At 36.1% G+C, this 124,449-nt stretch overlaps 6 protein-coding genes across 6 annotated transcripts; 4 read left to right on the top strand and 2 right to left on the bottom strand.

Annotated features, from left to right (window-relative positions):
• Positions 1 to 27,352: 27,352 nt before the first annotated feature.
• On the top strand, positions 27,353 to 29,676 carry LOC143633958 (ethylene-responsive transcription factor RAP2-7-like). The gene is given in 7 exon segments (XM_077102164.1): positions 27,353 to 28,049; positions 28,132 to 28,157; positions 28,236 to 28,266; positions 28,354 to 28,441; positions 28,524 to 28,669; positions 28,792 to 28,859; positions 28,959 to 29,676. Coding segments are annotated over 7 exon segments (1,326 nt in total). The 5' UTR covers positions 27,353 to 27,477; the 3' UTR covers positions 29,354 to 29,676.
• Positions 29,677 to 56,066: 26,390 nt separating this feature from the next.
• On the top strand, positions 56,067 to 58,586 carry LOC143633981 (L-ascorbate peroxidase, cytosolic). Its single transcript, XM_077102182.1, has 10 exons — positions 56,067 to 56,112; positions 56,820 to 56,949; positions 57,180 to 57,354; positions 57,443 to 57,508; positions 57,613 to 57,661; positions 57,765 to 57,850; positions 57,926 to 58,005; positions 58,075 to 58,177; positions 58,268 to 58,326; positions 58,412 to 58,586. Exons 2-10 carry the CDS (start codon positions 56,831 to 56,833, stop codon positions 58,425 to 58,427), a joined length of 753 nt encoding a protein of 250 aa, XP_076958297.1. The 5' UTR covers positions 56,067 to 56,112; positions 56,820 to 56,830; the 3' UTR covers positions 58,428 to 58,586.
• Positions 58,587 to 61,219: 2,633 nt separating this feature from the next.
• Positions 61,220 to 65,026, top strand: LOC143633957 (uncharacterized). The gene is made up of 4 exons (XM_077102163.1): positions 61,220 to 61,733; positions 61,921 to 62,291; positions 62,397 to 62,694; positions 64,867 to 65,026. The coding sequence occupies exons 1-4, from the start codon at positions 61,569 to 61,571 to the stop codon at positions 65,005 to 65,007; spliced, it is 975 nt and encodes a 324-aa protein (XP_076958278.1). The 5' UTR covers positions 61,220 to 61,568; the 3' UTR covers positions 65,008 to 65,026.
• A 24,318-nt stretch (positions 65,027 to 89,344) lies between these two features.
• LOC143633997 (uncharacterized) lies at positions 89,345 to 91,329 on the bottom strand. The gene is made up of 3 exons (XM_077102193.1): positions 91,268 to 91,329; positions 90,526 to 91,184; positions 89,345 to 90,372 (listed from the first exon to the last, which is right to left on the bottom strand). Exons 1-3 carry the CDS (start codon positions 91,327 to 91,329, stop codon positions 89,345 to 89,347), a joined length of 1,749 nt encoding a protein of 582 aa, XP_076958308.1.
• Positions 91,330 to 92,848: 1,519 nt separating this feature from the next.
• Positions 92,849 to 95,715, top strand: LOC143633980 (mitogen-activated protein kinase 3-like). Its single transcript, XM_077102181.1, has 6 exons — positions 92,849 to 93,118; positions 93,238 to 93,367; positions 94,444 to 94,581; positions 94,652 to 94,984; positions 95,077 to 95,260; positions 95,339 to 95,715. Exons 1-6 carry the CDS (start codon positions 92,955 to 92,957, stop codon positions 95,506 to 95,508), a joined length of 1,119 nt encoding a protein of 372 aa, XP_076958296.1. The 5' UTR covers positions 92,849 to 92,954; the 3' UTR covers positions 95,509 to 95,715.
• Positions 95,716 to 103,287: 7,572 nt separating this feature from the next.
• On the bottom strand, positions 103,288 to 103,785 carry LOC143633995 (uncharacterized). Its single transcript, XM_077102191.1, has one exon. It carries the CDS (start codon positions 103,774 to 103,776, stop codon positions 103,288 to 103,290), a length of 489 nt encoding a protein of 162 aa, XP_076958306.1. The 5' UTR covers positions 103,777 to 103,785.
• Positions 103,786 to 124,449: the final 20,664 nt, after the last annotated feature.

Below are 124,449 nucleotides of genomic sequence, written 5' to 3'. Positions count from 1 at the left end.
CTCACCTTTTAGTACGTTTGCTTCCAACGATCCATGAGTAACGGAAGCGTAACTCTGTTAGTCTTCAGTCGCCGGAAAACTTAACTTTTTCATCTGGAACCTTAAATCGGACATTTAGGAACCTTTTTTTTTAGTAAAAACCCCAATGAGTGAGGTTGTCGGAACCTTAGGTTGTGTCTGCTGCAAAACTGTTTTTGGCAAGAAAACTCCTTTTACAGGTGGAAACTGTCGATGGTGATGTTCGAATAGTGGCGGTCAGTGGCGGTGGCGGTGTTTGGGTCGTGGTGATCAACCGTGGTGTTCATGTGGTGGTTGTCGATAGGCGGCCGACGATGGTGTTAAGGTGATGGTAGTGGTGTTCAGGTTGATTTTTCGGCAAAAAACGTTTTCCGGTGACCGTTGGAAGCAAACATGTTAAAATGTGAGATTGTCACTAGCCATGTCATTGGTTAAGATCGATATCGACCAAAAGTTGAATTGAGATTATTTAAAACCAATATACTCCTCTTTAATAAAAGGTCGGGTTGTGAATTTAGATGGTCTAACCATATAAGATTGGATCTTTGAGTTCACGAATTCTTTCAAGATTGGATTCACAAGTCTATACAAGTTTCATTTCCTATTGGTGAATGGTGTATTTATAATTTGATCTAGTATCACACTAATAAGGGGAATGCAATAACTCAAATCTAGACATACGAGAGCCATGATAGATAGCGTGAGGGGAGGAAACAAGTTTGACATTGCTTTTAGAACCATAAGTATGATCATCTAAATTGCAAAGAGCTTTTTATTTTTTAACAGCTAGCGCCGTGTGTTTTTATTTTAATTTAGTTGTAAAAGTTTGTACATATGTATATAAAATATAACTGAATGATTGATTATGACGTTATTTGAATTTTTTAATTAGTTTGACGTGTAAACTAATATTAAGAAAAAGAAATTCACTTAATATAATGTTTGACTTAGTAATTATTTTGAGTTAAACATACATCAAGAACACCTGAGTCAACAAATTAAAATACACTTTCGTAGTCATAGTCATAGTCATATAAGTATTATATCCTTCAAAAAAACAAAAAGAACTTGAAGATATCATTCTTCATACTTTTTATAATTATACATTAATGATTACAATCACCTATTTATCATAAGACAGCAATATATAACATATGAGAACGAACTCGTGATCGATAATAGTGGATCCAAGTTTTCATTCCATTACAAAAAAAACATATTAAAAAATGTCTTTACAATACTTTAAACTTACTCACGATTAAATATTTTACAGCATCGAACAACCATCTCTAACACATCCTGTGAAATGACGAGGTTGGTCATCGTCATTCTTGCTCAATCGCTCGTGTTGTTGGGGTGCTAGGTGGGGTTGGAGGGGCCGAACCGTCACTTTCTTCATATTCTTTCTTGATCAAACCCAAAAACCCGCCAGTTTTGGTGGTTGCAGAGACTACCGACACTGCGATCCCTTTAAAAATCCTAGCTTTAATTTTTCCCCGTTTGGGTGTGTGGATTTTCATATGTGTTGTTAATAATTCGGTCTCCATGTGAGCTTTTGTTTGAATTTAAAAAGTGAAAGGTGAAAAAGAGAGTTGAATGGATCTCTTTTTTGGAGTGATAACAAATTTGGAGGGTGTTGATGGGTCTTAAATAGGAAATCTAAGGGGGGTTGCCGTTTACTTGAGGGTATGAGTCAAGAGTTCAATTACTTGTTCTCATGTACAACGTTTTAACATGTTTTTTTTTCTCATGTACAACGTTTTAACATCAGCTGATCGGTCGATTAGAACGCTATTTCGATTAAATGGGTAATATATAAACCACTGGATTTTGAGTTAATCACCTTCAAGGAACTTTGAAGAGTCGGAGCCTCGAGATTAAACTTTGTGAATCTGTGATCGAGTCACATATGGAGAATAAAATAGCATATATAACTATTACTCTTATTTTAAACATTGTTTTTAAGTTAAACTAAGATAATTTTGTTAATGTCATTGTCACATCTCACTAATAAAAATCATAATCTCTTTGAATTATTAATTAATCGTATAAAATGTCATTGCTGACTTCATCACGCCAAAATGACCTTGACCGGCCCATTAATACACTTTCTTTTGACAAAGCTTTTAACACCTACCACAAGTCCACAACATATGGTATTTTTAACCAACACATATTCGACAACTTTACTGTAAAATCTACACCTTATGTTTGTCATGGGACTGACGCAGTGATGGATTCATAATTTTTTTTTCTAAGAGTCATAAACTTTCAGGAGTGGTTATGACTATCGTTAAATATAAAACAAATTTCATTTCAATTAAGGTCAGGGTCTACTCATATAATAGAAAGATGAAACCAAATCTAATTTCAAATAATCTAACAACAAATTTCAATATTCAGACTAATATTAATACATCAAAATATTCAAATAATCAAAGCGTTCTAGCAAATAAATACCTAATAAATCAAATAACCCAATTCATTAATAATAATTATGTTGGATTTTATGGACGTCTCGGGTCAAGTCAACGTGACTGACCCGAACGTGATCCGGATAGAGTTACATCGGGGTAACAATAATGGCCTACTTAAAGGTTAATTAGGCCCGACACATAAAATAATGAACATGGTTATGGAATAGGCTTTGTTTGTTAATTGGGCTCAAGCCCAAATTGGTTAACTTGGTTAAACCCTACTAATAATACTATATATATATAATATTATTAGTATTTTGAAGATAACTTTGAACATAAACTAAAAACCTAGCTGCCATAAGAATCCGGCGCCGAATTCCGGCGAACCGTTTTTCCGGCGATAACATTCCGGCTACCACACATCATACCCAGCCACCAATATTGTTCTCCGGTCACCGTAAGATCCACCGCAGCTCCATATTAGCTCCGGTGTAACCGAGATCTGAAATCTCGGTTTTTCGGCGACCTGCTTCTTCTTCTCCGGCGAGCCTCGTTTTTCCGGCGAACAAGATATAGGGAGCTTTTGCTGCTATTCACTGTTGTGTTGCTGTCCTATTATTATCCTAACTCCGTTTAGCTGCTGTCCTCCACAAGAATCGCCGCCGCCGTGCTTCTGCCGTCGCCGGACTAAACCCGCCGCCGCTGTGAACCACCGTAGCGCCGATTTTGTTGTCAGTTATTGGATTGTGTCATCGTCTAGCATTCTCGTTCACTCCTCGGTGTGTCTTCCCGGTTCTAGTTAACCGAGGTATATCGAAAACCCACTATGGTTGTTTATTATTATTTGCTAATCGTATTCGTATCGTATGTAATCGGATCCGGGTTCGGTTTTGATTTATGGTTCGTTTTATCAAAATATATCCGCTGCGTTTTTATTGTTCGTTTTTGAGTTTGATTATTAATATGGATTAATAATTATCGAAACGAAACTAATAATTAAAACGGGTTAATAAAAAAAATTATCCGTTTTCGTTCTCGAACCACGTTAAAACCCAACAAATTAAATAACTGATTTAGTACATTATCAAAAGTAAAAAACTATGAGAAAAAGTTTAAGTTAAATTTCTTTAAAAAAATACCGAATCACTGAATTAGGATTTGAAAGAATGAAAGTTGTTTAGAAATTAGAATCGATTCGTGAGAATGGCTAAGTTGTTACGTTAATGATTATTTGGGTTAAGTTGTATTGACTTAATAAGTTAATAGTTAAATAAGCTTAACAGGCTCATAGTTAATTGTTAAGTAGTTAAGTTTAGACCGGAATTATCAAACTATTTGTATAAAATGAACATAAATTTATTTAGGGGGGGGGGGATGGGCCTCCGTCTAAGGCCCATTTACGATCAAGTCATCACTAATCAATTCGTGGTCAACGGATCAATTAATGTGATATAATGGCCAATTATTAATACTCGTCCAAACATAATTACATAGATGCCCTGCCCATTACAATCACTGTTCGATCGGCTGGAATCGAGCTGCGACGTGATTACTACCAAGCAAATCAAACACCATTTTTGTTGCTGTTTATAGATTTCCATGAAGTTGCAAAGTGCCTTTGAAATTGAAAGACACATAACATGGACACACATTATCAAAAGGATTGGACTCCATGATTCAGAAATACAATATGGGCTTGGGCTAAAAGAGGTCCCGTTTGATAATTTAAGCCCAAAAAACCGTGCGTACATAGTTGAAATTTGGAATGTAGGCTCAGCTTTACTTCAAAGTTCAATAGTTCATACATATTAAGCCCATGAACTATATATCCAAGGGCCCTAATCTAAAGCCCATTAAACATATTTCAAAATTCAAACCAAACATAACCAAAATTCATGACTCGTATCTGTTCATTTGTAGCCCTAAATATTAACCACTTAAGATGCTCCTTGAAGAAAGCATAAATCTGTGGCCTAACTTATATTAAAAGTTTATGCAAGTTGGTCATGTTTAACTGCTGTTTTTTGTACTCTTCAATGTAAATGGTCCCAAATCTTTTCATGTGACCCTTACTCATGTGCAACTCTTCCATTCCTCATTTCTCTTGGGATAATACTTGCAACATGTCAACTTGAACTCTTTTCATGTAAACCCACTGCTTGTTGTTTACTCATGCACAACATAACTCTTACATTCTTTGTTAATTTCTCTTGGGATGATCTGATTTGTGAAAATATGAACCATTTATGATTGATTTGGGAGTTACATGATCAATGTAAGACATAACTTGTAGATGGTTAGTGATAATAATCGGTCCGACTAACGAGAATAATGATTGATCAAAATATATGTAGTCCGTTGGTAGAGCCCATATAGTAACATAATCTATTTTTATTGCGTGTAACACATAGGAACATATTATACTTCTAACTTCATAACTTGATATCTTTTTTATTTTCCTCGTGTGTAATTGAAAGTCTATCCTATGGGACCCATTGAGTGTACCTAAATCTCTTAGAGCATTCACATTAGGCTGAGGGGTGTGGGGGGCGTGAGAGGGGGCGCGAGTGGGGGCTCCAGCCAATAATATTGTGACGTGTGGCAGAGAGAGAAACTAGATAAGATGGGTGTTGGTTGTGGTGCCCGCGCCCCGGGCCCTGGTGTGGAGGGGCGCGAGAGGGGGCGCGAGCGGTTTTTTTTTATTTTTTTATAAATGTATTAAAAAAACGTATTATTAAAAAAACAAGAAATTATTTAAAAAAACACACATTTTTTTGAAAATTCATAATAAAAAAAAACATACTAAAAATTAAACAAACAATAATATTTAATAATAAAACTAATCTAATACAAGATCATCTGGTCGCCTCGCCCACAAATGTTCAACCAACTCATGTCGAAGATCCCCGTGTATCTCACGGCTCTTGATATTTGCTATGTTATGAAGTTTTTGTTGATCACTGATTGTGGACGGTTGTGGCGGAATGTCACCTTGGTAGTTTTGGCATATAGCTTTGCCCTCGTCTTTTAACGTCATGTTGTGTAGGATAAGACACGTGTAGACGACGTCCATTATCCTCTCCCGAGTCCAATAACGTATCGGGTTCGCCAGAACATAATATTGTTTTTTTATAGCTCCAAAAGCTCTTTCAATATCTTTTCTAGCAGACTCTTGCTTCTTCGTAAAATACTTCCGTTTGTCGGCGATTGGATCTGTAAAAGCTTGAACTAACACAGCCCATTCGTTGTAAATACCATCGACCAGATAGTACCCGTACTTGAAGAGTTCTCCATTTGCAAGAAAAGATTGAGGTGGTTCAACCCCGTCGATAAGGTCGTTGATCAAATGTGACTGATCGATAACATTAAGGTCGTTATTTGACCCAACAACACCAAAAAAAGCATGCCAAAACCAAAGATCCTGTGACACCGCCGCCTCAAGTATGAGGGTCGGCCCTTCATGATCACCACGGTGGAACTGACCTCGCCAGGCCGTTGGACACATAGCCCATCCAACATGCGTACAATCGATGCTACCTAGCATCCCAGGAAAACCATGTTTTTCTGCGTGCACCTCATATATGCGTTGGATGTCATACGTTGTAGGTTTACGCAGATATCTCCGAGCGTAAGTCGATATGACTCCTACGTACAATATATATTACAAAATGTAATAAATATTTAATAAAAAGTAAAATTAATGTTTTTTACCTTGGCAGAAAAAATGAAGGGATTCACGTGCAACCCTTTTCAACATGTGTAAATACTCATCCAAAGCGTCCGACGAGATGCCGTACGCTAATTGACGGATAGCAGCCGTGCATTTTTGAAGAGGGGTAAAACCGGGAAGACCCCTAGCATCCTCCCTTTGTTGAAAAAAGGGATACCGTGCCTTTAAATCACTCGCTATACGCGTGAACAATTGCCTGCTCATTCGAAAACGAGTTCGAAAATCCGACTCCGCGTATACCGGTTGAGGGCTAAAATAATGCCTCATCAAAGTATCGTTAGCACCCGATCGATCACGATCACGAGGTGGTGCTCTAACCCTCGGGAGTCGGGGTTGATGGGCTTGATTTTGCAAGAGATTGACCACGGTTGCGGTCAAAACTCCTCCTACATGAAGAAGCAAATCATCCTCTTCGGAGGAGTCGGAATCATACGGGTACGACGACATTATTTTTAAAAAAAAAATTGGGACGATGGGTTGTTTTTGGATTTTTTTTTGAAGTTGTGGTAATTGATTTATATGAAATGGGTTATATATAGGAAAAAAATTTTGGGTTTTATAAAGGAGTTTGGGATATTATATATGAGTTTGGAGATTGAAGTTGTGTTTGATATGGTTAAAATGGGTTGATTTAGGGGTATTATATAGGATTTTGTAAAGGTTTTTTTAAAAAAATACCCGAGCTCAACGGCTCTTTTGGGTGGGCCCACCAGCTTTTCCTCTCTCTTCTCCCGCGATCATCCTTGCGCCCGCCTGGAAATCCGCGCTCGCGCCCCTCTCGCGCCTCGGTGGTGTGGTGCTCACGCCCCGGGGCGCGAGCGGATGGCCTCACGCGCCCTTTCTCGCGCTCCACACCCCTCAGCCTTAGAGCATTGATCGGGATCTCTCCTATTAAACCAAAAGACATATTTATATTAAATTTTGTTTACTTTTTAAAAACATTTTACATCTAAAATATCTCAGAAACACTTCTTTCATCTTATTTTTTATATTTTTTTATATACTCACAACAGATTATAGAAGTTGAATATTACTCTCCAAATATAAATGTCCACTTTTATTTTTCTATAAATTGTTCTATTTTATAAAGAATCCAATGTTTTTTTTTGAATGGTAGCCTTATATTCACAACGCGAACTACCAATTAACTAGTCCACAAAACATACAAGAAGGAGATTTACATCCTCAACAATCTAAGCCAGACTCGTATTAATGCCATGGAAACTTTTTTCATTTGTCACTTTACAGATACACCATATCGTAACCTAGAAGATTGCTTGTATTACCTATTAAAATTTATTGAGACAAGCCCGAACCAATTCCACAATTTCGCATCTCCAGTTCTTCTAATACAATTGGCTACCCTACTGTCTCGATCTTAAATAATTGCAAACAAAGCTGAGAATTTGTTCTTTAAGGGAATCGGACCTAACCAAATGTCCAACCATAATCTAACTTTTTGTTCCATTCCCCACTACACCTTGTATGCAAATTTGAAAATCAATTTTGTAATCAGAGAAGTTCGTTTTTGCTTTCCATGTATGGGGGATCCTACTCTTACGGCATAGGCCCGCAAGCCCATGGGGTCCAATGAATCACCTTGATTACCTTAACCCGAAACCCGTTATTTTCAACCAGTAACCACCACCACCATTTTGAGATCAAGCTATTATTCATATCTTTAAGCCAACTGATTCCCATGCCACTTACATCTATCGGTACCACTCTCAATTCAATAAATCATGCAAATGCAAAAGAAGTACAAAGGTAGACTATTTGGCATCGATTTGATTAAAGTTAGACTACTGACGACCGATAAAGTCTTGGCCTTCCATAGGGACCTCTATATCTTTAAAGAGTAATATAGAGAATCCAATGTTGTTGTGTTTTAGTTAGGTTGTATGTTTCTTTTTTCTCTGTACATATAGAGAAAGAAAGTATGGATTAGAGAAAGAAAGTATGGATGTAAAAATTTCGATAGGTATCTTTTAAGTTTTTCAAAAACAATAGTTGTTTACTCAATATTCAACAACTTGTGTGTTAACTTATTCTTTGTTGTAACCAATAGACAACGTTGTCATTATTAACTGTTTTGAACAGTCTTCCTCTCTCTTCCCTAGGAATCTTTAAGATCTCTAGTGAATCCTTAAAACAATCCATAAACAAAAAGCCATTGTTAGTTTATTACTTATGTTGTTTCTTTCCCAATAATCAAGCTATTGTGTCTCTTTTCTTTTCTTTATTTTAAACGACAAACTTCTTTAAAAACCTAGCAAGGTATTAGACGCTAGAAACAACACACGACATTACAAGTTAAAAGTACACTAATCTTTTCACACGTTGCGCTTAAAGGAGGATCGTTTTTTTATTTAAAGAAAGCTTATCAATTTGAAAAAATGACGTCATTTTTTGTCTTCAGATATACCAACAAGCCAGAAGGATGATCCCATGCACCACCGTGTTTTTGCGATGACCCAAGTTACTAACTTCATGGATTTTAAGCAAATCACAAACCAAGAACGCGTATATGGGAGGCGAGTGACACCAGATGCTTACCGATTACCAAACTAGAGTAGCAAAATGACAACCGGTAAAAAGATGGTAACTAGTTTTTTCATAATGACCATAAAGCTCATCCTAAATTACGGGCTTGTTGGAACACGAACCACCTTGTTTTTGTGATGCCCCAAGTTACTAATTTCATGGATTTTAAGCAAATCACGAACCAAGAACGTGTATATGGGAGGTGAGTGACACCAGATGCTTACCGATTGCCAAACTAGAGTAGCAAAGTGACAACCGGTAAAAAGATGGTAATTCTACTCAAGCTTAAACATAAACTTAACTTACTCAAACTTAAACCCCCAATTCTAGACTTCCAAACAAACTTGATAAACTTGCAAAACATTCAAAAACAAAACAGATCAATTTAAATTTTCAAACTATTAATTAAATCATATGTAATTAAATTCTTACATAACACCCTTCAACTTTCACTTTCTTTTAAATCCATTTCGTTTTAGCCTTTTAGAATAAACTTCCAATAGGGATCAAAGACCTCCTCCCTCTCTCCTTAACAATAGCCAGTGAGTTTTTAAAGAATCTTTTAAATAATGGATTTTCAAAGGAGTATTAATGAATAATGTTGAAATGAATCTCACTATCCCTTTAGGTTGGGGGTGTGTGGTGAAGAAACGTGGATCGACTCACTGGTAGACGATCTACTTTCCTCGGGTGTGATTATGCTTCTTCACCGATGGATCTCTGTGTGATTATGCTTCTTCACCGATGGATCTCTGGGATCTGGGCTCTTCCACCTACAAAATGAACAGCACCGTCAACTTACCCCTCAGAAATGGACAGAGGGGTCCTCTTTGGGGTAACCCTCCGGTGTGAGAATAAGTGTTTGTGGGAGAAGATAATAATATCAGAGTAAGGAAATCTGGAGAATATTGCTTAATAGCTGAATACTCTGTGATTGGATGTGATTGTATGTGATGATTGAGTGTTACTGGCTGTAACTGTGTGTAATTGTGTAACTCCTTGTGGAGTTGATGCTGTATTTATAGTGCTAGGGTTTCCACTGATTGGGCTAAGACCCAATTAGGGTTTTGTTGGCCTCCTCCAATTGATTTGCGCCACGTGTCCTTGGGGACACCTGGTGCTTTTTCATTGGTTATAATCACGTGGTAGCACATGAGTTATGCTGAGTTGTCCACCTTTCATCTGGCAGCTGTCAACATCAGCATATTCTTATTCCTTAAAAAGATACCTTCTGGAAGGTTGTCTGACGTGCACAATCAAGGTTGCCCTAATTCTGATTTGGATAAGGACGAGGTTGATTATGTGCATGTGTGATATGCGCCTATCCTGAGGATGCACGAAATCTTCTCTTTATTCTCACGTGCAGATGTTTCATGCGCAGATGTGACGCACAAGCATGTGATATGCGCCACGCACGGATGCGCCACGCGCAGATGTGATATGCGTGAGCATGTGATGTGCGTGAGCATATGTGATGCGTGAGCATGTGTGATGCCTGAGCATGTGTGATGCCTGAGCATCTGTGGTGCCTAAGCATATGTGATGCCTGAGCATGTAATGCATGAGCATATGTGATATGCGCCATGCGCATAGGTTTTGGTTTTGTGCCTTCATAATATCTTGATTTCAAGTCTCTTGTCTGTATCTTGTGGGTTGACCCGCCTCGCTCGGTGTTGAGGCGGGTACATACCTCTTCAAGCCCCCCCAGTCTAATGTGTGTCTTGTCTCGCGCGAGCGAGGTAAGATAGATATTAGACTTAATAGTTTGCTCTTTTAATAGGGTTTTGTCTTTTTATTATTATTACTCGTCGTTGCGCGAAGATCTATCATTTTGGTTGAAAACGAGTCGTCCCTGTACGTGATGGAGACGTGTCAGACTTTTCGTGTGCTCGAGGTGCTACAGTTGCCTTTCATGTCCCCTCACATAGTGTCAGGAACACGTGTCGCGCTCGCGTTGGTCCGTAGATGCGAGTGGTGGCGCGTGAACTCTGATGGCAGCTGTATCGTTTCTGTTCGTGTCCCCTCACACAGTTTCAGGGACACGTGTCGCGCTCGCGTTGGCTTACACCTGCGAGTGGTGGCGCGTGGAGTCCGATCAGTATCAAATTTTCTCTCTCCTGGGCCTATAAAAGCCAGCCCTTGGAGTTTTTTTATCCTTCATCTTCTTGTTTATTATTCAGAGCTCTTTTCTTTCTTTCCTTGTCTTCCGATTACCTTTGTTCTGCTTCCAAATATCTGTTCTTCAGAAGCAACCTTTGTTCGTTGTCACAGTTGTATGTCTGATAGCTCAGACAACACAATCTCCCCCATCCATTGCCGTGTGAAATCGTTAGTGATGTCGACGTTGAAGAAGACCGGCAAGGGGAAGAGGGCTGCTGAGGCCTCATCGGAGGAGGTAGGGAGGACCAAGGCCGTGAAGAAGTGGAATGAAATCCCCTGCAAACTGAGGCAGGCTGATCTTGACAGCCTTATCGCCTCTCAGGGTTTTCTCCCTGTGTTTGGCTGCATGTTGCCTGGGGCCGGGCAAACGGCGGCGGACCCGCCCACCGGCTATATATCCCTTTATAGCCACTTTTTCACCCATTGCAACCTTCGTCTCCCGATGACAAGGTTTGTGGGTGCGCTGCTTAAGTTTTATGGGATTCATATATCCCAAGTCCATCCGTTTGGACTCGTGCGCATGACTCACTTTGAGTTCATGTGCAAATCTCAGCGCGAGGAGCCCACCCCTCGGCGCTTTCAGTTTTTTTACAAGCCCAAGATCCAAGATTCTTGGTTCTCATTTATTCCTCGCAGTCAGAAGGTGAAGTGCTCCACTGTTTCATTCAAGAGCCTTCATGACTGGTCTGAGAGGTTTTTTTACATCAGGGCTGGTGTGATCCCCATCCGCATGACGATGCGCGCGATCTCTTCTACGCCTGCGGATGTGGGTGTCTTCAAGAACCCAACTGGCGCCTGGGTTAAAAAGTTGACCGCCGAACCATCCCCCGCCAAGAAAATTTGTGAGGAGGCGCTGGTGGGGGTTGGTATGAGCAGGCGGTGGGCGGACAGCGTGACTGAGCCCGTTATCCAAGTTGACGGCTTGTGTAAGTTAATCTCATTGCTTTACTTCTGCGCGAATATAATTCGTTTTGCTGATATAATTTTGACTTGTCTTGTGCAGTCACCAAGGAGTATATCCACGCCGCCTATGATGAGCATATGGAGGGTGGCTCCGTCGCGCTCGGCGCTGGGGAGGTTGGTTTCCCCGATCGCTTTGATGACATGTTCATCCCTGTTGATCTGGGATTTGTCTTTGATAGCGATGCGCCTGGTAAGCCTTTGTACTTATGCTTATGCCTTTATACCAAATTTGGCTAACATTTCCTTCGCACTTATTGTAGATGCGCTCGAAAACTACGAGCTGGAGCTCGCGGAAGAGGAGGAGGAAGAGGAGGCGCCCCAACTAAAGCGTAAAGCTAAGGGGAAAACTGGCGCAGGGGCCAGTAAAAAACAAAAGAAAGATGATGCCCCTGTTGTTCAGGATCCTCCTACTCAGGCGAAGGGACCTGAGAAAACCCAGGTGTATACCACCAAGTTTTCCTTGTCTTCCCTGCCTCAAAAAGTGGGCAGACCTCCGGTCTACTTGAGGTATGGTGGCGCTACCTCCTCCCTTCGCGCGGCGGAAAAGGAAAGCGGTGTTGCGCCTTCGACAGGTATACTTTGCTTATCCTTTGCTTATCTTTTATGGTTCTATGAGCGCGATTCTGATAGAATTACTAATGAATCTTTGCTCACTCAAATGAGTGTAGAGCCGGCGACCTTGGTGGATCAACCTCAAGCGCCACAAGATGCCCAGGCTGCGCCGGAGGTCCCTTCGAAGTCCCCCGTTTTACCCTCAAAAAAGGGTAGGATGGACTTCATGGCGATGTTTGCCTCGCGAACGGAGTTGCGCCAAGGTATGTATTGCGCTTTTATTTTCTGACTTTTCGTTTTAGATCAAGTCATGAACATTTCTTTTTGTTGTTTTTTTCATAGGAGTCATTGCTGGCGTTCAAGCTGCTGGCGGCACTCCTGGCGCTGGTGCCAGCGCCGCTGGTTCTGCTCCTGCTCCTGCTAGTGCTGAATCTCCCCTCATTGGGATTACTAAGGAGCAGGAGGCCGTTTTGCGCGCCGACCTGGCGGCGTCGAGACCTCCCTCACCTCCTCCTGCGCACAGCCCTCCTCGCGAGACCGATTTTGTCTCTAGGTCGCAGGAGAAAAGGCCTGTTTCCGAGGAGGATGAAGAGTTTGAAGTTGAAGACTCCGACCGCGGTCGCGCCAGTCCTGCAGCGCCACGAGGCTTCGCGGCGGAACCTTCTCGTGGGGCTGGCGCTGACTTTTCTGCTTCATCCCCGCAGGTATAGGTTCTTCTTTGATCCGCTGCGCGGACTTCCATCTTAATGTTTTGATGACTTAGATAATTACTTTGTTTTTGCAGGAAGCCGATCACATTTACCGCCCGAGATGGAATATTACTGAAGACAGCACATTTCAGTCCATGGGTGTGTGTGCGGAATTCTGGGCTCATGCTGTGCCTCCATCTGAAAGGAGGTTCCAGGAGGACCGCGATCGCGACGACTTGCTCAACGATCATATGTTTGCTGGGTCGGCCTTCTTTGCTGCCTCCCAAGAGCTTCGCTATGATTACGTAAAAGTAAGTGATGCTCTTGCGGAAGCCAAGCAAGAGGCTAAGGTGTCTGCTTGGCATCTTTCTGATGCTCGAGAAAGAGCTGAGAAGCTCCAAGCAGAGCTTAGTGAGAACAGAGCAAGTGCCAACAGCGCCTTCGTGAAGCGCGGGCATGAGCTTCAGGCTGCGCGGGAGAAATTACAAGCGGCGGAGGCGGACGCGGCCAAGTACGCGCGCAGAGCGCGCGACTTGGAGCTGGAGGCGGAGGCGCGTGACCAAGCTCTTGTCCAGTCTATAACTGAAAAATCATCACTGGAGAGTGAGGTTGCGCGCCTGAAGGAGCTGGCGGCCGCGCAGGCCGAGAAGGATGAAGCCTTGGCGATGGCAGCGTCTAGCCAGGAAGCACTTGATTCTGCGCGGGCGGAAAAGGAAGAAGCCTTGGCGGCTGCAGCGTCCGACAAAGAGGAGCTAAAACAGACTAAGGAAACTGTTGAGTTGTTAAACTCTCAGATTCCTGCCCTCGAGACGACTGTTTCTTCTCTCGCGCAGGATCGCCAATGGCTAGTCTCACAGGGCATGACTCGTTGCGCTTATGCGATGAAATACTCAGACGAGTTCCAGGCCCTTGTGATGGATTGCAACGCTGCCGCGCGCTTGGTGGGTCGAGCTGAAGGGTTTAAGGATGGCTATGAATATGGGATGCTGAAGAAGAACCCATCCGAATACCCTTATCAGAGCGATGTTGCCTGCGCGGACATGGCCGCGATGGGGGAGAAGTATTTGAATACTCCCATTCCCATCCTTGGGCAGGTACTTTAACTTTAATGAGATTACTTTGATTTATTTTCCAAGTATTTTTGTACTCATATTTTTGCTTATGATTTGCAGATATCCGCGCTTGCTGACCAGCCTGACCTCGGCGCGCTAAAGAAATTACTTGACGAGTGCGAAGGGGCTGGTGGCGGCGATGATGGCGCGGGGAATGCTGCTCCTGCAAGCGGCTCTGGCGTGGCCAAAGGATCCGCTCCTGACACTGTTGTGATAGAAGACTCCATTCAAGATGAACAACTTGACTATGGTCAGTTTGGAGATGACGAGGAGCAGGCTGCGCCAGATGCCGAGGGCGATGATGAGGATGATGAAGAGGCTGATGTCAACGTGGAGACTTGAGAAGCCCTTCATGTTTTTTTTTTTTTTTTTTATTTTTATTTGTAGTTTGTATCTCATCTTGTAAACTTGTAAATTTCAACGCTTTGGAATGAAATTTTGTTTTTCCCTTCTTCGCATCTTGCGCATTCCCCATTCATCTCTTTATATTGCATGTTTGCTTGTTGAATATAAGATATGCTTGCACGTTGAAATAAGAACAAGGTTGTAAGGAAATTATTATACTTAATCCTTGTCATATTGTAAGTGATTTTGCCATATCTTGATTATGTTGACACGTGCCTTGGCGTTTTCATTATTCCTCTTTTGCGCGACGTTATCGCGCATTTATTATATGGAATTATGAGTTTTTAGCCTTTACGTGTCAATGTGTGTTACTCAGATATCCATTACAATTTCATGCGCGACCTCGACCTGAGACCTTAACAACTATGTTTTGGCATTTGGTTTGCCTTTGTTGTGCTTAGGTATTTTTATGGTCAGTCTGCGCAGCATGTAGGATGGATGTTGTGAGTGATTTGAGCTAAGGCTCACATTATTGGGCTAAGGCCCTGACGTTTTAGAGTTAAGACTCGTTAACGCGTTTGCGCATGTATGTTTTACTTCGTTTTATTTTGTTTTGATGTCAATACAATGTTGTCATATTGCTCAAAATTAATAAAAGGAAGTGTGAAACATGTATGCAAAATGTAATAGAATCCACATTAAGAGAAGATAGCGCGTATCATTATTCATAATGGCTTAAAAAGCCTTGATTACAAACTTGACATTTTTTTTACATGAAACATTTTCTAAGCTGTGCTGCGTTCCATGCGCGCGGGATCTTCTTTCCATTCAAATCTTTTAAGGCGTATGCGCCTTTTCCCAATTCTTCCAAGACTTGATAAGGTCCCTCCCAATTGGGGGACATTTTTCCCGGGGGTATCGCGCGGCTAGCTTCATTGTTTCGAAGGACAAAATCATTTTTCTTGAAGTGGCATTCTTTCACGCGCTGGTTGTAATATTTTTCCAGTTTTTTCTTGTATTTGGCTTCACTGATGATAGCCGCCTCTCTGCGCCCTTCAAGTAAGTTGAGGTCCAACCTTCTTTCGCGCTCGTTATCAATCTTGCTCATCATGAGCACTCTATGGGATGGGCATCCAATTTCTGCTGGAATCATTGCCTCTGTTCCATAGGTTAGGCTGAACGGGGATTCGCCGTTGCTGGTTTTGCTTAATGTCCTGTGTGCCCACAGGACATTAGGTAGCTCTTCGACCCAAGAATGGGATTCTCCCTCTAACCTTTTCTTCAGCCCATTCAGCAAGCTTTGGTTAGCGCGTTCCACTTGGCCATTCCCCTGAGGGTGATAAACTGAAGTGAAAATTTGGTTGATGCGCAATTCCTTGAGCCAGCTGGATATCTTCTTGTCAGTGAATTGCTTGCCATTATCGCTCACAATTTCCATGGGCAAGCCAAAACGGCATATGATGTGGCTCCATATAAACTGCTTCATCGCTTCGGCTGTGATTTTTGCTAGTGGCTTGGCTTCAACCCATTTTGTGAAATAGTCTACTGCCACTACCAAAAATTTTACTCGCCCTTGCGCTTGCGGAAGGGGACCCACAATGTCGATTGCCCATTTGTGGAAAGGCCATGCAGAGGTCACTGGAATCAAGTTGTTCTTTGGCCGCATGGTGTTTGGCGCATAGCTTTGACATGCTTTGCATTTTTGGATCTCTTTTAGAGCATCCAAGTACATGCCTGGCCAATAGTAACCTGCGCTCATTGCCTTGGCAACCACCATGCGCGGTCCAGCATGTATTCCACAGATTCCTTCGTGTATCTCTCTGATCACATAACTTGCTTCCTCAGCATCTAGGCATTTCATGAGCGGCCCAAGATAAGAGCGTCGATATAATGTGCCATCAAGGAGTTCATAGTTCTGCGACTTGTGTCTTATCTTCCTCGCCTGTGCGCGATCATCTGGTCCCTTTCCCTCCTTCAAGAATTCCATTATTGGAGTTATCCATGATGAAGGGGTTGTATGAGTTACAAGGACAGACTTCGCTACCACCGACGGGTTGCTCATTACTTCTACCCTGACATCTTTGCCAAAGTGATCAAAACTGGTTGATGCCATCTTACTCAGCGCGTCTGCAGATTTGTTTTCACTGCGCGGAATATGAATGATTCTGAAGCAGTCAAATTGCTCGATGAGCTTTTTCGCCTGCTCTAGATATAGAGGCATGGTGTTCTCCTTGGCATCATAAAGGCCATTGACCTGTGCTGCTACCAAGTATGAATCAACATGGGCCTCTAGCTTTTTAACTCCGAATTTTTGCGCGATGCGCAGCCCAGCCAGCAGGGCTTCATACTCAGCCTCATTGTTGGTGCTCTTGAAGTCCAACCTGATGGCATAAGTATATTCATGATTTTCTGGATCCACCAGTTTGAGGCCTGCGCCGGACCCTTCGTTGTTTGAAGCTCCGTCAGTGAACAATCTCCAAACATTTTCTTCATCATTGGCTCGCGGAGGGTCTACCTCGCGCTGAGCCTCTTCAACTCTTCCTTCGAGGATTTCCGCGATGAAATCAGCTAAAACTTGTCCCTTTATTGCTGGACGGGGCTTATAGGCGATCGTGTGTTCACCTAATTCCAGGGCCCATTTTGTCAGCCTTCCCGAGAGCGCGGGGCGCCGCAAGACTTGCTGGATGTTGTAACCAGTCAGAACTTCAATGGGATGACCATTGAAATATCTGTGAAGCTTGCGCGACGCGTGTGTTAGTGACAAAACTAACTTTTCCATGATGGAGTAGCGCGTCTCAGGATCTGTCAGCACCCGACTCACATAGTATATTGGCGTTTGGATTCCCTTGCGATCCACCAATAATACTGCGCCGATGGCGCGCTCTCCTGCTGATAGATACAATGTCAAAGTTTCACCAGGAAGTCGAGCTGTGAGCGCGGGCAGATTTATCAAACATTCTTTAATCTCACTGAAAGCTTGCTCGGCCTCAGGAGTCCATTTGAACTGGCTTTTCTTTAAGCAGTTTCTCAATGTATTGACAAATGGGGTAGATTTGCTTGCATGGTTCGCTAGGAACCTGTTGATTGATACCAATCTACCATTCAGCTTCTGAACTTCTTTCATGGTGGATGGCGAGGGCATGTCAAGGATGGCCTCCACCTTTTCTGGGTTCACCTTGAAACCATCCTTGGTGACCATTACACCTAGAAATTTTCCCTCTTGTACGCCGAAAGTACATTTGCTCGGATTGAGCTTCATGTTAACTTCCTTTAGGCGCCCAAGGGTTTCTTCGATGTCTTTGAGCATTTGTTTTTCCTCCCTGCTTTTGATCACCAAATCATCCACATAGACTTCTAGGTTTCTTCCAATTTGCTCGCTGAAAACGGCATCCATAAGTCTTTGGTAGGTGGCGCCCGCATTCTTCAAACCAAAGGGCATTTTTGTGTAACAAAAAACACCCTTGTCGGTTCTGAAGGCAGTCTTGTCCTCGTCTTGTGGTGCCATTTGAATCTGGTGATAGCCCTTGTAGGCATCCAGGAAACATTTGAGCTTGAATGGCGCCACGGAGTCCACCTTTGCGTCGATGTTTGGGAGGGGGTAACAATCTTTTGGGCACGCTTTGTTGAGGTCCTTGAAGTCAATGCACATCCTCCAAGACCCGTTACTTTTCTTTACCTTCAAAGGATTGGCTACCCACGTCTGGTATCGTATCGGGCGGATGATGTTTGCGCGCAGTAGATCCTCAACCTGCTCATTCATGGCCCTCGCTTTCTCATCCCCCATGACTCTCTTCTTTTGAGCAATTGGCTCTACAGACTTGAACGTGTTGAGAGAATGTTGTGCCAGGTCTCGCGGAACCCCAGTCATATCAGAGTGTTGCCACGCGAAGACCGACATATACGCTGTGAGCAATCTTTTCATTCTCAACCTCGTGTCGTCTGATATCGTTGCGCCAATTGTGATTTTCTGCTCCGGGAATTTTGGGTTGAGAATCCATTCCTCTGGCGCATTGTCTGCCATTGGAAGTTTCATTCTCCCCTCCCGCGGAGTACTTGTCACTGCACACAAATGATCTCTGTATACAAAAGTCACACATGTTGGTGTTGGGAACCCCAACGCGCCGTGCGCTGGCGACGGTATGGCGTTGAATTGGGCAATCGTTCCCCTACCCAAGATCATATTGTGGCAAGAAGTGGTGGGCAAGACCAAGAAGTTAACAACTTCGGCTCGCTTGTGTTTCTCATACCCCATAGTTAGCTCAAATTGTATTTGACCTAGGGGATGAATGATTTCATTTGAAACACCAGAGATTGGTGCATTCACAATTTCAAGTCTTGCTTGGTCTGCCGGATCCAGTTTTCTGAAACATTGCTCATACATGATATCTGATTCGCTGCCAGTGTCCACCAGGACTTTTGACACTTCGTAATGAGCAATGTGTGTAGTGATGACAAGAGGACTGCTGATAGAAGGGCCTCCCCTGATTCTTGGGAAGATTACTTGTTGTTCGCGCCAATCTCCTTGGATTTGCGCGCTTCTCTTTCTTGATGTTTGCCCTTGCCTTCCTCCCTCGGCTACACAGATTCTTTTGTATTTTTTGCTGGCAGAGGCTCCTTCTGGTTGTTCACTTTCTGATCTTTGGTTTTTCACCAGGTGAGCCAGCTTGCCTGATTTCACATCTTTTTCAATTGCATCATTCAAGTGATGGCATGCATCAGTGTTGTGTCCTGTGGATTTGTGAAACTCACAGTACTTGCCACTGTTTGATGGTCCCTTGTAGTGTAGTGGCTTGGGGGTTTTGAACTGGTCATTCTCAGTGCTCAACACTTGTGAAGGTGTTTTAGTGAGGGGAGTCCATATTCTTGGCAGAGGTCTGTTAGGATCTCTGCCGCCTTCCCTTTTGTCACCCTCCCCGCGATTACGGACGTCTTTTTGGGGCTGGGGTGAGCTTGGTTGCGCCTGCTTTTCTGCGGGAGAAAAACTGGTTGGTTGCAACCTGGACCATACAGTGTTCTGTTTGCCCTTTCTTTCGTTGCCGCGCGGGGCCTCTGCTTGATGCCCTCTTTCTCTCGCTCTATCTTGGGCAATCTGTTTTTCATTTCTCGCAAAGACTCGCGATGCTTCCATTAGTTTGGCCCAAGTGGTGGGCATGCCATCTTTGCTTACGAGAGCTCGACGGAGTTGATCACTGCGCGCGTCTTGTATAAAGGCCACGCGCAGGAGTTTCTCAGTTATACCTCCGATTGCCAGAGACTCCTGATTGAAACGTGTTATGTAGTCTTCAATCGTTTCATCATTCCTGCGCACGCAGTGCATGATGTCATCAGGGTCGCGCGTGTGTCTGCGCTGCTGTACGAAGTGGGCTTGGAACTTTTCCAATAGTTCCTCGAACCCATCGATTTGCCCAGTCGGCAAGCTTTCAAACCAAACACGCGCCGCGCCCGTGAGGCAGCGAGCAAACATGTGACACCATGTTGGCATCGTCCAGCTTTCTAGGTTTCCAGTGTTGTAAAAACCTTGTAAGAAATCGTCTGGATCTGTTGTGCCGTCATATTTGCCCAAACCACTTGGCATCTTGGTCTTGTGCTGGATAGGGGCCTTCGCGATGCGCTCAGTGAATTTTGAATGTTTGACTAAGATGGCTGGTCTGTATGGTGTGGTTACATCCACTTGCCCTCTCACTGGTGGGCTGTATGGTGCATGCAGATCCAGATCGGCTCTGGCTCCAGGCGCCATGTTCATTTGCGCGCGTAGCTGTGAGCCCCCTGCATGAGTATCTCGCGTCCTCCTGACGCTGTGCACTTCTTCATCACTAAACTCAGCGTGTTCAGTGTGAACAGAGTGACCCTCTTCCGGCGCGCTCGCCCTTTTCGTTCCTTGAATGGCTTGCTTGTCAAACGCTAGCCTTTGTGTTAAGTCGGCTAACTTTTTCTGTTTGACCATCTCATTGTACTTGTCCATTAGACGCCGTTGCTCGTTTATGAGCCATTCTTTAGGGTCATTTGTTTCATCTTCTGGACCCATTGGTCCTTTTTGTTTCGCGCCGGCAAGATTTTGTAACGTGAGATCGTCTGGAGGAGTTTCAGTCTGGCCGTGAGGAGTTGTGATGAAGGGACGGTTACTGGTGGTGCGCGTAGAATCACGCGGCCCCCATCAGAAACTGCTGTCCCTCATTAACATCCTCACGTTCAATATCCTCCAGAACTTGATCGACGTTACGAGCACCAGAAACCATGGTGAAAAATTATTTTTTTTTTTTATAGATCTGATGAGATCTTTTTGCCGTTGTAACAGTGGATGGCGCCAATGAAGAAACGTGGATCGACTCACTGGTAGACGATCTACTTTCCTCGGGTGTGATTATGCTTCTTCACCGATGGATCTCTGTGTGATTATGCTTCTTCACCGATGGATCTCTGGGATCTGGGCTCTTCCACCTACAAAATGAACAGCACCGTCAACTTACCCCTCAGAAAGGGACAGAGGGGTCCTCTTTGGGGTAACCCTCCGGTGTGAGAATAAGTGTTTGTGGGAGAAGATAATAATATCAGAGTAAGGAAATCTGGAGAATATTGCTTAATAGCTGAATACTCTGTGATTGGATGTGATTGTATGTGATGATTGAGTGTTACTGGCTGTAACTGTGTGTAATTGTGTAACTCCTTGTGGAGTTGATGTTGTATTTATAGTGCTAGGGTTTCCACTGATTGGGCTAAGACCCAATTAGGGTTTTGTTGGCCTCCTCCAATTGATTTGCGCCACGTGTCCTTGGGGACACCTGGTGCTTTTTCATTGGTTATAATCACGTGGTAGCACATGAGTTATGCTGAGTTGTCCACCTTTCATCTGGCAGCTGTCAACATCAGCATATTCTTATTCCTTAAAAAGATACCTTCTGGAAGGTTGTCTGACGTGCACAATCAAGGTTGCCCTAATCCTGATTTGGATAAGGACGAGGTTGATTATGTGCATGTGTGATATGCGCCTATCCTGAGGATGCGCGAGGTCTTCTCTTTATTCTCACACGCAGATGTTTCATGCGCAGATGTGACGCACAAGCATGTGATATGCGCCACGCACGGATGCGCCACGCGCAGATGTGATATGCGTGAGCATGTGATGTGCGTGAGCATATGTGATGCGTGAGCATGTGTGATGCCTGAGCATCTGTGGTGCCTGAGCATATGTGATGCCTGAGCATGTAATGCATGAGCATATGTGATATGCGCCATGCGCATAGGTTTTGGCTTTGTGCCTTCATAATATCTTGATTTCAAGTCTCTTGTCTGTATCTTGTGGGTTGACCCGCCTCGCTCGGTGTTGAGGCGGGTACATACCTCTTCATGTGGGATTGCTTATTTTATCTTATTATGACTAATAGTATATAAGGAGTTTGGAAAAATTAAAAGTTGTGAATGAAAAGTCATAAGTTGTAGTTTTGTAACTTATGACTTATATAAATGATAATAAGGTTAAATAAGGAAAATCCCAAACACCCTTGGCCTTTAGAGTAATTTGAATCATAATTTTGCCTTCTTTTGAAGATGAATAAAATAATATTATATTTTTTCTTTTGCTCCACACTGTAAATTTTTCTTCATTTTAAACGAGAAGAATTGACAAACGAGGTTGGGGTGTCTTTTGTTTTATACGACGATGTCCCTTGACAAACCTTAACAAAATGGATCATTGCAGTCTTCTAGACTTGTAGGGGAGATCCACATCACAACACACCGCCCATGTCTCACACGGTCAACAAACGTGCTAATGTGCTATTATGTTAAAAAGGAAAAACGCATGTCTTAGTTAAAAGAAGATATAAATAAAATAAATCCACAATCTAAAAACTTACATTTTAACGAAATATAAATATATTACAATAGAAAAAAATTGCGCCGCCTTTGGTTTACCACCCTCATAAGAAACCAACTACAATAAATGAATAAAACCTTTAACCTTATTCAACTCTCTGAAAAACCAACTTAGTAAGTTTTTTGTTGTAGTTTACTTCACCTAATAAATGAACAATAATATTTCATATATACAATTAAAATAATTATATGAACATATATATAATTATATGTTAAGTTTTTTTTAGCATGTTCATATTTTGTTGTCGTCGATGTTTATATTTTAGTGTTATTAAAAGATTACATGTATTTTACAACGTATTTCATATGTTCACTAACAATAATAACTATTTTAAGGCAATATACTTTGGATGCCAAATTAAGCGCCATGTGTCAAAATATCACCTCTCAAAATAGGCGTCAATCTACTTCACCATTAACAGATGCAGTCGCCATCCATTTTTTATCCTTCAACACCACTTTCATGGCGCTTGTCATCCCTCTTGGTGAACGGGGTCTGGTTCAAACTCACCAATGATATGTAATCACACACATGTTTATTTTCGTAAAAATAGATGTGGAATTTGGAATTCATCAAAATAGTCGGGTAATATTTACTCAAAATCATTATTTATTCATGTGAAAATAAAATGATTAGGGCATCAAATCTGAGTTACATGAAACATCAAGTCTATCAAGTCTATTTATTACTACTTCACCGACTCATTGGCCCATAGGCCATAGCACTAGACCATGAGTCCATGACGGATGAAAATCAATGTACGTTTTTGAAAACTTTGGTCAACTTCAATTTCTTATTGGTAAATTTCCATTATTACAAACATATATCAACTTTTGTTGTTTCTTAGTGTTTTGACGTTTTGTTTTGCTTTTCCTCTCTTTTCTTCCCCAATTTCTTCCTTTCCCGCTCTTTCCTTCATAAATACAACCTATATTTGTTATATCTTGTTTCTCTTGTTTTCTTGACTTCTAAATAATGTGCATCTTCAATGTCAATGATTTATGTAATTACGGTTTATTCAATGTGTGTGGCCCCCATTCATTCACTTGAATCGACATATGTTATCATATAATAGGGTTGCCCTATTCTTCACATCTTGATATATTTTTGGTGCAATTCTGTCGTTTAACTTGTTCTCAACTTAAACATCCATAATATAACAAAACAATATTAAATGAAATATCACAATGAGCAAATGGTACATGTATCATCGGTACCAACTATTTGATGTATCGGGACCGGTACCAATACGGTTTGGTACCGCATTTCCGAATTTTTGTCTACGTTATATATTCTACCAAACTGCCTCATTTCTGGTACTGATCAAATCATAATCGAGAAATTCGGGATCAGTATATCTTTTTATATAAGCTTGGAATAGAGTTCTTTCCCACCACGATGCTACGCTGATCTCAAACAATAGTGTTGATGTTACATATACTATCATCAACCTTTTACATTTAGGGGGTGTTTGGGATTCCTTATTTAAGCTCATTATAGCTTATAACTTATGGGTTATAAGGTGTTTGAGAAAGTTAGGTTTTGTGAATGTATAAGGTATAAGTTACAACTTTGTAACTTATACCTTATTAATGGGTTATAAGTTATAAGGTGTTTGGAAAATTTAAGTTTTGTGAGTGTATAAGGTATCAGTTACAACTTTGTAACTTATATCTTATGCCTTAAATAAGTTATAAGGAGGTAAAATAAGGAATCCCAAACACTCCCTTAGTTCGCTTCCTTGAACTATGGATTGGTGAGACACTTTCAGTTTCTAATATTGTTGAACACATATAACCAATCTTATTATGAAAGGACAACATTTATGAAACACCATCCATTTTGTCTAGCTATTCTTAGTATTATGCCTATAGATATCATCGGTTTTATTAATACATCCCTTGTAGATTGTCTTAAAAATATTTATAACTTATTACTGAGTACTTGATCGATAACCTCAATACTAAATAATTAATCAAATCAAACATAAAGCCATGTTGTTTAAGTATATGTGAATTCTCCTTAGCTCAAGGGATCCCTCTTTTGTTAGCTTTCTCATTGAGGTCCTCATGTTTGATACAAATGTTCTTTGATTTGCAAAAACAGTTTGATTAACAACGGTGTTAGTTATGTTAATTAATCAATTGTATATTTGATAAAGAAAAAAAAACATAAGATATACATAATTGCCAACTCAGCCAATAACTTTGAATCTTGTGTACCTATCGCAAAGGCAAAGACCCTTTGGTCTTTATAGCTTAGTGTTACATTTAATTCATAAATTGGTTCCTAATCTAATACTATCCAAAATTTCTCTAAATAATCTCAACAAATAATTACAAAGACTACATACATAAAAAAAAGTAATTCTCATCGAATCTTCAACTTGATCTTACTTTGATTGCACGCGTTCTCAAAGTAACTTCCTTTTAAGTAGGAAGAGTCTTCATCGATCGGTACAAACTTTCTCTAACACTAGAAAGTTCTTCACCAATTCGAAGTTACTATCATTAGTAACTCTTCATTGGTAGTAAGGGTTCCATAAGTGAGAATCACTTATCTACATTAAACACTTTGATCTACAATACAACTTACCAATCACCATGTTTGTCTTTATCAGCATTAACATAGCTTTTACTTTTAACTTCAATCTCCCTAAAAAAGTCTCCTTCATCAGCAAAAGTTTTAATCGTTTGTGAATCTTTTAGTTTTGTTAATTTACTTCTAACACAATAGCAAAAAAGTTAATCATTGTAAAACTTCATCGTTGTTTCACCAGTAAGTTTATCGAATGTGCTAATAAGGCACATCTGGATCTACAACAATTTAGATCAATTTAGATGCTCTTTGATGTTGAAATTCCGAATGTAGATCTTAAAAATATTTTAGTTTGGTTCATAGGCTCAAAAGGTTGTAGTTACAATTAAAAGTTGCAAGAAAATCCTAATTTATTTGCAAAATAAACCATCTAAACAATCGAAGTTTTAAGAAACCCTTCAATATGTGAAATCAACTTTACCATTCTTTTTGTCATTCACGGAAAAGATAGAAGTAAGGATCCTAAGTTTTACGTGATAAAGATGATGGTGCTTGACTTAACTCTCGCGTTTGCTAAGAGTTCAGAGAGAGGTACAATGTAGAAAGGTGTATGCTAAACATGAATAGAAGTATAAGTGTAACATATTTTAAAATAATTATTCTATTTGTTTTATATTTACGACAAAAACGTTTGTTATTATAATTTTTAACAAATAATTGTTGATACAATCATACACAATAAATTAGTTATATGTTTAGTTGTATATAATTAGGTCTCTAAAATGATTCAAGTGAGTTAGCTTCAACCCAAAATCAAATTCAAAGTTAAACGAGTTAGCTTAGCTTGCCTTTTTTTTTTTTTTTTTGTTATTATCAACTAGAATACCAAGTGAAATTTGAGCTTGTTCTCGATTACTTAAACTCTCGACCAACTCATTTAAATTTAGTTTAATATTTATTGTAACATTACAAAATTATTAATAAAAAATCAGTATTATATTAGTCTATAGTAGGCTTATGAATATAACTAGGTTTATAAACATTAAAATTTGGGTTTAACTTAAACCACTCAGATAAGCATGCCAACAGATGAGATTAATTTCACCCGAGCCTCCCTTGTTTACAAATTAAGCTAGCTCGACTAACAAGCTAATTTCAAAAAATCATGTTTTAAATTAGCTTCAAACCAGCTCTGAATCACGAGCTAACGGACAATCATGTTAAATATAACCTTATAATATATACTATATTTACTACTTATACTTGACATGTATTAACTTTTTTTGAACGACACTTGACATGTACTAACTACTCCATTAATTAGGGATGACAATAGGCTAGGTTCATACCGGGTATTGCTAATCCTAGTCCATGCCATGTGCTAAAATCGTGTCCCATATTCAGTTCAATACTCACCCATCAGGTCTTGCATAAACCCATTAGTTTGTTAAAAAAATCCACCTAAGATCTCAATACACTTTTTTTTACCATGATAATTGGTGTATACCTTTTAATGATATATCAACTATTGCAAATTAAAATATAACATTACATACAAATAAAAGTTATCATAAATATATAATACCACTATAAATTTATATATATAATTCGTAATATATAATATATAAATAATATCATTAAATATATAATTAAAAATTAAAAAAATTGGATATATAGTTCGGGGTAAAAGGTTATTTGGTTTTGTGTAATCGAGTCAGGTATCACATAATCCCGTTCTTGTAAAAAATATTAAAACCAATCCCATAGCTAGTTGAATACCCGTTGGGCTTCGAATATCCCCATCCCGGTCTCCCAGATGTTTCGGGTTTTGAATCTTTCTATTTATCCTTATCTTACTCTATTAATAAACCAAAATAATGATGTTGTTGTGTCATAATGACGTTATTTCTAAATTCTAATCATTTTGACAATTGAGTTATAAAATAGTCAATTTTCCATTCTAATATTCTAATACTTCATCTCATTTAAACTAGCTATAATGGATCATGAGCCAAAATTATTTTGACAATTGGGTTATAAAATAGTAACGGAATTAAAAGTACAATATTGATTAAAGATAAAGCAAGTAGAAAATATTAAAGAACAATCTTTCTCTTAGACCGTTTTGTTTCTTCGATGTCAAGTTTTTTCTCATGAACATTATATGTTGTATTATTCATGGTAACTAACGGACATTGTCTAAATTTGTTTACATTGGATTACAATTTAAATACTTGTGATTAAACAAGTATTGTATATAAAGAGATTTGTTTATCAATTTTATAAATTTGAGAATTCAGACTTCTTAATTTTTGTACAAAGTAATTCTTAGTTTTGTTCATTTATTTAAAATAACAAACCTTATTCTTTATCAATTAATAAATCTCAGGTTCAAAACCAATACGTCAATATATACAAAACATGATCGTCTAAAAATAGCATCGATGATTATTTTCATAATTGTTAATATTAAAAAAAGGTAACGTTTAAAAAGACTGGCAAATTGTTGAGTCGGTCAGCCTTAAATAGGGACTGCATGTTTCCCTCTCTATACGTCACATCTCTTTCTTTCTTTCTCTCTCTAAACCACCCATCCATCAATGGCGTCTACCCCTCACCAATGATTCACTTTATTCTCCGGCAACACCTAATTCATAATAATAATAATAAAATGTTGAATCTCAATCTCACCTTCGTTCACGAAGCACTAGACGACTCAGCCACTTCAAACTCATCCGTCGCTAACGTTGAATCTCAGTCTCAATCAAGCAATGTCGCCGAAGAGGCTTCCGTTTCCGGCGACGGTGACGGAGACACCGTCCACTGCTTCAACTTCGACATCTTAAACACTGACGATCGGACGACTCAGTCCGAGTTCGTGACTCGGACGCTGTTTCCGATGAGTCATCAGGTGAACAACAACTCGTTGAGTCTATTTCCGAACAGTATCGAGGTGAAATTGAAATCGGTTCATGTACAACCTCATAAGCCTGCAGTACAACAAAATCAAGTGGTTAGAAAGAGTAGAAGGGGACCAAGGTCCAGAAGCTCACAGTACAGAGGAGTTACCTTCTATAGAAGAACTGGTAGATGGGAGTCACATATCTGGTACCTTATTTTGTTTAATTATATTAATATTTAACAACAATAATAATAATAATAATACCTAATTTTGTTCTTATTATTGTAGGGATTGTGGGAAACAAGTCTATTTAGGTAATTAAGTTACATTTTATAATATCTTTGATGTGGTTACAAGTTTCTGATTATTTTAGATGTTTGATTGGAATTTAGGTGGATTTGATACTGCTCATGCTGCAGCTAGGTATGTAATAATATAAATCTCGTTATTTTCGATAGTTTCCGGTTATTCTATTCGAGCGTATAATTAGAGTTTGATTGTGATATGCAGAGCGTATGATCGAGCTGCTATCAAGTTTCGCGGTGTTGATGCGGATATTAATTTCAACATCAGTGATTATGAGGAGGATATGAATCAGGTTTGAATTATTAAACTATTGTTTCAGTGTTGATAATCTAGTGAATTTGGATTGGTCTAATTGTATTGTTTTGTTATTGTAGATTAAGAATTTGTCTAAAGAAGATTTTGTGCACTTACTTCGCCGCCATAGCAGTGGGTTTTCGAGGGGCAGATCGAAGTATCGAGGTGTGACATTGAACAATTGTGGCATGTGGGAAGCTCCAATGGGACAGTTTCTTGGGAAGAAGTAAGAAATTAATAGGTCATATAGTTAGGGATTAATTAGATTATGCTTGAATTCATAATTCATAAATCAACTTGGTTATTGATCATCAATCGGGCACTAACTAACATCTTTGTTGAAAATAGGGCTCCTTATGACAAGGCGGCTACGAAATTGAATACATATGAAGGGGAGAATGTTGCATCTCATTGTGGTAATTCAGTAATTCATAATAGACATATCAATATATATAGATTTTAATGATTAAGAACTTATGAGTTTATGACTTTATATATGTACAAACGCGATGCAGGAAACAGTCACAATTTGGATTTAAACTTGCGCATTTCAACCCCTTCGTGTTATGGAAACGGTCCAACCAGGAATGATAAAATGGAGCAGCAAGTAAACCATTTTTTGTTATCAAACCATTTTAATACCATTTGAAGCTAAATTGTTATCGTTATATCACAGGCTGGAAATGCATCTGCAACAACACTTAATGGGCTACCAGTATTATCCGAGCATGGTCAATCATGGACAAACATGTATCCTCAAATCATTGGAGGCTCATCACAAGGACCTTCCAACTGGGCATGGCAACCGTATCAAGGTCAAAGTCAAAGTCAAACCCCGACCGCGTTGTTCACCGCAGCATCATCAGGATTCCCGGCTCCGGCAACTCAAAACTATCTGAATTATAATTAGCAGAAAACGGTCAAAACACTAGCTACCACAGTAAGTCTGGCTTGTGAGGTTTGACTTAGTAGCTGTACATTATGCATAAAAGGCTGTAAGTACGGTTTGTATGGATGCAACCATGTTGACCCCTTTTTGAGTAGTTGGCCAATGGATGGTTGGATAGGTCAAGTTAAAGGTTCAATGGATACGTCAGCTTTCTTGATATATTACCTGGAATTTCTAATTTTGTTATTACAAAGCCTTGCCAACTGTAAAGTTTTTGATATAATATAAGCTTTCAAGGTATGTGGTAAATTGGTAACTATAACATTTGGTCTTTATTATTATTATTATTATTATTATTATTATTATTAAATTAAATATTTGTCATGATACAAGGTTTAACAAATATTTGTTTTAATAAATTAACAAAGAAAATCATGGCAAGTACTCTATGTACGTAGAACACGTGAAACTTTTGACCTATCAATTATGTCACGTGTCATTAGAAGTGTGTTGCAATGTACAATGTTTTATCAATTATGAGTTTATGACCGTCTTTCTGCTTTTTTCATTTACAATGTTTATCAATTATTTAATATTTTTTTTCTTATTTATTTCTGATATCTATTCTATTTCTATGAAAGAGTGAGTTACATGTGTACGACATTAATGATAATGCATGAATATAAAGTGGTTCAGATGTTTTATATCACCAGTTGGTGGACTTTTTCAAACCAATTTACCTTTGCCTATAATAATCACAAATACGTATGTATAATTATATTCTTATATTTTTTTGTCTATGTTGAATAAAGTTAGGGTATATACTTTTAGCTATTCAATTGTATTGAGGTTGATATGGCTAGCTAGTAAAATGGTAGTGGTCGATTTAATTAGTCTGGTATTCAATACATGGCATGTATGCTACTAAAAATTTAGTTATTACTATATGTTAAAATCGAATAACAAAATCTTTCAGATTTTTTATGTTATTTTCCACTTAGATTTGTTACTATATTTGCCAACTAAGAATCTTACCTTAAACATGCCTTTTTATGTTCACTCATATTCTCTCTCTAATGATTCATGTTTGGACAACAAGAGGGGCTTTTAGATGCCACATGGTGGGCCATACATATGAATTTTCAGATATGGGCCCAGTTCTAGATAACACAATAAATAATATTTTTCTTCGAATAAAAATATTAAAATTTTCCTTTGGTTAAATAGTGAAACACTAAACAGTCCGATGTCCTTCACCTTCTCCTCTTCCCTCCGGTTGTGTCGTATTTTGAAAGCTCAAGGATAGTTTAAAAAAGGTTCCATCTTGCACGAAGCTCGCTTGAAATCAGCTTCTTGGTAAATGAGTCGAGTTGAGTCTAGATGGTTAGGTCTATAAAAGAGTCGATCCTGAGCAAAAGCTGGCTCGCTCGTGAGCTGACTCATTTAAGTGAAGAGGTCAAATACAAACTGCTAAGAGGCTAGGTCGTCTAAAATATACATAAAACCATTTTTAAACAATACTTTTTTTAACTTTTATGTTTTTCATTCTTTTTACATGTTATTAATATTTGCTAAATTAAAAAATAAAAGTACATATATAGCTTGTGAAATTACATATACATATATGTAGCTCATAATACACACACATACACACATAGCTTGTAAGAAATAAATATACGTGTAAAATATATAAAAACTCTTTCTAAAAGTATTTTGTTTATTTCTGCATACATTAATATGTGAAAACTCATAAAAGTAAGCAAGTTAGTTAGATGAACCACGAGTTCACCTTGAGCTTCTGATGAGTCAAGTTTGATTTCAATTTTTCAGCCCATTAAGCTAGCTAGTTGAGTCGGCTCAACACAATTTGTAAATGAATCCAGCTCGAGCCACACTTGCTCGGGTTGACTCAGCTCGTTTACAGCCCTAGTTGTTGTAACAACTCGGGTTTTTCAAATTAATAATTTATATCATTTACTCGACCCGTTTTAGCTTACGGGAAATCTAATCTATAAAATACCACATTTATCGAATTATTATTATTATTTATCTTATTTATTCAATTATCCATAATATCTTTAGTTTATATTCAAAATACACCCTAAACTTATGTTTTAACCCGTAATGTATCCACACTTAAAGATTTAAGACTAGTTTGCATATTTTGATTATTACAACCCTTAACCCAAACCCATCTTCTTACCCAACCCGTATCCAGGCCCGATTAACAAACCCGTTTACACAAATCTTTAGCTTGGACCACAATTTTCGTCGTAAACATGGAAATTGAATCATGCTTATTGTTCCTCATACCATATCCGACCTCACCGTCATTTGAATTAAGGAAATTAGATCGCGAATTGATTTAATTGATATAATATCAAAACTGGCTATAATAGATCATTGAGATACCGTTTACAGTGGATCACAACACAATTAAATATACCCACATCATCTCCTACCCAACGCCAACATAAACCCTACCTTTAATTAGATTATATTAGTCGCCGGATATCAGTTCGTGAGCTGCCCTTGCCGTCTGCTTATCGAGTCAATTAACAGCCGATTTATCATCACCATAAGAATCCTTGACGGTATATCCCGAAGGGTTCATCTCTCTCACATCATCACTTATATTTTTTCATCCGATCAGGTCATCGTTTGATGTGAAGTAACCGAAGTACAAGGACACTTAAGGATTTATGCTTGAAGAAAACTTAATGAAATATATTATTTTGATTTTTGTTTGATACATACACTTTGTTTTATTTGGATTTTGTACGGATGAATGTTATTTGAAATTATTAAATAGATATTTAAACTTATAATGTTGCATGATAGTAACCTTGTGAGCTGTGACAATCAATTCACGCCCTGGCATTTCCGTCGTAGGTTGGGGTGTGACAGTTGTGTCACCAACCATCATAGAAAATCACTTGTCCTCATCATAACCCACCAATTAACGACAACTCATATTTTTTCAAGAAACCAACTGTCACACCCCGACCCAAGGCGGCGGAATATGCCGAGGTGTAACGATTGCCCATAAGCACATGACACTATTAAAGCGACAATATTTAATAAACTCATTTCATTTCACAACATCGAAAATGTCACATAACAATATTCATAAGAAGTCATAACAAAATATAACAAAATATAGCAAATCAAATATTGTTCATTTTTGCTAATATCATAATGGTATTTGTGACGTTTTCTTCAAGCATCCAAAATCAACGAAGATGTAAACCTGTAACATTTTATAAAATAAAGTTTGTCAACACAAAGGTTAGTGAGTAATTCATAAGTTTAAACATGTAGATATATAGTAAGAAAGATCCACAAAACTAGTATACGAAACAATATCCATAATTTGGATAAAATCGCTAATAGAATTACATTAGCGACACCTAACTATAAGGGGATACCAAATAGTCTAGGATTTAATAGATTATCGTTAATTGCATTACGTTAACGACACCTTGCTACAAGGGGATGCCAAGTAGTCTAGGATTTATAGATTCAACCAACCGAAAACGGTAAACACATAGGCATATAAGCATAGAACACCAAATCGAGCAAGTATTTAAGTAAAGTATACAACAACGTTTGTGGTTTAAGACTCAAGTATAAAGCATTTGATTTGAATAAGTATGAAATGTCACCCCAAAACAAAAGATAGAAAACGGGATATGAAGTTACTCACGTTCAAGTAATAAACTTGAAAAGTTTGTAATTTGAAGATTTGCCGGAACGACGGGTTTAACGTATGAAGCCTAAACAAAAGAAAGTCTTGAATTTAGAAAGGTTGTCTTGAAGAACTTTACATAAAATAATTGTTGCAAAAAAGTAAACAATTAAAGTTCAAGGTTTAAAATGTAACTATTTAGAAATTTATAATAATAACCCTTTAAAAATGTAAGTTTGCTCGAAACCGGGTTAAAGTATATAACCTTAATATTTACTTAACCAATGTTAAGTAATAAGGTGGAAAAAATGCTAAAATGCAAGTTCTTTTGGGACAAAGATACTAAAACGGGTCTTTAACGAGTATTCGGGTTGTTGGTTCGGGTCTTGACAAATGGTCAAACCCAAAGTCAACTTTCCAAAATATTAATTGTTGTGAGTTAACTCAAAAATATAATAATACTTAACCAAGTATGTAGATCTATTGTTTTAGATCTAACGACGTGCGTTAAGCGAGTATTCGGTTTTGTCGGTCCAAACTATGTTATGAGATCAATTTGGATCCAACAATTCCAAGTACTTAAGAAAATAATTAAAATCAGTTTGTAAACTATTTTTAAAGAAATATACAAGTCTTGATAGTTAAAAACACACTTGTGTGTCTTAAGCGAGTAAAATAGGATCGGTTCGGTTTCCATCTCACAATAAGTTCATAGATGAATTCCACATACCCTTACATCATAGATCTTATATAATAATGTACAAATGATAATATTTAAGTTTTACAACCAAAAAGTTAATAAAAAAGTCTTTAAACAAAAGTTCGGTTTACAGTTCGGATCTAGTTTCGGGTTAAGACCGAGTTTAGAATCTACTAACTCATAACCATAGAACTCATAAAATGATTTTATAAACTCAGATCTAACATTAAAACATGTTTAAACAAGCATTTAACAAAAGCTAGTAAGCAAAGTTCGGTTTACAGTTTAGAGCTATATGCGGTTAAACCAAAGCATAGACCCTCAAACTCATAACCATGGAACTTGTAAATAAACTAAAATGAGCAGAAGTTGAGCATAAATAATATGTATAAACAAGTTATATAAGTTTTTATATATCAAGAACACAAAGTTCTCCATGAAGCCTTGCCTTACAAGGTCCGAAACCTCACCGATCGGAACCGGAGAAGTAACTACCAACGGTAACAAGGGGCGTGATATTATATATATGTTGTGCCACCATAAACAAGTATTAATAAGACTACATAAGCTAATTAGAAAGAAATAACTCAGTTTGACTTTTAGAAGTTAAACCTTCGAGAACACACTAAAATTAACCTTAAGATCTTTGTATTTGGGAGAGAAAATGGAGATGTAGCAGGTGTAAACGAGGGGAAAAGAGTGTGTATATATAGGGAAATGTTGGTGGTCAAATATGGGTATTAAACACAAGAAATTGCATGCAAAAAGGATAAAAAAACGAGCACAAAACAACAAAAAAAGGGGCCTACTGATCTGAAGCAGGTCGCGCTACGCGACCACCCAGGTAGTCCCCCGTCGTGCGGCGCGACGGGGTTATTTTCTGATTTTTCCATCTTTTCAAAAATGATAGTTTTGGCCCCCGGAGTTCGTTTTAACTGATTTTTTATGCGTTTTAAAGACCGAAATAAATGTTTTCAAGACCCAACAAGTGTGAAACAATATTGTAAAATAAAATCAATCATTTTGATTATTTCCAAAGTGTCAGTTTACAAAACAGGTCGGTTTACATAATAAAAGTCTACAAAATGAATGCTATTCGAGACCCGAAAATAACGAATGTCACGCCAACACTACTTGACATTTTCGGGTCACGACCACTTATTGTGTGAGATACACCGGCTCTTGAGAGTTTCTAAATCTTAACCCCACTTAAGAGTTTTCTACCTTTAACTTTCTTTAAGGTCACATGCTTCTCTTAAGTTGCATGTTACTTGATCTAATTTGTTAGCAAGATAATGGTGGAATGAGAATTTTCATGAATTTTTAAGTAACAAGTTCTCATGATTAAAAGAAAATTTACTGGTTTAATGGTTAAACATGAGTTTTTGTGCGATCTGAGTTAGGGATGGGCATGGTACCGGACCGGTACCGACCGGTCCCGATCCTGAAAATCCCTAATTCTTGGTACCGGTCCCGGTACCGAAATATTCGGTTCGGTACCGGTACGGTACCTGTACCGGGTTTATACCGGTACCGGAGGTAAAAAATCGGGAAATACCGGTACCGTACCGATCCCGAAACTTAAAACTTTGTTACTGATTCGGTATCGACGGTACCAAATCGGTACCGATTTCGGTACCGGTACCAAACGGTACCGATCCCGATTTTGCTCGTCCCTAATCTGAGTTGTGCATGCATGTGATGTTGGGTTATGTTTGCAAGTACAATCCAGACATACCGTGGGACGGTGGGAGTCCGTTTTCTTAAAAAGTTGGGATGATAGCCAGTGGTGCTAGCTTGCTAGGCATGGCCAATGCCGCGTAAATAGTCGATTTTGAATGTAATAAATGATATTAAATTAACATCATGTGTTACAATTAAAAACCATGTCACCATTTACTAATAAAATAATGAATATCTTGTTAAAACAATTTTAATTTGCTAAACTAGTTCATAGTTTTTGACTTCGTTAGCTTTAAAAAAATAAGAGAAAAACGAAACTTATAATAAATAAGAAAACTATTAGAAATTAGAACGCATTATGCGTTACTATTTTATAATATCATGTTAGAATTAAAGAACACCCGTGGACCCAAAATGTTGTGGGGCATTTGGTAGGTGAAATGGGGATCTCAAATCTTTAGAGAAAAATAAAAAAATGATTAAATTATGTGGCAAAGATTCAGACAACCCCTCAAACCACAAAAGATTCAAACAACTCATGTAACACCCCGGATTGGTGGGGATAACTCCTTTTAATGTTACAAGATACATTTGTCTTCTTCATTACATCCGTCTGTCCTCTTTCATTTGGTTTCAAAGAATATTGTAACAGTTTCGGGTGCTCAATCGTGGGTCAAAATCCAGACCGGACCGAGACTGAAAATACAAAAAATTTTATACCGAATACTGGATGGTCTCTGCGGCCTACAGGTACAGATTATTATCAGGCAACTCACCGTTAAAAAAATAAGTATTTATATATCTTAGATTCACGAGTTTGTAAAGTATCAAAATTTCACAAGTCATAAAATATTTGACTTTAACTGTCGTGTAAGATAATTATAGTTAAAAATAACAAAAACCAAACCGGTTACTATTGATTCGGACCGATTCAAGTCAGTCATGATTCCAGTCGGTCTAGATGTGTTTTTCTTTGCCCTAGACGAAGGTATGTTAAGCGTACTCTCTATAAACCATTTTATAAATACCAGGCTAATTTTATTATAGTTAGTCCACCAAAATATTGGAATAAAAGTAAAAGAGCCCTCTTGGGCGCTATGGAGGCAATGAAAGTGGGCCATGGATTTTTTCAATCAATCAAATTAATCACTAACAATTTAATAAAAAAAAAGTTAAATAATACTTGTGTTTTTTATTAAACAATTGCGTGTTCTTAAGTGGTAATGGTTTAAGAATAACTTTACATTTTTTTCATGACTTCACTACAAATACAAACGAACATTTAACCGACACTATCATGCTGAGGTGGCTAGGGTGCTAGCCTAGTACTCGCAGCCTAATAGCAAACAAATGTAATCGTCTAGGAGGAGATACAAGGCTCAATTGCGTGTTTAGGCCCGAGCTCGGCAGGGGCCGAAGAAACAACGCATAACACGCACGCTTAATAACTTAAACTCGGTTTTTGTAACTATAAATATAAGCAAGTTCATAATAGCTTTTTATTTGCTATAAGTAATATGATTTTGGATAATGATGGACTTTCGCATTGGTACAATAGTTGTGTTTTGTTTCTTGTTATAACAATTATCTTCGATCTTCGAAGAAAAAAATATATATATGGTCCAATTTTTTTGTATTCGTATAAGGCATTCTCTCAGACGACCTCATAATAGTCCTAACAAAAACCAAACAAAACAACTAAAATATTTTTATGCCAACATCTCAATTTATTAAACCATAAAACAACACTTTACTTATTTATAGTGTCTTTTTGTCGCCGTCTCATCTCTGTCACTAGATCGGTCAATCTATCTTGGCAAACACATCCATGGGAGAACACTTTATATGAACACGTATTTACATATGCGCATGCAAATCAAAACTATGTGTGAAACATTCCTAACTTCATCACTTAAAAGTTGAAATCTAGAGTCTTGCATCAAAACCTTGAGGGCATCGAGACCCAATGGAAGCAAACTGGGGATTAACACAAAAAAGTTAACAGTCGTTATGCATTTATGCCTAAGATATAGTAATTGCCCATTTAATATAATAAATTTCGTTGTTTTTAAACCTACCATGTAATATATAGACAGAACTGCAGATTATGTCCTTTATGTTTGAGGTGAATTCCACATCATGTCCTTTAAGTTTAATAAGTGCAGTGGCTGTCCCTCAACTTTAAAAACCGTTGCGGTTTATGTCCTTTAGGTGACGGCCGTTAACTTAAAGCTGTTAACTCTAAAACACTTGCCACTCACATGAGGGTAAGATCGTCTTTTTAACCCAATCAATATTTAACAAAGTAGACATTACACACATTAAAACCCAAATATATTAAAAGGATACTTTCATAATACCAAACATTATCCAAAATACAAACCATTAATCCAAAATACAAGCCATTAATCCAAAACATACTACCAAAATACTATATATTTTTCTCAAAATAAAAGGTTGTGATCCAAAAGACTACCCGCCGCTGATCCAAAACACTAACTTTGTTGGCTTGTGCAACTCCTGATGTTATGGCCTTTTTGCTTACATTTGCTACAAGTCATGGTTGTATTCTTTTTTGATAACTTATTACCTTTTGTGATGTCTTTCAGTTCAAGTATTGATTTCTTTCTCACTTTCTTTGGTCTTCCAATTGGTTTGTGATGATTTGGTGGGACAAGAATGGTAGGAACTTGAGACCTTGGCCACATAGACCAACCATTGATTGGAAATACTTTGAAGCTATAAACTTTTTTCCAAGTCTCCAGCATATAAATAGGGTTTACCAATTTTTCAGGGATCATACATTGTTTTTCATTAGCCTGCATATTCCACATTGCAGCCACCGCATGCCTGCAAGGTATACCTATTATCTCCGATCTCTTGCATGCACACAACCTTTGACTTAAATCTACTACACGCTGATCACCAAATGGGCCACTCACCTGAAAATGTTCCCCTCCATTCCAGATCACAGAATATTTAGCAGCTTCTTTCTTTATTGTTTCTAATACTTTTGTGGCATAAGGTGTCAGTAGACCATCGGATCTATCTATTACCTTTAAAACATTGACTATTCTTCTCATCAAATGCTCCCTAATAAACTCTAATGCTGTGATGATTGGCTTATCTCTTCCATCTAGTAGCTTGGAATTCAATTGTTCACACATATTATTGAGCAACACATCAGAAACGGCCCTACCTGTGACCATCCAACACATAAATTGAAATGCATAATAATAAATATTTTCAATACATATTGTTTAGCAATACATCATTACTTACCTAAACAATTATTAGAGCAAGAAAATTTCTTTTAAGTAGGGAAATAAAATTAACACCCGGTTTGAGAGGAGGAGGTCTTGGATAGGGGTAAGCATAAATCAAGTGAGGCCCGCGATAACCGCAAGACCTGACCCGGTTATTCACTATATGGTTGGTTCCCGGGTCCTAAGAATTAGGGATGAGCTCGGTACCGTACCGGTACCAAAAATACCGTTCTGAAATATTTGGTTTGGTACCGGCATTGAAGGTAAAAATTCTGAATCATTACGTAAAGCTCTAAGACCAAAATCTAAATAATCTCCGAGTATTAGAAAGTGGTAGTAAATACCCTGACTATCAACATACCCTAGCTTTACCATCACACGCTCTAGATCATGCACCGAGAACCTTTGAATGTCTAGCAAATCAATGAACGATTCTTTACCATCAACGTATCTTCGCCCCAGCGATCGAGTAAAATAACCCCCATGATGCAAGTGTATGGAAAAAAGATGAACATTACCTCCTGTATTCGATATATAGTTCGATTAAACATAAAACAAGTTATGAAATCATAAATTCTTCAATAATAAAAGAAGTTGTTGGCTTACCATATATTTCATTCACTTCGTCTTGATCGAGTACATCACGAATGTTGATTTGAGCCATGCCTTTCAGATGAAGAAACACCATTGAACCCTAATTAGGAGAAATATGAAAGGACGTGAATGAAATAGGGATTTATAATAATATATTGAAATTCAGGGGCTAAAAATACGATCTTACCCTCATGTGAATGGCATGTGTTTTAGATTTAACGGCTTAAGTTAACGTCCGTCACCTAAAGGACATAAACCGCAATGGTTTTTGAAGTTGAGGGACAGCCACTACACTTATCAAACTTAAAGGACATAATGTGGAATTCACCTCAAACATAAAGGACATAATCTGCAGTTCTGTCTAATATATATATAGGGTAAGGATCCTAAGAGAACCCTTTGCAAATTGAGAACTTTGAGAACCATTTTGAACCACTAAAAACATCTTTAAAAAAATCATAAAACAAAAAATAATAAAAATTTTAAAAAAGTAAAAAAACCAAAATTCTTATATTTCATTCCGGTTTCATTAAAAAAATGACAAAAATTAAAAAAAAAACGTCGTATTATACACATATGTATAATTTTATATAATCTTTAGTTACGTAATATACGCATATGTACAGTATCATTTATCTTAAATTATACACATGTGTACAAAAAAATCATGTAAATGTACATATATGTATATAGTATACATATGTGTATATAATTTAGCTAGACCGAGGTTTTTTTTTATGAAACCGGGATGATAAAATAAGAATTTTGGTTTTTTTACTTTTTTGATTTTTGTGTTTTTTTTTATTTTATGATTTTTTTTATTTTTAGGTTTTTGTGGTCCAAAATGGTGCTCATAGATCTCAATTTCAAAAAGGTTCTCTCATATATATATATATATATATATATATATATAAAAGGGTTAAAATAAAAATACATAGTTTTGTAGGAAGAGTAAGAAGGACATAAATTTTAAAATTAGGAAACTATGTGGCCTAAATCCTTGATCCTAGGAAACTATTTGCTATTTTGAAAACTACAAATCTCAACCACTAGATCCTTAATCTAAGGGTTTAGATTTATTCTTACTCTTTCTAGAAAACAATTTCTTTTTATTATAACCCACCCATATATATATATATATATATATATATGACGATTATCATTACAGAACTGTTAAATTATTTAAGAACTTGAAGGAACCCTTGAAAATTAACGTTTTCATTACTTTTTTTTGTATGCTAGTGTTATTTGAGTGTAGTTATATCACTTTTTATATCTATAATTACGATTACAATTATGAAAATTAGTTTTTAAACATATCTAAACTTTTTTCTGCATATATGTAAATTTGCTATTACATAAATTTTACACATATGTAAACTTGTGATTTATATATGTAATAACAAATTTATATATAAAATATGGTAAAACTAGTCTCAAACAATGTTAATATATGAAAAAAATTAAAAAAATGTTTGTTTCTTATGAGTTCCTAGAAGTTTTTAACTTTTTGGGGGTTCTCAAATGATACTAACCCTATATATATCTATAATATATATAAACGAAAACATAAAAATCCTATGTGTCGCGATGTGGTCGCTCCCCCTTTTTTTAGAGTCACCAGATTTGCTTGATTTTTAAATGGAGGCTTCTCATGCATTTGACCCGAATTTATGGGTATGAGTCTTACCAAACCCAGATATTCCTTAAACAGGTTATAACATCTCATTAAATAAAAAATTATTCTCACTAAATTATTGATGTAAAAATCCTACAAAATAGAATATACTAAAAATTAATATCTTATTTATTTTAAATATATATATATATATATATATATATATTATTTAAATTAAAAACCAATTTTATAGTAAAAAAAATAAACGGGTGTTGGGTCTCATCAAACCATAAGTATATTATTAACTTTCATAAATATTATTTATAATTAAAAAAACCACTTTTATAGTAAAAAAATAAACGGGTCTTAGGTCTCATCAAAACTATATAGCTTTTAAACCGGGTTATGACATCTCATTTATTTGTGAAACAAGTGTGGTCTTGGATCTTACCAAACCCATATAACTTTTAAACCGGGTTATAACATATTAGTTATTTGTGAAACCTTTTTATCACCAAACTCTAAAAGTATATTATAAATTTCATTACAATAAATAAAATTAAACCCAAAAATGTATATAAATATTAAAAACGAATAATATAAACAGCCCCCGTAATACGGGGGATAAAAACTAGTATATATATATATATAGATAATTTGAGAACCTCTTGAGTTGTTAAAACTTTGAGAACTAAATATGGACCTTACACGTTTGATTAAATGAGTATGAAATATGTGGATGAGAATAAATTTGATTAAAAAATTAATCAGGAGAGAGAATAAGTATTTTTGATGATTACACAAGTTTAAATGTTGGTTACACATGTGTAATAAGTCGATTCGGTGTGTAAAAAAATACTGTAATTTTTGTACATTACTTACACTTACGTATTACACATGTGTAAAAAAAATTCAATTTTTTTAAGTTGAGTTCTTTCGAGTTCTTGAAATTCAAAGCGGTTCTCAAAAGAAATCAATCATATATATATATATATATAAAAGACAAAACTTATGTTGAAATATCAATTTAAATTGTAAATCTTATGTAATGAGCTAAACGTACTCTATCTTTTCCTTGCCAATTCATACTCTCTTTTTACTTGTTTTCCTGTCTTTTTTTCACAATTTTTGTATTATGAATATTATTTGCATTATTATTATCACATTATTATATTTTCAATGTATTATTCTATACCAATGTAAGTTAGCAATAATAATAATAATAATAATAGAACAATAATAGATAAAAGTTAAAAATTTAAAACTTAACAGTTTTTTATTTTAGATATTAAATAAAAAATTATTAAGTGAAAAAACGATTTGGGAGACTAATATGTTATATGTAAGTAATCTAACAATACTATTAAAGCAATACATATTGTCCACATGTCATTCAACTAGCCTCTCCACATCAAATTGTCCACGTGTCATTCAACTAGCCTCTTCACATCAATGTCACATCATTGTCAAGTCATCTATTTGCTTTCCTATCTTGTATATTATTAAATCAAAAATGATGTTAATGATGGGAATCGAACCCTGGCACAAAACCGAGATGGAAACTTAACAAATGCAACAATGACCAACCAACCAATGACTACTGATGTTCAATTAGTTGAAAACAAATCCTATACATTGAAAGAACCATTGTAAATGGAAGGTTTTTGTAATTATGGCAATGACTGAATTTCTCAACTTTATACTAATAACAATTGTTGTTTTATATTTATTTGAAGTTTTATATTTTCTTTTCTCTCATATATTCCGGCTAATCTACATCTAGATTTGTATTTTCATTTTCCGGTAAGTTTATATTTTATAATAAACTTCCGATTGTTGATACATGTATTTCCGACAACATTATATTTCTTCCGGTTATTTTTTCCTCTAACCTTTTTATCTTTATTTTCATTGTTAACTGATTTAATTAAAATCAGTTTAGGTTGTAAATCAAAAACGGCGATGAAGCTAATATGTGGACGTATTTACGTTTTTCCGGTAAGTTTTTTCGGTTATTTGTTATACCTATAACAATGGTTGTTTTATATTTATTTGAAGTTTTATATTTTTCTTTCCTGTTTTTTTTTTTGTTTTACATGTTGTTCTTCTAGGTTCTAAATAAAAATCACCTTCATCCATGGACAATATCATTACTTCGTGTTTCCGTAAGACACATTTAAATTATTCGGTTATAAATTATAATTATAATCTTCCATCATATCAATGTTATAACGAAACTTTATTATTTCAGATTATTTACCCGGATTATTTATGGAATATTTCAGTTTACCTTCTAAATCAAAATCTGAGATACCATGGTTATTATCATTATATTGTTTTTTCCGGTAAGACATTCAATTTTTCCGGTTATAAATTAAATATCAAATTTTTCATAATATCAACATTAATATTCTACATTATAATTTCAGGTTAATGTCCCGACTGATACAAGCTAATTTTCATGGATTGAGCATTATCTTGTAAAATTTATTTTTTTATATTGATATATATTTCTTTTTTGAATATTCAATTATATTCATTATTTGTAGATAAAATAATATATTGATGTATATCGGAGACACGTACCTTGATGTATATTTTTTTTCCGACGTGCCTTAATATACATAAATTACACATTTAAGTATCTAATTAATACAATTTATTGAGTTTGACTATCCTTATTTGTTTAAATAACTAATAAGGATAGTCAAACTCAATTAATTGTATTAATGGTTTTAATACAATTTAATTAACATATTTAAACTCCTTTTAAATTCAAAATTTAACCAATCTTTCAACAAAGTTTTAAAGGTTTTAATACTCTCCATATGTAACATTCCGAAATTTCAAGATAATATTAATTATATTACTTAATAATAGAGGGAAAGTTTACTCGGGTTATTAGGAAATAAATAATAGAGTATGAGTTGGTATGGGTCGGGCTAGTGTTGGGTAATGGATGTGGGTTGTGGACTTGGATTAATTAAGATGGGTTAAATGAGAATGGGCCTCGGGTCCGTGGGCTTAGAGGGATATAAATATCCCATCCCAAACCCAATCTTTCATTTCCACCTTCTTTCTTCACACACTCAAAACACACACATTCTAACCGATCAAGATTCGAAGCCGAGACCCGAGATTTTGTTGATAGATCTGAGTTGGTAAGGTAAGAACAATCCAACAAAGCTAATATTACTGAAAATGGTTAGGATTGGATGGGTTAACCGGACCCGAAACCCAAACTGCCCAAATCGGACCCCTAAAACGTCGATTTTAGGCCGATTTGATGGTTGGGATTTGTAGGCGCCGATCATACGATTCCGTGGGTACCAAAATCGAGTTATTTGGCTAAGAAACGAAGGAGTTATGGGCAAACAGATCTGCAGCGCGATAACTTCGCCTGCAAGATTAAGTTCGCCTGATGAACTTCGCCTTCAAGCGTAACTTCGCCTTCAAGTGTAACTTCGCCTTCAAGCGTAACTTCGCCTAAGGATAACTTCGCCTACGGCCAAGTTCGCCTAAGGATAACTTCGCCTGAAGCCAAGTTCGCCTAAGGATAACTTCGCCTGAAGCCAAGTTCGCCTAAGGATAAGTTCGCCTGAAGCTAAGTTCGCCCGAAGGTTAACTTCGCCTGAAGCCAAGTTCGCCTAAGGTTTAACTTCGCCTGAAGCTAAGTTCGCCCGAAGGTTAACTTCGCCTGAAGCCAAGTTCGCCTAAGGTTTAACTTCGCCTGAAGCTAAGTTCGCCCGAAGGTTAACTTCGCCTAAAGCCAAGTTTGATTAGAAAATAAATTATAAAGCGATAAGTTAAAGTAAGCTAATACTAGGCCACCAGATTAGGTCAGGCGAGTATTGATACGTGTAACTTGTACAGTTAGCCGAGCTTAGTTAAAGAGGGGATTTACAGCTACCAGAGAAAGAAGCAGAATCCAGGTGAGTTTCTAGCCCCATTCCTTGTTATGTTTTCGGGGCTGTGTGCATATTCGATGTGTTGTTAATACATTTATCCTAAGTGATAAGTGTATGTCATATGTGATATGTGTGATAGATATGAATGATTGCTTGTCGGTGCGCGAACGATCTTCGGATATTGCGCGTACTGTCAGGTTAAAAATAAAGGTACGAATATTATATATCGTAGAGGTATGAATATTTCAAATGAATACTTGTCGGGGCGTGAACGATCTTCGGATATTGCACGTAACGACAAGGGGTATGGTTGTTAAATGAATGAGGTAAAGAATGCCTAGGGTGTTCTTATGTTATAATGTAAGTATGTGTGTATAGGTACACGAATGGCATGTGAATTCTACGTGTGATATGTATGAATGATTGCCTGATGGTACGTGAACGATCTTCGGATATTGCACGTACTGTCAGGTTGTAACGTTATAAATATGGTAAGTATGATATGTATGTTTATGTGTATGAACGTAATAAAGTTAATAAAAGAAGGAAATGACGGTTGTATGGTTGTATGGTTACGAAAAGGGTACCGAGCCCTAATAATACTCGAGGTATGATGTATGGTTGTATGGTAACGAAGAGGGAATCGAACCCAACTAATATTCGAAAACAAGGGACCAGACCCTTATAATATCTGTGATGTTAGGGACCAGACCCTTATAATATCTGTGATGCTAGGGACCAGACCCTTATAATATCTGTGATGCTAGGGACCAGACCCTTATAATATCTGTGATGTTAGGGACCAGACCCTTATAATATCTGTGATGTTAGGGACCAGACCCTTATAATATCTGTGATGTTAGGGACCAGACCCTTATAATATCTGTGATGTTATGGACCAGACCCTTATAATATCTGTGAGGTTATAGGGCGAAAGGCTCTTTAAAACGTATGATTATGAATGTAAAGAAAGTATGTAAGTAAGAAAGAAAGTATGTAAGTAAGAATGAAGGTATGAGTACTTATGTGTGTATGAAAGAAAGTTATGAGGTTAAGTACTTATGTATGTAATAAGGTATTGTATGGTATTGTATGATTAACTAGAACTCACTCAGCGTAGCTGACTTTTAGTATGCACGCAGGTGAGTAGGATGAGACAGCTGGCTTGAGTGGAGGACACATGGCAGAAGACTAAAGTCTGGCATCTGAAGATCTGATATGTTTTATAAGTTATGTTTGATTTTGAAAGACAAGAGGAATGTTTTAAGTCATGATTATGAATTGATATGTAATGTTTTATGAAAGTTTTATATTCCGCGAAAAGTTTTAATAAACTCTGATTTGAAGAACTGTGTTTATGAGTAAATCCGACGCTAAAGTAGGGCTACCGGGTTCGGGGCCTTACACCATAATTTTAACTCATTTCAAAATCTTTTCATATTTTTTGAAGTTTTCAAATTAACCGATTTGATTTTCATTTTTGTAATTATTTCTAAATTAATTAGTCATATTAGTAAAATTAAAACATATTTGATTTTAATTTTTGTGATTTGGCATTAACTAAAATAAGTTATCATTTTAATGTTCAAAAAACTGATTGTCAAACTAAAAATACTCAACATAATTGTAATGTAATCTTACTTTAATTTAAGTGAATATTAATTATTAATTAATACTAAAATAATAACCACGTTATTTTAAAACACAATATTCAACTTGACATAATTTCTAATAATAAATACTTAATATATCATAAATTAAATAGCCGTTTTATCATCATTTATAAATATATTCGGCACATATGATTTATTGAATATTATTAAACATGACAACTTTTCATAATTTATTAACATTATGATTCCCATGAATCAAGATATTTCAAATTATTTCTATCTTTATATAGATGACCTAATTTAAACTTAAAACTATAAAATTTAAACTCCTTTTTAATTAACATATTTAAACTTCTTTTAAATTCGAAAATTGGCCAATCTTTCAACAAATTTTAAAGGTTTTAATACTCTCCATAATTTTAAACTAATTTCAAAATCTTTCTATAATTTTTTGAAGTTTTCAAATTAACCGATTTGATTTTCAATTTTGTAATTATTTCTAAATTAATTAGTCATATTAGTAAAATTAAAACCGATTTTATTTTAATTTTTGTGATTTAGCATTAACTAGAATAAGCTATCATTTTAATATTCAAAAAACTGATTGTCAAACTAAAAATACTTATCATAATTGTAATGTAATCTTACTTTAATTTACGTGAATATTAGTTATTAATTAATACTAAAATAATAACCGCGTTATTTTAGAACACAATATTCAAATTGACATGATTTTTAATAATCAATGCTTAATATATCATAAATTAAATAACCGTTTTATCATCATTTTTAAATATTGTTTGGCACATATGATTTAGTGAATATTATTAAACATTACAACTTTTCATAATTTATTAATATTATTATTCCATGAATCAATATATTTCAAATTATTTATATCTTTACATGGAAGACCAAATTTAAACTTAAATTTCGGTCACTTATAAGTTTACCATTCGATATCGTATTCTTCATTGATATTCCATCATAACTACATCCAAATTTCAATATTTTTGCTACAACCATATAATTTTTTTAGCGAATTATTAATTTACATTTCACTTTGTTTTTCAGAAATTAAATTAATCACATATTAATTTTTTGTTGTTATTATTTATAACAGATTCAATTGATTATGAGATTCCATACCCGAAACATAATTTTCTATTTATATTCACCGTTTTAAATTTGGCTATGTATGTTTAATTTTTTTTTAATTTGTGTTCACAAAATATTAATGTCACTAAATTTCTCAATAATGTATAATAAACACGTATTATATATTTATCCATTTTAACTAAATTTTTTTTTAAACATAATATAAATCTTCTAATTATAACATCCAAACAATTTGATAGTATAAGTCTTCATAATGTTTCAAAGAATATTAAAAATATTTGATAATTTATTTCCTATACGTTTATATTTTGTTTTCATTGATTTTGTATCATATTTTTTCACATTTAATTATTTTTAAAGTCAACATAAAATTTTTTAATATTTCCAAAGTTATTTTAAAATTCATTTATTGTAAAACGTTTTTAAGTTTTCCAAGTTTAACAAAATATTAATGTCAGTGATTTAAAAGTTTGTTGCAAGATTGGTCAAAAATAAAATAAAAAAATTCATAATTTTTTAAAGTTGACTAATTCCAATTTTTTTTATATTTTACAACTATTTTGAAAATATTTCAAAACATGTTGTTTTAAAAGAGTATTAAATTTGTTAGGTATAAAATATTTCAAAATGATTTAAGTTAGAATATGTTTTATGTTATCATTTTACTTTGTTTGTTGTTGTATGTTATTTTGTTTTAATAAAAACAAAAATTTAATAAAAACAACTTCATTAATGTTCAAATGTTACTCATTATTAAATATGTTATTATGGTATATTTAATTTGGATGATATTGTTTTATTATATTTTCAGGTGGTGAAGCAAAATGAATTTCTTTTGGTAGAATGTTTGAAGAAGTTGATGGTGGTTTAATATGAAAGAACATGGTTGTGTCTTTTGTTGATGTTTTTTGGTTGTTCGATATACATTAACTTATTGTAACTTTTAAGATCTAGACAATGTAAATGGTTAACGTTTTAGTCTGAAAGTTTGAAGAAGTATTGTGTTGCTTGAATTTGTTGTTTAAATTTATTATGTTTGTTGACATGTTTTTCCATCCGTGTGTAACACGGGCTATACCTTATGAACATGTAACGGAGGGGTTTTTTTTACCCTTATCAAAACAAAGTTGTGATCATGTTTGAGAATTGACAGTATAAGAATTTTAAGCCTAAACAATTATTGTCATGTGATGATTTGATCATGCTGAGAGAGCTTGACATGTTGAAGTTATCTAATGCAAGAAAAGAAGTTGCACATCTCGATTCGAAAGCGGAAGTGAGTTTGGACGTCAAATGGTTAGAACAATGTTGTAACTATGAAAGTGATTATAAAGATTTTCCACCCGCGTGTCACGCGGGTCTATTTTCTACCCGGGTTTGTTTGGTTTATATTTTATATAATCTGCTATTGTGTTGTAACAATTTTCAGTCGTGCTAGGAAAAAGGGATTTTCTTTTAGTTAAAGTTTTCAATATATTGATGATGGTTTAATAGCAAAGAACATTATTAGTTATTTTGTTAATGTGTTTTGATTGTTATGTTCAAATTAACTTCCTGTAATTTAGAAGTTTTAATATTAAGATAATGTAAATCTATAACTTTTTGGTCGGTATGGTGATGCGTTTAGTGACAATGTAAATCTATCAAGTTTTAATAGTTAAAGAAATATAATGTTTGTTTAAATTGATGTTTGAGTTGATTATGTTTAGTGATATGTTATTCCACCCACGTGTCACGCGGGTATATACCCTAGTAACTATTAAAAGGAAACTAGAAAAGTAGTAATTTAAATGAAAAGTTAAGCGGTGTGTACAATTAGTAAAAAGAATTGAAATGGAAGGTACGTTTACAATTTACAGCACCCTTTAGTAAATTAAAAAGTGTAGATTAATATATCCAATTCTATGAATTTAACTTGTAAATTTAAAGTTTATTTTTTTTAATTTTTTTTTTTGTAATTTCTGGGTTGAGTATTTTTTTTTCGGGTTATTATGGGCTGGTTGGCCTTAGCACTAAGGATTGGGATTGGTTCAAAGCTGGAAGGTTGGACCGTTGGATAGCAGCATTGTTTTTCTCTTTTTGATAGCTGGATCGGGCTTGGACGTGTATAATAGCTTGAGTGGAATTATATCGGCCCATGTTGAGGTTGAGGCCCAGATAATAGAATATTAATTATATCTAGAGGTGTTAAAAAAACCCAGTTTGGGACCGGTTTTAGGCAAACCGAACCGAACCGGTTTGGGTTTAAAACCGGTTCTCAAACCGACCCAAACCGTCAGTTTCAGGATCGGTTCCCCTTAAGATCTACCAAACCGGTTTGAGGAAAAACCGGTTAAACAAGTTTATAAACCGGACCGAAACGATGTGACCAAGCCGACCTATCTTGCTTCTAAACCGGTTTATAAACCCAACCGGTTTGAGTCAAACCGGTTTTGACCAGCGGTTGACTAAACCGGTTCGGTTTGGGTTTAAAACTGGTTTTGTACACCTCTAATTTTATCTTTTAAGATAAAAATGTCTGGATTATCATTAAGAAAACATGAATACGTTTCTTCATGTGAAGTATTGAGTTTTATAATACTTGTTGGTTGAAATTGTTTTACGGTTTAGACTCGCACTTCACTAGCATTATTATAGAAATATCTCGATGTCAAATAATTTGTGATATAGATAAATAATCAAAAATCCAAAACTGATAAATTTTAGAAAATATGAAACCAAAATAAAAATATCATAAAAAGAATTTAGGAAACATGGAAGACGATGAAACCTAAACCAGATAGGAATACCCGTAACCAGACATAACTGAGACATGTAAGACCCGTTCCATTAGAATTATGACTGATTTGAGATTAGTTTTAAAACTTTTGATGAGTATGAGATTTCTAACATACCCGATTAGCTGACCCGATCACCCTTGTATTCTATTGGGGTAATCATACTCCTAATTCAAAAATAATAATAATAAAATGAAAACGAAAAAACTAATACGTAACATCAACTTGCATACAATAGTGTTGGTGAATTAAATTTGGACATTGCTTGAAAGTGAACGTTTACTAGTAGAGTAATCATAGTTAAAATTCTAGCCCCCCAAATTTTATTAGCCATTGTTTTGTGTCCAAAGTGGTTTATTGGTTCACTTGACAACACATCAATAATTCACATCTTTTTTATATACTTTAGTTTTTTGTTTTTGGTTATTAACAAATAAAATTTCTTTTTAATTATTATTAATACCGGCCGAATTTGAGTCTCTTAGCATCCGCAAAGTCTTATCTTTTTTGTTCGTCGCAATGTTTATTGTTGTTTTAATTCCAACACTTTCGATATTAACCAAACTTGCGTCGGTTCGTAGCCATAATGCGATATTTTTTTGTTTGCCGATAGTTTTGTTGTTTAGTGTAGCTTTTTTGTTTAGTTTTGGTACCATAAACTAATACCAACCGAATTCTTGTTGGTGCACCACCGCAACGCGCGGTTTTTATTTCTTTTTAAGTATATTAATTTATTGTATTTAGGCATTGACGGATTTAATTTTTATTTACTAGCTACACCATCAAGGCCGGGTGTGATGCCTAATTCAGTATGCACATGTAGCACAAATTTGTTCCTAATCGTCAGTTACATTTAAATTATAATAATTAACTTATTTTACTGCTCCTAACAAAATTATTTTTTATAAATGTATTAATGTTAATAAATTATTATTATTACTATGATTGTATTTGGTATTATTAAATTGTAAATGATATAAATATTATGTACTGTTAGATAAAGTTATAAAGCAGCCAAGGGAGGAGACGTTACAGTATAAAAAATAATTAATATGAAAACAAAACCTCGGTAGGTTGGATTAAATATTTGTCGAGACCCAAGAGTCTAAGACATGATATTAGAGCATTCACATCTCATCCTTTAAATTTATGTGAGGAGAGTATGTAAATTATAGGGAAAGGCTTTGAGTGGTTGTAAGTGTAAATTATAGGGTTGAAAGAAAAATGTAGTGATTTTTTGTAAATTTGAGAAACATTGTTTGCCCCTGTTTATTTTTTAATATTTGTTGGATTGGTTGTGAGTAAAGGAGAGAGAAAACTGTAATAATAAATGTATAAAAAATATTATTTAATTGAACATGAGAGAGAAATGTAGTGTTTTTTAGTGTAATTATAGAGATAAGACCATGTGTAGTCGTAAAGCTCCACATCCAGGGGTTATGCGCCACGTGGCGCCCAGTCAGACCTTTTGTACAAAAACAGGCTGTAGTCATAACTCTCCATATCCAGGGGTTATGCGCCACGTGGCGCCCAGTCATTATAATTTTGTTTGTTTTTTTAAATAATAATTCATTTAAATAAATTAACATAAAATTAAAAATTACATTAAACTTCCAAATAAAAATTACATTAAACTAAATTAAAAAAAATACATCAAATTAAAATAAAAAAACATAAATAATACTAATAAAACTAAAACTCATTTATATTTTTCTAAAATTTTCGCTCGTCGAGCGGCTTTTAGAGATTGGACTATCGGGTCGTCTTCGGATAGCTCGTTTGATAAAATCTCGATGTCTTTGTCCATCTCATTCCTTCGAAGTAGGTCGACGGCGTCCAAATTTAATTGAAGTCGTTGGGTTCCAAGTTGGTGTAAATCTTGGAGTCGAGAGTTCATTAATTGGAATTGGCTTTCCAATTCGGGATTCGAACCCGTTGCCGATGACGAACCGGCCCCTTTCCCCTTTCCTTTGCCTTTGGTTCTTCTACCCCCCGGCCGAGGCATGTCGGTAGTATTCACGGGGTCATTATCGCTTAAGTTGAAGTTTCGAGTGTCGGAACGGGGCGTGTCTGGATCAACCGAAGATGATGTTTTAGACTTTTTTTTACGCGGACCACCTTCGCCTTCGGCTTCGGCTTCGGCATCCATCACCAAGCCCCATTTTGGGTGAAACCTCAAGAGGTCTTTCCAAATGCCAAAGTAGTTGAAGGTCCCGCCGACCTTATGTTGAAACTCAACCAACGCGTTATCCATGACTTCCGCGTCCGAGACACCGCTACTCCTAGTTCGATTCATCCGAGAGAAAACCGTATGGAAAGCCATGCATTTGGTGTTTATGTCGCCCCATTTCGACAGTAACGAATCTTTTTCTCGACGCGAGTCCCCGCCAAGGTTGTGAAACCTCTCTATAATTTTGTGCCAAAATACCCCCGTTTTTTGATAGTTCGTTAAAAAAATAAAAACATTACAAGTTTAATGTTTGTTATAAGAAATTTAAAAAATATATATATGCATTTTAAAAACCTACCGCATTTGGCATCTTCCGATATTTGGCACCAAGCACGAGCACATAGTACACACTCGTCGATACTCCACGATATCACCGTCTTTTTAACCCGAGGTTCGCCGGCGGGCTTCTTTGCGTGTTTTTTCGAACGTCCGCGTTGGCTCAAACCGCCCTCGGGTTGTGTCTCCGGCACGAACTCGACCTCGGGTTGGGTCTCCGGGGCGGGTTGGGAACCCGAACCCGCAAAAATGTTTGTCGATGGGTTTTGGAAACCGGGCACCGCATTTGGCATAGAGTTTTGTAGAAGTACAAAGTACGCGGCCATTTGCGGGTCATACATTTGCGGGACGGGTACGGTTGGCGTCGGCGCGGTAGATTGGTTCGGTTGTGGATTTTGGTTGGCTTGACGGGCATATTTACCGAAACCGATAATATTTTGGTTGTTGTTTGGAAACATGATGATAGAAATATTAGTGTAAAAGATATAAATATTTATGTAAATTGGTAGATTGGAAGGAATATGTTAAAAAATATGAGTTTGGTTTGTTTATATAGTATAAATATAATTAATTTTTTTTTAAATCCAACGGCTCTTAACGGTATCATTTTTTGATTCGCGTGCCATTCTTGCGTTTTAGATATAACGCGCCCAAAATTCACTTCAACATAACGCAGGGGGGCGGTGTTCCCCCCGCGTTTTGGAGCCATAACGCGGCCATAACGCGCCAGTACACATGGTCTAAGGATGATGAATGAGATGAGAATGCTCTTATTCGATCCACGTTTTCTTTAAATTTGCCAATCATGCGATCTTTAGACATGAACAGATGAATTTGTGGAATTTCTCCGTGCGTTAATGATGATGCATTTAAAAAATAAAACATAAGAGTAAAAGTAGTTTTTGCATCTTTATGATGAAAAGATGGGTGCACTCCACAGGTCCCCAACTCCATTTTTGTAAATAACCCACCGCATTACTTTGATTGCTTTCAGGTAGGGTCGAAAATGAGTTGAGTTGAGTTGAGCTAAGACAGAACAAACTCAAGCCAAAATCGACTATAAGTCGGGCTAGCCCGGCTCGAGCTTGAAACTTAAACTGAGCTGACTAATTGAGCTTGAGCTCAGCTCGCTCAAAAACCGTGCTAGGTCGACTTAACTCAATTTGACTCCAACCCTTTTGTTTTGAACTTTGTTATAACACATAGTTAGATTTATTGTGATTCTCTATGCATATGTGCTTGCCGTTGAAGATAGATTAACCGGAAGTTGTCACTTAGAAGTTACATAGAAGTAAGAGATGGACTAAAGAATAGGAGAAAAATTAAAATACACAAGGCAGAGAATGCAATAATAACTTTTCACATTTTTTTTAATTAAAAGTTAAAACTAATTATTAATTGGTAAACAAAAATTCTTTAATGGTGGCATAGTGGCAGGAAGACTTGTGTTCGCCAGTGGAGACCCAATTTCAATTCTCATTTATGTCATTTTGGGTGGATATTGACAATAAAAATTTGAGCTGGGCCTTGCGAGTTTGTCAGTTCGGATCCCGAGCCCACCCGAGTTTTCGTCCCACCGTGTGTTACGTCATTGAGTTTTGCTACTGACGGCACAACGAGAGTCAAGTGGCAGCCATCGATATGATTTCCTGGGGAAACGTCCAATCAAACTCTGAAGCCAGCGTGAGTCAGATTAAGACAACATAGACTGGTCAAAATGGGACGACAAAGTTCTTCAAATTAGAGAGTACGATAGGTAAAATACAAAAAAAAAGAAAGTTATCGTTTAAATAAAAAAACTGATAAATCAATATTATATGGTTTGGTTGTTTAAGTGTAGTTTAAGTGTAGACCAAACTTTTTGTGGGAACCACATGAACCATCCCACTTATTGCTTTTTTAATACATAAGTAAAAAGGATAATAAATCATGAATGATTTGTGTAATTTTAAAAGATACGTTCTATCATATCGCATAAATGCAGCATCTTTTCATAATTTCCATTTTATGACTATCTTGTCTTTCTCTCATTGATTTTTTCTCACGGTCATCACGTGAAGTGTCAACTACCACCACTTGATACGATATCAAAACTCTTATTAGCAACATTAAAATCCTAAACTGCATCATAACCCTAACACTATTAGATATCATAACCCGTAAACCTACATTATTGCAACACCATTGTTGACAACACACGTGCCGTGACATTACTTGGAGCAAAATTAAACTAAATACACCAATAAAAAGCTAGGGTGACAATCCAATAAAGGTATAAGTTAAACAATGCACCCGTATACTATTGATACCCAACAAAATATGTATATAACTATTGATGCTAGTATATACAAAGGTTAAAGTGGCCTAAAATCTAAATTTAACATCAACATACGTTAACCACACATTAGTTACTTGGTTTGTTAGTCATTTTCACTTTAATGAGGTTGTAAAATGGTTAAGATGTGAAATAGGAAGTCACTTAACAGATTAAATATCTTTACAAGAAATGTTAATTGACACTTTCTATGCCCTGCTTGCGGTGCACGTATATAATGTATATATGTGTGAACCCTCGGGTGGGCAAAAGTGAAATTGCACTAATTTTGACGTTATTTTACTAATCTCATGAAAATAACGTTAAAAGTGACGGAAGGTTAATCAGGCATCATGTGGTGGTGTTGATAGCCGAAAGACAAGGGTACATGCACCGATCAGCCGGTGTCCCGATGATTGAGTGCTATGTGCCTTATGTCCAAGGCTTAATGCAAAACTACTATCGAGCTGGGGGTCTTACCGGAAGCAACCTCTTTATCCCTATGGGGTAGAGGTATGGCTGTCTACATCTTAACTTCCTTAGACCCTAACATAGTTTTGCTATTGGTGGGATATACTGAGTACGATGATGATGTTAATTGACACTTTATATAAAAATGAACGCATATAAAGGACATAACTACCACCATCGGTTTCAAAATATATTATAACTCACTCAAAACATAATAAGATGAGACAAAATAGCACACAAAATATTTGAAATAAGTATAAAATATGTGAAACAAGTATGAGAATCAATATTATTAAAAACGTGGATCCTTTTCACACACAAAACCAAATGTTCTTGTGGCCGGATTTTGACGTATTATTTACCGACCCGAACCGGCCATTTGGATTTCTTTTTCCACAACTCATCTAAACCAATCCTGGCCGTTGAACCACATATTACACCAATCCAACGGCCGTAACAAAAGCTACTGGAACCTTCCACTTTTATCACTCATCATCCTAGGGTTTATCGATTCGATTGTAAGGTTAGTCTTATTATCATATCGATCTGTTGAATTCTAACTAATCAATCTAATCGCGGATCGCCTGTGTATTATTGTTTGTACATTGTTTATACAATTTGCTTGTGATTATCGATCTGACGTGTTGCATTTTGAGTTTATATATGAATCTGGTGCTGATTTGTGTTAATGTGTGGATTTTGACTTATTTGATCGGTTAATTTGGGGATAGTTGGTGAGTTGACTTTTAAGTCATGATTTGATATGCCTAAATATATGTATTTGTTTAATTGAAGTCGATTGATGTTGAAATTTTGGATCTGTTTGACATGCATGTTTAGACATGATACTGTAGATTTAGAAATTGTATTATTTAGCTACAGTATGAAGATGCAGTGTGATTTCGTAGGCGTAAACATGTATTTGTTTGTTTTATATTATCTCGTTCGATTTTGAAAATTTTGAAGATGTGTGTGATACTGATATGTTAGTGAGGTTTTATTTATTGTAAGTTTTAGTTATATGCAGTAGGCTTAAAACATACATTTGATTATTTGACTGTTTTATCACGATCGATATTGAAATTTTGGAAGAACTGTGTGCTACTGAGGTTTTGATAATAATGTATGGTGACATGGTGTAATTGTGTAAATTGGTGGAAATGTTGAATATCGTAATTAGCGCTCGCTTGATTCGTTAACTTATCGTTGTTTTCGTAAATGGTGGTTTAGGTTTTAGTAATATGGGGAAGAGCTATCCATGTGTTAGTGAGGAATACAAGAAGGCTGTTGAGAAAGCCAGGAGGAAGCTCAGAGGATTCATTGCTGACAAGAGATGTGCTCCTTTGATGCTCCGTCTCGCGTAAGATTTTCTTTAATTTACGCTTTCTTATGCTGGTAATCTGCTCATTTAGTCCTATGATATAATCATAATGTATTGATTTTGTGAGATGTATTTGATATGATTAACATGAATGCAATCGGTTTGCTATGGTTCTAAATTGGGCTGATAAATAAATTTTTATTTGGCTTTATACTTTGAATCATAATTATGCAATTAGTTTTAAAACAATTGTGTTTTAACAAAAACAGATGGCACTCTGCTGGTACATATGATGTGAAAACCAAAACTGGTGGTCCTTTTGGTACAATGAGGCACCAGGCTGAACTAAGCCATGGTGCCAACAATGGCCTTGACATTGCTGTCAGGCTACTGGAGCCGATTAAGGAACAGTTTCCCATCATCTCATACGCTGATTTCTATCAGGTAACTTGGCTTTTGTGTTGTGTGTGACTGGTTTTTGTCTGGATTAGTGTTTTGATTTGATGCTGATATGCTTAACCTTTTATTGCAGTTGGCTGGTGTCGTTGCCGTTGAAATTGCTGGAGGACCCGATGTTCCTTTCCACCCTGGAAGGGAGGTTAGTGTTATTTACCTGAAAAAGCGTATAATTGTAGAATTTCATTTTGTTTTTGGTCGTGATGTTTTATGATTAAATGGCTTAATTTATTTACATTGCTTCAGGACAAAGAGGAGCCCCCAGTTGAAGGCCGTCTTCCCGATGCAACCAAGGGTTAGTGAATTTAGTTACTTTTAGTTACTTTAGAAGTTTATGTCTATTTGATTATATGTTATAAGTGAAGTTATTAAGATATATTGTTTGTGAATTATTTCAGGAAATGACCATTTGAGGGATGTGTTTGTTAAGACCATGGGTCTTGATGACATTGACATTGTGACCTTGTCTGGTGGCCACACTCTGGTTAGTGTCATCACTAGATTCCCTGTTTCTATTTTGGATTTGATTGAGCAATTGTTCTAATGTCGTTTCATATAGGGAGCTGCCCACAAGGAGCGATCTGGATTCGAAGGACCATGGACTTCCAACCCGCTTATCTTTGACAACAGCTACTTCACGTAAGTTTTAGTTTTTGATACTATATCGGTTATGTTTGTATCGAAATCCTAAATATCAGTTGTAAACAGAGAGCTTCTTGCTGGTGAGAAGGAGGGTCTCTTGAAGCTACCTACTGACAAAGCTCTGCTTGAAGACTCTGTTTTCCGACCCCTCGTTGAGAAATATGCTGCTGTGCGTAGCTGTACCTTTAACATTAATACATAATTAGTGCATTATGTCGTTGCAATGAATGCTTAATATTGTTGTTTTGTTTTGAATCAGGATGAGGATGCTTTCTTTGCTGACTACGCCGTGTCCCACATGAAACTCTCTGAGTTGGGGTAGAGTTTCTAACTTCGGTTTTTTCATACGTTGACATGTGGAGAAATGATGTGTTGACTTTTATTCGTGTGGAATGATTTGCAGATTTGCTGAGGCATAAGGAATGAATGGGTTTGTAAGGGAGGGGAGCTGCTAGTAGATCTTTGTTTTGAAATTTGAAACTGTTTTTGTTTTGTTGGCTAGAGATTTAAGACTACAAAAAGCAAATTGTAACCCACCCATGGAAGTTTTACTTGATCAACTTGGTCAGCTTTTGGTTTTAATTGTTTGATTGTGTCGTTTTTATTCTGAACCGTAAGCTGCTACTTGCTATTTGCCTTGATAACAGGAAGGGCAAGATCGTTGGGAAAGACAGTAGTCTTTGGTCTGTATTGGATGTTTTGATCCCATCTTGCTAATACGACCTTTCACCACTAGGTTGAAGGGGTGTGTTATACACCTTTAAAGCCAATCAAACCATCTAAACCGATATAAAATATTAAACCGATATAGTATGTAGTCAGTACATGGAATTGGTTTTACTGGTCTTTGTTGGTTTGTGGGGGTAGACGTGCACAAAAAATCCGGTTCCGGAACCTAACTGGTGGAACAGAACCGGAACCGGTTCCGGTTCCAGTTCCAACCCTGTTGGTACAATACCCGGTTTGGGTATTTTTGTACCCGAAAATCGTACGCGGTTCTCATGTATGTTAGTATCAGTTCCAACCCGGTTCCTACCCGGTTCTTAATTGTAACCGGTTCGGTTCGTACCCGGAAAAACCGGTTCCGGCGGGTTTTTTTTGAAGAGTCAAACAAAAGTCAAAGTAGCCGTTGGAACCGGTTCCAATGGTAATATAGCCGTTGGAACCGGTTTTTTAGCCACCAATTAGCCGTTGGAACCGGTTCCAACAGTAATATAGCCGTTGGAACCGGTTTTCGAGAGACAATAGATCCGTTGGAACCGGTTCCAACGGTAATATAGCCGTTGGAACCGGTTTTTGATGCCCAAACCTATATATAACTTGTTTTCCACCACTAATTTCACCACCAAACTCAAAAACAAACTAAAATACTACTCCTTTAGCAAACCCGTTCTATTACCCGACCATCCAACTAAATATTATTATGGCACCCATCAAAAAAACTAACAAGAAGGCTAAGAAGAGTGTTTTTGTTGCCCCTGTTCCTGTTACGGAGGACCCAAGGGTTGTTACGGTAGTCAACCATAACCGCAACCAAGACATATGGAAGAATTGGGATTTGATTGTGGACGACGAAGGTTATCAAAAGGCTCGTTGCAAACTATGTGGTTCAATATTAAAGCACGATTCCAACTCTACTTTGAGAAAGCACATCGAGAAGCCATATTGCAAGGCGTTGAAAGTGATTGGCGCGACCGATCAAATTGACTTGGGTATAGATGGTACACTATTTCGTTACAACACGACTCAAGTTCAAGATAGAATGGCAAAGTTCGTTATTCAACGAGGTTTGCCGTTTAACCACTTTGATGACCCGGAGTTGACGTCGTTGATTCGCGAAACTCTACAACCGAGATACACACATGTAAGTCGTACTACCTTAAGACGTCATTGTATCAGGTTGTGGGAGTGTGCTAAAAAAGAGTTAATCGAGTCTTTTCATTCTTTAGAAGCCATGGTTAGTTTAACTACCGATGTTTGGTCGGCACCACACGGGTTGCCCGAATCAAAAACGGCTATATAGCCGTTGGAACCGGTTCCTAACGGCTATGATATTTAAATTTCAAAAAAAACCGGTGGAACCGGTTTTTACGTAAAAACCGGTTCCGGTTCATACCCTACCCGGTTCTTAAAAGTTAGCATATCTGGGCATCGGTTCGGGTCGGGAACCAAACCGGTTCTTGATTGGAACCGGTGCCATTTTACAACCCGGTGTGAAAAAACCGGTTTCGAACCGGTTCGGGTTTTCCAGTTGAACCCGATTTGTGCACCTCTATGTGGGGGTGTTGAAGCGTTAACAGATTTGCTTTAGACCAATGGATTGTTTTATCACTTTGTGGATGCCGGTGTTGGGACTGCATGGGTGCCACGTAGGGGCTGCATAAGTTTCACCTCTACTGCCTTTGAAGCATTGGAGAGTTTCTGTAAGAGAAGGCGAGGCATATGGGTTTTCGTTGGTAGAAAAGTTCGATGATGGGATGCTTCTATATGCTAGTCTCAAACCCAGATTAACGCGAGAGTGCCAAAATCGTTCTTAAGGTTTGGTCATTTTTGCGACTTTTGTCCAAAAAGTTTATATTGTTAACAACAAGAACCTTGAGGTTTCCCAATCATTGCCAATACAATCCAAGTCACTAATTTCGTTTACATTTCAGCGTTAACTCAAGGGTAAAACGGTCTTTTAACTTTATTTAATATTTTAAAAATTTATTATCCCAAAAACCACACTCACGAGGAAAATTAAATTTAACAAATGAACTACCATGGTGCTTAATTGTTGTCCCTCACCGATCGGCCACCATCACCACGCAACCAATAGACCTGACATGCCCTCACTGGCCGAGCATCATCACTACCACCGTCCAAACCCCACCTTCCCATGAAAAATACCACCACAAATCTTCATTCACTGCCACGACCTTGCCTACCCGCGACTTCCACACCACCCCTCTTCGGTCTCACTCAATCGACTGATGGTTGGCCTCGAGTAGGCATGGCAGTGGTAGTGAATGGAGCTTTTCACTTATTTGAAAATCTTATTTGCTTTTTGAAAACTTACTTATTTGCTTATTGAAAAGCAAAAACAGGTATTTGACAAAGCTTCTTCAAAAGCTTTAAATTGAAGCTTTTCAAAGATGTTTTTGCTTTTCAAAAACCAAATAAGTAAGTGTAAAAGCTTGCCCGAACACCCCCTAAATTAATAACTCATGAAATTCTTAGCTTCACAGGAGAATATCCAGCACACATGAAAAGCACATTTTATTGATAATAGACAGTAAAAGGGATCATTGTAAAAAAAAACATCAAACTAAAAGGGACTTTTGTCTAAAAACAACAAAGTACAAGATTGTTCCTTGTGTCCTACAAACCAGCAGCTGTTCCCATCACTTTCGGGCACCAACCAGAATTTAGAAACCAAAGTGCAGCAGAAAATCAGAGATTTATCTTTTTTTTTTTCTATAACAAGAAAACCAAATTAAAGATTGTTAGGAAAGCCGGTCATGTAGCTTTTGAATTGATTAATAATCCTTAAGGTTTTGATCACATACAAAGATATAGGAATGAGTGTTGATTTTTATAACACATTGAATATATCCAGGACTGCGAATGATGATGATCTGAAGAAGTCATACCGAAAGCTTGCTATGAAATGGCATCCGGACAAGAACCCTGACAACAAGAAGGAGGCTGAAGCCAAATTCATTCAAATATCTCAAGCTTACAAAGTAATTACCACAACCATATCTTAATTTCTTTGTTAACCGCATGTGTTTAATAATAAAAACCATGTGAGGTAATTAAAAAGAAAACCTAATCAAATCATATCTCGTAAGGATAATTACAATAAACCTTGTAACTAATGTATTCTATCTAATGGCAGACGTTTATGGTTTATGCATTGATGATATCCAGGTATTGAGTGACCCACATAAGCGGTCATTATACGATCATGGTGGTGAAGAAGGCTTAAAAGACATGCCGCAACATGGTTCTGATAACAAAAACGGGTTTACAGGTCGACCTGCTGAGGATATCTTTGAAGATTTCTTTGGTAGTGACGGTTTTGATTTCAATACAGCCGGAAATAGGAGGTCCACCAAGTTCCACTCCAATGGAAGCACGGCGTATGATAGCAAGTTTAGAGGATCGAGCGATGGTGATGGTGCAAATATGCGAAAGAAACCGGCGCCTGTGGAGAGCAAATTGCCTTGTAGCCTTGACGAACTTTATATTGGATTAACAAGGAAGATGAAGATTTCAAGAACAGTTGTTGATGCCAATGGGTATGCATGAATGGTAGCTACTCTCTTTTTCATGTTCATTTCTAGACATAACAATAATATTATTATGAATGACCCTTATTCACAAATTAAATGCCTAAATGACAGACAATCGACACTACAAACGGAGATATTGACAATTGATGTAAAGCCGGGGTGGAAAAGAGGAACGAAGATTACATTTCCTGATAAAGGGAACAAAAAACTTCATGAGCTTCCGGCTGATCTAGTGTTTGTAGTAGACGAAAAGCCACACGACATCTACAAAAGAGACGATAATGACCTCTTTGTTAACTATAAGGTTACATTAGCGGAGGCACTTAAAGGAACCACGGTTAATATCACTACACTTGATCAAAGAGATCTTGCCATCGAGGTAACTGACATTATTACACCCGGATACAATGTAAGGCCCCGTTACCAGTAGCCCTACTTTCGTGTTGGATTTACTCATAAACGCAGTTCTAAATATCAGAGTTAATTAAAACATTCGCGGAATATAAAAGCTTTCATAAAACATTTCATAACAAAACACGTCTTGTCTTAAAACATCATTTTGTCTTTCAAAATGAACAAAACATTAAACTTAAACGTCTTGAGTCTTCCGATGCCAGCCTCTTATTCAGTGCCACGTGCCTCCTCAAGCGAGCTGCCTAATCCTACTCACCTGCGTGCATACTAAAAGTCAGCTACGCTGAGTGAGTTCTAGTTAATCATACACTATACAATACACATAAACTTATATTATTTCATTCATACTTTCATACTTTCATACTTTCTTTTGTATTAACTTACTTTCATATCTTACGTTATAAAGAGCATTACGCCCTACATTCCTCGAGTATTATTAGGGCTCGGTACCCTCTTTCCTCGAGTATTATTAGGGCTCGGTACCCTCTTTCCTCGAATATTAGTAGGGTTCGGTTCCCTAGTTCTCGAATATTAGTAGGGTTCGATTCCCTCTTCGTTACCATACAACCATACATCATACCTCGAGTATTATTAGGGCTCGGTACCCTCTTACCTCGAATATTAGTAGGGTTCGGTTCCCTAGTTCTCGAATATTAGTAGGGTTCGATTCCCTCTTCGTTACCATACAACCATACATCATACCTCGAGTATTATTAGGGCCCGGTACCCTCTTCGTAACCATACAACCATCATTTCCTTCTTTTATTAACTTTATCACATTCATACACATAAGCATACATATCATACTTACCTTATACTTAGCGTTACAACCTGACAGTCCGTGCAATATCCGAAGATCGTTCACGTACCGTCAAGCCATCATTCATACATATCACATTATTCACATAAGGCATACACTTATCTCTTAGGATAAGCGTATTAACAAACATATCGAGTATGCACACAGCCCCGAAAACATAACACATAAATGGGGCTAGAAACTCACCTGAATCCTGTTACGCTCTCCGTTAATAGTTATTCCCTTCTTGAGCTGTGCACGGCTAACTGTATAATATTTACACGTATCAATTAACTACTACTACTCATGTTGTATTTCTATCTTTATATGACCCACAACGAACGGGGGTCCGGGGGCAGCGCCCCTGGCAGCGGGGTCTAGGGGCGGCAGCCCCTAGCAGGGTCCAAGGGGCAGAGCCCCTGGCTGGGGTCGAGCTGTCAGGTCAGCTTGGAAAAATTTTATTTCCATTAACTGTCTTAACACATTTTTCATTAGGTTTTTAATTTATTTTCTAAGCGAACTTAACTTTAGGCGAAGTTAAACCTTAAGCGAACTTAGCTTTAGGCGAAGTTATCAGTTAGACGAACTTAGCTTTAGGCGAAGTTATCAGTTAGGCGAACTTGGCCTTAGGCGAAGTTATCAATTAGGCGAACTTGGCCTTAGGCGAAGTTACCAGTTAGGCGAACTTGGCCGTAGGCGAAGTTAAGCTTTGAAGGCGAAGTTAAGCTTTGAAGGCGAAGTTATCAGTTTGCAGGCGAAGTTGCCCAGTTCGCAGGCGAAGTTGCCCAGTTTAGCTACGGGTTTGGTTTTTATCAAGCATTTTGGCGATTTTAATACCCTTGTTATGGTTCGACATCACCCACTAACGTTCCCTAACCATTTTCGGTCGTATATATATCCCGTATATACTATAAAGCTTGGATCTTTAAGCTTAAGGACATTCAAAAGGCTAAACGTTCAATAAAACGTAAACTTTAAAGGTCAAGAACATACCTTTTATACGTTCGGTGTGGTTGCGGTTTGCTTGGTTATCTCGTATATTGAATATCTAATAATGGTCGGCTTGATTCTTGGTCTCGGATGTCTCTCTCTCTCTCTCGGCCGAATATGGTGTAGTGTATGTGTGTGTTTTTGAGTGTGTAGAGATTATGATGGAAATGAAATGAGGGTTTAGGGTTTTAGGTTGGTTTAGGGGATATTTATATCCCTTAAAGCCCATGGACCTAAGGCCCATTCTCATTTAACCCATCTTAATTAATCTAAGTCCATGATCCGTTCTTTACTCGACATTAATTAATTAATAACGCGAAATCACTAAACGTAACTTTCTTTATTTAACATTATAAATTTTAGGATGTTACATACAAGCTAGTGGTTAGCCAAGAGGGAATGCCTGTCGGTAAGGATCCTGATTGTAGAGGAGATCTAAAGGTACAGTTTGAAGTCAAGTTTCCTACAAATTTAACATCCGAACAGAAAGCGGCACTGCGACATGCTTTAGCCAGTTAAAAACATGTAACATGAATGTCAAAATCAATTATCAGTGTCACGTAGCAATGGTTCCTTTTTTCCCCTTAATAAACGGACAAATCTAATCAAATATCAATGACACATTATCCATACACCGTTGATGTGTCATACTGATCGCAAGACCACTATGGCATGGAGAAAATTGCCATGCATGACAGGGAGGAAATGGCCATATAATCGTATGGATGGCATATTATACGACCAATATGATGCTTTTGACTATAGCTAGCAAATAAATGTGATTTGACCATTGATAAAATCATGTGACTTGTATGACATTTTTGGCCTACCAAAATGTTTTACATGACGTGACAGCACTACTACAAAAAAACACCTTTAATGACACGCAATGTGTGTCATAAAAGGGTGCTCATGACACGCAAATACGTGTAGTGGAAGCTCATGTCATAAATTGTATATGACACACATCTGCGTGTCATGTTTAATGACACGCGTTTATGACATACATTTATGACACGCTTTCATGCCCTCCATTTATGACACTAATATATGACTTGCACTTATGCGTGTCATACTATATATATATGCATAATTACTAAAATTTACATTAATGGCACAATTATAGCTGCAAAATTATATATTTCATTTCTTAATTAGACATCGTAAGTCAAAATATTACAAATGTTCCCAAAGTTAACAAAAATATTGGTTAATGTTCAACACTATAAATATCACTATCGGAGAATAAACTTCATCTTATAACTCAACCATTCTTCTTGAACTGCATCAAAATCCGCCTTCATGTATTCTTCGTTGCCTCCCCCAGCCTAAGAAGAAAATTAACAAAAAATTTTACAAAAATTTGATCTGGTCAAAACTGTTACAGCCACACCTTAAACCTTTTTGTCCAACTTAGTTTCAAAATAGTCAGTGTTGTGTAATTGCAAAAATTATATCATTTAAGTATTAATGAAAAATCTTGAATGGAAAAATTTAGGAAGTTTAATGAACTAAAATGCACACAATACACACAGGATTTTTTAGTGTTTTTATACAACTTTCTACTTCACCCGTTAGAGAAAAACAACTTGAATCGAACCACTCATAAGAGATGAAATTGCCACCCTAAATCTTGTCCCTAAAATTGATTAATTTTTTCGTTAAGGTTAGGTTGACCCAAAACACTTTTGTTTTTCAACAAGTATATATAGTTCAACAATATCATTTTTTTTTAATAAAATGATCTGGGAAGTTTTATGCTTTAAAATAGAAATTTGGGAACTTCAAACTCATTTTACATGTTCCTTCTAAAATTTTCTTATTTGACCCATTAGAGATTAATCTAACCTCAATCAACTCAATATAATTAAGGGTTAAAAAAGCACCTCAAGTACACGCACTAGATATCTCCGAACTGCAGCATCTCATCATGCAAATCTACGAGCATCTTATCCGACTTTCTGTTCTTGTTCAACTCGCCGTAGCGCCTGTAACAGAAAAAAATGTAGTGGTTCTTTTAAATGTTAATATATTTATTAATACAAGGAAACAATAAAAGGAATATTATATTTGAACCTCAAGTATTGTTTTTTCCTATTCTTAGTTGTCATCAAGAAGGTGTTGCAGCTCATATGCCTGTTATCTTGTAAGGCCATCTCCATAAGTGTTGTCTCCAACTCCTCAGCTCCAGGAGGACATTTCTTTTTGCTATCTTATATCATCAACAGTTTTTACTTATTTCATCTTGGATATAAATGCAAAAATATAGATAAAAAAGTACCGAAGCTTAATTACCTAATTATTGCAAATCTTTTGTCCTCCATCATTGAGCGCCTGCAGCAGCAATAACCTCGTTATGCAAGTGAGTTAATTTTAGGGATCATAGGACTTGTTTATTGATAGTGAAAAAAGTGACATGATTAATAATAAAAAAGGTTCATCTTACTAGCTGATTGAGATGCAAGAATAGTCAGATAAGATTCCTTGCCTAGCAGCTGCCGGTTTTTACAGTTGAACGAAAGGCAGCCCATTTAGCAAAATACAAAAAAAAAAAAAAAAAGCATTGCAGAATTAGAATCACCAATGCCATCTGATGCTAAACTGCAACAAATTTTAAATGCAAAACTAACTCATTAACTTACCAGCTTCACCACAAAGTCAGCACAATAGGAGCTAATTATTTAGCTTCCACTTTATTTATGAAATTGTAGGCTCAGCACGTATAACATTTACCAGTTCCGGCTCGTTTAAAACACAAGTAATAACACCAAAAAGTTATGATATGTGTCACCATTAATCAATAAACCATTCATAAAAGAACACACGAACACGAACATGCATGTTTCCTTAATGAAGGAACGTGAACACAAAAAATTATGTGATTATATGTTCGTATTCATGTTCATTTGGTTCGTTTACATGCCTAATATATATATATATATATAGTAGTTTCCATGTCACAAAACAAAAGATGAAGCAATCTTACAAAATAGGTGATACTAAAGCTACTTCAGTTTGTACATGCATCAGTTTATCTTGCAAGTTGAGTGTTAATGATAAGTTTCCTAGCCAGTAACTAGGCCAAAAAATTAAATTCATGTTTTTTGACAAATGTTTGCTTATATTTAAATTACCTCAGCCTCTTGTGTGTTGTCCAAATGTAATTGAAACTGAATTGATTCTTTTTCAATCTCAATGAAACCAAAAGTTGCATGCTAGAGAAAAAAAATCCAAATTCAAAGTTAAATTAAAAATCTTAAATGTATCTTGAATTGCACCCAAAAGCAGAAATCTTAACCAAAACCTAATAAAACCTTCAATTACCTTGAATAAGTTTTCATCCACAGTACCAAATCTATAACCAAACTCCTAATAACCAAATTTAATCATCTTCAATTGTCACACCCCTCTATCCATTACAGTCTAATTCCAAAATCTTCATACAAACAAAAGTTAATTTTACAATCTAACCCCTTAATTAAATCAATCTTTACAACTAAAAGGAATGAAATTGAGGATTTCATGATGATCAAGCTGCTTGTAGAAAAATCGTACCTACTATATGAATGCCAGATTTGGGAAGAGAGGTTTGATGGTTGACAGTGTTTGAGCGGTGCCAATTGAGTGGTGGCCAAGCCTTGAAAGAACGGAGAACTATCCTACCGTAGCAATAGTATGACACTGACCATCTCCATTGGATGGTTTTATAGTGTGGTTCAAACCAAGCCTCTCTTATTTTAGTTAATCTATTATTATATTGCTATTTATTTAAATAAAAATTAAATATCTTATAGTATTGTGAAATTTTTATTTAAAATAAATGTAAAATTAAGTGATGATGTGGAAATATAAAGATGGTTTGAAAAGGTGTATTGTTGGAGTAAAAAATGTGGTTTTTAAGAAAGTTGACGTGGCAGTGATGTGGTTTGAACCAGAAACTGTTGGAGATGGTCTAAGTCAGACATTTTTGGTTTATACACTAAAGGGATTACACACAAAAATAAGGGTCATAATTTTTAAAAAATTTTTAAAATATGACATTTTTTAACGACACGCACATTTGCATGTCATAAATCACCGCATGTCATTAAAGGCATTTTTTCTACTAGTGCAGAGTCTGCTATGTATAGTTAATTTGACTTTATAAAGATTGTGTACGTAATATATTATACGACTCGCATTATATGATATGATAGCTGATAGAACTAGGATGCAATGGCATGGGTAATGCTTGTATAACAAGACCAAAATAAACCATATGCAACATGAACGGCGATGAAATGATATATATAAAACAAGTCACTGGCAAGGAGCTAGCAACATATTACAAAGGAAAGTAAAAATCTAGAAGATTATGACCGAAATTCACACCGATTATCCACTCCAAGTCTTTCAAGTTAGATCGACTTTTGACCCACATAAAGTTGATACTCTTGATCTCCTCGAGTAATTTAGGGATAAACATCATCTTTCTGGAGAACACCATTTTGTTTCTTGTTCTTTAAATACACCAATAAAACTTATAACAATAACATTACTGAGTGCACCTTTTTCTTCTTTATAGCCGATGCTTAAAGGCTGCGATGGAACATGGGAATGTCCTTAACTAAGAAGACAAAAGGGGTTTTGCTAAACGTGTACAACACCAACTCAGATTCATGACTCCTAGAATCTCGGACAATATTTAATATAATAATAATTAGTTTATTATTATAGATAAGTTAGTCTTATCTTTAATCCAAATTGTATTTGGTTTCAAATTATGTATTTGAAGTAGTTTAGGATTAGGAACTGTGGGTTTATATATACCCTAGGTTCAATGTGTTAGTTAATTATTAAGTTTTTCTCGTTTGTCGTTTTCTTAATAAAAGAGCCGTAGTGAGTTCTACAAATATCGTGTTCGTGTTCTTGATTCACCTGCCTAAAAGTTTAACAAGTGGTATCAGAGCTAGCTCATACCGGGAAGCGGGTTTGAAGATCGGAGGCAGCCTCTGCCGGTGGGTGTGTCCGCCGGTGGAGGGCAGGTGTGAAGAAAGGCCTGGGTAACAACCAGAAGATTAACAACAGTAGACGGAGATGGTGAGCTGTTTCGGCAACCGTTGTGGCGCGAGAGTGCCGTTTGGGACGAAGGTAATGAACATTAAGGAACACGTTCAAGAAAGAAAGCAAAGGTCATTAAAGGTCGTTCATGTGAATTAATAATACACAGTGGTTTGTGTTTTGAGGTGAAGTCCATAAAAGTCTACTACTGCCCAAGTAGCAATTGTGATTATCAATAAAAAAAAATCTTGTTCGCAGTAGCATGAGGACCCGCCTGTTTGTCGGGTTAATAATTTTACCAATCGAAGTAGAAAGAAGAGAAGGCCTGACTGTTTTAGTTCGTTTAAAGCAGAGACTCCGATTGAAATTTGAAAGGGTCAATATTTGATCGCGATAAGTTTTTTTTTTTAAAAAAGGTGTGTCCGTGTTTTGATCGCGGTAAGTTCCCGATCGAACAAAGGTGTGCCCCAGTTATGATCGAGGTGAGTAAGTTTTGAATCGAAGGTGTGTCCGGTGTTTCGGTCGTGAACGAGTTGTGACCTGTTTGTTGGGTTAGTGGTTGAACCGCTCAGTCAAGGGAAACGAAGACCGGCTGATATAGTCCGTTTAGAACAGTGAAACCGATCGAACGAAGGTGAGTCCATGTTCCGATCGCGGTGATTGCGGTGAGTTTATGGTTGAACGATGGGGTGTCAGTGTTCTGAACACGGTACGATCACACGAAGGTCTGTCCAGGTGTCGATCGTAGTACGTTTCCGATTGAATGCATAAATAAGATGGTGTATTGGTGATAAACTATTCAGTTTTTTTTTGGTGAATTGTCTCCAAGTAAGTGAACATGCATGGGTGCATGGTAACGTGGTTTTCTAAAGTGGTGAAGCCTTTTCAATAGCAAGTTGGTATTGAAGAATTATTTTGTTTGTCAAATAATATTCTAGTTCAGGCTCTTCGTTTTCGTTAGTCGAATTATGGTGAAAAACTTTCCAACAACCGTTAGTCGGTGTTTGTGTTTTGTGTTATTGATCTTCACTTGAAAATCGTAACGTCAGCCGGTATAACAAAGTGCAACGTGGGTGTGCATCAACTTAGTTTTGGCGTTTATTGATTTAAAAGTTTCAGTGATGACATGCCATCACCGTGTCGGGATAGTTAAAACTCCATGTGTTGGGCAGTGATGTTGTGCCTTCACCGTGTGTCGGGATGGTTAAATCTCTGTGTGTCGAGGAGTGATGGTGTGTCATTACCGTGTGTCGGGATGCTTAACTCTCCGTGTGTCGAGCAATGATGTTGTGCCATGATCGTGTGTCGGTATGGTTAAATCTCCGTGTGTCGGGTAGTTTAGTGGGTTGGATCGATGACCCAACAGTTCGAGTGGTGGCGTCATCGGGTTGTCTAAACGAGACAATATCAGATGTTCGGGTTCCGGTTTCGGGACCAAAATGTAACGTACATGACAGCAACGGTTCAGGTTGTTGACAACCGCGATGTATGAGTTACGGAGCTGGAACCGGTGGCTAAAAGTGGCCACGTAGTTATGGTTTTGGGGCTGTTAAAATAGAAGACAACGGGCTCGATGGTTTCGGTTTGTACGAACAATGTGTTTGTAGGAGACCACCGGAGTAAGGCATGCAACAAATGTGTTTAGAGGTAGTAAGTTGAATGGTGTCCTAGATCTTGTGTAGATTAAGGAGTAACGAACCTAGACACAATTTCGTGTGAAGGCGCGCATCAAGTCCAAGAGTCAAGTCTGAAGAGATACAGGTGTTGCGGGACCGTGAAAGACCTTAGAGGAACAAGTATGAATCTAGAGGGAGTGTTGGAATTCAACACTTGAGTCGAAGCCGAAAGACGTGACCAGTTGTGTCGAGTCGCGAGTTGTTTTGAGTCGAAGTGCCTCGTGTATGTCACGGTTAGATGAAGGTTGATGTTGAGAGGGAGTGTTAAACGTGTACAACACCAACTCAGATTCATGACTCCTAGAATCTCGGACAATATTTAATATAATAATAATTAGTTTATTATTATATATGTGACACCCGGTAAATTTCTCAATCCTATAAACTAAGTAATCAACCTAATAATTAGGTGGTTGTAAAGCGCGCTATGTTAGAATCAGCGCGGGCACGTTATGTGCGCCCTGCGCGAGCGCGCTATGTTAGAATCAGCGCGGGCACGTTACGTGCGCCCTGCGCGAGCGCGCCATGTTAGAATCGGCGCGAGTATTTGTTATGAGCACCCTGCGCGAGCGCACCATGTTAAGAACCTGCGTGGGCATATGTTATATGCGCCATGCGCGAGTGTATTGGTTTTATGTTTCTATAACTTAATGTTGTCTAATGTGTTGACCGTCTCGCATGATGCTAAGGCGGGTGCATCCCAAATCGTTTATGCGCGTGCGGAAGGGGGACTAACCTTCCCGCATGGCGGGAACAATGAGAGCTAGTTTGCCTGAAGCTCCAAGATGGAATTGACTTCAACATGACTGATCACTATGTTGAAATACCAAGACCACCTGGAGAATCTACAAATGAAACTCAATGTCCCTGACTGCGAGAAGGTCACGCACCTATCCGCAGCAAAGAAATGTCCTTCACGCAGAAAGCTATGCGCACAAAGTAATACGCGCAGAACACTTAGTCTATTCTCCAGTTGTAAGGAGATTACTCCCGCCCAAAAAGAAACGGTAGCGTGTTTCAGAGATTTTTTCCACTTTTTACTGTACACTGACAAAGTACCTGAAAAAGCACACTGTAACATGAAAAGTCAACTGTCAGCCACCCTACTCCCACCAACCACAGACCTGCATGTCCTGTCCAAATCAAATCAAAATCTTTTATCCACTACTCCACTCTTAAATAAATAATAATAATTTCCATACTTTATCATCATTACACCTAGATATAAAGAGATTACAATCCCCTAAAGCAAGGGATTGTGTTTCCTTGAGTTTGCCTATAAATATGTAACCTAAATTATCACCCAAAACACACTTCAAACTTCTCTCTTAAGAACTGCAACTTGCACTAATCATCTCCCAAGCATCCGTTGTTTTCGTTTCCGATCCTGTTACCAGGTAAGCCAAGAATACAACCTTGAGATCTGCTTTCCAACCCTTATATTCTCCTAATTCTTGATTTTAATATATATACTTCTTGTTATTTAATCGTATTCTAGACCTTCAATTCCGAGGCCAACACCAAGAAAACCCGAATCTCGATTAATCCCTTAACAAGAACCACAGGTGAGTCTCACAGCCCCTATTCTCGCTGTTTTCACTGTTTTTAAACTGTTTTCGGGGCGAGGGACACGTACTTAAATAATGTTTTATCATGGCATACTTACAAGCTATGCAAGCGATTATGTGTTTAAATTATATTTCATGATGAGCAATGCGAACGGTTCGATGTATGTGCGCTAGAACTCGAGTAAGTGATCACTTTACCATTGGAACTCTAAGGGTAGGGACTGCTGGTTTGATCCACCCACTCGTAGGGGTCGCACCTCTTTGCATGGACGAGTGCCTAGTATGGTCATGGGGCAGTACTATGGGTTTGAGCCCGCTCGTAGGGGTCGCGCCTCTTTGCATGGACGAGCGCCTTGTTTTCCGGCACAACGTCTGCGCGTAACCCGCGGGACGGAATTATTGATTAGCTCGTAGGGGCAGTGCCTCTTTGCATAGACGAGCACGGTTTTTCAGAAATGTCCACGCGTAAACCGCGGGACGGCATTATATTATTTAGCTCGTAGTGGCAGCGCCACTTTGCATGGACGAGCACACTTCCAGTAATGATCGCGCGTAGCCCGCGGAACGACTTTTATCAGAAATATGTGTCAGATCTATGTTTTCATACGGATTATCAAGTATATGTTTAGACATGAAATCAGAAATGTGTTTCAATATGATTTTATCAAGACTATGATGCAATGCGATTTATATAATTACTAAAACTTGTGAACTCACTCAGTTTATACTGATTCAAATGTTTTTACGTGTCTTTCAGGAGATAACTAGGTAGCGCATGGAGTCACACTTAGAGCACCTCACGCTGAACATCTAAAACTAGCTTTTTGGAAGATTTTAGTTCTATCCCTTCGATGCGCGTGGTTGTTCCCGCCGCGCAAGGGGATATGGCGTGGAAATCTTCAACAGTTTTATACTTGGATGTTTTTATGTAATTTTTAAACAATGTAATGTATTTGTATTAAACATTTCATGCGCAATGAAAATCTTACTATGAATGTTTGCAATGGCCCGTGCTTAATTATCAATCCCCACTCGCGCGCGCCCGGCTGTTTCCGCCGCTCAGGGCCGGGTGTGACAGATTGGTATCAGAGCACTGGTTATAGCGAACTAGGAAAAGAAGTGTTAACCTAGACTATAACCGTTGGGGGAAATCGCATGAAATATTTTCAAAAGAAACTATACACACACTTAGGAACACGGGTCACACAGTGTCTAGTAAATAATGATAATATTATGTGCTCAGAATACATGCGCTAAGATTGATATGTTTTCACTCTTTTAAAGCGAGAATGCCTCCAACTAAAGCCAAGGGAATTACCATGACACCCGAGGAACTCGCGGAAATAATCGCGCAAGCAATCGCAACACATGAGGCCAGCAAGGCCGAATCAAGTCAGGGTCGTCAGAATGAGACCCCAGAACCCGAATCAGGAGCCTTGGACAAAGGATGCTCCTACAAGACATTCATGGCCTGTAAGCCTTGGCCATTCAAGGGTACCGAAGGGGCCATTGGGCTCTACAACTGGATTGACAAGATGGAGACAGTTCTCTCCATTAGCGGATGTAGTGAGAACCAGAAGGTCCTTTACGCGACCTGCATGTTCCAAGAGGCAGCTTCGTCTTGGTGGAAGCTTCAAACGAAAACATTGGGGCGAGAAGTTGCTCTCCACAGGACCTGGGAGGAGCTGAAGGAAATGTTGATGAGAAAGTTCTGCTCTCGCGCAGAAATTCAGAACCTACAACAGGAATTCTGGAACCACACCATGGTAGGAACGGATATCGACGCCTACAACAACCGGTTCAACGAGCTTTGCCAGTTGGTGCCAGACATGGCAAACACGGAGGAAAAGAAGATTGAGAGGTATATCTTTGGGTTACCTCCTGTTGTTAGGGTTCCGCTCAACGCCGCAGCGCCTCCAACCTTTGATGAGGCGGTAGCGCGGGCCATCACCCTTACAAGGGATACGGTCCGTGCGGGTATGTTAACTACGCGCGGAATCGAGCAGCGAACCTCTGATCCCAAGAGGAAGTGGAACTCTCACCACCGAGGGTCCGACTCCAAGCAACCACCGTTCAAGAAGCAGGAGAGCGCAAGGGCTTACGCGATCCAAGCCGCGGAGCCATCAAGGAAAGGATACAGCGGGCTTCGCCCATGGTGCAACAAATGCAAGTATCACCACGAGGGTGAATGCGCAAGAATCGAATGTGCCAAATGTGGCAGACCAGGGCACAAGACGATGAATTGCCGTGTCAGAGAAGCTGGAGCAAGCGACAACTGCTACGCATGCGGGAAGCCAGGGCATTTTAGCCGGGATTGCCCGCAAAAGGGAAACCAAGCTCGCGGGAGAGCTTTTGTGATCGGCGCAGGCGAAGCTAAAGAAGAGCCGAATGTGGTAACCGGTACGTTTTTGCTTAACGGACATTTTGCATCTGTCTTATTTGATACTGGCGCTGACCTAAGTTTTATATCCGATGAGTTTAAAGACTCCCTAGGCCTAGCAACCAGTAGGCTAGACACACCTTATACTATAGAACTAGCCAATGGTAGGCAGTTATGCGCGAACGAAAGAACTGAACAATGTGTAATAGTCATGGGAGGTCACGGGTTCAATATTAACTTGTTGCCAATAGACTTGGGAAGTTTTGACATTGTGATAGGTATGGATTGGTTAGTCGAGAACCACGCGGAAGTTATTTGCCATGAGAAGCAGGTTCGGGTCCCATTGTTGAACGGAGAAACCTTGGTAATTCAAGGGGAAAGAAGGGGAGTTGCGACAAAACTGATTTCGTGCCTAAAGGTGCGCAAGTGCCTAAGGAAAGGGTGCTACGCCTTCCTGGCGCATGTAGTAGAGAATAAAGGAGATGAGCGAAGAATTGAAGACTTACCAGTAGTGCGCGAATTTCCAGAAGTTTTTCCTGAAGATTTGCCCGGATTACCGCCACCGCGACAAGTCGAGTTTCGTATTGATTTGGTCCCAGGAGCTGCGCCAGTAGCTCGAGCGCCTTATCGACTAGCTCCATCTGAGATGCAAGAGCTATTCAATCAGTTACAGGAACTATTGGATAAGGGTTTCATATGCCCAAGCTTTTCACCTTGGGGAGCTCCAGTACTATTTGTTAAGAAGAAGGATGGTTCGTTCAGAATGTGTATTGACTACAGGGAGCTGAATAAGCTGACAGTCAAGAATCGGTACCCCTTACCGAGGATTGACGACTTATTTGACCAGTTGCAAGGATCCAGTTACTATTCGAAGATAGATCTACGGTCCGGATACCACCAACTTAGGGTCCATGAGGAAGATGTGCCGAAAACAGCCTTCCGAACTAGATACGGTCATTATGAGTTCTTAGTGATGCCTTTCGGGCTAACTAATGCGCCGGCTGTATTCATGGATCTGATGAACCGCGTGTGCAAACCATACTTGGACAAGTTTGTGATTGTATTTATAGATGATATTCTGATTTATTCTCGGACCAAGGCCGAGCATCAGCAACACCTGAGATTGATTTTGGAATTGTTGAGGAAAGAAAAGTTGTATGCGAAGTTTTCCAAGTGCGAGTTTTGGCTTAGAGAAGTTCACTTTCTCGGTCACGTTGTAAACGAGAAAGGAATACACGTTGATCCTTCCAAAGTCAAGGCCATCGAAAACTGGGAAGCGCCAAAAACCCCAACTGAGGTGAGGCAATTCCTAGGACTAGCTGGCTACTATCGACGCTTCATTGAGAACTTCTCCAAGATAGCTCTACCTCTGACCGCGCTAACTCAGAAAGACAAGAAGTTTGTTTGGGGCGAAAATCAGGAAGCAGCGTTTCAAATGTTGAAACAGAAGTTATGTAGTGCGCCAATTTTGTCTCTGCCCGAGGGGACGGACGACATCGTTGTTTACTGCGACGCTTCACATCAGGGACTCGGTTGTGTCCTTATGCAGCGAGACAAAGTCATAGCGTATGCCTCGCGCCAACTCAAGACCAATGAAAAGAACTACGCAACGCATGATCTGGAACTTGGAGCGGTTGTCTTCGCGCTAAAGATTTGGCGCCATTACCTCTATGGTACAAAGTGTATAATCTTTACGGATCACAAGAGCCTTCAACATATATTTGATCAAAAGGATTTAAACATGAGGCAACGAAGATGGATTGAATTGTTGAACGATTATGATTGTGAAATAAAGTATCACCCTGGAAAGGCGAATGTGGTGGCAGACGCGCTAAGCAGGAAGGAGCGAATAAAAACGCTACGAGTCAAGGCTCTAAGGCTGACCATTCGCGCAGATCTCTTTACCAGCATCCGAGACGCTCAGCAAGAAGCTTTGAAACCAGAGTTTGCTAAAAACGAATCCCTTGGGGGTATGATTAAGAATTTGGAACTTAAGAACGGCAATCTATATTTCGCTAACCGCATATGGGTCCCTCTCAAGGGAGGATTGCGCGAGCGAGTATTAAACGAGGCTCACAAGACGCGGTATTCCGTACATCCTGGCGCAGACAAGATGTACCAAGATGTTAAAGCCCTGTATTGGTGGCCCAATCTTAAAGGCGCCATCGCGACGTATGTCAGTAAGTGCCTGACATGTTCAAAAGTAAAGGCTGAATATCAGAAGCCGTCGGGGTTACTTCAGCAGCCAGAAATTCCCATGTGGAAGTGGGAACAAATCTCTATGGACTTCACACCAAACTGCCAAGGACACCTGGGTGTTATGACACGATCTGGGTTATTGTAGATCGGCTAACTAAGTCAGCGCATTTCCTGCCGATCAAGGAAACCGATAAGATGGAAAAGTTAGCCCGACTGTATATTCGAGAAGTAGTTTCAAAACATGGAGTCCCAGTGTCCATCATTTCTGATAGAGATAGTCGGTTCACATCAAGGTTTTGGAGATCGTTACAAGGGGCTTTAGGTACTCGTCTTGACATGAGTACGGCATATCATCCCCAAACGGATGGGCAAAGCGAGCGAACAATCCAGACATTGGAAGATATGCTGCGCGCGTGCGCAATCGATTTCGGTGGTAGCTGGGATACTCATCTCCCTTTGGTTGAATTTTCTTACAACAACAGTTATCACACAAGCATCAAGGCTGCGCCGTTCGAAGCTTTGTATGGGCGCAAGTGTAGATCCCCACTGTGCTGGGCTGAAGTGGGTGACAAGCAAATGACTGGTCCAGAATTGATCCAAGAAACAACAGACAAGATTTTTCAGATAAGGGATCGCCTTAAGACAGCGCGCGATAGACAGAAGAGCTACGCAGATGTGCGAAGGAAACCATTGGAATTTCAAGTAGGGGATAAAGTACTTTTGAAAGTCTCTCCATGGAAAGGAGTTCCCCGTTTCGGCAAGCGAGGAAAGTTGAATCCGCGCTTCATCGGACCATTTGAGATCCTGGAAAGGATCGGTCCGGTTGCTTATAAACTCCGTTTACCCGCCGAACTCAGTGGAGTTCATGATACGTTTCATGTGTCCAACCTCAAAAAGTGTTTATCTGATGAAACGTTGATTTTACCGTTGGAAGAGATCCACATCGACAAACAACTGCACTTCGTAGAAGAGCCTATAGCCGTAACCGATTGGAAAGAACAAAAGTTGCGCAGAAGTCGAATCAAGTTAGTAAAGGTTCAATGGAACTCAAGGCGTGGGCCTGAATTCACTTGGGAAAGAGAAGATCAAATGCGCCAGAAATACCCACACCTCTTTCAGAACATGGCTTCTGCCAGCAACGTCTCCTAAATTTCGGGACGAAATTCGCTTAACAGGGGGAGAATGTGACACCCGGTAAATTTCTCAATCCTATAAACTAAGTAATCAACCTAATAATTAGGTGGTTGTAAAGCGCGCTATGTTAGAATCAGCGTGGGCACGTTATGTGCGCCCTGCGCGAGCGCGCTATGTTAGAATCAGCGCGAGCACGTTACGTGCGCCCTGCGCGAGCGCGCTATGTTAGAATCAGCGCGAGCACGTTACGTGCGCCCTGCGCGAGCGCGCCATGTTAGAATCGGCGCGAGTATTTGTTATGAGCACCCTGCGCGAGCGCACCATGTTAAGAACCTGCGTGGGCATATGTTATATGCGCCATGCGCGAGTGTATTGGTTTTATGTTTCTATAACTTAATGTTGTCTAATGTGTTGACCGTCTCGCATGATGCTAAGGCGGGTGCATCCCAAATCGTTTATGCGCGTGCGGAAGGGGGACTAACCTTCCCGCATGGCGGGAACAATGAGAGCTAGTTTGCCTGAAGCTCCAAGATGGAATTGACTTCAACATGACTGATCACTATGTTGAAATACCAAGACCACCTGGAGAATCTACAAATGAAACTCAATGTCCCTGACTGCGAGAAGGTCACGCACCTATCCGCAGCAAAGAAATGTCCTTCACGCAGAAAGCTATGCGCACAAAGTAATACGCGCAGAACACTTAGTCTATTCTCCAGTTGTAAGGAGATTACTCCCGCCCAAAAAGAAACGGTAGCGTGTTTCAGAGATTTTTTCCACTTTTTACTGTACACTGACAAAGTACCTGAAAAAGCACACTGTAACATGAAAAGTCAACTGTCAGCCACCCTACTCCCACCAACCACAGACCTGCATGTCCTGTCCAAATCAAATCAAAATCTTTTATCCACTACTCCACTCTTAAATAAATAATAATAATTTCCATACTTTATCATCATTACACCTAGATATAAAGAGATTACAATCCCCTAAAGCAAGGGATTGTGTTTCCTTGAGTTTGCCTATAAATATGTAACCTAAATTATCACCCAAAACACACTTCAAACTTCTCTCTTAAGAACTGCAACTTGCACTAATCATCTCCCAAGCATCCGTTGTTTTCGTTTCCGATCCTGTTACCAGGTAAGCCAAGAATACAACCTTGAGATCTGCTTTCCAACCCTTATATTCTCCTAATTCTTGATTTTAATATATATACTTCTTGTTATTTAATCGTATTCTAGACCTTCAATTCCGAGGCCAACACCAAGAAAACCCGAATCTCGATTAATCCCTTAACAAGAACCACAGGTGAGTCTCACAGCCCCTATTCTCGCTGTTTTCACTGTTTTTAAACTGTTTTCGGGGCGAGGGACACGTACTTAAATAATGTTTTATCATGGCATACTTACAAGCTATGCAAGCGATTATGTGTTTAAATTATATTTCATGATGAGCAATGCGAACGGTTCGATGTATGTGCGCTAGAACTCGAGTAAGTGATCACTTTACCATTGGAACTCTAAGGGTAGGGACTGCTGGTTTGATCCACCCACTCGTAGGGGTCGCACCTCTTTGCATGGACGAGTGCCTAGTATGGTCATGGGGCAGTACTATGGGTTTGAGCCCGCTCGTAGGGGTCGCGCCTCTTTGCATGGACGAGCGCCTTGTTTTCCGGCACAACGTCTGCGCGTAACCCGCGGGACGGAATTATTGATTAGCTCGTAGGGGCAGTGCCTCTTTGCATAGACGAGCATGGTTTTTCAGAAATGTCCACGCGTAAACCGCGGGACGGCATTATATTATTTAGCTCGTAGTGGCAGCGCCACTTTGCATGGACGAGCACACTTCCAGTAATGATCGCGCGTAGCCCGCGGAACGACTTTTATCAGAAATATGTGTCAGATCTATGTTTTCATACGGATTATCAAGTATATGTTTAGACATGAAATCAGAAATGTGTTTCAATATGATTTTATCAAGACTATGATGCAATGCGATTTATATAATTACTAAAACTTGTGAACTCACTCAGTTTATACTGATTCAAATGTTTTTACGTGTCTTTTAGGAGATAACTAGGTAGCGCATGGAGTCACACTTAGAGCACCTCACGCTGAACATCTAAAACTAGCTTTTTGGAAGATTTTAGTTCTATCCCTTCGATGCGCGTGGTTGTTCCCGCCGCGCAAGGGGATATGGCGTGGAAATCTTCAACAGTTTTATACTTGGATGTTTTTATGTAATTTTTAAACAATGTAATGTATTTGTATTAAACATTTCATGCGCAATGAAAATCTTACTATGAATGTTTGCAATGGCCCGTGCTTAATTATCAATCCCCACTCGCGCGCGCCCGGCTGTTTCCGCCGCTCAGGGCCGGGTGTGACAATAGATAAGTTAGTCTTAATTTTAATCCTAACTGTATTTGGTTTCAAATTATGTATTTGAAGTAGGTTAGGATTAGGAACTGTGGGTTTATATATACCCTACCCTAGGTTCAATGTGTTAGTTAATTATTAAGTTTTTCTCATTTGTCGTTTTCTTAATAAAAGAGCCGCAGTGAGTTCTACAAATATCGTGTTCGTGTTCTTGATTCACCTGCCTAAAAGTTTAACAGGTTTCACATAAATAAGATACCACTATCCACATTAATTTCGCCACAAAAGATGATGTGAAAATATGCTTGATCGTCTATGTTCCCTTTCCACACAATGGGCACAACATAAACGCCCGAATTTTCCACTAGCTTCCTTTTTGGGGTGTGACACCTTTGTCAGTAACATGTCTAGATCCATTCTCCATACAAATATATTAACCTTTAGGGGGAAACCAACATTTCCATTCAAAGGCTTCGTTCGTCATTGTACAAAATGAACAAATAAATAATCATTTCACCGATGAAGCAAAAAAAGATGTGTTCGGGTTTGGTTCAAGAGCCCTTGGCAAAAAGCTATGATATTAGTGAGTTGTATAGTAGCTTGATTTAGAACCTTCTTGAAAAAAACCTATTCGAGATGATCAATCTCCCGATACACTCGTAGAGTGGGTTAGGCTCCAAGAACAACAAGAGAAGAAACCGATGTTGGGACAATTTTTTTTTATTATTTTTCTTATTCTTTTTATTAACTAAAATTACAATTTATAGGAAAAGAAAACATAAAAATAGAAACGATAAATAATAAGGAAACATAAATAAACTAAATAATAGATAAACTTAATTAATATATTGGATCGTGTCAATTCCCCACCCCTTCAAAACGTTCTGTCCTCAAACAAGATGCGTTTTTCATGATGGTCGCCATTGGAGTCTACCGACCACATGCGGGACGGTCTCAACGGTGGCGCCATGGTGGATGCCACTAGCGTTTCCCGGCTACCAACTTATTGAATGCCTTAAGTAGTGGTCTTTCTAACATGGGTGCTTGAGACTGAATCCCATCAAAACCATATCTTGGATCGTCATAAATGGTACATGTGTCGATTCCATGGAATCCCCTTTTTATGAAACTTATGGATTGGAATTTTTTTTAAAACTAGTGTATTTTTAGGGGTTTTAATCACTTGAGGGGTTTAGTTTTTTTTCTCAATCACAAATGTGGTTCATGCCATTAGAAATGGCGATTAAGCTGAAGATACAGGGGTGTAAGGAGGATGACAGGAGAATCTAAATGGTTGTGTCAGATTTTATTTATAATCTCCACTAGTAATGGCGATTAAGTGTTTTTCCCTTGTTCTTGGTTGATAGTGGCAATTAACCACCTTCACTTTTATCACTTTTATGTCATGTTATTTCATATTTGAGTGTTCAAATTATCGAGTGAAGAGAGATTCTATGATAGCATAATTTATTTACAACCTGTATTTCATATATACATTTGCTTATTTATATTAGATATATTACATTTTTATAATAATAAAAAGTGAGGTGGACCAATGGATGTCGTTGGTCGGTAAAAATCGAGCGTTGGTAAAACACGTTCGTTATGGTACCGGAAAACACAATGTTTTTGCTTGAATTCGATTAATTGCCATCATGTTCGTTACGACATCATAACTAAAACGAAAAAAATATGCCATTCAGTCCGTTTTCGTTAAATGTAATACGATAGCCGAACCATGATATAAAAACAAAAGAAACAAATTACAAATGTTTTAACTATGTGGGCTTGGTAAAATAACCCGTCTCTATTATTGTTATTATATATTATATAAAAAAAACATGTAATGCATGATGCATCTAATAAAATAAACAAACGTATGTATGGAATAAAAGTTGTTATAAACCATAGAATCTTTTCACTCAACCCTTCTAATAGGACATAAAAGTGAAGGTGATTAATGTTGTATATATTGTGTATCTGGAGGATGAATTCGATCAATGATGCAAACCTGTAATTATGATTTCAATCTTAGTTTCTTGAACAATTGCCTGGATTAATCTCTGAATCGTGAATCACTTTCAGATAAACCTATTTGCGGGTTACACGCAATGATTTATCGGATAAGACAAAGATTTTCTGTACATGGAATTGAATTTTGATGATTCTGTGAATGTGATGAAGAAACAGAGAAGAAGTAACCGTCTTCTCTTTTCTGTATATACGATAGAGAGAAAGAAAATATCCAGGGAATGAAAACACTAATTAATATAATCCAAATCCAATTCCCTTATGAGCCCAAATAATTAATTAGAAGCCCAGTTATCATTACACTTAAGCCCAAGTATAAAACCAAATAACAAAGCCCAAATAACATTATTGTTAAACAAGCCCGCACTCCCGCGTCACCTAACTCATTTAATCTCTAACATTATTTCCTCCATCGACAAGTTAATCCAAAAACACTAAAATATCCAACAATCCTCCCCTATTTTAGTGATATCCATGATTAGTTTAACCATCATCATAGAAACGCAAACGTATGCATAAATGAAAATGTCCTACGGATTGAATTTTCATCTTAGTAAATTACACGATCAAAATATTCGAATATCGGGGTGTCCTATGGATTGAACCCTTGCTATCCATTTGAATACTTCAAGGCAAAATACACATACGTTTATAAATCCAAATTCCACTCGACACAATATTTTACTAGCTTGTATCCTAATCCTTCAAAGAATATATCAAAGCTCAAGTCCAAAGCTTCTTGAAGTAGCTAAACTTCATATTCTTATAGGCAGTTTATTATTCTCGCACCCGCACTGCAATTTATCAATGAACTATTAAGAAGCTATACTTCAACCTACTTTATCTCGCGGTCCGAACACAAACCTTGGGATGTTTATGATATTGTGTTCCAATATCTCTGTGACAAGCTTTCCGCATTGAATTCAGCATCTAACGTTGTATTAGATGGGAATTGGGTGTCTTGACATAGGATATTAAAGTATGGACTTTAAACCCATCCCCATGACTGATATGTTCGTGAGATCTCTTCCTAACATTTTAGTTAGATCACCAGCCAAATTATACTCATATATTACAAACTCAACTAATATAACAACTTGTATGATGAGCTCATGAATCATGCTATGTATAGTATGTATATATATATATATATTATTTAAATTAAAAAACCAAAATTTGATAGTAAAAAAAAATAAACGGGTCTTGGGTCTCATCAAACCATAAGTATATTATTAACTTTCATAAATATTATTTATAATTAAAAAACCAATTTTATAGTAAAAATAAACGGGTCTTGGGTCTCATCAAAACCATATAGCTTTTAAACCGGGTTATAATATCTCATTTATTTGTGAAACAATTTATTATCAAACCATAAGTTAGTGAAACCCGCATACATATGAGCCGAATACAAAGAACATATACATATATACAATAACCCGATTACCCCTGAATTCGCATACAGCAGACCCAATTTCAATTGTACTAGCTGCAATGAGTTGATTACAAATCTGAAAGTCGCTTACAATGTATAAACCAGAGTCGCTCACTTGCAAACTCGATTACTTTGAGGTTCGCTTACAAATTGAACCCAGTAGCCTTAAAATCGCATACAATTGACACCGATTACGTTGTATATCGATTACAATTATCGGTCGCTTACAATCAAGGTTCGGTTACATTCACTGTAACTCGCGTACAGTAGCAATCGATTACAAACTTATACTCGAACACAATCCAAATCGATTACATTGTGATCGAATACTCAAGGAATGATGGACCGAGCCCTAATAGTACTCGAGGAAAGAGGGACCGAGCCCTAATAATACTCGAGGAAAGTAGGGCGTAATGCTCTTTATAACGTAAGAAATGAAGGTAAGTAAGAATGAGATGAAAATGTGAAAGTATGAATGGAAGTATGTAAGTATGTATGTATTGTATGTTATGTGATTAACTAAAACTCACTCAGCGTAGCTGACTTTTAGTATGCACGCAGGTGAGTAGGATGAGGTAGCTCGCGTGAGGGGAACACGTGACATTGAATAAGAGGCTGGCATCGGAAGACTTAAGACGTGTTATGTTTAATTACTTAGTTTTTGAAAGACAAGTTGTTTGTTTAAGACAAGTTATGGATTGTTATGAAATGTTTTATGTCTCGCGAATGTTTTTAATAACTCTGATGATTAGAACTATGTTAATGAGTAAATCCAACGTCCAAATGTGAGGTACCTGTAACGGGGCCTTACAACATAGATGTGTTAGGACCGGACCATCGTTAGGAAAAATAATACCATGTAAAATTCCGAAATCACATGCCTTACTGATTAAGAACATCAAAGCTTCCATCACAAGAATAAAATGAAGGAAGATAGCATGTCGCCTTAACAGACCCCTCTTTGGCATTGAAACTCGGCAGTAGGAGAACCATTAAAAACCCTGAGATTTTGTATGAGTCAAATATCCATCGGATCCACCTTGAGCATAGCCGGATGGGGTGGGGTTAGGGGGGGGGATTTCATTTGACTAGGTACCGAGTCAATGAACTCCCAATTATGCTTATCGTAGGCTTCCTCAAAGGAAGAGAAGAGCCTTAAATTTATACTTTCGTTTAGCAAGAGTCTATTTCATTATTCATAATAGGACTGCCGAGAATATTTCGATATGAAATAAGGCCGACTCATTGAACATCCGAAATAACCGAACCAACGACAAGTTTAAGCTAACTAACCTTTGAAATTATATTACTTATTCATGAAGAGAATCTAAGTCCAAACATAGTGTGAGTTCTCATTATAAGATTATCTTTGTAATAAGGGCATCCGCAACAAAGAACAAATACCTAAATTTGGATATATATGTCACCTACAAACTTGAAGAGATGCAAACTTCATTGTTGTTGTGATGATATAGCAGTTTGTGATAGTTTGTCGTTGTGAAATAAAATGTGAGTTTTTAAGAAAAGTTTGGAATATGATGTGACGGATTTTAAAGGTTTGTTGTTATGAATGCTCTAAGGTGTATGTATTTGATGTGTATGTTATGAGATGCTAGGCTAGCTTTGTTTTTGTGATGAAATTGTCGTTAAAAAATAAAAAAGAAAGAAGAAGAAACTGGGTCAGAATATTGTATCAAGAAAATAAGGGACGATCCACAGCCTAAATAGACCGGTGAAACCCGATTCAAGTATATCCCGATATCCCATGTAAATAAATGTGACAACAGTTTATTTGTTAACCTACAACAAACTACAGCCAACTAAGTGGCGGCTTTGTTGGTGGAATTATTGAAGTCCACCCACCCAATTGCTTGCTTATCTTCTCTTGCCACCATAACTAAAGTCTATTTACAGGTCGAGTCATGGTCAATTAAATCAAATTTTATTCTCTCTCTCTCTCATGTTGAAGTGAACTTTGATATTTTGTTTATTGCCCATCGTTTTAATTTATATAAGAGCATTCCTAGTTAATTCTATATATTTTTGTCTATAATTTAGCTAAAAAATACAATTCCATAAATTTATTTTATTTTTTAAATTTTTTCACATTCAATTCTCTATTTATATCCATAAATTAATTCTTTATTATTTTTTTCTCTTTTGTCTTGTTATATAGTAAATGATGATTGGGGGATATGTGATATATTAGAGTATTCTCAACTCATTCTCTAAAGTTGTCAAACTCATATAATTTATGGTAAATTTTAAAAAAACCATCAAAATCACCTCTCCAATTCATTCCCTATTATATGGATGAGTTATATGGCAACTAAAGTAAATCCCTAAATATAGGGACTCATATTTTATCCATACCATATAATATATCACATATCTTCCAATCATCATTTACTATATAATAAGACAAAAGAGAAAAAAAATAATAAAGAATTAATTTATGGATATGAATAGGGAATAGAATGTGGAAAATTTTTGAAAAATAATAGATAAATTTATGGAATGGTGTTTTTAGCTAAATTATAGGGAAAATATATGGAATGGGATGTGACTGCTCTTATATGGTATGGATCAAAATTGAGTCCCTATATTTAGGGTTTTACTTTAGTTGCCATATAACTCATCCATATAATAAGGAATGGATTGGAGAGGTGATCTTGATGGTTTTCTTAATATTTACCATAAGTTATATGGGTTTGACAATTTTAGAGAATGCATGGATTGAGAATGCTCTAAGTAAAAGAAGTTTTCAAGAAACTTCAATCTTACAGACTGTATTTTATCATATAAAAAATAATTATATTTCCAATAACGTATTCAAAACTAGGCTTGTAGACGAACCAAACAAACATGAACAAAGGTATGTTCATGTTTGTTCATTTAATTTTATACGAACACGAACACTTAATCAAAAAAATATTTGATGTTCATGTTAATTTATTTAAAAAATGAACATGTTCGTTTATTTAAAATCTAAGTTAATTTTTTTAAATTTTAAACGATTAAACGAGCATTTCACGAACATAAATGAACACAACTGAATAAAGGTAAAACAAAAATTATAATATATGAACATACTTAAAGAACACAAACACACATAAATGAACACAAACAAAAATAAATGAACTCAAAGAAACATAAAATGAACATATATAAACAAACATATACGAACTTTTACAACATAAATACACTAACTTCTCACTGAACGGTGCACAAACAGTTCGTCGAACGTTCGATTCGTTTACAGGTCAGGCCTATATATACAAAACTAATCCTTCTGATATTTTTCTTCTTTAAATGTTTTAGAGGGGAATCTTAAAGTAGCTATAAAGTTGATGTCGACCTCATCGAACTGTAAAACCTCAAATAAAAACACTGATATTTCACTTAACCTGAGTTTTCCAGTTCAATTTAAAACTTACGTAAGAGCATTCTCAACCCGTTCTCCATCCATATCTCTATAATTACACTAATAAACAATACATTTCTCTCTCCTGTTTAATTAAATAATATTTTTTATACCTTTAGAGTAAAGTGTCATTTTAGTCCTTGTGGTTTGGCAAATAATGCGAATTTAGTCCAAAAAGTTTATTTTTTGCATATGGACCCTCCACGTTTCTCAGTTCTTGCCAATTACATCCAAATCACTAACCCCGTTAAGTTTTTTCGTTAAGTCAGGGTAGACGTGTATTTTCACTATTTATTTATTATAATACTTATTTCAGTGAACTGCGGTTTTCGATCTTTTGGGTTGTCTAAATCTGCGGTTTTAGTCCAATAGTTTTAATTTTGCAATTTTCTTCCCCATGGTTTCATTTCACTTGCACTTAAACTCGAATTCCCTAATCTTGTTAAGTTTGGTTGTTAAACCAATCAGTGTGCCCTTCACGTGAGGGGCAATTTTGTTCCTTCTTTTTTCCTTTTTCCCCAAATCCACCCCAACCCCTCACGTGAGGGGGTTGCGAATTAGGGCTGAGGTTTTTTTGGAGAGAAACAAAATTGATCGTCACATGAGGGTCACGCAAATGGGTTAACGACAAGACTTAACAAGGTTAATAAATTCGGTTTAAATGCAAGTGAAATGAAACCATAAGGAAGAAAATTGCAAATTTGAAACTAATGGACTAAAACTACAGATTTTGACAAACCAGATGGACGAAAACCGCAGTTTACTTAAATAAGTATTATAATAAAGAAAGAGTGAAAAAATATGTCTACCCCTGACTTAACGATAAAATTTAACGGGGTTAGTGATTTGGATGTAATTGGCAAGAACTGAGAAACGTGGAGGGTCCATATGCAAAAAAACAAACTTTTTGGACTAAATTCGCATTATTTGCCAAATCACAAGGACTAAAATGGCACTTTACTCATACCTTTATCATTACAGTTTTATCTCTCTTATACTCACAACGAATCCAACAAATATTAAAATAAACAGGGGAACAATGTTTCCCCAAATGTTTTCCCAAATGTACAAAAAATAATTACATTTCTCTCTCCATCCTATAATTTACACTCACAATCACTTACAACCTCACCCTATAATTTACAAACTTTCCTCACATAATTCTAAGAAATGGGATGAGAATGCTCTAACATGTTAAATCTATGTTACATATACATCTTTGTAACAGAACAGACACAACGCAAAACTTACGTTATTATCAGTGGCGGATCCAGGAATTTTTTTTGGGTGGTTCACTACTTTTATATGTTTCAATTTCACCGAGTCGGGTATATAAAATTCCGGGTCGGTTTGAGGTTCGGGTCGGTTCGATCGTTCGGGAAAAGTTCATTACATAATAAAAATACGATAAAATAATAAAAGAGACACCGTCATTAGAAATTAAAAAACACATAATATCAATACAATAGTCTTTATGAATTAAAAAAAATTCTTATAGTTGTTCCCTACGAGTCTTCATCTTTTGAAATCGTTGCATTACTTCTTCAACCGAAACTTGTTGGAGGAATTCCCTTTCAATGTAACAAATTCAAGAATCGTTCATGTATTCATCACCCATCCTATTACGCAAATCCGTTTTCACATTCTTCATTGAAGAAAAACATCTTTCAACACTTGCCGTTGCAACCGGCAAAACCAATGATAACTTTATTAAACGATACACTAACGGATAATCAATGTGTAATCTTGTTTTCACCATCATTTTAGCAAGATCGCCTAAGCCACTCAAGTTGGCAAACCGCTTATCTTCTTTCACGTTAGTAATGTAGTGGCCAAGTTCATATACAAGCTTCTCCTTTTCATCAAAATCAAAATCACATGGATACATCTCAGCCAAGTTTATCAAGTTTACTTTACTAAAGGCACTAAAATTACAAGACGGGCTCAAAGAACTCATATTAGTAAGCAATTTAGTGGTTACCTCATTAAAGCGGCTTCCAAGCTCTTGAATTTGCATATCGAGAACCGTGTTGAAATTATTAACCACATAATGATGACGATTGGTGATACCGGTCTTCTTTCTTTTAAATCTCGGGTCAACATACTCGGCTTCCATATCAACCACTTCAATTTCATATTTTTCACAAAAGGATGTGACATCTTCCAAAAGTGAGTCAAAACCTTCAAGTCGATACCTTTTTAGGCCTTCATCAGTTAACTTAACTAGCTTAACTACATTCAACATATCTTGATCTTTTCTTTGAAGCGCTTGACACAATGTGTTAGTAACACCCAAGATGTATTTCATCAAATGTAAATAAAATACAAAATTAAAAGTTTTTATGAATTCTTGAAGCCCACGTGATTCATTTTGGTAATTTGAAAACTCTCCCGATTTTTCTATATATTCAAGCACGTCAATAACACAAGAATATAAAGTAAGCAAACGGAGAATTGTTTTTTCATGAGAACTCCAACGTGTATCCCCAGCTCTTGCAAGTGACAACTCTTGATTCTTTCCACTTCCGGTTTCAACTTCCGAATTCAATCCCAAACTTTCTCTTTGACTTTCTCTTAACAAATCTATTCTTTTACAAGATCCACTAACAACATTTACTAAATTTGATAATTCTTTATAAAGTCTGTAAATCTCATAATGTTTGGTTGCAAGGCCCACAACAACAAGTTGAAGTTGGTGAGCAAAACAATGAACATAATATGCCGAAGAATTTTCTTTCAAACTTAAAGCTTTCAAACCATTAAACTCACCGGACATGTTGCTTGCACCGTCATATCCTTGGCCTCTTACTCTACCAATACTCAAGTTGTGGCGAGCAAATAGGTCATCAATTGCAGCTTTAAGAGATAACGCGGTTGTTTCCATAACATGAACAAGGCCAATAAATCGCTCCTTCACAAATCCTAATTTATCAACATATCTTAAAACCACGGCCATTTGTTCTTTTTTAGAAATATCTCTCGATTCATCAACTAATATGGAAAAGACATCATCATTAAGTTCTTCAATTATCCTCTTTAATACTTCTTCTGCAAAACAATTACAAAGTTCTTTCTGGATTGATGGAGACGTCATTTGATTATTCCCGGGAGCATTACCCAATATAACCTTACCAATTTCTTCACTTAGTTCTCCAAACACTTTTAAGAACTCAATAAAATTTTCCCTGTAAAGAGATTCTTCAGACTCATCATGACCACGAAAAGCTAATGAACCATTCAACAATGCTTTGGTGAGTCTAGCCGAAGCATGTAATCGGATTCTATATTGTTTTTTATGTAGATCTGTTCCCTTATCAATGGCCACAGGTATAGACTGAGCTTGGTTAAGTAAGTCTTTCCCCTTTTTACGTGCTTTGTTGTGAAAACGATTGATTTTTCCAACATGATTGCTAAATTTCTCCCGACACCTATTCCAACATCGCAATCCTTCACTTAGAAATGCATCATTTTGTCCACTTTTCTTAAACAAGTAACAATGCAAACAATACACTTTATCCGCTTTGACACTATATTCCAACCAATTTCCAAATTCACTAGTGTACCATTCCTCATTAAAGCGTCTTAATTTACCACTAAAATTTGTTAGAGGACAATCATGCCCGGTTGGTTGACATGGACCTCTAAGTAGATATGCCCGTCTAATTTCATCTTTTTGACTTGGGTGATAAGATGAAATTGGTTGCCTTTCGGAAGGATCCCATGGTAGATCATCCAAATTTATTTTTAATGGTTTACTACTTGAAGATGATGATCCAAGGTTCGATGGTTCACTTTGATAATATTTCTTCATATTCAAAATACCTACAAATCAACAATTTCAAACTAACAAATTTAAAACTAAGAAACTAACAAAAACTAACAAACTAACAAATTAAAACCAATAATCATTAAGGCTTTATTGTAACTGCCAATGTGTGTTGTTTGATTGAGCTTTATTTGTTTTATTCACATAAGTTTATTTAGTGTTGGTGAATGCAGATGGTTATCATTAGATATGCCATATACAATTATACCAAAATGTTCATCCATTTGCTTGCAGAGGTTGTTATGTTTTTTCATTATTATTTATAATTCTGAATAGGTGTAATAAAAATTAAAAAACATATATGTAAGTTCAAAATCTTAAGCTTCTGACGGAAATAAAAAAACCTAGAGCTGGGCAATTCCATTTCCAGCTCCTGAGGCAAATGCAAAGATCCAATCCAACTTAGATGTAAGTTAATTTCACATAAATTATTACCTTCAAAGTGGGAGCCGGGAGGATTCGAGACTGATAGGGATGGCGGTGGACGGTGGTCAGTGGGCAGCGGGCAGCGGGAGTGGCTGAGGGTGGACAGAGGCGGAGTGGCTGAGGGTGGACAGAGGCGGAGTAGCTGAGGGTGGACCGTGGACAGAGGCGCTGCAGCTGCTGAGCTGCTTTGCTTATGTTATAAAATCCGTGTGATAAAATCCGTGTGATGGCAAGATCTTCGTAATTTCACAGATGAAGAAAGAATGCGAAGTGGCGAAACAGAGCTCAGATATTGTCAGCCTGAGGGTGGACAGAGCGGAGTGGCTGAGGGTGGACAGAGGCGCTGCAGCTGCTGAGCTGCTTTGCTTATGTTATAAAAAACCCTAACAGGCTAACATCAGTTAGGGACTTAAGGTAACTTAGTAAAAAAAAACTATTAAAAACGGGAATAGAACTTGCGACCTCCGGGTTACAAAACCCACAAACTACCAGCCGGGCATGCACTTTATATGTTTTTAAGATGGTTCATGTATAATTTATAGGGTGATTCCTTTATTATTTTCTATATATAAATACACTATAATTTCGAAACTCCGTTACTACCGTAGATCCGCCCATGGTTATTATCAAATATCAATTTATCATAACTATTATTCATTAATAATGCAAATTAGATCCAATTTTATATTATACGATTTTGTCTTCATTAAGGTATCCCACGTTTTGTTATGTGTGTACGTAAAAAAATATATACATAAAGATAAGTGGTGGAATAAAAAACCAAATAACGACAAAAACGATAATTAAAAAAACAATAATTCCGCGTAGTGGCTTGTCTGGCATCTTCTTCCTTGATTCCCCTTACATCTTAACTCTCTGTTTATTTACACACACTTAACCACATAACTGCAACAACAACAAAACCAGCTTTAGTATATATACTCTAATGGCGGACGCTAGCGGTGGTGGTCAGTACACTGATTTTCCGGCAGTGGCTACACACGGAGGCCAGTTTATAAAGTATAACATATTCGGTAATGAATTTGAGATCACTAGTAAGTACCGGCCTCCTATCATGCCGATTGGTCGTGGTGCGTATGGAATCGTGTGGTATGTGTTTGTTTGATTCAGATATTTTTTTTTTTTTGATAGATATTAACACCGTTGACTTTTTCTTTTTTTTTAAGTTTGTTGTGTTAAGAAGTTTAATATTTGTGTGTTGTGATTAGTTCGATGATGAATTCGGAGACGAATGAGATGGTTGCGGTGAAGAAGATTGCGAATGCTTTCGATAATTACATGGACGCCAAGCGGACGCTTCGCGAGATTAAGCTTCTCAGACATCTCGATCATGAAAATGTCAGTTTCCTCATTTGTCTAGGATCGTAGGGTTTTTAATCGATACGTAGATCACGAGTTACTTGAGATCGGATAGATAAAAAGTTTGAAATGAGAGGAGCATTATCAAGCCAAGCTTGGGCCTCAAATAAAACTTGTTTGTTATCGTGGCCGAGCTCGAGCCTTATGTGGAAAGATTGTTTAGGCTCGTTGTCCCTTAACAAGTCTAGTGTTTTTTTTTTTAAGTTTTAACTCTTTTGAAGTTTTATGTATTAATTTCACACTACATAGCGAAGCTCGAGCCGAGCTTTGGCTCGTTATGGTACCGCATATGAGCTCGAGTTTAGGCTCATTTAATGTTTGTTTGAAAATATATAAATAATTAAAATGTACATAAATTAATTATTACACATAAACGAGCCAAGTTTGAACTTGAAAAAATTGACACATGAGCCGCGCTCGAGCTTTAGAAAAAAAGGAAGCTTACAACGAGATGAACCTTGGCTCGTTAAGGTACTGCATATGAGCTCAAGCCAAGCTCAGGCTCGTTTAATGTTTGTTTTTTTTTGAAAATATATAAATAATTAAAATGTATATAAATTAATTAATAAACATATACCAACCAAGCTCGAATTTCAAAAGCTGACTCATTAGCCGTACTCGAGCTTTAGAAAAAAAAAAGAAGTTCAAAGCGAGCCAAGCCTTGGTTCGTTAAGTTATTGCATCTGAGCTCAAGCCAAGCTTAGAGTCGTTTAATGGTTTTTTTGAAAATATATAATATTTAAAACGTGCATAAATTAATTATTAAACCTATACGAGCCAAGCTCGAATTTCAAAAGCTGACTCATGAGCCGCGCTCGAGATTTAGAAAAAAGAAGCACAAAAAGAGCCGAGCTCAAGCTCTCATAAGTCCAAACAAGCTGAGCTTGGGCTCTGCTTGGCTCGTCTGCACCTAACACTTAATGAAATGTTTACGAATTAGATCGTTATAATAATCGATCAATAACAATTTGTGAATTTGCAACTCTTGAAAGTTCAACTGATGCAATTTTGTTGAGCAATATTTGGTTGATATTATGAATTCAATCATAAACCAGATAATACAAATAAAAGATATAATCCCTCCACCTGTACGGAGAGAGTTCACTGATGTCTACATCACCACCGAGCTTATGGATACCGATCTTCACCAAATTATTCGGTCAAACCAGAACTTATCAGAAGAGCATTGCCAGGTATCATATCTTATTTATCAAAGCATTGGATGCGTAATGACTAATTATTGTTTTATGCCAATGTTTGCAGTACTTCTTGTATCAACTTCTAAGAGGCTTGAAGTACATTCACTCTGCAAATGTTATTCACAGAGACCTAAAGCCGAGTAATCTGCTGCTGAATGCAAATTGTGATTTGAAGATTTGCGATTTCGGGCTTGCACGAACGAGTGCTGAAAATGACTTCATGACTGAATATGTTGTCACCAGATGGTATCGGGCTCCTGAACTGCTACTCAACTCTTCTGATTACACAGCAGCCATTGATGTGTGGTCTGTCGGTTGTATCTTCATGGAACTCATGAACAAGAAGCCTTTATTTCCTGGTAAAGATCATGTGCATCAAATGCGCATATTAACAGAGGTATGTTTCTTAGTTCTTATCTTAACTCACATTTGAACATTGATTATGTTTTTGATTTGGATTTTACATTCTAATGCCAAATTTGTTTTCAGCTTCTGGGAACACCAACTGAATCTGATCTTCGGTTTATCAGAAACGAAGATGCAAGACGGTATCTTGCTCAACTTCCTCAGCATCCTCGCCAATCATTATCAAAGGTTTTCCCACACGTTCATCCGTTAGCCATCGATTTAGTTGACAAAATGTTAACATTGGATCCAACTAAACGAATCACAGGTACCATTATATATATTTTACTTTTCAATATTTAAAAAAGAACACAAAACTGAACTAATATTCATGTCACAATTACAGTGGAAGATGCATTAGACCACCCTTATCTTGCAAGACTACATGATGTAGCTGATGAGCCGATCTGCGCGGATCCTTTCTCGTTTGAATTTGAGCAACAAGTTCTTAGAGAAGAACAGATTAAAGACTTGATTTATGAAGAGGCGTTAGCACACAACCCGGGTTTTGTTTAAGAGGTATTAAACTACCGATTATCATCATAATCGTTATTATTATCATCATCATGTGTTTGTTTTCCGGTCTGGAGTTGTTTTATTTATGATCCACAGATGATGTTTGGGTTTCGATACCTTGTGATTTGTGCTGTTGAGATTTTAAGCTACAATTTTAGAATGTGTTGTGTAATCTGTACTACTTGGGATTTATTTATGTGTTTTGTTGCATAACAGTTTTTATGAGCACAGTTCCAGTTTATACAAAAACAAAATTCTACATATTATTACTATTACTCATATTCGAACTGAACATGAAGATGCAAATATTTTCGTATTGCAACGATTGATGTTGTAAAAATTGCTTTAAATGAGAGTTTAAACAGAAAATAGGATACCCTACTTTCCTTCGGATATCGGGCTGATCAGTTTTTTTTTTATTTAAAAGTATATTTGATAACCGAACCAAAAAATGGTTTTGAATGTAGGAGATTAGAATCCAGAAGAGGGCTTTTTTATTAACCGGCACTCTTTGCTAGAGGATGTGTTACTTAATTAAGTAAAATTCTAGTTATGTAAGCATCTATCACTACTAGAAAACAAGTCATTTTTCAACAAAAATTTCCTACAACAAGGAATTCCAACAGATTTCAAACGAATCATCAACAAAATAGTGACAATATGTTTTTTTTGTTGGAAAACTGTTGCAACTTTCTATAAAAATTTCCTACAACAAATTTCAAACGAATCATTAACAGAATAGTGACAATATGTTTTTTTGTTTGAAAATTCTTGCAAAAAACATTATCAATATAATAGTATATATTCTTTATAACACACTAGTTATAAAAAAAATGAAAAATTGCTGTTATTTACTATTTTTCTATCATGCATTTCGACTCATCTTTTTTATTATAAAATGAATAAAAAATGTTATTTTTTTAGAAATAGTTTGTAAGTCACGGTCATATTGGTCAAAGTTCAGGGTTGTTTTTGCAAAATTAAATATGTAGCTTTGAAATTAAATCATTTGTTTCACCCTTGATAAAAGTTTGTAAAACCCAAACGTGTTTTTGGCCTAATGTTTGTCTATCGCTAAATTGAGAGGCGAAATTCAAATCGAGATCCTGTGAGTCAGAGTTTGATTAATCCCGTTCCAAATCAATCGCTAAATCAGTTATAGATCGATCATTCCAAGCCTCCTTTCTAGACATTTTATCAAACAGGTGTAATGTTAGTGTGAATTTGAATTTTAGCAAAGTGTTCTTTCTAGACTCCATTGTTGACCAAATGCAGAGTGAGTGAGCTCATACATTGATTCTATTTTATCTGATTTTGACTATTGGTTTACCTAACATCGTTGTCTATTAATAAGATTGAATTGCTCGTTGTTTATGACTAGTGTTAAGTTCAATTTGTTAAGATGAATAATAAACAAACCCTAAGTTGCTTGGAGAAAACAAAACCTCTATTTTCGGTACGTAGTATGGATGATGCTAATGAAGTAGTAGTATTCTGACGTTCCTTTGATGTCTTTTTTGTTAAATGAAAAATTAATCTGGATTGTTTGTGCTAGGTCCACCAACATCTATTGATGCGTTGTAGAGTTATCAAACTGTAGTCGAAATGATTTAAGGTTGATATTGGTTCAAAGTTCAAAATTCGCATGGCTGTTTAACTTGATGAGTTAGTATGAATTTGAATTTTAGCTGATTAAATTTTATCAAACTATAGTCTATTGTTCATGATAAGCACTAGATAATTTATGATAGATAATTTGGTTTTATGTAAACCTTTATATCTGCAAAAGTTGTATAAGAACAATCAGACTTGGAAATATGAATCTTTTTGGTTATATTCAAGTAGATAAATTTAAGCATTCTGAATAATAAATAGGGAGAAATCTCTTATTATTTAATATATGAATAGATAAAATGTCTTTGTTTTATATTTCATAATTACTCTATTTTTTAATGTAGGAAAAAAGCGGAAAAAATGGCTTCAGTTTTGTCTTTGTTGATACCCACGCCACTAAGGAGTGCAAAGAAAGACTATCAACTCGGGATATTGATGTTAATGACCCGAACGAGTTAGAGTTTTGTACGGAACGATCAAGAAAATCATATGTAAGTTATCTTTATTGTTTATATATAATTATCGTATTAACTTTTAGTGTAATAATAATTATGTTGTTTTGATAGAATTGCAGGTGATAGCCCTGCTTGCGGTGCGCACATATGATGTATATATGTGTGAACCCTCTGGTGGGCAAAAGTGAAATTGCACTAATTTTGACGTTATTTTACTAATCTCGTGAAAATAACGTTAAAAGTGACGGACGGTTAATCAGGTATCATGTAGTGGCGTTGATAGCCGAAAGACAAGGGTACATGCACCGATCAGCCGGTGTCCCGATGATTGAGTGCTATGTGCCTTATGTCCAAGGCTTGATGCAAAACTACTATCGAGCCGGGGGTCTCACCGGAAGCAGCCTCTCTATCCTTATGGGGTAGAGGTAAGGCTGTCTACATCTTACCCTCCTCAGACCCTACTATTGCTTTGCTATTGGTGGGATATACTGAGTACGATGATGATGATGATGATGATGATGATGATGATGATGATGATGATGATGATAGAATTGCAGGTGGCGTACAAGAAAAAACTTGCAAGGTTGTATGACTCGGACCCCAGTCAGCATCCAAGGGATGATCTTGATGTATGGGAGAGTGTGCAACAATCGTGTTGGTCAGATCTTTGGGATAGGATCTTCTGATCCACATTTCGTAGTGGGCGGAAAACCATCTACTACTTGCGGGTCTAGATCATATCTTGATGCCCGACAGTCGCAAGAGGTATCGTTGTTATTATTATTAGTGCTACTATTATGATGATCATCATCATTATCAAAAAGTTATGTTGCAATTTAGAAGTTCGGTTCGTTTATGTCGGTTATGGTTCGGTTAAGGCGGTTAACTTGCTCATAATGCCAACTGTTCATGTTTTTTGTGTATGTATTATGTATTAATTATATATGTTTTAACATTATATATGTTTTAACAAATGTTTATGTCCAAGACGTTAAAACTCGATTTGAAAAGGAACGACAAGAGTTGGAAAATCGATTGCAACAATTGGAACGCGAGAAGGTCGATCATGAAGAAAGGGAGCAACGTGAGCGGGTCGTGCATGAAGAAAGGGAGCAAGGAATGCAAAAACAAATAGAAGACATTATGAGGAAATTAAATAGTCCCGGTACTTAATTGTAGTTTAGTTATCCTTTATCGAAGCTTGTTTGGTTTGTAAAGCATACTTATATTGGAACCTTTTCTATGTGTTTTAGATTTTTTTTAAAAATTTCTGCATATTCCAGGTAATTTTTTTAATTTTTATGCAAATTTTGGAATTTAATTTTTTATTTTTTTTGTTTAAATTTAGTTTTTTGTTGGAAGTTTGATGGAAATAAAAAGAAATAAATACAACTACTAGTTGGAAATTTGTTGGAAGTCTGTTGCAAATCAAAAAATAGCTTTTGTAGGAAAGTTGTAGGAAGTTTGTAACAACATACTTTTGTAGGAACTTTGTAAGAAAAGTTGTTGGAAAATGGTTGAAAATGATTTTCAAGCATGTGTTTTTCCCACAAAGTTTTTTGTTGGAAAATTGTGAGAAAGTGGGTTTTCCAACAAAATTCGTCGTAGAAAAATGACTCATTTTCTAGTAGTGTATAACCCAATAAAAACTTATTCTTTATACGAATTTTTGTGAGGTTTCATTCATCCCGTGTATCTGAAAAAACACATTGTTTCGGGCAATCACCATAAACCCACATAAGATGATATGCGGAGATTATAGAGTCCTGAGAAAACCCTGATATTATAGCAATCCAAGAAGCCAAATTTCATTGAGATGTTTGATGTTTCACCAAACAGGCCAAATCTTCAATACGTGTGTAAGTGGATGATGGGTATCCAGAGGTGATGAAGCTGATTTCCTTAAGATAACTGTTTCGTTTGGGCTTAGGTTTGAAATAGTGCGCCAAGGTGTCCTATAGCATTGGCCAATAATCTTAAAACATCTGGCGATTTCGGACACAAATTATTCATACAGTTACCTTTTCACACTAAAATATACTTACACAATGGATCTGTTTAAAAACAGTTTGTATATATACACTGCACGCTAGGAAGGTTTTTGGGAATGTTAGGGAGCATATATTGTTCGCACTCATGTTGGAAGAACTGTCAACAGGAATGGCGAGGACCATACATGAGTGATCAAAAGGGACCGACAATGTCGCTCAAAGTGGTGGCGTCTCAGGAGTTATGGATTTGGTAAACGTTTTTTGGAGTACATGGATCCAATAACGACATCAACCTTGTAGACTGGTAATATTTGTTCGATGAAATTATGACGGGAGTTGTCCCGAGGTGCCCTTTTGTGGTAAACGAAGTTCAATATAGATTTGGCTATTATCTTGCTGATGGGATATGCCCTCAATGGGCAACCATAGTCAACGCTTGCGTTTCCAACTGAAATAATTTTTAAAGACAACGCTTCAAAATGCACAATAATTAACACAAAAACACATTGAACGAGCTTTTGGTGTCTTGAAAGGAAGATGACAAATAACTCACCAACCCGCCAAACAAATGCATCCTTAAAGCACTAGAAAATCATGTACGCTTATGTTATTCTTCACAACATGATTATGAAGAATATCACCATAATACGTAGAGGATCCTTCAAACAATAAACCGGTAGAAGTCAATATTCTTACACATGTACGATCCTAGACAATCCAAGACAACCTTCGATCGGATCTCATCGAGTATTTGGAGCATTTGTATTAGTTGAACCATTTAAATAGTTGATTTTTTTTTTTTAAATTCATTTAAAGTTATTGTAATTTTATTGTTATTTTAAATAATAACAAAAATAAAAATAAATATGTTTTGTATTTTTATATTTTCAAAATGGAAAAGTTAAAACAAAATGTGTACTATTACTTTTATACCATTTTTCTTTGGTCCCTACTTGACACATGTCAATTAATTATGACTTCCCACACTTCTTATTTTTGTTGAACTTTATAGAATAATTCAACCATTAACATTCATTTATTTAAATAATTTTTAAACATATTTGAGAGATATTTTGAGTGTAACACCAAGGACAAATATTACATTACATTGGTGCGTCGTGTGGATAAAAAAAAAGTGTTTATTCTTAAGAAACGCATTACCTCAATTACTACCTAACGCATTCGGACGTGTTGGCTTTAAATGCAAGTAAATATGCGTTTTGAGTGAATTGTTGTTCCTGATTAAATATGAACCTAGTTAAAATATGATGTGATATGATATTTGAAAAAATATATAAAACATGACTAAAATGTTGGAAGAGAGATTTTTGTTGATTCGAATTTAATTGCCTTTTAGTTTTGGAGCACTCATTTTGATTTGTTGATCTCAATTTATTGTAACTTTCGTCTTGAAAGCTCAATTTTTCGTCGGTCATCGATTGTGATGTGGGGTGGGGACAAATAATTTGAACATGTCCCTTGATGAATCCTTTCGAATTTGGACTTAAGGCAAATGTTAGATTTTTATTTTTCTATTTTTTAAAACCATCTTAATAACTAGCGGGTCACTGACTCACCCAGTCATCTCATTTCCGCCATGCGATCAACTCAATCTTTTCTATGTTTTAAAGCTGATTCTAAATTTGATGTAGTTTACAATAGAAAAACGTTTTTTTAAAGATTTGTAACACAATAGAATATGATACACTGTGTCTACAATAACTTTCACACAACTAATGTTAAAAGGATATTCAATCACAAGGGCTGTAAACGAATCGAACGAACACAAATAAGGCATTGTTCATGAATCGAACGAACACAAATAAGGCATTGTTCATGTTCGTTCATTAAGGAAATAACGTGTTCACGAACGGTTCACGGTCACTTACCAAACGAAATTTTATGTTTTTTGTTCGTTCATTAAGAAAATGAATGTGTTCACGAACAAAAATAAAATCGGCAGAGCTTAGAGATTGAGACTGATGTATTCATCAATGTGAATAATGAGAGCGTGTAAACGAATCGAACGAACACGAACAAGGGCATGCTTGTGTTCGTTCATTTAACTTTAAACGAAACTGAACACTTAATCGAACAAAAGTTATGTTCACGTTCATGGTCATTTATTTAAAAAATGAATATTTGTGTTCGTTTATGTCTGTTTGTCTAAAATCTAAACGAACATTATTGAGCAAAGATAAACGAACATAAATGAACAAATATATATATGAACACAAACAAACATGAACGAACATAAATGAAAACACTTAAATGAACACAAATAAACATAAGTAAACAAACATAAACAAACGTATATGAACATAAATGAACGAACGGAAGATGTGTTCATGTTCGTTCATTTAATTAAACGAACACAATTTTTTTGTTCATGTTTGTTCATTTATTAGATAAACGAACTTCCCGTCGAATGGTTCACGGACAGTTCACCGAACGTTCGGTTCGTTTACAGGCCTATCAATCACACATAACAACGAGCTTTTATGAAAAGCACATAACTTTTCAAACCGAGATTAACAACTACTACTCTATCAGGCGAACAACTGTATAAGAATTTTTTTTTGAAAATAACTGTATAAGAATTTGATCAATTACTTTCAAGGCTTCAAAATAAGGAAGAAACAAGTGTCAATTGTGTTTTCTCATCCTAAACGAGCAAAGTTTGAGGCACGGTTTGTTAAATATAACACAGTGGAGCCGATGCTATCAAGAACTGATCTTGAATTTGCAGAACAATAAAACCACCAACTACTTCTTCTTTCAACTTGTTGCTTCTGTACGAACAGTAAGGAAACACAGGGCAAAAACTTCAGTTTGGGCTGTACACAATTAAATGGTAAACACAGTTTTCTTCGACACACAAAACACTTCAATACTTTATTAAGAAAACGACACATGAAAAAAAAACTTAATAAACCTAACTGAAACAAGGGTTTATATAACACTCTTAATTCTAGTCCTACTCATATTCAAATACACAATTTGTAACCGATACAAATCCTCATCTGAGTCATTTTTATTGCGTATCTTAGTTAACTTATTTACCCTTCATGTTGTTTACATATAAAATTTTGACCAATTTTGATCCAGAACTGCGCCTTTGTAAATTAAGTTGTGCAGAGCAATGTAGTCATGCCACGTCAGATTTTAACCGTTAGTAACAAACCTTCACAATCAATTTGTCATTAAACTTTTTAGTTCAGCTTAGGGGGTTGCATGATGGGTTGATTTTACTTTACCCATAACTAATAGTTTTAATTGTTGGAAATTCAAAGCCGATTGTTTGGTTGTTTTTGGTTATCAGTATAAAGTGGTTCGGTGAAGCGACCACTGGTGATGGGGTTTGGTGTTTACATTACTATGTACACCGTACAACTTAATTTACAAAGGCGTGCCTCATGCAGTTTGGATCAAAATTGGTCAAAATTTTATCTGTAAAAACAACATGAAGGGTAAATAAGTTAAGTAAGATAGGCTGAATTTCTAGTGGTATATAAACGCGCTGATACTAATGTATTAATACCCTAAAAGGTCCAGACATACATGAAGTATGAAGAAATGAAATGAAGATAATCCTCACTTAGCACAAAACACAGTATGTAATAATATCCCATTGCAAATAACAATTCAATTCATTTTTGATGATAAACATTAACATTAACATTATGCTTCTGCTGCAGGTGTTAGTTAATTAATATTACCTAAATTAATATCTTCTTTTTACGAGTATCGGAATCATCTTCTTCAGAATCCGAAGGAGGAGAAGGGTCGAGACGAGCAGCGTCTTTGGCCCAATTAATTATCTTCTGAACCTCATCCTCCTCATCTTCAGCATCTACCATTTGAGTTGTTACTGAAGATGAAGTTGCATTAGGACCTTTGAGAGCATCGAATCGAGCAAAGAGATCGTCTACACCTATATTATTATTATTATTATTATTATTATTATTATTTAGGTTAGGGTTTGGTTTGGATCTTAGGGCTTCAAATCGGCGATCGAGATCTGGATCGATTGCCTTGGAATTGGATTCAGGAGCCAAATTGAAAGTGGGTTTGGGTTTGGATTTGATGTGGGAAGAAGTATTGACGGTTAGTTTGAGGAGAAGGTCGTCTTGTGTTAGTTTGAGTAGCTCTTCCACCTCATCAATGGCGTCCGCTTCCTTCTTTTTACCTTTTCCACTCTTCCTCATCGGAGATAGTCAAATTTTTCACAAATGGGGTGTTATGTAAAAGTTGTTTAAAAAATAGTATGGTTTTGAGGGTTGTTATAAAAATAATGTAACCGCAGTTTGACTATTTTCTTTATATAAGTGTCAGATGTGTATTTCATAAAATAATACTTTTGATTAAAATAAGGCAGGTTGTGGTTTGAAATCATAGATTGCATCAAAAAGTTGAACCTATTGCCACTTCCAATTATATGGTGGTTTTACTAGTCAAGACGTGGTTTGAAACCACGGTTTGATCATTTTCTTTTGTTTTTTAAATGCCGATAATTATATATATATATATATATATATATATATATATATATATATATATTTACATGTGAATATTTTTTTGTGTCTAATCAACATGTGGTTCGAAACCATGGTTTGATCATTTTTTTTAATTTTTTATATGCCGATAAGTATATATGTTCACATGTGATTATTTTTTTGTTTTTAATAAACCCTTGGTTTCAAATTAAGGTTTTATTTTTTCCTTTTTTCTCCAATTTAATTTAGTATGTTCATATGTGATACTTTTTGTTTGTTTTTTTGTTCTTTGAGATTAAATTTCAATATTGCATATTGTCGGCATTAAAAAAATAAAAGAAAAAGGTCAACCCGTGGTTTGAAACCACGGCTTGACTAGCAAAACCACCATACAATTAGAAGTGGTATTAAGTTTAACTTTTTCACGCAATCCATGGTTTCAAACCACGGTTTGACTTATTTTAATCAAAAATATTATTTTTAAAAATACCAAGCTGACACGTACATAGAGAAAATAGCCAAACCGTGATTTCAAATCACGGTTACACCATTTTTGTAACAACCCTCAAAACCATACCATTTTTCAAATAACTTTTACATAAACACCATTTCTGAAAAATTTTCGCCTACTTTCACACGCTTTCTATGACACACCAAAAAAAAACTTAATAAATCTGTGTAAACCAAAGGGTTTACAACTTTACATATAACACTTTAAATTCTAGTACTAATATATATATTTTTTTCGAACGGTGACTTTCTCAGTTAAAGGTAATCACAACTCCTACGAGAAAAGCCCCACCATCCCACTCGGGTCAGACTATGTTGTCTTAGTCAAGTTTGGCTTGGGCGTTCCTGGTAAAACCCGACAGCCCCAACCCATCGGAAGGCACGACAGTCGAGTTAACCAGAACGAGTCTGGAAACAAACGGTAAAATCCAGGCGGCATCAGGATTCGAACCCAGGCCAAAGGCCGGGTCATCCATCATTTGCCATGTGAAATGACTACTCCGATGGAATGGCACCCACAGTGCTAATCATATTCAAATACACAATTTCAAACTAAGGGTAAATTAATTAAATAAGACAAACATATTAATAAATATAAACAAATTATTATTTATAATTTCTTTCAAGTCATCTCATGAAATTTACCGAACCACCTTTAAATATTGTTTCATTTTACACAACCGAATAATTAGGTGACTTCAGATTCTAGACTTCATAAGGTTTCTATAATATCATGGTTCCGAATGTCGACGAATGTTATTGGTCGTGTAGTGGTAGAAGAAATTTCTTTGGAAAATTAGTAGATGAGAAATGAAACTTGTGATCGGGTAGAAAAACCGAATACAATATGGTATTGAAATAAAAAAAGAATAGAAAACTAATGTCAAGGTCATATTACAATAATTACGAGACTGTCTTAAACGTATATGAAAGGATGAAACTAATATAACCTTAACCGATGTATAAAACCCTAAAAGGAAAAAAAACAACAAAAGTAACTAAAGTTTTTTGGAATATTGGATTTTAATAATCCTATTAAATGGTTTTGGCCAATAATAATCCCTATTCATTTTATCCCCACTGGCAGTCCCAAATTCAAAAAAGTTGGCCCCCAATGGTCCCAGTTAAATATGACTTAACGGCGTTATAGTTTTTTATGAATTTCAAACCAATGTTTTAGGGCTTTTAATCATTAGGAGGATACGAATCGATTAGTGTAAACCTTAGTTCGAAACAGTGCTTCAAAATGTCGAAACAATGCTTCAATTCGGGTGTTTAAACTTACAATTAACCAAAATCAAGTTGTTTGAATCATTGTTTGAAGCTAAGTTTTATATCCTTCGACTCGTATCCTCCTAAAGATCAAAAGCCCTAAAACATTGGTTTGAAAATCAGAAAAAACTATAACGCCGTTAAGTCATATTTAACGGGGGACCATTGGGGGTCAACTTTTTTGAATTTGGGACTGCCAGTGACGATAAAATGAATAGGGATTATTATCGGCCAATATAATTCAATAGGGATTATTAAAATCCAATATCCCAAGTTTTTTTCACATAAGTTTGTATGGGAACTTAATTTTTTAATTTCTATTATGAGACCCTATGTCCTAGTGTCCTACCCATTTTAGAATATTAATAATCGACTCTTCATGTTTGATGTTATTGATTTGGCTACTTGTTTCAAATACCATGTGATCAAAGCCACCTGTGTGGTCTTTAATTGAGTATATGTTGATTTTTTTAACACTAACATACTCCTATCTATACCAGATATAATGAGTGAAAGATGGGCAAATTAAGACGGTTGTTTTTAAGGGATTTACAATCATTTAAGCATATGGTACAACTACAAAGAGGAACAATGTGGTAATTGCACACTTAAATATCACGTGTTTTACATCTTTATCAATTACAATCTTAGTCCTTCAACTTTATTGATGCTTTTGTAAATTTAGAGAATAATTATAAATTTAACATTTATCTTTTGCATATTTACTTTTTTTAATTTCACTTTTAACCCAACTTCCTCCACGATTTTCAAACGGTCATAACTTTTTCGTACGATAATATTTTTTTTTAAATTGCACTATAAAAATGAACGTTTAATTCTCTTTAATTTGAGTATGATATTGTCATAATTTGTTTAAGTTATAAAAATGACAATTTTTGTGGTCCAATTTTGATGGTTTTGAGTTAAACCGTGAGCCAAATCATTAGTAATGGTATTTTGTCGTCGAAAACTGAAACCGGAATGTTGAAAATTGAAACCAACCAAACCGAATCATTATCAACGATTCGGTTCCGATTTGGTTTGCACATTGATAGCAGTTTGAGTTTAAAATAAGAATAATTAATCCAAATATACCAACAAACGTACGGTTTCACGTTTTTAAATAAAACAATAAACGTCCATAAATCTATTACATGATTACTAAGGTCTGTGTTTTCTGCTGTATCGCGCGGGCATCCGTCTAGTATATTTTTGTAGATCACCTATGCCGCCAACCGCAAGATTTAGATATTCCACGTCGAAAATAAAGAGACTACGCGTTACACCGTATAATGTTTCTTGGAACAACTAGATAGTGTTGTTTACTTTTAGAAAATCAACATCCAACACAAGTTAGTATTTTTATACATATCAGTCACCAAAGTATTAACCGATTTCATATATTTTGTTAATTTTTATGGTTAAAGAAAAATAAATAACTAGCTGCCCACTAGAATTTAACATCATGTCAATAGTTATACAAGTGTTGGAATGATTTTTGGGTAAGCATTTATTATTCTTTTTCTTTATTTTGTTTCGGGCCAAATAACATGTTTATACAAATAATTCACACGGTCCCTCAAGGTAATGGAGTGGATGGAGATAACTTGCGTACACCCCAGTACCCCACAAACCTGTCTCCAAAATTCTTAAAATTATATAAAAACTCGTTTTTTCTTTAATATAAAAATTCAAAATACTTTTATGTATTAATAAAATACGTCTTACAAGTTACAACTTACAACAATTCGTATTAAAAAAATAAAATTATTTTATGTGTTGAAAAGAACGTAGTTATATCAGATTCATTATATATATACTGATTTTTATTAACAAAAATTACAAACTGTTATAGAACTTTAACCTCTTTAAATAGTTTTAAGAATTAATTCTTTGAACATATTTTCTTTTCAGCTTTTTATTTTTATTATTTTAATATAACAAGTTGCCATGTACTTAGCCAAAAGGACCAAATTATCAATGTGCCTCCATATTATAAAAAAAAATTACTCAATTTTAGCGATACTAGTATCTATTCTAATAAATGACTACTTAATTATGTCGCTTGTCAATTTCATAGCCATCCTCATCTTTTTTTCAACATATTTCAATATATGGTCCCTTATCTTTAAGCATTTTCAATATATGAGTTCAAGTTTATTTTTATTAAAGGTAACTCTTAATCGATTCATTCTTAATTTTCTCCAAACATTTTATATAAATATTGCAAACATAGAAAGTACTTATTACATAAATCTTGGTGTTTAGATTTAATTAACTCATTGAAGTTGAATATTATAATTGCAATCCATATGTATAACGATTTACTATATGAACTATATGTCATTTATTTATTTGACTTTTTATGTAATATAAAGGGTTTTAGCAATAAGAAAATCAATATTTAGTTTTCAATATTTTTTTACATAACTCAGACCAAAATGTTTCAAAACATATATTATATGACTTGAATTATACTTTTCTATACATTTAAATATATTTAATTTAATATGTCTTATAATACAAATTACTTAATCAAAAGATTCAAATTCAAAATTTTAAACCAAAAAAAGCTGTTTCAAACCCATCCACTATTTTCGTTTTCCAAAAATTATTTAGGATATTGAAACCTAGATTCATAGAATATTGTTTTCGTTAAGTTTTTACATAATTTCAATATTATATTAACTTATTGATTTTATTTTTATACAATACAACGAATTGGGGTTACGTTAATGTTTTCTATTGGTTAGTACATAATGAAATTATTTATTATGGTTGATATTCAAAATAATAAAGCTATGCACAAAATTTAAAAAAAATACAGTCATAACATTTATTATTCAAATATGTTATTAAAAAGTCATTGAGATTCACACGTTAATTATAACATAACTTAATAGAAATATTTATTATTTTTCTTATTATATGTAACTTGATCATGTTCCTCTTTACATTTCAAGGATATTCAATTTTCATATTAATTGTAAAAAAATAGTTAATCATTTTAAAAGTCATTTACCATGCTTTTATAAAATCGGAAATCTTTGCTTATTCTTCTTCTTTTATCTCTATAAGTTGTTAATACACACACAAACACACACACACATATATATGTATGTATATCGAGTAATTAAGTATTCCAACAACTTTCCATAATATTAACTAATAAGTAATAACACGAGATTAGTATTCAAAATTTAAACATTCCTTATCCAAAATATTGAACAATTATAAATAAGAGTCACTAGTTTCACTTTATGCAACTCTAAATCTTCTAATTTGCTAACTCATAATACTCATTTTTATTTGAACAATGGTTTTAAGGTTAGTATGTCTTTGTCATTTTTCTGTGAATTACATTCATAGGAAAGGAAACAAATCGTTTTATTATATTTTAATTTTCGATTATGTATGTTGCTTGATTATACAACTTTTAATTGTATAATATTGAATCAATTAAACTTTTGTAATACATAGAATATTAATAACAACAAATTTATCATGATCAACCAATTTCAGATTATAAAGATTATAAGGATGATTATATCATCAATGTTCAGGTAATCTGTTTTTGGGATAATCATGTTTTTTTGGATAAACATGAACTGATGATATCAAATGACATAATATTATTTTTTTAAAAGATATGATATTTTATGTGCATGGAATTTTTTTTGTTAGTTTCATGGATATATTATCATTATTTAGGGTTGGTAATTTGGTACGTGCTTGAAAGAACCTTATTTGTCACACGGACAACTATATGTGGCTACATCAAGAGTTACAAGCAAACCAACATGTTACCTTATCAAGTGTTACAAGCACACATAAACTAAATATTTTGATTTTTGATAAACAATGTATACCAGCAAATACAACAAATGTAGTGTTACAAGGAAGTTTTTACTTATTTGTGTCATATTTGTGTAACGTTAGTTATTATGTAATTTTTACAATATTAATATAGATTGTAATTGTATTAACAATATATTGTCATTTTTTGACGAATTTTACTTAATGGCTAGAGTTTAGAATTTTCATCAATTACCTGTGTAGTACATATGCCTCAAACTAGTTATATATAAAGTGTTAAAAGTTTTATTTTGTTTCTTATATAAAATAGAAAGAAATACACAAAAAAAAATAAGTTAAATAATCCATATGGCATGTCTATTGTATATTTTGGTGTATATATTTTATTTATTACACGCTTGATATAAACTATGCAGTCGAGGAAAACAAGTTTGAATCTTAACTCTAATAGATGGGTAAGGAAAAAAATTATTACTTTTATTAAATTACTAAAAGTTTTAGTTTTATGGCGATGAAACCTAATAGTCAATTTGTTAGAACTTGTGAAAATTTCTGAGCTAAAAAAAAAAGATAAAGATAGAAATGAGCTTGTTGCGCCCAAGAAATCTGAGTGATGCTCACAACTGATTGCTGAAGATGGGAAGATGAACATGATATGGGTTTGAGTCACTTGTATGAAATAGATTAAAAGAAGAGGGGTGGGTGCCTCATGGGTTTTATATTTTTGTGGTTTTTTTTTTCTGGTAAATAACTAAGGTTTTCAATCGTGATTTTAAAATATTTGAATAACAGTTGTCAAATAGTGTGATGCATCCCCCCCCCCCCCCCCCCCCTTTTCCCAACCTCCCACGGGTCACATGGGGAAGCTTCAACTAACCCCAGCAAGTATGTTATTTTCGGTGAGCCCACATGGCGTCAAGGTTGGCGAGCGTTTAAGGAAAAACCCACAAAGAGCGTCATTTCACTAGGCTTGAGCCCCCCCCCCCCTCTTCTCTCTCTCTCTTCTGGAGCAATCAAACCCTGATCGCTTATGGGTAAAACCTTTAGTGCATCAACCCCTGAGGTCTTATGGTTAAAACCTTTAGTACATCAATCTAACTTACCGGCCAAGACCAACCAAAATAGACATAATTTGCATTTGTGATTTTAAATGAAATGTACTTTTTTACATCAACTTTAATTAAATGAACATTTGCTTCATAGACCAAACATGTTATCAATGAGTTGAAAATAAAGACCTAAAACCCAACATAGACATGGTAAATTTTGGTTAGTCGGCTAACTCATACTTTCTAAATAAAAGATTTACATTTTTATTTATATAGAAAGTGGTAGGTCAAGGTCATTGAATTATGCATAGATTCTTTCTTAAAACATATAGTTCCGTTTCAAGTAATACCAAAACACCACCTAGTAAATTAATTAATGGAAAACATGGGGTTCCCGCTTAAATGGAGAAGTTGGATGTATAGAGTGGTGTCTTCGGCTCGTTCTTCAGTTTTGGTAAATGGATCGCCTACGTTTGAGTTCAAGTATTCCAGAGGTATACGACAAAGTGATCCGATTTCTCCTTTTCTATTCATTTTAGCAATGGAGGCTCTCTCAGTTTTGTTCAGAAAAGGGTGTGGGGCTGGTGTTTTTAAAGGGTTTCAAACTCCAAATGATGGTCCATTGCTATCTCATTCATTGTTTGCGGACGATGCTATTATTTTTGGTGAGTGGTCGGTGAATAATATCCGGGCGTTGGCCCGAATACTGAGGGTTTTCAGACTTCTCTCGGGGCTGAATATTAACCTGCAAAAATCTTTACTATATGGGGTGGAAGTTAACTATCAAGAAGTTAAGACGATGGCGGATATACTTCATTGTAATTCGGGGGAAATACCCTTTATACATCTTGGGATAAAGGTCGGGGCAAACATGAACAAGATAAATAATTGGCAGCCGGTAATAGATGTTTTCGATAAGAGACTCGCGAATTGGAAAGCTCGTACACTTTCAATGGGTGGTCGGTTAACGTTAATCAAGTCAGTCCTTGAATCTCTCCCTAGTTATTATTTTTCACTCTATCAAGCTCCAGTTAAAATTGTAGAAAGATTGGAGGCAAAGAGAAGAAGATTCTTTTGGGGCGGGATTGAAGATAAGTCAAAGATTTGTTGGGTCTCGTGGGACAAGGTGTTGAAAGCTAAAAAAGACGGGGGGCTAGGTCTATGTTCGCTTAGAGACGCCAATCTTTCTCTTTTGTCGAAATGGTGGTGGAGATAATAAGGTGGAAGAGGAAGGTTTATGGAGGAACGTGGTAAAGGCTTTGCATGTGACTCCTAGATCTTGGCCGGTTATCCCTCAAAACAAAAAACTTAATGGGACGTGGGGTAAGATAACTAACATTAACAAAAGTCTTGTTACTTCCCAAGTCTCATTGAAAAGGTTAATAAAAGGAAAGGTGAAAAGGTTAATAATTGGCTTGAAGAAAGTCCCCTAAAAGACCTCTTTCCCAATCTTTTTTCATTAGAAAGAGTTAAGTCTTGTCTTGTCGCGGATTGTTGTGTTGAATCGAATGGAGAAATTGTGTTAAAGTGGTGTTGGAAGAATCAACCTACTTTTGGTGAGGTGGTAAATGAGTTGATGAAGCTTCTTGAAAAACTTTATTATTTTAGATTTAACGGGGAAGAAGATAAATGGATTTGGGGAGGTGATGTTACAGGTTGTTTTTCGGTTTCATCAATGAAAAGACAATTATATAAGGTTAATCCTTCTCCTCGGGAGTGCATTATGGAGTGGAATAGTTGGGTCCCCATGAAAGTAAACGTTGTGGTTTGGTGGGTGTTACTAAATCGTCTTCCAACGTGCGATAACTTGTTAAAAAGGAAAGTTCTTTTTGGCCCGAATATTTGCAATTGTTGTATGGCTTCAGGTGATTCGATTGATCACTTGTTTTCGGATTGTATTGTCGCGACGATGGTGTGGAACAAAATTAGCACATGGTGTAATATTCCTCTTAATTTTGCTTCTACGGTTCACAATTTACTTGACATTCCTAACCAGGTTCCGGATATTGGAGGCAAAAGAAAAATGGTACGCTCGATTATAATGGTGGCTTTTTGGTGTATCTGGAAAGCTCGAAATAAACTGATTTTTGAGAATAAGCCCATCAGGATCGATAAGATTCTCAATGACATTAAGGTTCTAAGTTTTTTGCAGACTAAAAATAGATCAAAGAAATTGGATGTAGATTGGAATAGATGGAAGTGTTTGGCTTTGTAGCTTGTTCTTGTTGTTTTGTTGTAGCCGGCCCCTGCTAGCTTCTCGGTAGGAGGGGTTTTCGGTCCTGTTTCTAATGAAATTTACAGTTAAAAAAAAAAAGTAAATTAATTAATATTTGGACCGGTTGATATTGTATGCACAGTGCACCCTTGATTCCCACAGTAACACAAACACGTACACTGGTCATCTACCACACAAACTCACTCTCCATATCGACGTGCTTCAATACACACCTTACCAAAACATTCATTTCCCACTTAAATCTTTCACCATATATCTTCTCCAATCTACAACACAACAAAGCAACACTAGTAGTACTTGCATCAAGATCTCATCTTTAATTCATTCCCATGGATACCACCAAAAACAACTAATAATAATAATAATAATAATAATAATAATAATAATAATAATAATAATAATCTTGAAACCACCCACCATATTCCCATGTCACTAACATCTTCTTCTAAAAGAACCCATGAAGAGATCTGCTTCAAGAAGCTAGAAAAGCCTTCAAATGAGCAAAAACAAGAAGCAAATGAACATGAAAAGAAGGTGGTGGAAGAAAGTGGAAGAGACAAGTTAAAGAGACATAGAGTTGAGATGTCGGGCCGGGTATGGATACCGGATATATGGGGACAAGAGGATCTGTTGAAGAAGTGGATAGATTGCACGGTGTTTGATTCGGGTCTAGAGAGAAGTAACATAATGTCAGCAAGGGATGCTTTGATCCAAGAAGGAAGATCAAGCCTAAGCATAGAGAATAGTTGTTGAGATATATATCATCATTTATTATTTAACTACATTTCATATTTTTCTTCAAGGTAATTATTGTGTTTCAAAGGAGAAAGATGATCATTATTCATGTATTAGTATTGTTTACAAAATTATTCATCTGCAATTACTTGTTTGTCTTATTGTAGAACTTAGTTGTGTTACAAACATAACATGAACAGAAAATGCTATTAAGTTTTAATTCATATTATGAATTAGACGAGTTTTGAATTTATGATATTGAAATGTTGAATTTAGATATATTTTATTCTTTTAAGTAATAGGAAATTAAAGATAATAGTAATAGGTTAGTGAAAAATTTTGGTTGTAAAATATAAATGTAAAAATTGGTGATAATGTGAAATTGTAAGGATGCTTAAAGACGTTTGAACATAATTATATTGTAAGATTGGAGAAAAAATTAACTGTATAAGAGAGATTCTGATATGTCAACTAAGTAGACACGTTTGTAAATTGTAAAGGTTTTTTTAATGTTTTACTCAAGTTAGTCTTAGAGCATCATAATGCATGCTTTTAGGGTGTTTTTGAGCCGACGATAAGGGGAGATGCACTTGGTGTGGTGGATATATGATTTGCTGAAAAACGTTAAAGAAAAATGGCCATGTGTGAGGGAAGGAGAGAGGGACCGTTCTTATGACGTATATGATTTTTCTTTTTCCTTTTTTTTTCGTGAAAAGGGCAAGGGTTAGATATGCTTGACGTGACGGTTTTTAACTTTTTTAAGCTTCTTATTATGCGTTCTATTACAACACTAATGTAGCATTCGATCGAAAACTTATAAACATGTGTAAAGGTAAAAACATAATTAATCTAGTTGTTGAACACTTGAACAAGTAAATAAACCAAAAAAACAATAACCGAGAATTCATATGACCTTGCAATTTTTGTTGTATATGAAAATTCTTTCACATGACCTGATTTACAAATTAGAAATGTATTAAATGTTTAAAACATTATTCAATTTTAAAAGTAAATTAATCATAGTAAAAAATTGTTATAAGGTGATTTGGAAGGTAGAAAGAGATATTATGCTAAGAAGAATTCGAGTAAAGACAAGAAGGAAGATATATAACTTTAATATGAACGAGGACAAACTTACTTTAAAATATATATTCTTTTATAACTTTGATAGGTACATAAAAAGTTTTTATAAATATTTTAAAATCACATCTCTCTGTTATAATATTAGCCCTAATTATAATAAAATTATTGAAGTAATAATTGAACTTTAATAACAAAGAACAAGAGAGTAAATTAAATGTGAGAATTGCAATTTTACTGGATGCATATCTTTGTTACAAACACATGGTATTTATAATACCAAATAACTATTCAAAAACACTATTTAGGGGACAAACATATATAATTGGTGATAAATGGTGTCATCCAAAAAAAACCGTCGGTGGTTCATAACACTCCCCCCTTGAATGACACATTTTCAAAACTTCGGAGTCTTGAAGTACTGCCTCATTAAAAACTTTGCTAAAGAAAAACCCAATGGGAAAAAGCTTTAGCTAAGGGAAAAGAGTGCTGTATACAGCCCCCCCTCAAGTTGCAGGTCGTTACATTGTTCGTACATGGCGCATGCTAATATCATTGACATGTTTTCTGAATGTTGCTATAGGAAGTGCTTTTGTGAAAAGATCAGCTGAGTTGTTGCTGGATTAGACATATCTCATCTCAACATGATTGTCTTTAATAAGGTCCCGAGTATACTCAAGGTATCTTGGTGGTATATGCTTTGTTCTGTCACTTTTGATATACCCTTCCTTCATTTGCGAGACACAAGCTGCATTATCTTCATAGATAGGAGTTGGAATTCGATCTTTCTCTAGTCCACAAGAAATCAATATGTGTCGTGACATAGATCTTAACCATACACATGCTCTTGAAGTTTCATTCAATGCAATGACTTTAGCATGATTTGAAGATGTTGCAATGAGTGTTTGTTTCTGAGAACGCCATGAAATCGCAGTTCCTCCATTCTTAAATACGTATCCAGTTTGAGATTTTGCTTTATGGGGATTAGATAAATAACTTGCATCTGCATAACCAACTAACACTTCTTTTGAATCATTAGTATAAAATAAACCTAAATCAGCAGTTCCTTTTAAATACCGAAAAATATGTTTAATGCCATTTCAATGTCTTTTAATAAGGGATGAACGGAATCTTGCCAATAAATTAACTGCAAAAGAAATTTCAGGTCTTGTACAGTTAGTAAGATACATAATTGCTCCAATTGCACTGAGGTATGGTACTTCGGGACCAAGAATCTCTTCATTATCTTTGCAAGGACAAAATTGATCATTGTCAACATTGAGTGATCTAACAACCATCGGTGTGCTTAAAGGATTTGCTTTATCCTTATTGAAACGCTTTAAGAGTTTCTCAATATAAGTTGACTGATGCACAAGTATCCCATTATGCATATGTTCAATTTGTAAACAAGACAATATTTGGTTTTTCCAAGATTTTTCATTTCAAATTCTTTCTTTAAAAGAGTATAATCGCTTCATTAATTTCTTTTTGTGTCCCAATTAAATTGAGATCATAAACATACACAACTATGATCACATATCTGATTTTGTCTTCTTGATGAAGACGCATGGACAAATAAGATTATTTGTGTATCCTTTGCTTATCAAATAATCACTCAAACGATTATACCACATCCTTCCAGATTGTTTCAGTCCATACAAGGATCTTTGTAACTTGATGGAATACATTTTCTTAGGCTTTGAGCTTAATGCTTCGGGGAGTTTAAATCCTTCAGGAATTTTCATATAGATGTCACTGTCTAGTGATCCATACAAATAAGTTGTGACAACATCCATAAGACGCATCTCTAAATTTTTAGAGACTGCTAAGCTGATTAAATATCTAAACGTAATAGCATCAATAACAGGAGAATACGTGTATTCATAGTCAATTCCTGGCCTCTGAGAAAAACCTTGAGCTACAAGTCTTGTTTATATCTTGTAACCTCATTTTTCTCATTTCGTTTTCTTGCAAAAACTCATTTATATCCTACAGGCTTTATTGACTTTGGTGTAATGACAATAGGTCCAAAAACCTTTCGATTGTTTAGCGAGTTTAATTCAGCTTGCATGGAATCTTTCCATTTGTTCCAATCTTGTCGATTTTTACAATCATCTACAGATTTTGGTTCATGGTCATCATTTTCTTCCATAATATCACTTGCCACAGAATAAGAAAATATATCTCAATATTTTCCATTTCATCTCGATCCCACATTATATGTGATTGACCATAGTTGATTGACAATTCCTTATTGGAGTCATTTATTTCTTCCTGAGGGAATGTTATATTATTTATTCTTTCCTGATGGAAGGTTTTGTCAATCGTTCCTTCCTTAGGGCTAGTATCCTTTTCAGAGCCCTTTCTTTTTCGAGGATTTTTATCCTTTGAACTTATTGGCCTTCCACGTTTTAAACGTTTTTGGGATTCATGAGGTGCATTATTATGGTTTTGCTTGCTTGGAATCTCAACTCGAGCTGGAGCATTAGCAGCTGGTATATGAGATTTAGTGACCCTGTTTATATTAGTAAATGCATCAGGTAACTGATTGGCAATTTCTTGTAGATGTATTATTTTTTGAACCTCTGTCTCACTTTGTTTTGATCTTGGGTCTAAGTGTAATGATGATGACACACACCATGATATATCTCTTTCTTGCCTTTTCATTTCTCCCCCTAATGCCGGGAATATTGTCTCGTTAAAATGGCAATCAGCAAAACGTGCTGTAAATACATCACCTGTTAAAGGTTCAAGGTATCTTATGATGGAAGACGTTTCATATCCAACATATATTCCCAACCTTCTTTGGGGACCCATTTTTGTGTGTTGTGGTGGTGCAATAGGAACATACACAGCACACCCAAAAATTCTAAGGTGAGAGATGTTTGGCTCATTTCCGAAAACAAGTTGTGTGGGAGAGTATTTATGATTTTCACTTGGTCTCACACGAATTAATGATCCAGCATGCATAATCACATGACCCCAAATAGAAACAGGGAGTTTTGTCCTCATTATTAATGGTCTAGCTATTAGCTGTAGGCGTTTGATCAACGACTCGGCTAAGCCATTTTGTGTGTGTACATGAGCAACAAGGTGTTCTACAACAATCCCCACAGACATGCAATAATCATCAAACGCACGTGATGTAAATTCTCCCGCATTATCAAGACTTACTCTTTTGATAGTATAATCGGTAAAATGTACACGTAATTTGATAATTTGAGCAAGAAATTTTGCAAAGGCAACATTACGAGTCGATAATAAAGAGATATTAGACCATCTGCTGGATGCGTCTATTAAGACCATGAAGTATCTAAATGGTCCGCATGGTGGATGAATTGGTACACATATGTCACCTTGAATTCTTTTAAGAAACATTGGTGTTTCTTTATCGACTTTTAATGGCGAAGGCCTTGTAATTAATTTGCCAAGAGAACAAGATGTACATTGAGACATTTTATCTATTTTGTGGATCTTTTGATCTTTCAGTAGATGCCCATGTGTATTTTCAATGATCATTTTCATCATTGTGGATCCTGGATGGCCTAATTTGTCATGCCATAAGTTTATGATACCAGAGTCACAACAATTTCTTTGACTGTCATATGTGCTTGAGGAACATTTATATATGTATAATATAAACTAGAATGGAGCATTGACAGTTTTTCCAATATCTGATCTTTGTTTATAATATGAAAATATTTTTCATTACTAACAGTCCTTGACTAAGTATCATATCCATTATGATATATGTTTTTAAAACTCAACAAATTTCTTGGTGATTTTGGGGGAAATATAGCATTTTCTATTTTGAGCTCTGTACCATTTGGTAATGCTAAATTAGCTTTTTCCACTCTTTCTATCAAGTTTGTAGGACCTGATATTGTATTGATGATCCCTTTTGTTGGTTTCAGTTTATGAAAATATTTTTTAGATCTAAGTATAGTATGTGTTGCTCCACTATCCGCTATACATATATCTCCTTCATTTGTTTGATCTTGTGCTCCAGTGATTTTCATTTTAAATTTTGAAAATATTAAGAAAAATAAGAAGTGTATAACGAAGACATTATGATATTTTAATAAGAACTTTATTTAATTGAAAAATAAACAGTACATGAAGGGAACTGCATAATTAAAGATAATGAGAAATACACTTAATTATTGCATATAATAATTGTCGTCAAACAACATTTGTTTCAGAGTTCCACATCAAAGTCTTCAATGCTCAGCTCAGTATTGATATCATCAAAGTTATCAACATGGTTCACTTCTTTCTATTTTCCTTTGAGAGAGGCTTGGTATAGTTCACACAAATGTGGAGCTATGCGACAAGCCTTTGACCAGTGGTTTGTACTTCCACATTTAAAACATGGAGTGCCATTGTTTTCGGACCTACCAGCTTCATTCCATTTATTGTGTTGGTTGGAATTGGTATTTTGTGGAACTTGGTAATTATTGGTTCTCTCGCTACGACCATGGCCACGGCCACAACCACGACCGTAAGAATTAGTGTCCATTTAAATGAATGTTTACGATCATTAAAATGCCTTTTGTCAAAATGACCACGTCCACGTCTATGGCCTCGTCCACGACCTTGTTCCCATTTATGACCAGAATTTTTATGAGAATTTTTGTGAGCAACATTTGCTTCTGGTGTTGTTAAAGAACTTATGGGACGAGATTGATGAACTTTCATCAATAATTCATTATTTTTTCTACTACAAGGAGTAATGCATTTAGATCAGAGTATCTCCTAAAATTCTGCAAACGATAATGTGTTTGCAAGTTTATATTTGATGCATGAAATGTGGAGAAAGTTTTCTCCAACATATCTCCCTCAGTAATTGTTTGCCCACAAAATCGGAGCGTTGAACATATTCTGAACAAAGCAGAGGTGTACTCATTTACTTTTTTGAAATCTTGGAACCTGAGATTGTTTCATTCATCTCTAGCAGTGGGAAGTAGAACTTCCCTTTGATGATCAAATATGCTTTTTAAATCTTCCTACAAAACTCATGGATCCTCACAATTTGAATACTTAAATTGTAACATCTCATCAATGTGTTTCCCTCGCAATTATTTCCCTTTGTTATCGTATTTAAAACACCCATTGATTTGAGATGTCGTTTAAGATGTGCCGTCCATGACATATAATTATCTCCGGTGATATTAAGAGCCGGAAATTCAAGTTTTGCGATGTTTGCCATTTTATTACTAAACACAAATAAGATAAATATTAGAATTACATCCTTGTTAAAATTGAAAGAAAATACAAAGGTATAGCTATAAATAGATACAGAAAAAGAAAAGATTAAACTCTCTAGGTGGGAGATTACAAATTAAGAACAATAAGATTATCAGCATTATGGTAGTTAACATTAAAACTGGATGAATCATCTTTCCAAATATTATCTTGAGTATTCCCGAGAAGAAAATTTTTGTATTTGTGAAAGATTTGAGATTAATAATTGGTTATTTATAGTTGAAAATTTATAACCGTTTGTATGTGTGTGTGTGTATATATATAATATTAATTATTTTAAAGTAAGATAATAACTAAGATATTAAATAACATTTATTTCATAAAATATATAATTAGTGTGCACAATAATAAGAATAGAATTGTTAGTGTAAATAAATCTAATTTCTAAATGAAATATTAGTGTACATATATAAATAAAAGTTAGAATAGTTATCAAATTTTAATAACAATGTTTATACATATTATTGCTATTACTTAGTATATGTATATGCATATATATATTTCCAATGTACATAATTAAAAAAGTGTTTATGATGCTTATGTGGATACCTTTGTGTCTATTACCTTTCTTGATTAGGATATAAGCGGCTCGTGTTGATAACGTGTTATAATATTAGCCCTAATTATAACAAGATTATTGGAGTAATAATTGAACTTTAATAACAAAGAAACAATAGAGTAAATAAAATGTGAGAATTGCAATTTTACTAGATGCATATCTTTGTTACAAACACATGGTATTTATAATACCAAATAACTATTCAAAAACACAATTTAGGGGACAAACATGTATAATTGGTGACAAATGGTGTCATCTAAAAAGAACCGTAAGTGGTTCATAACACTTTTATAATTTTTAATGCAGTTAAAATCTCACTTTCTACAATTTTTAAATCGTTTATAGGGACACTGTAACTCATTGGAAGGTGTTAAGGCTAACTAATAAATTTATTACAGCCTTATTTTTCAACCTATTTTCACATCCGAGCTTTTTACTAACAGATTCTAACTTTGTTAGTTTTTTATAATGTGGTTGTTTGCGTGTACACTTATGTAGTAGAAAAAAAAATAGGTTTTCTTAATAATAATAATGTATGTTAAAAGTTGAGACTCTTATGATACACTTCTTAAATTGGACTTAGCATCGGTTAGTGAGTCATAATATCTCTATGAACAATTTAAAACTTGTAGAAATGGAGATTTTGGTTGTACTAAAATTGATAAAAGATGTGATTTTAAAAATTTTATTAAACCTTTTATTTGACGATCGAAGTAATAAAAAAAAATATTTTTTAAAGTAAAGTTTGTCTCCGTTTATATTAAACTAAATATCTTCCTTCTTGTCTAGTTGAATTCTCGAATGCTTAACATACGGAGTAAGAGCGTTCTCAACCTATTCCCCATCCATATCTCTATACTTACACTAAAAAAACACTACATTTTTCTCTCCTGTTCAATTAAACAATATTTTTTATACCTTTATCATTACAGTTTTTTCTCTCCTCTACTCACAACCAATCCAACAAATATTAAAAAATAAATAGGGGCAAACAATGTTCCCCAAATGTTTTCCCAAATTTACAAAAAAACACTACATTTCTTTCTCTACCCTATAATTTACACTCACAACCTCACCCTATAATTTGCAAACTCCTCACACAAAATTATTAGGGATGGAATGAGAATGCTTTAATATTTTACTCTACTTTCCAAATCACCTTATAATAATGTTTTAATACATTTCAAAATACTGAATGATGTTTTAATACATTTCTAAACCAGACGTGAAACAATTTTCATGTTGAATAAAAATTGCAAGTAGAAGTGCAATAAACACAATTAATTAAATTAATTGGTTGGCAAATGTAATGTTCTGACCGAAAAGTTAATGATATTGGATAACAAAGATTTATTAGCTGATGTGTTTTGGGTTAACTAGAAAGCAATAGTTAAAGCGTTATGATATTGTCACTTTTGTCAATAGGTGGTGAAGCTTTAACTAGTTTACTCTTAATTAGGGTGTTGTGGTTTAACTAATATTTAAATAAAAGAAAAAAAAACAAATGTGTGTGTATTTGCATTAGGGATGAGCACGGTACCGTACCGGTAGAAAATCGCAAATTCTTGGTACTGGTACCGAAATATTCGGTTTGGTACCGAGATGGTACCAGTACCGAAGGTAAAAAATCGGGAAATACTGGTATCGTACCGATCCCGAAACTGAAAACTTTTGTACCGAATTTTTTTTTGAGGCCTTTACCGGTACACGAGAATCCACTGAATTTCGGTTTTTTAATACAAAGCTTATATAAAAAACTGCGGTGAACCCATATAAATAAATAGAGTGAATATGTGTGCAAAATGAACAAGAAGACTATTGGTTAAAACCTTGGATTGTGACCTAGCTCACCTGGGCTCAATTCTCTTCTTCAGTGCGTTTTACTGAATTTTTTTAAATACTATCAAAACAATTATATAGGAGCATAGATAGGAGTATTACAGTATAGACAGCTAGGAGTTGCTACTTGCAAGTAGCTCAATTCTAGTTTAAGTAGTAGAACTATTATGAGTCCCTCAGATTTCATATATGTACTTCTTAGAATATATGAAAATGTTTTGTCTTAACTTTTGGTCACTTTGTTAACGAAATATTGAGGAGATGAATAAAATTTTTAGTGATAATCGTATATGATAAGGTGATGACTTTTAGGTCACTTTAACTTGATGATTTAATCATTTTAATACTTCTTTCTAAACCGGCATGTGCTCATATTGTTGAAATGCATTCCGACCTGAAGCAAATTTACCATATTCTAACACTACCTTTTTAGCGCACCGACACCCCCCCCCCAACCCATTTTGCCACGTATAATCACATGATTACCATAAAGGCCTCAACCACATGATTACCCGACCCAAATCGTAGAAGGGACCCGGACTTTTGTTTGTCTGGTCTTTATAAAATTAGAATATCTTAATACAGTGAACCAACTGTGAAAATTTTCTGGATCCGCCACTGCATATTCTCACAGTGCATGGTACTAATATTGTAATAGTATATCGGAGTAAGATGATCTAATGTAAAATCAACCAGAAAATGAAGATCGTGTATCATAAATATAAAGTGACCAAATGTACTACCGAAGAACGTAACTGTAGATGTAGTCATATCAACTCACTCAGTCACTCTCATGTTTGGTGCACATTGACATGCCTTTGTAACTCCGATATGTAACGATGTGCTTGGGTTCAAATCTAGGGGTAATCCAACTACCTAAATTGTAACTAAATACCAACATTGAATGGTAGTTTTGTTTGTAAGAATCGTTCGTATATAACATTGAATACAACTATTTTATTGATTTACAATTCATAAAATAAAGAAAATCAGTATTACATATACAAAATAAAACTAAAATAAAAAGCAAAACTTTACCCAGTAAATTTCACAAATAACAAAAAAATATTGGTAAGACATCCATAGCAGAGAGCCTGCTTCTAGAGAGACTATTGGCTCCAAAGTAAAAAACATACAAACATGCATGTATCACTGTAAAAACAAATGGTAAAAAAGTGACATAGTAAAATACAAAAACATAACCAAAAGAGATTTTTCATCCTTTATGTTTATATAAATTTTCAGTGGTTGTCATCTAACTAAACAGTGGACCAAAATTGTCCTTTGTATTCAAAACCATGCATGTTACACCCATTTCATTAATGGGCGTCAAGTGTGTTAGTTAAATCTAGTTATATGCAAGATATATGAGGACAATTTAGTCTTTTAATTATATATATGTTGTATAAAATAGTTATTGATGTTTAATAAAGATGGGGAAAACTTGCATGTGCTAGATAAATTTAGCTTTAAACTTGCATGTGCTAGTAACAACTTTAATTAACATAATCTAGTTATTCGTAAAATTATTATTATTATTTAAGTAACAAAATGTTAATGGCAAGCAATGGGCCTTCCAGTGGGTTGAACCGTAGAAATGCAGAATAGTTAATTGGTTGGGCCGAAGGGAGAATATAGACTGGGCCTGAGGAACGGGCCTGGTTTTTATATTGTACAATTATTGTATATCATGTACAAAATAGTCTCAGCAGGTTGAGGTTTAAGTACATAATAATACAGATTTTGGAGTATATTAGATGCGTGATAGCCATTAAAAACAACACAAAGTTAATCAGGCAGGAGCGAGGGGCACGGTCGCTCGACCTTTCGTTTAAAGCAGCGCGACAACCACAAAGTTGCACTATATGAAATGATTGTTTTAACCTTACTGTACCCTTACTATACAAAAGAAGATATATAATAAAGAATAAATTGTTTTAAGATGATCTTTAAACCTAATAAAGTGACCAAGGAATAAATCACAGTTTCCTGGCCTTAACTGAAGTTAGAGAGTTCAGAATTCG

This window comes from Bidens hawaiensis, unplaced genomic scaffold (genome assembly GCF_021521415.1).
Source record: "Bidens hawaiensis isolate Kalapana, Puna unplaced genomic scaffold, B.hawaiensis_p1.1 tig00006961_1, whole genome shotgun sequence".
Classification (NCBI taxonomy): domain Eukaryota; kingdom Viridiplantae; phylum Streptophyta; class Magnoliopsida; order Asterales; family Asteraceae; genus Bidens; species Bidens hawaiensis.
Note: the sequence above shows the minus strand (reverse complement) of the source record. Positions and strands in the feature narration are given on the sequence as shown.

Coding starts and splice junctions, on each gene's coding strand:
- LOC143633981 (XM_077102182.1), top strand. CDS start 56,831: ATGGGGAAGAGCTATCCATGTGTTAGTGAGGAATACAAGAAGGCTGTT. Junction 57,662..57,764: donor TCTTCCCGATGCAACCAAGG/GTTAGTGAATTT, acceptor GAATTATTTCAG/GAAATGACCATTTGAGGGAT. Junction 58,178..58,267: donor TCGTTGAGAAATATGCTGCT/GTGCGTAGCTGT, acceptor GTTTTGAATCAG/GATGAGGATGCTTTCTTTGC.
- LOC143633957 (XM_077102163.1), top strand. CDS start 61,569: ATGAGTGTTGATTTTTATAACACATTGAATATATCCAGGACTGCGAAT. Junction 61,734..61,920: donor AAATATCTCAAGCTTACAAA/GTAATTACCACA, acceptor GATGATATCCAG/GTATTGAGTGACCCACATAA. Junction 62,695..64,866: donor TTATTACACCCGGATACAAT/GTAAGGCCCCGT, acceptor GTTACATACAAG/CTAGTGGTTAGCCAAGAGGG.
- LOC143633997 (XM_077102193.1), bottom strand. CDS start 91,329: ATGAGGAATGGTACACTAGTGAATTTGGAAATTGGTTGGAATATAGTG. Junction 91,185..91,267: donor ATAGTGTCAAAGCGGATAAA/GTGTATTGTTTG, acceptor ATGTTGGAATAG/GTGTCGGGAGAAATTTAGCA. Junction 90,373..90,525: donor CGGTGCAAGCAACATGTCCG/GTGAGTTTAATG, acceptor TATCAAATTTAG/TAAATGTTGTTAGTGGATCT.
- LOC143633980 (XM_077102181.1), top strand. CDS start 92,955: ATGGCGGACGCTAGCGGTGGTGGTCAGTACACTGATTTTCCGGCAGTG. Junction 93,368..94,443: donor GACATCTCGATCATGAAAAT/GTCAGTTTCCTC, acceptor ATCATAAACCAG/ATAATACAAATAAAAGATAT. Junction 94,985..95,076: donor AAATGCGCATATTAACAGAG/GTATGTTTCTTA, acceptor ATTTGTTTTCAG/CTTCTGGGAACACCAACTGA.
- LOC143633995 (XM_077102191.1), bottom strand. CDS start 103,776: ATGAGGAAGAGTGGAAAAGGTAAAAAGAAGGAAGCGGACGCCATTGAT.